The 144,179-nt window shown below is 40.6% G+C and overlaps 2 protein-coding genes and 1 pseudogene across 2 annotated transcripts in view; 1 reads left to right on the forward strand and 2 right to left on the reverse strand.

Annotated features, from left to right (window-relative positions):
- Positions 1–9,961: 9,961 nt before the first annotated feature.
- On the forward strand, positions 9,962–67,087 carry LOC126195140 (mitochondrial carrier homolog 2-like). Its single transcript, XM_049933646.1, has 7 exons — positions 9,962–10,150; positions 10,228–10,312; positions 23,683–23,851; positions 30,780–30,911; positions 37,455–37,641; positions 57,801–57,868; positions 66,246–67,087. Exons 1-7 carry the CDS (start codon positions 10,049–10,051, stop codon positions 66,418–66,420), a joined length of 918 nt encoding a protein of 305 aa, XP_049789603.1. The 5' UTR covers positions 9,962–10,048; the 3' UTR covers positions 66,421–67,087.
- A 70,999-nt stretch (positions 67,088–138,086) lies between these two features.
- LOC126216804 (uncharacterized) lies at positions 138,087–139,441 on the reverse strand (annotated as a pseudogene).
- Positions 139,442–141,803: 2,362 nt separating this feature from the next.
- LOC126195148 (nuclear pore complex protein Nup107) overlaps positions 141,804–144,179 on the reverse strand; it is a 236,670-nt gene continuing 234,294 nt past the window's right edge. The window contains exons 15-16 of the mRNA XM_049933656.1: positions 143,208–143,309; positions 141,804–142,085 (exon numbers count right to left, since the gene is read on the reverse strand). Of these exons, the coding sequence (XP_049789613.1) occupies positions 141,978–142,085; positions 143,208–143,309 (210 nt within the window). The 3' untranslated portion in view covers positions 141,804–141,977. The remainder of the gene's footprint in view (positions 142,086–143,207; positions 143,310–144,179) is intronic.

Below are 144,179 nucleotides of genomic sequence, written 5' to 3' on the forward strand. Positions count from 1 at the left end.
GGTGGCATTATGTGGCGCCGACATACGCCGCTGGTGGTCATGGAAGGTGCCGTAACAGCTGTACAATACGTGAATGACATCCTTCGACCAATAGTGCAACCATATCGGCAGCATATTGGGGAGACATTTGCCTTCATGTAAGACAATTTGCGCCCCTATCGTGCATATCTTGTGAATGACTTCCTTCAGGATAACGACATCTCTCGACTAGAGTGGCCAGCATGTTCTCCATACATGAACCCTATCGAAAATGCCTGGGATGGATTGAAAAGGGCTGTATATGGACGACGTTATCCACCAACCACTCTGAGGGATCTACGCCGAATCGCCGTCGAGGACTGGGAAAATCTCGACCAACAACCCCTTGATGAGCTTGTGGATAATATGTCATGACGGATATAGGCATGCATCAATTGAAGAGGGTGTGCTGCTGGGTATTAGATGTACTGGTGTGTACAGCAATATGGACCATCACCTCTGGAGGTCTCTATGTATGGTGATACAACATGCAATGTGTGGTTCTCATTGGCAATAAAAAGGGCGGAATGATGTTTGTGTTGATCTCTGTTCCAATTTTCTCTACAGGTTCCAGAACTTTCGGAACCGAGATGAGGCAAAACTCTTTTTAATGTATGTATAAAACATAGAATTTCCTCATGGTTGTGTATTGGATCCAATTCTGTTCTTAATATGCATCAATGACTTTCCAGAAGTGTAAGACATGGAGAAAAACTCTCTTTGCCGATGACAGTAAAACCATAGTCACTGGTAGAACATGAGAACTTCTATTAGAGAAAGCAAATGAAACCCTCAAGGATGTTTATGAATGGGCAGTATGTAATCAATTAACAATGAACATAAAGAAAATGAAGAGTATGCACTTCAACCACATTCACTAGTGAGTTATAGAATCACCTTTTGGTGAAACTCCTCTCACAAAGAGAATATTTTCAAAATTCAGAAACGAGTCATTAGAATTATATCTGGTGTCAGTCCTAGATCATCATGCAGAGACCTGTTTAAGAAACTTGTTATTCTATCTACTGCTTCTCAGTACATATGCTCATTGATGTCCTTTGTCATTTCCATGACTCTTTTTACACAAAATAGTGCTAAACATGATTATAATACCAGAACCAAAAACAATCTGTATAAGGACTATAAAAGCTTAACATTAGTTCAAAAAGGAGTCAAATACATGGGTACTCATAAATTCAGTAAGCTACCAGAGCATATCAAAGGTCTTGTAAGTGATAAAGATCGGCTTCAGAGTGAATTAAAGAACTTCCTCTTGGCCAACTCCTTCTACTCCACCGATGAATATCTACACAATGATTATAGCTCATAACTCGGCATTAAAATCGTACAATAAGAACCTTAATAAAATTATAAACTGCCGACCAATTGCAATGGATAAAGAAATTCGTTACCTAGGTTTCAATAAATATAAATTTGTCTTTTTCGGAAGGTAACAATTTTACATTAGCAAGGATCGCCGTTTTTACGATTGTCGGCATAGATCCATGTGTCAAAAATAAAATATATCCCTGGAATTAGGATTTGTCACGTTAATATAAAATAGCTCATGGATCTTGCAGAGCTCACAAAAAAAGTCGATTGTGAACTCTGCAAGATCCATGAGCTATTTTATAATAACGTGACAAATCCTAATTCTAGGGCTATATTTTATTTTTGACACATGGATCTATGCCGACAATTGTAAAAACGGCGATGGGACATTAGTCCTTGCTAATGTAAAAGTGTTACCTTCTGAAGAAGACAAATTTATATTTGTCGAAACCTAGGTACAGAATTTCTTTATCCATTGCAACTGGTTGGCTGTTTATAATTTTATTACGTGAAACCATTGCTGTTATGCAGCTATGTTTCAAAAAAATCAGAAACTTGTTATTCTAACTACTACTTCTCAGTACATGTACTCATTGATGTCCTTTGTCATTTCCATGTCTCTTTTTACACAAAATAGTGCTAAACATGATTATAATACCAGAACCAAAAACAATCTGTATAAGGACTATTAAAGCTTAACATTAGTACGAAAAGGAGTCAAAAACATGGATACTCATATATTCAGTAACTTACCAGAGCATATCAAGGGTCCTATAACTGATAAAGATCGGTTTCAGAGTGAATTAAAGAACCTCCTATTGGCCAACTCCTTCTACTCCACCGATGAATATCTACACAAGGATTATAGCTCATAACTCTGCATTAGAATCGTACAATAGCCATGTATCTGAGTAAAAAAAGACTTTGACTCTTTCCACATCCCAGACACTCCTCTCCAAGGGATCCATGGAAAACGATAAATGCAATGTAATAAGAATAATAACTGCAAGTAGTAATTGGGCTCACTGTAGAGAGGTATTTAAAAAATTGAGCATTCTTACTGCCCAGGTGAGGACATCTACCAGTCTATGGTCAATATCACGGGAAATACTGCATTAACTGTTCTACATGCAATCATCGAAAAAGAGACTGTTTGTACTTAGATTTACCCAGGGCAAAAAACTCAAAACAGCGTTTTATAATGGGTGATAAATCTGTATAATAAATTGCCAAGGAAAGTGAAAATACATTTGTTTAGCAAAGCAGGTAAAAATTCTTCACAACAATATTACTCAGTTAAAGATTTCTTAGATGGCTCAGAGTTATGGATAGCAATGAAAGGGCATATCTACATCACCTTGTCACATTCCAGTACATGATTATGGTTTACTGCCCTCATAAGCATCATGCATAAAGATGTGTAATGCTTGATTGTAATGTCGGCTGGCCTAATTTTTCAGGTGGACCAGGGCACATAACTGAATATGGATTCTGGAATTGAGGCAAAGGACACGGTAGCATCTTCTCAGTTTAGGAGTTATCAGTGGGTGTGTTTGTGTGTGCAGCAGTGAGGAGTGGAACTATGTTTTACTTTGCAAGTAACCAGAAACAGTCCAGGAGGCATCATCGAGTATCCTCAGAATGTGTGGCAATGAAGGACAAAAGGCTAGCTGTCCTATCCTTATAAATGCGTGTTGTCTGTGCTGTGTGTTGTATATTTTGTGTACTGATTTGCATTATATTATCTTAACAGATCCTATATCATTTTGAGACGATCCTTGGATAAACAAAGATAAATAAAGACAAATAGATAACTTAAACACGCTCTATGTATTCCTTTATAAATCTTGTTTTAAGTGTTTGTATGTAAACATTTTTGCTAAAAATTAAAAATCGATGTTCTGGAATGTTGTTCCCTTTTTCAGCAGTTTACTATAGGAACATCCAGTATTGAGTTTGCTTTGGCCTTCAATAAACTTTATCGATGTTAGCCCATAATTCTGATACTATATTACAACTTTTTGTATTAAGGATGGTATCTAGCCACCTCAATTTCATCATTCGGTAAGGGGCTAAGCGAAATAACCTCGTGTTAATAATGTTCCATCTAGTGTGAACACGAATCCTGAACACTCCACCATATGACGGCGACCACGCCCAACGCTGTGTTCCGTTGATATCTAGTGTTAATCGTCTTGAGAAGTTTGGTAAGGAAAGGCATTGTGCAGACCAACATCAAGCCCGTTAAAAGATTTATCCTTCCCCCAACAAAAAATGAACACTTGTTCACTGTTTAGAAGGGAACATCGAATACTTGTTTGGCAGTATAGATGGACAAAGATTCATTTGAACCATAATGGTTGTTTCACATAACTGCTGAAAATGGGAATAGTAGTAGTAGTATTCATCCAGAGACAATGTAAATTGCATGAATTTTGTCAAAAAATACAATGTTAAATTTAAAAAAATCAATATTAAGTGAAATGTTGTCTTCCCACAAAACTGAATAATAAAAATGAGCTAAGCGTAACCTCCTGGCAAGAAATTTTATATGAAAAGATTTGAATGATAATGCAAATAGAGCCAAATGTTAGCTTCCCACAGTAATAAAACTCAATGATAATAAAAATGTGCAAAAATGTTAAGTCTCCACAAAATTAACCTTAAGATGAACCTGATAAATTTTATAAGGGCAGCTGTGCTGACCTTCGGCCCTGTGAAATAATTAAACCTGAATAGAGAAACCAAAATTCTTACCTCAGTAAACTGCATATATATCTGCTCTTATTTTCGGCACAGCTCAGTGCAATGCTGGCCCACATTTAATTTTGATTCTTGGAGGGAATGCATGGGAAATATTATTTAACTTGAAATGAATCCTTTTGTTTAAAAGAGTTACTTTAAAAGAAAATTATTATTGGGGCAATTCTTGAACAAATTAATTACAATTAACATATGTTATTAGCCTGAGCGCAATGCTGCTTCATTACCTTCGATAACAATATACCTCGTCCAGAACCGTGACCAGAGACCCATGTCGACGCCCGCCGACTCCTCACACAAAACTACTGTTCCTGCCGACTCTCTATATGCAACTACTGTTACTGCCGACTCACTATACGCAACTGAACTCTCGCGCGGTCAAGCGCAGACTAGCAACGATAAATAACTCTCTGGTCAGAGATTCTGTCATGCCTCGCCATCGCTGGTACACGTTTCATAACCCTCCACTGGGGTGGCAAAAATTTGGCAGCTATGGTGAGTCATTTGTCTTGCCATGAGCAACAAATTTTTTCTTAACTAATTAACTTTACAAACAGAGAATATACAGATATAGAACATGAAGTAAATGTGGTGCACATGCACCGAGTACAAAACATATTAACAAATGACATAAGTGCACAATGCACTGAAAAATTCTTCAAAGTCTTCACAACAAATAGACATAATGAGTACAAATCTCATTGACAAATGACATAAGTGCACATGTACTGTAGTTCAGAACATATCAGCAAATGAAAAAAAAAACGTATTAGTCATGAATACAAATCATATTAGCAAAAAATGATTTTCACTATGTTACAAGAATTAGGATAGGAAAGGGAAGGATTGCATCATGGTTGTAGCACTTTAGGTTGCACGCAGCTGCACTGAAAGTCCATATCTTTCTACTGTAGCACAACACCAAGTGAAACAATCTGAAGTTCTTTTCCCAGAAGTATTTATCAGCGTAGCCAAGACACTGAAATGTCGTAGTAATATTCCATGTTATCATTTTAGCAGTACATTAGGTACACCAAACAGTGGGACCATAATAACATCTCCATCGCTCAAGGTGGTGGACAGCATGTCTTGTCAACACCACGTTCTTGTAAGGTACACCAACGTAGAATTAGTGCAAAAACCAAATATAGTGCTCCATGATCAAGAGGATATACAGGATGAACGGATATTGCAGTAATTCAGGGTAGTTAGGCCAGAAAGTGAAGGACATTAAGTCACATACTAGTCTTCACTGAGAATTACATTAGTAGTTTGCGGCATTCATTGCCCAGTTATTGAACATTTCTGTACCATGTATGTAGTATTACAGAATAATGTTCATAAATTGGCGTTTTACACAGAACATTGGCACTCATTGCCTAATTATAAATCATCAGAAGTCATAATATTCATATGGTGTTTTACAGAGAACATTGGTACTCATTTCCTAATTATAAGTCATCAGAAGTCATAATATTCATGTGGTGTTTTACAGAGAACATTGGTACTCATTTCCTAATTACAAATCATCAGAAGTCATTACATAATAATATTCATATAATGATTTACAAAGAACATAGCCATTCATTTCCTAATTACAAGTCATCAGAAGTCATATTATTCATGTGGTGTTTTACACAGAACATTGGTACTCATTTCCTAATTATAAGTCATCAGAAGTCATAATATTCATGTGGTGTTTTACAGAGAACACTAGCACTCATTTGCTAATTACAAATCATCAGAAGTCATTATATTCATGTGGTGCTTTACAGAGAACATTGGCACTCATTTCCTAATTACAAATCATCAGAAGTCATAATATTCATGTGTGGTTTTACAGAGAACATTGGTACTCATTTCCTAATTACAAATCATCAGAAGTCATAATATTCATGTGGTGTTTTACAGAGAACATTGGTACTCATTTCCTAATTACAAATCATCAGAAGTTATAATATTCATGTGGTGTTTTACAGAGAACATTGGTACTCATTTCCTAATTACAAATCATCAGAAGTCTGTAACCTCCCTGTAAAACTTAAAAAGATCAATATTAAGTGAAATGTTGTCTTCCCACAAAACTGAATAATAAAAATGAGCTAAGCGTAACCTCCTGGCAAGAAATTTTATATGAAAAGATTTGAATGATAATGCAAATAGAGCCAAATGTTAGCTTCCCACAGTAATAAAACTCAATGATAATAAAAATGTGCAAAAATGTTAAGTCTCCACAAAATTAACCTTAAGATGAACCTGATAAATTTTATAAGGGCAGCTGTGCTGACCTTCGGCCCTGTGAAATAATTAAACCTGAATAGAGAAACCAAAATTCTTACCTCAGTAAACTGCATATATATCTGCTCTTATTTTCGGCACAGCTCAGTGCAATGCTGGCCCCCATTTAATTTTGATTCTTGGAGGGAATGCATGGGAAATATTATTTAACTTGAAATGAATCCTTTTGTTTAAAAGAGTTACTTTAAAAGAAAATTATTATTGGGGCAATTCTTGAACAAATTAATTACGATTAACATATATTATTAGCTGAGTGCAATGCTGCTTCATTACCTTCGATAACAATATACCTCGTCCAGAACCGTGACCAGAGACCCATGTCGACGCCCGCCGACTCCTTACACACAACTACTGTTCCTGCCGACTCTCTATATGCAACTACTGTTCCTGCCGACTCACTATACGCAACTGAACTCTTGCGCGGTCAAGCACAGACTAGCAACAATAAATAACTCTCTGGTCAGAGATTCTGTCATGCCTCGCCATCGCTGGTACACGTTTCAATATATATATATATATATATATATATATATATATATATATATATATATATATATATATATATATATATAGACACACACACTCCTGGAAATGGAAAAAAGAACACATTGACACCGGTGTGTCAGACCCACCATACTTGCTCTGGACACTGCGAGAGGGCTGTACAAGCAATGGTCACACGCACGGCACAGCGGACACACCAGGAACCGCGGTGTTGGCCGTCAAATGGCGCTAGCTGCGCAGCATTTGTGCACCGCCGCCGTCAGTGTCAGCCAGTTTGCCGTGGCATACGGAGCTCCATCGCAGTCTTTAACACTGGTAGCATGCCGCGACAGCGTGGACGTGAACCGTATGTGCAGTTGACGGACTTTGAGCGAGGGCGTATAGTGTGCATGCGGGAGGCCGGGTGGACGTACCGCCGAATTGCTCAACACGTGGGGCGTGAGGTCTCCACAGTACATCGATGTTGTCGCCAGTGGTCGGCGGAAGGTGCACGTGCCCGTCGACCTGGGACCAGACCGCAGCGATGCACGGATGCACGCCAAGACCGTAGGATCCTACGCAGTGCCGTAGGGGACCGCACTGCCACTTCCCAGCAAATTAGGGACACTGTTGCTCCTGGGGTATCGGCGAGGACCATTCGCAACCGTCTCCATGAAGCTGGGCTACAGTCCCGCACACCGTTAGGCCGTCTTCCGCTCACGCCCCAACATCGTGCAGCCTGCCTCCAGTGGTGTCGCGACAGGCGTGAATGGAGGGACGAATGGAGACGTGTCGTCTTCAGCGATGAGAGTCGCTTCTGCCTTGGTGCCAATGATGGTCGTATGCGTGTTTGGCGCCATGCAGGTGAGCGCCACAATCAGGACTGCATACGACCGAGGCACACAGGGCCAACACCCGGCATCATGGTGTGGGGAGCGATCTCCTACACTGGCCGTACACCACTGGTGATCGTCGAGGGGACACTGAATAGTGCACGGTACATCCAAACCGTCATCGAACCCCTCGTTCTACCATTCCTAGACCGGCAAGGGAACTTGCTGTTCCAACAGGACAATGCACGTCCGCATGTATCCCGTGCCACCCAACGTGCTCTAGAAGGTGTAAGTCAACTACCCTGGCCAGCAAGATCTCCGGATCTGTCCCCCATTGAGCATGTTTGGGACTGGATGAAGCGTCGTCTCACGCGGTCTGCACGTCCAGCACGAACGCTGGTCCAACTGAGGCGCCAGGTGGAAATGGCATGGCAAGCCGTTCCACAGGACTACATCCAGCATCTCTACGATCATCTCCATGGGAGAATAGCAGCCTGCATTGCTGCGAAAGGTGGATATACACTGTACTAGTGCCGACATTGTGCATGCTCTGTTGCCTGTGTCTATGTGCCTGTGGTTCTGTCAGTGTGATCATGTGATGTATCTGACCCCAGGAATGTGTCAATAAAGTTTCCCCTTCCTGGGACAATGAATTCACGGTGTTCTTATTTAAATTTCCAGGAGTGTATATATATATATAAAGGGTGAACAATACTCTACATAATACAAATGTGCACAATAGGACTACACAACATCAGTCCGAATTGAATTAGCATGTGCAACTTTGATTAATTACATTAATGTATGAGAAAGACTTTTTCATGCAATACACAGTTGATATTTAGACATAACACATAATAATTCTAACACTTTTGTACATATTATTTATTTAGATCATAGTAACAGTAAGATAAAAATTACTATTGACACAGAGTACATAAATCTAATTGTTTCGTATGAAGCTATTCCAGGTATTCGTTTACACTATAATAGCAGTTGGTCATTAAAAATTTGAATACTGCTTCTTTAAATGAAGACAATTTTTTTATTCCTTTTATCTTTACTGGTAGTTTGTTATACCATCTACTTCCTTGTATGTTTGTTTGTTTCTGCGCCAAAGCCTTGTTAACTCTTTTAATATGAATGTCATTGCACTTTCTTGTGTTGTAAGTATGTAGATCCTAGTAGGATTGGAAATTGTCAATATTTCTTTTCACATTAATTACGCTTGTTTGTATGTAGAGGCACGGTAGGGGTAGAATATTTAGCTGTTGAAATAATTGCTTTGAAGGAGTTAGCCTTGAACTGTTGGTAATTATTCTAACAGCTCGTTTTTGTAGAGTGAAGATGGTTTTGAGATTTTTCTTACTATGACCCCAGAAGGTGAGGCCATAGGTAATAACAGAATATATATAAGAAAATTAAACAGTTCTGCTACATTCCCTACTACATACAAAGCTAATAACACGTAATGCAAAGCAAGTGGAGCTTAACTTACGAGAGAGATACTGGATGTGGGATTTCCAGTGTAAATTTTCGTCTATAAGTACACCAAAAAATTTTGTGGTAGCAACTCTCACAATTTCTTTATTTTGTATTCTGAGATCCAGATCCGAGTGTGACTTTGTTTTCCTGTAATGGATATAATTAGTTTTAGAGATATTTATGGTTAATTTGTTCATTTCAAACCAGTTTTGCAAATATTCTATAACTCTGCTTTCAGGTGTTGGCAATACCCGGTTTATGTCGGTTACTACAATGTTTGTGTCTTCCACAAACAGGGTTATGTGAGTACCATTTACTGGAATCTTGATATCTTTTATGTAAAGAAGATATAGGAGAGGTCCTAGAACGCTCCCCTGCGGTACCCCAATTTTCACAGAATTCATTCCAATTAAGAATCTAGAAATACCTTGCGGTGCAAATGATTAATCAGTCTTCCTGCGCTTCGCGAGTGGAAGAGAGATGAGTTTCAACGTATTGTACAATGGAAAGTAACGACGTTACAAATAAAAAATATAGGAATTTAAACGTTGCTATAGAAGATTGGCATCTTCTCGAATAATTATGCTGCATTATGCTTCCGTTAGCATATTAATGTCTAGTGCAACTTTTAGATACACAGGTTCTTCTGGAAATTTATAAGCATGCTGCTGTTGCTGCCAGTTGGTATTACGCGTACATGAATACATCGTGTGTTGGAACTCTGTGTATCGTAGATCTTTGAACTGCTGTAAAACAGAAAGGTCTTTGCCGACCGTAGGGGATGGTTGTTGGTGGGGAGTTACAAAGTTTGTCAATAGTTGAAAAACTGCCCAAGAATGTCAGAAAAGTTGGACCACTTGAAATGGGTAAATCTCGGATTGAGAGTTGGAGGAGCCATAATTTTCCACCCAGTAGAATATGCAAAAGTCCTTATTCAGGTAAGATAATGCTTAACTGTACGTTACTCTGTATGCATAAATTTTATGTATCTTGATTACAATTTTTTGTGTTTTAGATTGGTTATGAACCTATAAAACCGTACCCAACGAAGACCCTGTTCGGAAAGCCGGCTCTTGCTCTTCCAAATGTGTTTCAATATGGTAAGATAACATCATACACCTTAAATAATGAATGCAGTTACTTTTCCTTACCGGTGATTCGTAAGATTACCGGCTATTGCTGATTAGTGTATTGTGCAGTAAGAATCTTGAAATGCGGGTTAAAGGAATGATGATGAACTATGTTGAGCGACAGTATTTATGGTCATGCTTACTATTCAGTGTCTTACTTCTTGGGAATCAAACCTTACCGGAAAGTATGTAGAAATCATTCATTCCACAAAATTCCTAAGGCGACACCCCAGACAAATATCACGATGGTTACTTTGAAAGGAAATGGCCTTTGTTCCGTCTATAATGACCTTCGTTATCGATGGGACGTTAAACGGCGATCTTATTTCCTAACGCAGCGTGCCGTAAATAACGCCGCCTCGTAGTTACTAATCACATTATCTCCAGTGGTCATTGATATAGTGCAGTATATGCAAGAAATCTGTGGGCAAAAGTACTGCTTTATCACTAGGACAAGAAATTTAGTATACTTTGGGCATAGTTAAGTCAGATGCCCGTGTTTGGCTGCTATGTATATGCACTAAAAGAGTGCTAACCCACAAATTCAGATTTTACTTATTTGCCATACTAGAATTTTTTTGTGTCGCCGTGTACAGTATTGGTGAAATAAATCGTTTATGTGTATGTTGCACTGACAGAAGAATGGGAAATGATAGTTTCAGCTTGCTTTACATTATACTGTAGGTAGCTGTAGAAGTTATTTTTATTTTCCGTAATTTTTGGAGTCATACAGCAGACATTTCTATTGTTGCTATAAATACATCTATGTCACATATGCACTTCATTTGTATACAATACATAATGGTTTATCACACCCTTATGAGTTATACTTTCCTTTCTACATAGAATTTCCTATGGGAAGGAGTTCACCAGTAACTTGTGGAATATTTAGTCTTGTTCTTCAGGCATGAACTGTTTCACTACATTCAAGGTTTATTATAGTATTTGTACTGCTTTGAACCATCTGCAGAGTAAAGAACTAATTTTATTAGTCCATGGACTTACATTTTGTAGTTATAGCCAACTGTTCAGTGTAAGGAAATATGTTGATAGCAGGTCAGGAGTATAAGTATGAGCAGCATTTTTGTACAGAAGAAATATTTTAGCTTTTAAACTTGGTAACTGGATATTAAGGTAAGCAAATCCTAAAGCTTTACTGAATTTTAAAGTTTGTCTGTTTTTTATCTTTGCACATGACTCAAGAAGGAGAGTTATAAATGGGAGTTCAGTACTGTATGGTTTTGTTTCCTAGTGGGTAAAGAACCTTTGATGCAGATTTGTGAGTGTGACAAGACTGTGTCTGATTAAAGTTCAGCATCTTTCTGTGCCCCTAACATGTCATTCCAGGCAAGAACTCTGGCCTTGTTATTGGGTCCTTTCCACTATATTGCCGGGATTGCAAAGTATTGCACTGGAGCACAAGATAACGGACAGTAAAAATCCCTCTCAAGACAAAAAACTGGAATTTGTTTGTGAACAGCACACTACTTCATTGTCTGTGGGTTCTCACAATAAGCAAAATATCATTCACTGAGCCGGCTGCTGCCATTGTGTGAGGAGAATTGAACTTGATCACAGAGCATATTGAACGACTTATTGAAGCTGACAATACACATCCTGCACGTCATGTGATCCTGTGGCTAGTGTGAGGACACTCTTGCTTACGTATGAAGTAGTAAGTCTTAAAACTGCTGACATCAGTTCTTCACTTATCTCTCTGAGAGTCTAATTACTGGATGCCCATCTATAAAACTTTTTGCACACAAGCCTGCAGCTGTCATCATCATCATCCTCTGCAGACCGAGTGCCGTACAACTTTTGTTAACAAGCATGTGTTGAGCACAGCTTCCAGGATTGGTGATACACCTCCAATTAGTATTCAATAAAAGTTAATTTTTACTCACAAGATGGAGATGTAAGTACCAATATTGTGTTCTTTGCATCGGTCTGCACTTATGGAAAGATGGATAATCTTGCCCATAAAACGTGGTTGCTGCAGAGACTGATTCTGTCATTCACATAAGGCCGGCAATAAAACAAGCTGCATCTGAGTTCTAATTCTTGCCATATGCACGATCAACAACACTGTAGGATGTGGAAGTGTCTGGAGAAAGTGTTCTCTCTTCTTGAGCTGTTTCAGTGCTGTATCTGCTCAGGGTCTAGTGGTGAACGTTGCACAATAGGCACATAGTTGCGAGTTAAAGTCCACTGCTTCCTCTGTTTTCTGCATTTTGGGTGTCTGCTAAATGTATGTTTCATGGAACCTCAAAGATAATTAATTTCACTTTGTCCCACTAGTAATAGCAAAAACTTCCAGAAATAATTCCACAAAACAGCTAATGGCTGTGGCAAGATCAGAATAATTTATGCGCGAGAGTTTCCTCGTCCTGCAGCGGCCACCCACTGCCTGGCATTAGGTGCCATCTGATCAGCTAAATGCAGTGCATTGTTAAGAGTGTATTTGTCAACTAGTATTTATCTTGCAGTTGTGTATTGAATTTTGTATATTTGAAACATATGGACATTATTCAAGTGTTGTAAAATAGAATTACAAGTAGAAAAAGGTCTTAACATTTGCAACATATTGCTTTCTGTGGTTGAAAGAGTGGCAAAGCTAAAGGAGGCAGTTCAAAACCTTGTGTTGTGTATGGGATGAATGCTTTTGGGCAAAACACACCAATTTTTTTAAGAAAGATTGTTCTGGCATGAATGATTTTCCACGTTCAGGAAGTATTAAAAACTGACTTGTGATCAAATGTGACCATCTGTAATGTGACACTGCATTCAATAGGCATGTTTAATTCAATGCAGCATAAATTGAAGGGTGACTTTTACTGAGTTTTTGCTTCAGCATCATCAGTTCAATCGTTGAGCATTCCTCTGCAGTATTGTTACTGTTGACGAGCAATGTAAATTAAAGGCAGAGCCCTACAACATTTGAGCAAAGGGCCACGTGAAGATAATACTTCGCAGGTGGTGACTCGAGAAGAGTGTTGTGTAATGCAAAGCACACCCCAAGGGCATGTACATCACACCTGGTGTTTGTTGCCAACTGAGACACCCATCGCTCTCTGTGTGAAAAACACTGATAAAACTGTCATATGTTGCTATTACATGATAATGCAATCTGCTGATTTAAAAAAAAAAAAAAAAAAACTAACCAAGAGTTTGTTTGGTAATCATCCCATATTGTTCTGATCTTATGCTCTCTGATGTTTATCCTCCTGTTCCTTACTGAACAACCTTTAGAAAATTTCTGGGCAGAAATGCATTTCAGGCCTGGTTTGACATTATCTTTTAACTCGGTAAATAGTTTTCTAGTCATGGATTCGTGAACTATCTGAGGGTCATTCCATCTCAAATCAACTAACAGTCTGAACCTTGATATCTCAGATTCAGATGAAATTTATTTATTTATTTATTTTATTTTATTTTCAGGTAATGTACCCACTAACACTAGCTTAAATTTGAAATTTCAAATTTTTCTGGCCTTTGGTTTTTGAGTTTCAAGGGTTTAAAAATAAAAAAAACCTCCGTTTTTGATCCATCAATGATTGTTTTAAAATGCTGTAGCTCAAAAACTATACAACCTAGAGAACTCAAACTTGCACCATTGTTTTCCTCTATAAATTCCCTTCAATTTGATATGTAACATGACTATGCTACCTATATCTGAAAATTTTAAACTATTCCAAAACACATTTTTTGAAATTTCCAAAATATGTACCCTTGGATTTTTTTATAAAAATTGTATGTGTGGTCCAGTCTGACTACATGCATGCAAAATTTCAAGATGGGATCTCAATGGGTTCTTGTATAAAATAATATTTTACTACTGCAATACACACTAGTGAGGTGAAAAGCAGACTATTTCTAGGCTATGAATACTGAGGTAGGCCTGTGTAATTCTAACAAACTAGTGTTAGTGGGTACATAACCAGAAAAAAAAACATCCAAATCTGAGGGGTCATGGTTCAAATCATGTAGTACAATTGGTTGATTTGACATGGAATGACCCCTGAGCATTGTCAGACTATTTTAGATAATGTGGGAAAATACATGGTGTTTGAAAAAGAACTCCCTAGTTTTAATGTGTTCTAGAATCTGTACAAAGTGACATACACTATTTTAGTTTGTGGTGTTTGATTCATCAACTCTCAAAGTTTGGCTCCCCTGAAGTTGGCAGGTCTGCTTGACCTTGAGACGGCACCAGTGCTGTTTTTTCCTGTTTCCTCAGTCTAGTCCAGGCGTGCATGCAACAATGTATACTCAGCAACAAAAAGTGCAGTGTGTTACCTGGCTTGTGAAAAGTGATGAGTCAGTTATAACAGTGCAACATAATTTTAGACGTCAGTATAGTGGTGAACCACCTACAGCAAAAACTATCCATCATTGGTTAATGTCTTTCAAGGAAACCAGTGAAATGTGGTGAGAAGTGGAATATCATCTCGGTGTGTGCCGGGCAGCAAATGGATCCCACGTTGAAGTCTACTAACATTAAACAGAACTTGAAGGAATTCTCTTTCATGGCATGTACTCATTGATGTAATTTTTTCATTAATTTCCCCATTAAATTTATACTTAAAACTGGGGAGTTCTTTTTCTAACACCCTGTAAATTGATCAATTTCCCTCTTGATATTTACTGTTGTATCCAATAAACTAATGGAAAATGCCTTAAAGTAAGCACTGTACTAACACAAATGAAATAAAACTTACCATGATAACTTTGACAAAAGTTTATTTTAATACCACGAGGTATCTGCGTCGTGAGCGTGCCTGTTTTGGTTCGAATTATAATTACTTACTCTGGGCTTCAAAATGGTTTATTTAGTTGTTGTCCTGAATCATAGTCAGGTGGTACAGAAACGTGGTATTTCATAAATTCATTTATTTCATAAATTCACAGAAGCCAAAAATTATGTTGGCAGAAGTGAAAAGAGGCTTTATCAGTTGTGCAGTATCATACTTCTTCACCCTTACATTATGGGGTACTGGCATTAAGAAGCATATAATGGAGAAGATTTAAGATTTGCTTTTTCATTTTCAGACAGGTTGCTTGTAGCTATGTCACAGAGTAGATAATAAGATGGCCTCCAGTGAGATTTCAAGCGAGACTCTGTGCAGCTTTCACCTTATAGCGTGACTTCGTTACTTGTGAGCTGTTCAAGAGCTGCAGCATTTGTCTCCATTATTGTCCCAGTGGTGGTTGGGACAGGTAAATCACAATGTAAAAGATGATTAGTTATATTCTTCATGTCATACAACTTGCCTGGGCTCAAAAGCATAACCTGATGACCATATCTTGCATCTTAAGCTTAAATTGCTCAGCTAATTCAATAGAAATGATACAAATATATAAAGTGAATTTAGCAAGGTAATTCCAGGAAGTAACATTTTAGTCAGAGTTGCCAAAAATAACATATATTGTTGCAAAGATTCAGTGATACTACCAGCAGGAATATTACCAGCCGCTGTGTTCCATGAATTGGCTTGGAAGTGACTACAGCTTGCATCCCAAAGACACGCCTGCTGAGGGCCAGAATTTGCAAAGTATTTGTCAGTTGCCTTACTCACATTTCTGTAAGTAGGTTTATGGACTTATGTAGTTATTAATAATACTCAGATGCACAACTACAAATTAAGCACTATAAAACAGTAACTGTCACAGTTACTTACGTAATTCTGTGTGAAGTGTACACAAAACTAAGAAGCATTATTAACCAGATACATTATGAGTAGGCAACATATCATTTTTTATAATTGTAGGATTAGAAAATACCTTTCTTGAGATCAGCACTATCCCTAAAAGATAGGCACACAAATGCAGAGACAGCACTACAGCATTGATTACCAAATGTGACTGATGAATACATTAAAGTTACAAATCAAGAAGGGCTACTGTGCAGGAAACTGTGCTGTTATTTGTGTAATTCTGTGTGTAAAAAACAATTTAACATGGAACCAGTGAATCTATCTTGTGCAAAAGTTAAATTCCAGCTTCTGCTATCACAAAAGAAGCATTTGTTATCAGAGCATGGAACAGTGACCACAAAATGCTGACAGTAGTGTCTAGCATAAGTAATGCTTAAGCAAAACTATCGTTCAGATTATAAATACTGAAAGAATGACACATATCATCTACTTTTTATGATTACAGTATATCCACTGGTAATGCTTTGTCAGTAGAAACAGAAGTGTCTATTTTGAAGAGCTTTGCAGATTGCGTATGCCCGCTGCTTGAATACTGCTCAGCAGTGTGGGATCCGTACTAGATAGGGTTGATCGAAGAGATAGAGAAGATCCAACGGAGAGCAACATGCTTCATTACAGGATCATTTAGTAATCGCCAAAGCGTTACGGAGATGATAGATAAACTCCAGTGGAAGACTCTGTAGGAGAGACGCTCAGTAGCTTGGTACGGGCTTTTATTGAAGTTTCGAGAACATACCTTCACCGAAGAGTCAAGCAGTATATTGCTCCCTCCTACGTATATCTCGCGAAGAGACCATGAGGATAAAATCAGAGAGATTAGAGCCCAAACAGAAGCACACCGACAATCCTTCTTTCCACGAACAATACGAGACTGGAATAGAAGGGAGAACCGATAGAGGTACTCAAGGTACCCTCCGCCACACACTGGCAGGTGGCTTGCGGAATATGGATGTATATGTAGAACTCAAAATAATGACAGGTTCACCAAGCTGAGCATGTGTCTGAGACTATGTAGCACCTGAGCATACTATTATTAATTTGTTCCTTGACATTTTAATATGAATGATGCTTTTAGATTACTACAGTATGCACATGGGAATTATAAATTTGTAATATGTTGTCTCAGATAGGCAGGCAGTTCTAAAACTTGCAGAGACCCTCCGTATGCTGCGGATTCATGATGCCAAAGTACCACTTTGTTGGATTATAGTCTAGACTTAATATCTACCTGGAAATAGTTGCTCAGCAGTGCATCAAAAGCCTCACACCTCTGCACCCCACATAGACAGACCTGTTAGACGTCAATTAATCGGAGAAAAATTCCCTATGCCTGTATCTTTCTACCAATAACGTAATTTCTTTTGCAGCACATTGTCACCCAGTTGTGGAGGCAATAAACAAGTGTTACTGTTTACCACACCATCATTCACAGCTGCACCCTCCACCCACCTGTTACACCCAGTGAGGATGTGTCTCAAATTGTGACATGAATGCAGATTCATTCCTCTATTAACCGGCTTCTTGTTGCAGCTTCTCTGACTGGGTATTCTGCCACTGCTCTGTAGTTAAATATGAATATTTTGCATGGTGAACATCCAATGTTACCATTCAAAAAACAGTGAAAATGAACAACAGAAAAATGCCTATGAACTAATAAAAGTTTGGTAAACTACATCAGTCACCTGACAATTACAAAAAGCTACTTTTTGTAACTACACAGCATTGAAATACGACTCCAAGGATTTTGTAGGATTCCGTTATTTAATTTGTTTTCAATTACAATAGAAGAACAAGAGGAGGCAGACATCTAACTTTAAATGTACTTCTTCTAGTGGGATTTGAATCTATAGATAGGCCTACAGTTGCAGTAGGACACAGCTAGCAAGACATCAAGAATGTAAACATTCTCTTTTAGCTGTTGTAGTCTAAGGTAGAAAGAAGCAGGTTTTCCAAAAAGTGAATGAGACATTGTAATTTACTCACAAAATAAGCTTCTTGCAGTCAAAACATTTTCCAACTCAGTCACTTATTATGCCCGAATTGTTTGTAATATTTCATCAGAATTACAACTAAATAATGAGATAACTTACTGGGATAATTCAGGTGCAGTCTTGTAAATCCATCGACTGCCACTTCAAGTATGCAAAATCCAATATGTAAATGCAAGGTACACTTAATGGCATGAACATTATGACCATCCATTAACTATCAATATAAACCTGTCCAGGCGACAAGTATCTCTCTCTCTCTCTCTCTCTCTCTCTCTCTCGCTCGCTCGCTCGCTCGCTCGCTCGCTCGCTCGCGCGCGCGGTGCATGTAGTATCAGGGTGCATGCTGTCCGTGTGTAGAATAGGGAAGGCACGTGATCTATCTGTGTTTGACTGAGGGCAGATTGTGATGGGCCATAGTCTCGATACAGACATTTCGGAAACTGCACAGCTTGTCTGTTGTTTGAGGAGTGCTGTGGTTGAGGGTCTTATACACATGGTGAAACTAAGTAAAGGCATCGTGGGGCTGGGCAGCCACCCCTCATTACAGATGTCAGACATCGTAGGCTGGGCAGGCTGGTGAAACAACTGTGGCAGAACTAACATCAGACTTTAATGCTGGACTGAGTACATGTGTGTCTGAACACACAGAGCACCGAACATCCCTAAGGATGGGCCCCCACAGCCGACAATCCATGCATGTGTCAGTGTTAACATCACAACATTGGCGACCATGACTGAAATTGGCATGTGACCATCAGCACTGGATGTTGGCCCAGTGGCAGAGCATTGCATGGTCTGATGAATTCCGATACCTTCTTCATGAAGCCGATGAGAGGGCACGATTCAGTCATCTTCCAGGGGAACAGCTCTTTGACACCTGTACTGTGGGACAGAGACTAGTTGGCAGCGGCTCTGTTATGCCCTGGGTAACATTCACATGGACATCCATGGGTCCAGTGGACCTTGTGCGAAGCATCATGATGACCAAGGAGTATTGTGCACTGGTTTCCAGACCATGTACACCCCTTCATGACTATATTGTTTCCTGAAGGCAGTTGCATTTTTCAACAAGATAATGTGCCATGTCACAAGACCAGGAGTGTAATGGAATGGTTAAAGGAACACAATGGCAAGTTCCAGTTGCTGTGCTGGCCCCCCAACTCGCCAGATCTGAATTCCAGAATTTACGGCAATTAGGTGACTTGAGTGCAGATGTGGTGCCAGCCCCCTCCAGCACTCTGCCAAAGTATCCATGACAAAGGTGAACATACTGGCTATTAGGTGGGTGATCATAATGTTCTAGCCGGTCACTAAAGATTAGAACTTCAAATAAGAAAACTGCAGCTGATAAATATACTCATACACCACTCCACATTCACCTGGTCACATAGCATCTGACATCAGGTGGCCACTGTTTGGGCAAAGGAACTCTCAAGCATGAACTGATCTGATCTTGATGCAGTCACGAACTGTTTTGCAGAATTGTTTCTGGAATTTTTTGCTGTGGGTTAGAAAGTGAAGTAAATTCTCTTTGAGGTTCCATCAGACATACATTAATAGACACCAGGAACACAATTTAAAAAGTAGAGGAAGGAGTGAACTCAAACTTGTGACTGTATATCTACATTACATGACATTTATCATTAGGTTATGACCAGGTACAGCCCTGTAACAGCTTGAGATGATGATGATGATGATGATGATATTGTTTGGTTTGTGGGGCACTCAACTGCGCAGTCATCAGCACCCATACACATTCCCAATCTGTACACAGTCCAGTCTAGCCACTTTCATGAATCATTGATGGAATAATGACAACACAAACGCCCAGTTCCGGGGCATAGAAAATCCCCAACGCGGCCAGGAATGAAACCCGGGATCCCGCGATCTAGAGGTAGCAATGCTAGCCACTAGACCACGAGCTGCAGACACTTGAGAAGAGAGAGCTTCCTCCAGATAGTTCCACATAATATAGTGTTGCCAGGTGGTTCCTCTGGCCAGACTTTGAATTTTGAGGGATTGCTGGTTTTATTGGCCTCATTAAGTGAACGACTCAGACTTTGTCTCTGGCAACTAGGTAAGACTGTACCACTGATGACTGATATGTACTAGCACCTTTGAATTCAAGACGCTCTGTTTTAGTAGGGTTGACTGTAGACATCATAGGCTTCCATGACTTGAAATAATATGGCAACATAACTGGAGTTAAACATAGTTGATGACACTGCATTATGGTTTTGTGATGCGTCTGTTTGTATTTATTGTACTTGTTTTCATTGTAAAACTCTTTATTCTTACAACTTAACTTGCTTATGACGTTGCTGCATTTATTGCTTTTCATCCAAGAATCTTTAAAAATTCTTTTTCTATATTATATAATGAATTTTACAAACAATTTATCTTTCTTGTTATTGCTTAAACACATACTGCCCATAGAAACACCATGGTCATGATTACACAGGCAACAAGCAAAGGATGCAACTTGGTGTGCAAAGTGATGTGATTATGTGCAATGTTGCATGATGCTGAAGCAACAGTAATCTGTTAATATGATGATTATACAGGGTGTTTCAAAAATGACCGGTATATTTGAAACGGCAATAAAAACTAAACGAGCAGCGATAGAAATACACCGTTTGTTGCAATATGCTTGGGACAACAGTACATTTTCAGGTGGACAAACTTTCAAAATTACAGTAGTTACAATTTTCAACAACAGATGGCGCTGCAAGTGATGTGAAAGATATAGAAGACAATGCAGTCTGTGGGTGCGCCATTCTGTACGTCGTCTTTCTGCTGTAAGCGTGTGCTGTTCACAACGTGCAAGTGTGCTGTGGACAACATGGTTTATTCCTTAGAATAGAGGATTTTTCTGCTGTTGGAATTCCACTGCCTAGAACACAGTGTTGTTGCAACAAGACGAAGTTTCCAACGGAGGTTTAATGTAACCAAAGGACCGAAAAGCGATACAATAAAGGATCTGTTTGAAAAATTTCAACGGACTGGGAACGTGACAGATGAACGTGCTGGAAAGGTAGGGCGACCGCGTACGGCAACCACAGAGGGCAACGCGCAGCTAGTGCAGCAGGTGATCCAACAGCGGCCTCGGGTTTCCGTTCGCCGTGTTGCAGCTGCGGTCCAAATGACGCCAACGTCCACGTATCGTCTCATGCGCCAGAGTTTACACCTCTGTCCATACAAAATTCAAACGCGGCAACCCCTCAGCGCCGCTACCATTGCTGCACGAGAGACATTCGCTAACAATATAGTGCACAGGATTGATGACGGCGATATGCATGTGGGCAGCATTTGGTTTACTGACGAAGCTTATTTTTACCTGGACGGCTTTGTCAATAAACAGAACTGGCGCATATGGGGAACCGAAAAGCCCCATGTTGCAGTCCCATCGTCCCTGCATCCTCAAAAAGTACTGGTCTGGGCCGCCATTTCTTCCAAAGGAATCATTGGCCCATTTTTCAGATCCGAAACGATTACTGCATCACGCTATCTGGACATTCTTCGTGAATTTGTGGCGGTACAAACTGCCTTAGACGACACTGCGAACACCTCGTGGTTTATGCAAGATGGTGCCCGGCCACATCGCACGGCCGACGTCTTTAATTTCCTGAATGAATATTTCGATGATCGTGTGATTGCTTTGGGCTATCCGAAACATACAGGAGGCGGCGTGGATTGGCCTCCCTATTCGCCAGACATGAACCCCTGTGACTTCTTTCTGTGGGGACACTTAAAAGACCAGGTGTACCGCCAGAATCCAGAAACAATTGAACAGCTGAAGCAGTACATCTCATCTGCATGTGAAGCCATTCCGCCAGACACGTTGTCAAAGGTTTCGGGTAATTTCATTCAGAGACTACGTCATATTATTGCTACGCATGGTGGATATGTGGAAAATATCGTACTATAGAGTTTCCCAGACCGCAGCGCCATCTGTTGTTGACAATTGTAACTACTGTAATTTCAAAAGTTTGTCTGCCTGAAAATGTACTGTTGTCCCAAGCATATTGCAACAAACTGTGTATTTCTATCGCTGCTCGTTTAGTTTTTATTACCGTTTCAAATATACCGGTCATTTTTGAAACACCCTGTATGTATAATGAATATAATACTATGTATATAATAATTAATGTGAATATGATTATGAATAAGAATGATGAAACTGTCTATAGGTGGAAGGATAATGTTAACCATGTGAAGAAGACAGAGATGTCATTCACTGCTTCCCTTCCGGCATGGGGACTTTTAAATGAAAAGTTGTTATCTTGTTGCTGGCCACTAAACAGGAACATCTGCAGTATGATAGAAAAATACAAATTTAAAAATAGTTCAACATACCAAAATTATAATTTTCTAAAATTGTTTTCCTGAGATAAGGATGAAACAGAAAAAGGAAATGGCATGCATTAGCACTGAGTGGAAGTAAATCCCTACAAACCTTGAACACACAAGAGATACACATTATAAGAAACAAAGTGGCAATAACAATTGTATAACACCTTGAAATTCAGCACTTCTGCGTAAGAGTTGTCAAGAAGTCGTAGAGAGAAGCTTAATGCAAAGAAAAGAAGTATGAAAGATGAAGACATAACTCAAACCAAATAAATGAAAGAAATGTATATGGGAAATAGGTATATGTTAACAAGGTTTTCAAAGTTGTGGCAGACGATGCGAATGGGCTGTTAGTGTTATTTAGGATAATTAAGGTTTTGTTGTTTCATACCTGTTTAACAGAGATGCTGGAGGAAAGGTGGCAGTGACTGGAATGTTGAGGAACTGTAACCCATGGAAAGGGTACTTCATCTGATAAGGTATCTGTGAGATCTTCATAGTATTTGGATAAGTTCTACTTATTTTGTCTGGGCTATAGGCAAGGGGCATTATGATGTGTAAATTGACAGCTGTTGAATAAAAGCTGTAGTTGGAGGTATGGGTGTTTCAATGTTAACAAAGGTTTGGGAGCTGTGTGAGAAGTAGAGCGTAACAGTGTTCCCCTCTAGCTGCTGTATGCAACTTAAAACTGGCATTCACTTCACTATGCTTCCTGCTATCCTAGTCTCAAAATTGATTGCATTAACAGTCAGCCACAACATTACTAAATCTTATTTTCTCTTGTACTTCTCATCTCTCTCCCCTCTTGTACCCAATAAAACCCAGAAATAAGCCAGTACACCGTGCATTGAATTTCTTTGTTAGTTTGAGTGGTTGTCATTCTGTGTGTTGGTTAGTTGCTTGTGTTTACATGTCCAGAATTGTGACTTCTTGTTATGATATGGAACAAATCACTTCTATGATTTTATCTTCTCAGTAGAAAATGCGACAACATGCAGATGTTTTGTATGATGTCTTAAGTTTCTTCTACTACTACTACTACTACTACTACTACTACTACTGTGTCATTCAGAAATTGTTGTTTGAAGTGGTGTAAGAAGCTGTGAAACAGATGTGTGGATGTGAAGTGTGACTATTTTGTAATGTGTTTATTGGAGCACAGCAATGAATTTTTGCGGTAGCTATGCATCTGGCAGCTGTAACGTCACATTAAATACATAGGAATGTGCGTAATTCTTCTTTTAGCAAATATACAGTGTACTAACAAAAATTGTTTTGTTGACAGTGTCTTACATCAAGACAATTGATGGTGTCTCTGGATGTTTTAGAGGTATATCTCCAAGGCTCAGTGGAATTATTGTTAACGGTCTTGTCTATTCACAAACATCTACATATTTAGGAGGAGACAAATATCTCGAGGAATGTGATGAGAGTAGACTCTCGGAGCAGGAAAGGTAAGTCTCCTGTAGTGTATATTGCTATTAAAATGCCATAAATTAAACAAGGTCTGGGTTGTTACATTACAAAATAGAGGAAAAAACATTGATTGCAGAATTAGTTGTGTTAAGTGACTTTGTTGTGAAACTGAAACAAAACAACATTCCAGTAATTTTCCAAAGGTACAAACAGTTGTCTCACATCTTATAAACAAATTTTCTCGATTTTTATTGTATGTAGAGATTGACAAATATCCAGTGAACCCAGTGAATGGGTACTGTTACTTGTGGAAAGCTGTACTCAGGAAGAAAGTGGAGCAATAAAGTGAGGTTATGGTGAACCTTTTTTTTTTTTTTCCCCCACCGGTAATGCAGTTTCTTGGTGGTAATAGTACATTTCCATTATTTCAATAAATAGCTATGTAGTGATGGTAGATATGTGAAAACATTGCATGGTAGAAAATGGTGGTTGCAGTAAACTTTCTCAGGAGTTGTATGTATGCCACAGTGTCTTTTTGCTATGGTCATTAGTTCTGTGTTAAATGTGTGAACTTGATCATAATGCTGTCCCTGCTTATCTTTGTCATTTTGTAGCAACTTGGACTGTATTAACAAATAAAAAAGTTTCTGATAAGTTACATCATAGAATCTTGAAGAGGCAGCAATTAGTAAGACACCAGAGAAATTTCAGACTCCACCTTACATGCCTGCTAAGTGCTACAAGCTCTGAAGATAACAACCTGAGTGGTAAAATGATGGAAGGTGAAGCTGCTGGGCTTCGTTTGTTACTGTTAGAACTCCTCACCCATTATCCTTAGCACTCACCTATCAGTAATAGCTTTATTGGAACATGGTCACTTCTTCTGCATTAGATCTGTAGGTGGTTGCAATTGAAATACACAGTTCTGTGTCTACTTAACCCTCATGGTGGCCGGCCAGTGTGGCCGTGCGGTTCTAGGCGCTTCAGTCTGGAACCGTGTGACCACTACGGTCGCGGGTTCGAATCCTGCCTCAGGCATGGATGTGTGTGATGTCCTTAGGTTAGTTAGGTTTAAGTAGTTCTAAGTTCTAGGGGACTGATGACCACAGATGTTTAGTCCCATAGTGCTCAGAGCCATTTGAACCCTCATGATGACACATTTTAGTTCTGCAGTCTTGACTTTGTCTGCCACTAGTGTCCCAGAATGCTCTTGTAACCTTACTCACACACTTTATGGAAAATGTTGAAGACCAGTTAATAACTACCTACATTATATGTTTAACAGAGAAGAGTATTGAATGGAGGTACTATGACTGGATGTTCAGAAAGGTTAACTGGGCTCTTTACAATCAACTGCAAGCTATAGAATACATACTTCGCTAGTATAAAAGAGCGGGTGGGACCTGTGGTGATCAGCTCAGTCACTAATGCATCCGTACTGAAATCTGTTAGTCATTATAGAAGATATTCATTGAGGAACAGACACACAAAACTACAAAGATTGATAATCAGTTGTTTGGAGAAAAGCTATCAGCATGTTAGTAAGCTGGGCCTATAGCCAGGAAGAGATTTGAGAAGATGAGCTCATAGTGTGTGTTTCTGAACCATATAAACAGTTCCCCATCATTTGATGTACAGTCTGTAATGTGGATTTGTGGGTGAGGATGAATATGTCCACTCACTGCTGTACTGGAAATTAAATTAAAAAGAAGTCATAGTTTCCGCTACAGTGCTGAACAGCCTGAACTTTTTTGAAATTACAATTGTAGCCAACCCAAGACCCATACTGAGTAAATGGTGTAACTGTAGAGAAATATTGATGGAATTTTTAACAGTGCTGCAAAAGTAATTTAAAAAAATACTCTACTAGATGTTCACTGTGTGCCATAAAATTGTCAGTCAGACTTTGCCATCCTAACTCATTTTTTAAAAGTTTCAGTAAATGTGGAATTTTCCAACTCCATGATTTTATCCTCATAATTAATTTCAGTTTCACTGCAATAAAAGCTACTAAACTGCTACAGTTTCACTTTTAACGTGGGTGTGACAGTCACTATTAAATTCGTGGTCATCTCCGCTGGTTCTTTTCTCCATGACTGTTGTTGACCTCCTCCTTCCTCTAGCCAGTGCCGATAATGTCCAGTACATGTCCACTGTGGTTAAAGCCTACTACTCCCTAGTCCACCATAGCATCTCAAACTAGAATCAAACTTTACATGGGTAAGGTGAAAAGTTCTCACCCCAGCACAGATATGACATTGATAATAATAATTTTGTTCTGTTGTGTTCATACATGTTAAACAATAAATTATCAACTCAATATTAATAATAGTTTTGTTTATATGGCTTTTTAAAGATGACATGTTGTCTGTTCTTTGTTTAAATGGATTAACAGTAATATCAATACATCATAGAAATCTAAATTATTATTTATTATCACTAGAAACTGATCCAAAGGTTTTGAAGCTTTATGAGGAATCTTTTATATTTTTCACCAATTAAGAAATGTAAAACTGAATTCAAATCTGGTTGTATGTTTTCTTTTTAGAGATTTAGGTGAAGGGTGTCAAAGAATTCAACCACAGATAAGAAACTGTACAATATGGTATTGAATATCACCATCTTGATCATATTTTGAGCACTTTTGTAGGATCACACCTAACTCTAGTTCACGACACTGTGTTGTGCAGCAGTGCAGCTAATTATCACTCAGTGATCCTATGAAATTATAACAATGTGATTTACAAGTAAGATTTATATGTTGATCTCGAGTTGCCAGATCTTTTACATTTCAGTGAGAGATGTAATTGATAGTTCATCCAAATCTAAAGACTCTGAAAGTGATAGTAACTTTCCAAATAGTTTACCAGAATCAGATTATAAACAATGGAGGAAAAAAGGCACCTTTACAATGCTGGAGCTATGTAACAACTGTAAATTTGCAGACAAGTCGGAAACTAATTTTCACATCTACAGTAATGTCATGGTGGTGACAAAGCTTAGCACAACTGAAGAAGCCATCACAAAAAGCACCCCAGAAATATTCAGCACAGAGCAAGGCAGGCTGGATATCCCTGTCCCAGGAGGAAGCCCAAACGGAGGCTACTTATCATGAGTAGGTACAATAAACAATTATGTTGCAACACTCAACTCTGCATTGCAAGGCATGTCTGTAGCAACCAGAGAGTTAATACATTTAACAAATATCAGTTTTGTTGAGTGAGCAAAATATTTTGAGGACTATGTGGGAAGAGTAGAGTGATGATGGATCATAGGGAAAAACATCAGAGTAGGAGAGGTATGAAGAAGATTTTTATTCAGATAAGCTACTGCCTGGTGCCATGTTCATTGTCACTCGCAGATACTGCCACTGGTATGACTTCGTTAAGTTTGCTTCATATTTTCCATAGAACGAATCTGAAGGCAAGTCTGTGACTATTTAAGCACTCTCCAGTCAGTCAATGACATTATCTAAAAGCAAGTAATCTGCATCTCCAGCATAAAAACATTGAATTTCTCAAAACAAGTCAGAGTGCCGTGTGAAATTGCCGAACCAACAGCCTGCTGCACCTCAGTTTCAAAATAGTCAATGAAAGTTCTATTCAGCTACATGTATTTTAAATCTTTGTGCTTTGATTTGTGTGTAGAAGCATCTTAATTTTTACAAATGGTTTGTTTGATGCTGTTTCATAGTGAGAACAATTTGGAGGACCCAAGACAGTTGACCATCTTGTGGGTGACCTGGTTATTTAATGTGCTACTGCAGTGAGATGAACAATTCATAACTCACATTAGTAAATATTAGCCAGGAAGCTAACAAAAAGCAGCTCTTGTTGCTGTAAGGAACTTTGAATCATACTGAAAATAAGGGAGAAGGAGCTTATTACAATCTGGAAAACACACTTCCTGAACATTGCAGTGTCATGATAATTATTGCAAAAATATGGTAATAACTGTATGATGAGAGTCTTTAAGTGCCAGATATCTGTTTGAGACATTGTATTGCCAGTTAAAGAACAGAAGAAAAGTTGAAAATATAAGTATTTAGGTTAATGAGGAGGTATTGAATAGGATTGGGGAGAAGAGAAGTGTGTGGCACAACTTGACTAGAAGAAGGGATCGGTTGGTAGGACATGTTTTGAGGCATCAAGGAATCACAAATTTAGCATTGGAGGGCAGCGTGGAGGGTAAAAATCATAGAGGGAGACCAAGAGATGAATACGCTTGCAGATTCAGAAGGATGTAGGTTGCAGTAAGTACTGGGAGATGAAGAAGCTTGCACAGGATAGAGTATCATGGAGAGCTGCATCAAACCAGTCTCAGGACTGAAGACCACAACAACAAACAGGTTTAAGTAGCTGTTAAGAAGGACTTATAGCCTGTGGAGGGATGTTTTGACAAAAAGGTCAAATCCATACTTAAATTCATAGTCTTGCAGCAATGCAGGCATGGCATCATCATGATTTTTTGAAATCTTCAAAGTTAGCTATATAAAGCGGGTACGATGAAATCTGTTGGGTGAAATGAAAGACTTTAGTGATGGGAAACAACTTTCCTAGTATTTGGCTCCTTTCCTTCCATAATTCATGTACATACTCAGCAATACAGGAAGTGTCTGCCAGAGGGTAATTAGTGCTGTACAAAATGTTAGTTCCTTCCTGGTTTGAGTGTGTTTGAAGTGCGGGAAGATGACTGTTTATCTGCATACACTTTTCTTCATGCCTCCACCTCCACCCTTGCCCCTCCCGCCTCCACCCTTCCCCTCCCGCCTCCACCCTTGCCCCTCCCGCCTCCACCCTTGCCCCTCCCGCCTCCACCCTTGCCCCTCCCGCCTCCACCCTTGCCCCTCCCACCTCCACCCTTGCCCCTCCCACCTCCACCCTTGCCCCTCCCACCTTCCTCTGTGCTCCCTTCTCCTCTTTTTATTTACTATATCGTCTGCACCCTTGTGCAGCCACTGAGTCATCTGTTGAAAGACCTATCTCACACTATCCTCCTACTCCCTCCTTGCCTCGTATGCCCTCCGCTACCCCCTCACCACCTCCCTCAGTCTTCGAAACTGCTCTCAATAATCATTAAACTCAGTGCAGATGCGATTTTATGCTTTTTGCTGTTCATATGTGTACTTTTGCTTAAAACATTTTCACATGTAGAATTGACTCTGATTTATATTTTTTCCATAACATGTACCATATGTTAAATCAAAGTTTCACTTATCTCATCCTTCTCTGTTCTGAGCTGAAAACTTCACACCTTGTCTTTCTGTAATAGTGGGGCGTGGAAATCCTTTCAGTAATGTAATTTATCTTCTTATGACTGATGTTCATTTTCAATCAAATGGGCAGACTTAATGCTTTAATAAGGCAATAGTACATACAAAACATGTTATTTGGGTGTCAAATGAGAGGCCAATTTGCAATGCCATTTAAAAAAATGTTTCCCATACTGTCTGATATTTTGTCTGCAAAATTGTAATTTAAACAATGGAAACTCTATGTTGGAATATCAATAATGTAGGAAAAGATAATTTGGTAATTACTGTGAAGATCACATGTTAAGACACAGACACACACAAGTAAGACACTTATACATAAGCATTTGGCCACAGCCTTTGTCGGAACAAATCTTCATGGTAAGTAATAATCTATGTTGCCTCCATGAAGTAACTGATGATCAGTGAGATATTGAGGGTGCCCTTTATGCACTTGGCTGTAATCACTGGGTGAGGTGGCACAGTAATTAGCACACTGGATTCGAATTTGGGAGAATAATAGTTCAGATCCCTGATCAGCCATCCAGATTTAGGGTTCATGTGATTTACCTGTCTCACTTAAGGCAAACACCAATATTGTTCCCTTCAAGGCTCACGGCTGATTTCCTTCCTCTGTCCATATTCTGAGCCTTCACACTGTAATGACCTTGTTGTCAATGGGATGTCAAACTCTAATCTTCCTTCCATCATTCTTTATCTGTGCTCCTGGCTGCAGGTGGCAGGCATCAGAGAGAGGATGCATCTTGTTTCACTATGTGCCCTCAGACTCCAACATGAGGCATCCCATGTTTTGCTAATATAGAATCTGCTATCTTTGTTCATTACTCTGTGGAGAGATGTGCATGGCTTCTTCACATACTTAGTCTTAAGCAAAAGTAGTCTGAGCACCTTTGTTTCTCCATAAACCATGGGCAGTTTCAAAAAATTGATATGCAGTGCCCAATTGATGAACTAATGGGAGTTCAGTTTTTGATTCATGTCCATGACTCTAGTACTCAGGTGAATTATTAAAAATGAAGGTACTCAGATGGTTGTGTTTCTTCTGGAACTGTGCTTAAAGAAGCAGTAGGTATTTTGCTTGGCAGACATGCAGTGAACATAGATAATGTTTCTATCTTTGCAATATATGGGACCCTATTGACACACAGAGGGTGCAATGTGAAGCGAGATATAAACCCTTGGTGATGCAGCAGCTAGCAAGTCACTGAAGTATGGCTGTACTGAGCACAATGGTGTCTGTACCTGGGGACAGGAGTCCCAATAATTGTATAAAAGGATATGCTGCACAACTAACTCATCATTCATCATCAGTCAACTGACGATGTCTCACTGCCAAAAACAATGCAAAACTGCCAACTTCTCGTGGCAGAACACTGAAGAACTCAAATTGTCCTTGTGCTGATGCAATTGGAAACAATTTATTTTATGTACTGGTAAAGGAAAAAGAAATAGTTTGTCTAAACAAACACATAGTGAAGAATGATAATAAATTAATCTATAAATATGTTTTAGGGAAATTAAACAAGATTTGTATCCAATTCATGCCTTGAGTTTCCCTCTCTTTTCTTAATTGACATGGCACTTTATACAAAGGGTCCTTTACTGTACTTTTCCTGAGAGTGTAAATGTTTCATTGCATAAATAAAGTAAAAATTTATCATATTAATGTTGGGGTTAATGTGTTTCTTTTTAAGGATTTCGCGACTTGTTAATAAACTGACTATTGACATAACAGCTCGCACAGCTGGAATTATTGCAAGCCAGCCACTGGCTGTGATAACATATCGGATGATGGCGCAATTTATTGGTGGTGAGGACAAATATAGGTAAGATAGAAATAAGTCATCAGATTTTGTTATTAAAATATTTAAGCATTCAGAAGCAAAACCAACTAACTTGACTTATCATGGAACTGGACAAATAAAAATTTGAGTAGTACTATTTTTATCAAAAACAAAAGCATCATCTTCAACTGACAGCAACTGTTGTAATAAATTTACAGATAAACCAAAACAGGTCATGTATTATTAGATTTTTCGCTCATCAGACACAGGCAGCCTTATTTATTCATTGTACTGGCAGCAGCATGATAGCCCATGTCTAAGATGTGGTTAATTCCTCTTTTCCTCATATTGATTACTGACAAAACTAAAGAACAAAGAACTAGATCCAGGAAATTCGTACGTCAGTTTGGAAATCTTGTCTGTCCCCGTACCAGTCTTTGGTCATTTTATTTTGGTTTCAGTGGTTTGCTGCAGTGGACTGAATCATACAGTAGTTAATAAAGGCTCCATAATGTAAGTAAGTTGAAGGTGGTTGTTCCCAGATGTTAGAAATATTAATAACCCTGTGTTATAATTGTGCAGTTTCTTGTATTTATGTTACGGGCTGTGTTGAATGGAGTAACTGTTAATAAACCTGTGCCCATTTGTATATCAAAGAGAGTGCTGTTGTTAAACACTGAACATGCATTAGAAAAAGAGTACTTTAAAACCTTGTCTGGTCATCCTGATTTGGATTTCCTATGGTTACCTTAATTGCTTAAAGCAAATGTCAAGGTATTTCATGTTCAGAGGGCATGGCCTATTTCCTTCTCTATTCTTGTCCCACCTGAGCTTAAATTCTCTCTAATCACCATTTCATTGTCAACAAAAATAATAAATTTTTGTCAGTATAATGTAATTGGATAGTTATAAAATCTACTCTCCAAGTGGTGACAGAACATGCACATAATGGAGGTTATACTTATGCAAGCTTTCGGATCCAGTGGCGCCTTCTTCCGGCAGAAGGGTTGAATGGGAAGGAAGAGGGGTGTAGGAAAAGGACTGGAGAAGTTTAGGTTTAGGAAAAGAGGTAGATTTCGGAAAAGTCACCCAGAATCTTAGGTCAGGGGAGACATACCGGACGGGATGAGAAGGAAAGACTGATCGTTGGGGACTGCACTGGACAAAATTTCGAAACCTGAGAGCTTAAAGATAGAAGACAGTGTAATATGCAAGACAGAGATTACTGATAAAACATTGTACACAAGTTAATAAGAGTGAAAAGCTAAGTGCATTGTATGTATCAGAGGTGAGAGGGGGACAGCGAAAAATAAACAGGTCAGAAAATGAAAGATGTAGGAAAGTAAAATAGAGTGAAGAAATGCTGAGACGGAAGAAATTAACGTAAATTAAAGTCAAGTGGGTGTCGAGAACCAAGAGCATGTTGTTGTGCTAGTTCCCACCTGCGGAGTTATGAGAAACTGATGTCTGGGAAAGGAATCCAGATGGTGCTTGTGGTGAAACAGGCACGGAGGTCACCATTGTCATGTTGTAGAGCACACTCTGCAACAAGATATTGTGTTGCCAGTACACGCCCTCTGCCTATGGCTATTCATCCTAACTGATAAATGAGTGAGGTGGTGCAGTGGTTACCACACTGGACTTGGGATTCGGGAGGGCAGTGGTTCAAACTGCGCCCAACCATCCTGATTTAGGTTTTCCGTGATATCCTTAAATCACTTCAGGCAAATGCCGGAATGGTTCCTATTTAAAGGGCACGACAGACTTCCTTCCCCAGCCTTCCGTAATATGATGGGACCAGTGACCTCACTGTTTGGTCCCCTCCCCCAAATCATTATTCTCCTCCTCCTCCTCCTCCTCCTCCTCCTCCTCCACCACCACCACGAAACTTAATTTGGAGGCAGTCATGCCGATGTAAAGGGCCGAACAGCGTTCACATGACCTGTCATTTCACAGGTGGTTCTCCCTTTGATAGTATATGTTTTGCCAGTTACAGGATGGGTATAGGTGATGGCAGAAGGATGCATAGGCCAAGTCTTGCATTGGGGACAGTCAGAGGGGTAGGAGCCATACGGTATGGAGATGGGTGCAGAAGGTGCATAAGGCCTGACAAGGATACTGTAGCAATTGGAAGGGTGACGAGAAGCTATTCTAGGTGTGGTGGGCAAAATCAGATAGAATGGACATTTCAGGTCATGATTTAAGGAAGTCTTGACCTTGTTGAAGTAGCTGATTAACACATTCCGGATGAGGATAATATTGAGCAACAAGTGGCATGCTCTGAAGTTGTTTTTTGGTGGGATCAGCAGTACCAGGATTGAATGTGGGGGCCTGGGATATCTGCTTTTGAACTAGGCTGGTGGGGTAATTACCTCCAGTGAAGGCTGAGGTGAGAAAGGGGGTGTATTGCTGTAAAGTGTCTCCACTCTAACAAATAAGTTTGCCTCAAATGCCAAGGCTGTGTGGGAGGAAATGTTTGACATGGAAAGGATGGCAGTGTCCAAATGTAAATATTGTTGTTTGTTAGTAGGTTTGATGTGGACAGAAGTGTGTTGCTGGCTTTTGATGAGGATGAGATCAACATCTAGGAAAGTTGCATGGGATTTGGAATAGGACCATGTGAAATTTAGTGGGGAGGAGGTATTCAGATATTCCAGGAATTTTAACAGATCAGCGTCACCAATGAGCCCCTATGGTGAAGATGTCATCAATGTCCCTCAACCATACCAGGGGCTGAAGACTTATGGATACCAAAAGCCCCATCTTAGTGATCCATGAAAAAGTTGGCAAAGGAAGGAGCCATCCTAGTTCCCATGGCCATGCCCCTGATTTGTATATCTACTCCTCAAAGGTGAAGTAGTTGTTTGTAAGTACAAAATTGATTAAGGTGAGCAGGAAGAATGTCATAGTTTTGGAATCAGGTGGCTGCTGACTGAGGAAACATTCAGTTCCAGACAAACCATGTACATGGGGGATGTTGGTAGAGAGGGAGGTGGCATCAGTGGTGACAAACAAGATGTGTGGTGGGATTGTGACAGGCATGGATTTCAGATGATTTAGGAAATAATTGGTGTTTTTAATATAGGAGGGACATCTTTGTACTGTGGGATGAAGGTGTTGATCAACCAAGGCAGATATACTTTTGGTGGGTACTTTGAAGCCAGCAACTATAGGACTTTTGTCAGGATGTTGTTCTAATCCTCCTCCTTGGTATTTATATTTTGTTTTTGAGGATTTAAAATAAACCCACTTTACAGATGGTAACACACATTGTGATGCCAAAACATTGAACATTTCATTTAGAACTGCCAAAAAGAAAGCTTGGTCTTATTTATCTGCAGAGAATTTCTTGTGCAGAGAGTTTACAATTATATGGTGGTTGGTTATGGAGCAGTTAATTTTCAGTTCCTTAAATAGGGTTTTAGTTTACTTAAAAGTGACAATGTACAGCATTCTATGTAATTGGCCTAGTTTCTGGAAGGCTAACTTACTGTAGTACTTGGATTCAGCACAAAGGAAACCAAATAAAGTTGCAATCTCTCAAACTTTTGCAACAAAGGATGTGAAACTAATTGAGAGTAAACCAAATAGAAATAAAGAGCATATAAAACGTAACTCTACACTGAAACATGTGTAAGGTTCTATGAAATTTTTGTTCCTGTTCGCATTATGTCCCTTAGGTACATAACACTCTAACTTTTTTATTTTTTATATAGTAAACAGTTGGTTGGATCAATATGAAAGTAGTTCAAAAAAATGGTATTATTTCCTACACTTCTCAGTTACTCAGTATAACAGTGACTGACGTCTGCTCCTTTTTCACATGTTCACATTGTAATTTCAACTAAATGTACCAAATAAAATTTCTAGTTATGTGTCAACAGAAACAGGCCACTCAAAGATAGTAACAAAATTGCTAGGTTTTTGACTTAAATTTTCTTGATCTAACAAAAGAGTAAAGAGCTGGAGTAAACAAGACTAGGCATAAATTAGGAATTAATTAGGAATGTCAACTGAGACCCCAGGCCAAGAAGAGACAGATGGAGTTTCTTGTTCATGAAACCTAATGGTTTTTGTGAATATCTATGTCTGTGCATGTCTCTCTCTCTCTCTCTCTCTCTCTCTCTCTCTCTCTCTCTCTCTCTCTCTCTCTACAGCTACTTGGCAAGTAGATTGTTTTGCATAAAAATGGAAGTGAAGCTCCATTTTGATTATGTACAAGGTGCTTGGAAATTCCCATTACAAACTACTAGGACTTCTAGATGGGAGTGAGTAGATACTATTTTGAATTAGAACTAATATCTGTAACCATGCCATTTCCACACCACAACCATTTGAAAACATGTTGGTAACATGGCCACTTTTACAAGTAATTGACCCAGTATGTCATTTGTTTTACAGTTACACTAATTAACAGTCGAAGAAATTGCTCTTGTACTCATTGACGGATTCCTCTTAAACGTGATGCAGTAGGGCCTGTTCTAATTTGGGTGTGCAGTGTCTCCATAGAGCACCACTGTCGTGCCTGCTGACAGTGGAGGCATCATTTCTTAGAGTTGTGTAATTGTGGCAAAAAGGGTATGTGAGGAAGTCAGACGTGGTGGTGAAAAATCTCCATAAAGGCAACAAGCAGCTCTTCCATTATAGGGAGCTTCGCCTTTCAGAAGGATCACGTCATTGTGTTCTACAAATGTGGACTCAACCATATTGCTCCAACACTCCCAATCACATGAATAAGGCTCAAACCAGGTCAGAGAGGTAGAGTAGATGTCAAATGACATTAGCTGATCTGATGTAACCGCCCCTGCAATGACTACCCTGTTGCATGCCTACCTAGCAAATATAACAACAAAAATAATTGATTTTTGACAGATAATGTAACTGTGTAGATAAAAATCTACTCACCACAGGGCATCAAGAGAGTGCGCATATAAGAAAAAGGTTTTAAGTATGCAAGCTTTTAGAGCTAGTGGCTCCTTTACTGGCAGAAGGGTTGAAGGAGAAGGAAGGGGGGCGAAGGAAAAAGACTCGATAGGCTTGGGAAAAGGAGTAGTTATGGGAGGCTCATCAGGCTGGATGTGGAGGAGGGACTGTAAGTCTCCCCTGACCTGCAGTTCTGGTTGACTTTTCCAAACTATATCCCTTTTCTTAAAACTTTCTAGTCCTTTTCTTTCACCCCTCTTTCTTCCCCTTCAACCCTTCTGCAGGAAGAAGCAGCCACTAGCCCTGGCAGCTTGCGTACGTGAAACCTTTTTTTATACTTAGCAGCCATGTGTTCAATTGGCTGTAGCACAGAAACGGTACATTTCCATATTTAGGTTTCTATTCAAAATATTACCTACTCATTCCTCTCGAAAAGTCCTAGAAGTTTGTTATGGAAATTTCCGTACACCTAGTATATCACATATAGGTGGGTTTTCTTGGCCAGCATAGATGTAGTTTGGCACTGTTCAACAACAGCTGTTAAATATATATATATCTACATCTACATCTACATCTGCATCCATACTCCACAAGCCACCTGACAGTGTGTGGCGGAGGGTACTATGAGTACCTCTATCGGTTCTCCCTTCTATTCCAATCTCCTAATGAATTATTAAATATGAGCTCGTGAGTGTGGGATGATGGTCATGTAAATTATATGAAATGTGAGAAGGCTGCTTGAATTTCTAAAGAAATAATTGTCACAATGTATTAATGCACAACTGTTTTTTGATCTTGAACAATGTCCTTATTCTGTGACAAGTTTGTTCGTACTTCATGATCTTAGTGGCACCAGACTAGTGGCTTTCTACAGGAGTATTCTCGTGTTCTGTTTGGTCATGTGTACAAGGTAATATTCAGTTAGTAGTGTTAGATTTCAAAGTAGGAACAACGGAGTCTGCACAATCCCGTATTCTTTCCTTACACTGCTCAAAACATTCTTGCATGTCATTTTCATGATTACTGATGCATTTGCCTTCCAGCGGAGTGCAATAATATATCTATGGCAAACTGCTTGCCCCCCTGCCATTGATTTGTTAGAGAAAGCTGAAGGTTGTCACAGCATAAGGACACACTTAAAGATTGAACAGTCACACACTAATACACAGTAATTAATAGTTCATTAGTAATACAAGCATTGTGGTTTCTTCATTTGATAGACCTAGAAATTTTAAGCTGTTATGCACTTAGGAAAATTGTTTATTGCTGATTCTTCCACATTCAGCGGTGGCTAGTCTCTCATCAGCCCCCTTATGGAAAGACTGTTGGCACAGTCAGGGCATCTCCATGTGACAAAAGCCTACAGTCAATGTAACCTAGAAATTTTTTGGAGGGACTGTGAGCAAAACTCTTGACCCTTAAGTAATTCAGTGAGTGACACGTTATTGCTGAACATATTTTGTCTGGCTCCATCTGCTGTGCCTTAGTTGGTGTGTGGGGCTGAACCAAAAGTGAGGCTAATACTGGCATAGCTCTAAATTTCATGTAGGCTTAAACCTTTTTGGCTGTACTGACAGTTTTCACCTAATGTGTTTTCTGCAGAGGAGAGGGTTTTAATTTGTTGTTGATTCTGTAAAAAGTAAATGATTTTCTTTGTTTCAGTAACATCTTCAGTTCAATTGTCGAAATATATAGGGAGAATGGTATTGGTGGCTACTTTAGTGGTCTAATTCCAAGATTATTAGGAGAATTATCAGCTGCAATCCTTGTAGCCACACTGGAGTATGCAATTAAGAACTTTTTCACTGCTGAAAATGATAAGCATCGTTTTGTATCATCTTTAGCATCAGTAAGTATGACATCAACACATTAGCTATACATTACTCACTATGAATGTGTACTTTAAGCATTATATTTCTCAATAATATATTAATTGGTATTCTCAATAGAGATGTGGAGGAAGCCCTCCCTTCAGCTATTGAGGGTGCAGGGTGCAGTAGCTGTTGCCCAAGTCGGCACCAATGATGCCTGTTGCTTGGGTTCTGAGGAAGCCAGCCTCAGTTTCTACAGGCAGCTGTCAGTAGTGGTGAAGACTGAAGGCCTCGCTCACCGGGTGCTAGCAGAGTTCACAATTTGCAGCATCATGCCCAGAGTCGATCAGAGTCCTTTTCGTTTGAAGCCGAGTGGCGGGCCTTGGTCTGAGACTGTCAATTCTGTGACTATTGGCTACAGATTTCTGGACCTGCATTGTAAGGTGCATAGATGTAGGACTTCTGTTGATAGATCAGGAGCACACTATACAAAGGAAGCAACTATGCTGGTAATGGAGTACTTGTGGAGTGCACATGGGGGTTTTTTGGGCTCTGGAATAGTTTGAGGTTCTTTGATGATTGAGTGTGCAAGTGAAGTTGTCTAACAAGTCTAAGTTAAATCAAGTTAATTGTTGGATGTTTTTACTGGCCACCTAATTCTGCTATGACTTCTTAGACCCATTTGAGGAAAGTCCACAGTCAGTATCACTGGAAACACTGATCATGCAGTATTAGTTGGTGACTATAACCTACAGAGTAAATACTGGAATGTCTATGGGTTCATTGCAAGCGGTAAAAGCAGATATTCTTGTGAAGTACTTCTGAACACATTTTCTGAAAACTGTAATGAACAACTATACAACCCACACGCAGTGGAAATATTTTAGATCTTGTTGCTACAGAAACGCCGAATCTTGTTCAAACAATTTTTGGGAATACAGCTGGGTGGCATCGACAATCGCTGATATTTTGACAGGAGAATGCCCTGGCATTTTCAAGACAAAAATGAAGCAAGCAAGCAAGAACTGTGCAAGGGAATTTAAAACCTTGGTTTTGCAGAGAAACTGTGGATGTTTTTTGACGAGGGAGATAGTCCATGCATAATTCAAACAAAAGAATCATCTCTATTTATAAGGTTACTTGCTAATTTAATTTCAACTGCTTCCTAAATAACACTATCCCAACAGCTGGAATTGCATGCCAGAACCTAAGTGTTGTTATGTGTTGTTATATTCCATACAATGATCAGTGCCAAGACAATGCTCTTTAATGGCAGATTTGCACAGCTGTATAGTTTTGATAGTCTGACCAATATGTGACATGCAACAACTTTACAGAATATGATACACATATTCTACACAGACCGAGATCATAGATCATCCTTTATGCAACCAAAAACATATTTTCACAAAATATGACCAATCCTTTTCGAAATGCTCACCCCCCCCCCCCCCCTTTCTCCTTTGGGGAAAGTTCCATTCTTCTGGTAGGCGCTTTCTGATAAACAGCTTTTTTCTAATGTTGGTCAGTCTCTTCAATGACAGTTCACCTACCCACTTAAGCGCTGCCCGTGGCTCCTTTTTGGCCATGGATTGTGTAAGATTCCTTCCCCCAGTCCCATGACTTCATTACAATGATCACAGCACAAAGCTCTAATGACAGTGACCCCTTTCTGGTGATACTGTCACTTTGTCACTTCATTAGTGACCACTTACCACAATGGACTCTTCATATCTAACTGGCAATCTGCCATCATCTTGACCCCAGTCTGGCTGCATTGTCAAGGATAAGGTTGACATCTTTGATGCAAGTACAATCACCACTGGAACTGGGATGCTCCCATCTATGGGATCAATCCGCTGCTCGTCGCACTGTGGTATACCAAGACATTAAAACAGCTATTCAGGATTGCCAAAGGATCCTGCAACGTCTCAGGTCACAACCTTCATAGAATTGGAAAAACATGCCTTTTCATCCCAGGTAAGAGCCAAGCTCTGTAGTCTACTGGGCTGCCAAAGATAAACTACTGTTCCAACTCTCCTCCTTCATTGTGGTATATCCACCGATGCATTTGTTCTTGCCAAACACATTACGACCCATCTTGCAAGTGGATCAGCATCCTCTTCTTACCCACCTATCTTTTGTAGGCGTAAAAGAAAAGTAAGACATTTCCCTATTCCGTCTGCCTGTTTCCTGCCTCCGTTGTCATGCCAAATTAAATAATGAATCTTAAACTGACTGGGAAGAGCTTCAGACTCTTGACTTATGTGATAGGGCCCCAGACCCTGATTCAATTTCTAATCAGATCCGACATCTGAATCTCACTCAAGGGCTCTATCTGTTCAAGTTCTTCAACCATATGTAGCTGGGTGTTGTTTTCCATCAAAATGGTGAAATGGTATCACTGTCCCAATCCTTAAACCAGGCAAAAACCTAACTTCCATCAAAACCTGTTGACAGGTTAGCCTCACCAACATGCTCTGCAAACTGTAAAAGAATGGTAGTCTGATAATGCTGGGTTATCAAATCACGAGGCCCTTTATCCCTCTATCATTATGGTTTCTGGGAGGGATGATATACAACCGGCCACAAAGGCAGGTGGAAACAGCAATCTGAAAGGCTTTCTAAACTCGAACACCTCGGTTGACCTACATAAAGCATACTACAGCACTAGGCAACATCTCATTTTACTTGGCCCCTGTGACTGGGGATTATGAGGCTCCCTAGACATTTTTACTCACTTTTACACATCCTGGCATTCTGGAACACCACTTGTCATCAGCAGTGTGTAGTGTTTCTGGAGCTGATGTCCATTAACATAGCCCTATGTTTTATTAGATAGACATACCTTGACCACTTTTTAATTTATTGGGACTCAGTGAGCAGTGGGTTATTTGCTTATGTTACTCTTTTCATACTGTGATACCAGTTTATTCACTCAATATTTGATTTGATGATCCCAGGTTTGGATTTGAGGATGCAACATGGAACATCATCTGATGGACTATTGCCCCTCGTAATACACTCCACACACATTATTCTCATATAAAATTTAGTCCAATTTTCAAGCTTTAGGTAGCTTGCGCATTGTGGAAATCATGACTGAGATCTACATGGGCATAGTCCTTTGAACACAGTATTGTGTCCAAACTATAGTGGGGTGTGGTTGCCAAAGTGTTAATTGGTTTGGCGGATATGGGCCGGGCGTCGGGGGTCAAATGAAAGTAAGGTCTATCTAGCCCGTGGATGAATCCTGGAAGACTTCTCATCTGCTTGACCTACATGCCAGCCTAACACATATAGTTTCACTTCTCCTTAAATTATTTGAGGTAATTTTAATTTAAAATATTTGTCTGGCTTTAATGTTGTTTTTTAAGCCCTGATTTTACCACTCCTACATAATTTTATAATTGGCTCAAATTTCTGGCTTACATCACTAACTTTTGACCAAGAGACTGATGACTTCACCGTTTAGTCTTGTAAATCCAACCATCCAGTCAGTACTGTCAGTCTGTCTTTTATAACCCCATTTGGAGATTGTTATAGGTATAAAGTTACAGATATTTATATAAATAAAGCACATTGCACAAAGTCATATGCTGCCAAATAAAATACAATTTATTTAGTTTCTAAAAGGTCACTACCTACCACCCAACAGTTCCGCAGTAGTTGTGATTTACAAAGTATGGAAGTAACTTTACATTATAAAATTTGTAATGCATAGTTACAGAAGGTTATAAAACATATAACAATACCTACGTATTACTTACTTTGTCAAAATTCATTGAAAATTTAACGAAAATGTTTTTAAAACCCCCGCCACCTGCAGCACACTGACAGCTGGAATACCCATTAGTGGGCAGTAGAGACCAGTTGACTATCACTGCTCTTAACAAATCCTTTCAAAACAGACTTCTCATCGCTTCAATTTATATTTGATGTTAACAAATTTCTCTTCTTCATGTGTTTCTCTTGTATTGTTAGTGTGCTTTTTATACTCCCTCCACTTTGGCTCTCATCAGTTATTTTAGTGGCCAAATAGTGAAGCTAATGTACTATTGAATTGCTGATCCAATTTCCTCAGCTTCATCTGATTTAATTAGCTACTTTTCATTATCCCTTTGTTATTGTTAATGTTGCACCCTGTTTTCGAGACACTATCCATTCTGTTCAACTGCTCTTCCAACTCCTTTTCCATCACTGGTAGAATTACACCCATCAACAAACTTAAAATTTTGAATTTCTTTCCCCTGAACTTGAATCTCTTCTCTAATTAGTTCTTTGGTTTCCTTTTCTGCTTGCTCAATGTACAGGCTGGATAATTTTGTGGGTGGGTTACACCCTGTGTCAGTCTTCTCAACTACTTCTTCCCTTTCATGTCCTTAAACTCTTTACAACTGCAGTCTGATTCCTGTACTAGTTGTGGATACCCTTTTACTTTCTGTATTTTATCAACACTGCTACTTTCAGAATTCAAAGAGTGTAGTACTTTTAGCAGTGTCAAAAGCCTTCTTTAACTCCACTAATGCTTTAAATGTAGATGTGCCTTTCTAAAATTAACTTCTCAGATAAATTGTAGAGTCACGCCTCCCTTGTTTCTACAGTTCTCCATAACCCTAACTGATCTTCCCTCACATTGGCCTCGACTAACGTTTCCATTCCTATGTAAATAATGTATGTCAGTATTTTACAACCACGGCTGATTCAACTGATAATTCAGAAATATGAACACCCATCAGAACCTGGCATCTTTGGAATTGGAATTATTACAGCTTGTACAATGGGTGGAATAGTGTTGCGATGTCTGGCTCTAGCAGGGATTTCAGCAGTTCTGAAGGAATGTCATCTACTCCAGGGGCCGTGTTCTAGATTAGGTCTTTTAATGCTCTGTCAAATTCTTCTTGAAGTATCATGTCTTCCATCTCATCATCTGTTCTCCCATCCCATTATATAATATTCTCGTCAGGGTATTTCTGTTGTGTAGCTCTTCTATATATTTCTTCAACCTTTTGGTGTTCCATTCTTTGGTCAATACTAGCTTGACATTGGAGCTCTTAGTATCCGTTCAGCTGCATTTTTCTCTGAAGGCCTCTTTAATTTTCTTGTAAGTGGTATCTATCTTTCTTCTAGTCATCCAAGTTTTTACAGCATGCAGTTATCTGCTAACCATAACTGCTTAGGTATTTTGCACTTAGTCATCCATTTTTAGACACCTTTATTCACTTTTGCCTGTTCACTTTGCTGTATTTTATATTTCCTCCAGTTGTCAGTTACATTCAATATCTTGTGTTATCTAAGTATTTGTGTTGAGTCTTATGTTTTTGTCTATTTGATCCCCATATCTCAGTAACTGTTAAGGATCATATTGCTTGAAAAATCAATGTATCCATCTAACAGATGTGTGGAATACACTGAGGTGACAAGTCACTGGATTGTGTCTAATATTGTCGGACTTCCTGTTGCATGGCGTCGAGCAGCAATTCAATATGGCATAGACTCAACAAGTCATTGTAAGTCCCGTGCAGAAATATTAAGCCATGCAGCCTCTATAGCCGTCTATAATTGCGTAAGTGTGGTCAGTGCAGGATTTTGCACATGAACTGACCTCTTGATAATGTTCTGTAAATGTTTATGGGATTCATATTAAGTGATCTGGGTGCCCAGATCATTTGCTTGAACTGTCCAGAATGTTCTTCAAACCAATCGCGAACAGTTGTGGCTCAGTGACATGGTGTATTGTCATCCATTAAAAATTCCATTTTTGTTTGGGAAAATGAAGTCCATGAATGGCTGCAAATGGTCTCCAAATAGCTGAACATAACCGTTTCTGGTCAATGATTAGTTCACTTGGCCCAGAGAACCCAGTTCCTCCCATATAAACACAGCCCACACCATTATGGAGCCACCACCACTTGTACAATGCCGTGTTGACAACTTGGGTCCATGGCTTTTACCATCAGCTCTTACCAACTGAAATCGGGGTCTCATCTGACCAGGCCATGGTTTTCCAGTCATCTATGTTCCAACTGATACGGTTATGAGCCTAGGAGAGAAACTGCAGGTGATGCCCTGCTTTTAGCAAAGGCACTCGCATCGGTTGTCTGCTGCTGTAGCCCATTAATGCTAAATTTTGCCACACTGTTGTAGGTCCCACATTGATTTCTGTGGTTATTTCATGTAGTATATCTTATCTGTTAGCACTGACAACTCTAGGCGAATGCTGTTGCTGTCAGTCGTTGAGTGAAGGCCGTTGGCTGCTGTGTCATCTGTGCTAAGAGATAATTCTGGTAATTTCATATTCTCAGCACACTCCCGCCACTGTGAATCTTGGAATATTAAATTCCCAATCAGATTTCTGAAATGGGATGCCCCATGCATCTAGCTCCAACTACCATTCTACGTTCAAAGTCTAATAATTCCCGGTGTGTGACCATAATTGCATAAGAAACCTTTCCACATGAATCACCTTAGTACAAATGACAACGGCACCAATTCACCGCTCCTTTATAGCTTGTGAACGCGATACTATTGCCTTTGTAAATGTGCCTGCCTTTACCTCATGATATTTGTCACCTCAGTATGTTTGATGGATGAGTAGTTCAGTTTCATTTATATAGTTGTTATTAATGCTGTTCGCATAAAAAGTGGTAGCTACATTATAAAGGTGAATTTATTGAATTCTGTAAATCTTACTTCAAACCTTCCACCAGTTTGACCTGTCCAGTGTAGAGGTATCAGATTTGTGGACCTCTAGAGTGGATGGTAGAGGAGCCATTCTTTTGGTTTTTCAGGATGGCATTTGGCTCTCCCATCTGGGAAAAATGGATTTGGTGGGTTGGCAGGAACTACAGGAATTCGTAAGAGGTGCAGACGGCCGCAGCAAGACAGGTGGCATTCAGGAGAACTTTCTTTTTGATTAGCCAAATAAGGTAAAAGTGTCTGGTGACATTGGCCCATGTTTCTTCGTATTGATGTAGTGGTGGCAAATACCCCTGAAGATTATGCTTGCTGCTGGGGACCAGTGCAATAACTAGGTGCTGAGTGGCATCAGTGGCCAGTAGAGGAAAGTGCAGCATACATGCAGTTCATGGTGACTGTACTTAGCACAGTTGGTGGTGTGTAGGTGAAGTATGTGGTGTTGAGGCAGGGTGGCATAGCAACTCAAACTCCAGACGTCAACTTAGGAATGACAGGCTGATGATGACAAAGGCTGTCCCATCGGATGCTGGAAGGTCCAGCAGTCATGTGGTTATGGTTGCTGGCTCCAACCTGCCTGGAAGCTTGGTCAGCAGATACTGGAGGTCGAGGGACGCTCTGCCAGTAGGTGCAATGCTGCGGTGCCAAGTAATGTGGGACACTTTGCAGTTTGGCTGTGTTGTCAGCTGCATGCATTCAGGATGGATAGTTGGAACACCAGTGTTCTGAAGCCTTGGCATGCAGAATTTCATATTCTTTCAGCAGCGTAGTGCACTGGCCCACATGAGTTATTTGGCACAAAATTGGATGTCAGACCATTTTGATATAGAATGAATTTTACCCTGTAGCAATGTGTGCACCAATTTGAAACTTCCTGGCAAATAAAAACTGTGTGCCAGACTGGGACTCGATCCTGGGACTTCTCACAATCTGTGCTTAGCTTTGCTTTGCTTTTGCCAGTGCCTTATCTCTGAGCTTCCAAACTTCACGGAAGTTCTCATGCATATATTGTGGGACTGGCATTCCAGGAACAAATGAGAGATGGCTTACCAACAGCCTGGGGGATTGTTTGCAGTAAAGCTGTGAGGGCAGGTTGTGTCATGCTTGGACAGCTCAGTCAGCAGAGCACTTGTATGCAAAAGGCAAACATCCCAGGTTATGATGTTGTGTTTGTATGTTATAAAATTTTTTTTGTGGTAAAGCTAATGTTAAGTGGTGGACAGTCATTGTAGTGCCTTTAAATGTGGAACTGGTTTTCAGTATGCTTCAGATGCTGAGACTTGAAATACAATCAGTTTTCCTGTGTCGGCTGTAGTTTCTGAAATCCAACATAAATATCTTACTTATCGATTGTATAAACGTCGCTGACTGGAGATCAATTTTGACGTTAGTTCAGAAATTGAACTCTCTTCAGAATTACTCTCTATTATGTAACACTAAACTTCGATTCATCAAAGGTGGTTCAGTGTTTATCTAAGATAGCGAGGAACATGCTTGGCAACACCACAGAAACTACTATCTTGCTTCCAATGCAAACATTAACTGAACATTGTAGGTACACAGTATTTATTATTGAAAAGGTCATGTTATGAAGATAAAGGAAAGTAAACAGACACAGAACCAATCTTTGAACTTCTCCCCATACAAAAAAGATTTTTTGCTGGAAATTGTGTTGAGCCAGTATAATGATACAACAGAGTGCAAAAGCAGCAGCTTAAATGATTTATCACTTGGTTATGAGAACGAGTTTGCTCTCTGTCATCCTCAGTAGACTCATTAGAATACTGAGATACCTAAAAAGTAAATGAAAGGAAAGCAAATACCATAAGTCACGTGGTGTAAGTTTCCTGCACACAGAATGCTCAGAAAATGGAAAGTTATGTTTTTTCAGAACATATTGTTGTTATAATTTTCTTTATCGCCAATACAGCAGACAAAGTAGTATCAGATGAAAAAAAAAAAAAAACCTAGAATTGATCTGAATTTTAACTTGAGTTCCTTCATACGAGATACCAAACGCAAGCTGTGAGCTACCGAAACAGTTATACAAATGATGCGTAATAAATAACAACTCGCTAAACAACTTACATATACTTGCTTATTTCTGTTTTTCATCTGTGCTCACAATGTTGCCAGAGCAGTTTAGTCACATGTTTGATAGTTCCAAAATTGATATACGTTGTATTGTTGCTGCCACTAGAGCAGAGAGAGCACTTTTATAAGAGACATTCAGTCATTATTGACTTGTCAATATCAGTGTATGTAATTGTTCATGGTAAATATTTCGAATTTTCCTTTCTTACTCTGCTGCTAAGTGTCTGTAAAATGCCTTGAAGTTAATCACATAAATTGCGAGATGTCTCCATGAACTGTTATGAAATAAATTACTATGTGCACTCATTACATATATAGCTGGTAAGTCCCATAACCTAACCTTGTATATAGAAAAAATTTTGTGAGCTTCAGCGGTGTGTGAATGCGTATTTACATGTTAATAACAACTTCTTTATTATTTCAATTTGTGTTCGTTTTATAATGTCACACTATAAACTGATGATTAAATATTTACCACAATATAATCTGGGATTAATGTTAATACAACTCAGATTTAAGAGTTAAGCTTAATTTGAGGCAACGTTTTGTACTAATCCAGGGTCAAATGCTTTATACAGTCATTATTATTATTTCTTTCCTTTCTCAGACGTTATGTCTGGTTAAAAATGGAAAGTGACGCGGACCTGGATCAAGCATGACTTCCTTTTAACTGTACAGTATATGTTACATTGCATTTAGGAACTTTCGGGTAATTGAACATGTATCAATAATTACAGATTTCTGTAGTTGTATGTATAAGTTTGGATGTAGCTGTATTGCATTGATGTACTGGAGGATATTGTGTGGTATGACTCCTGTAGTTGATAGTATAATTGGTATGTCAACTTTATCCTGATGCCACATGTCCTTGACTTCCTCAGCCAGTTGGATGTATTTTTCAATTTTTTCTCCTGTTTTCTTCTGTATATTTGTTGTATTGGGTATGGATATTTTGATTAGTTGTGTTAATTTCTGCTTTTTATTGGTGAGTACGATGTCAGGTTTGTTATGTGGTGTTGTTATAATGGTTCTGTTCCAGTATAATTTGTATTCATCATTCTCCAGTACATTTTGTGGCACATACTTGTATGTGGGAACATGTTGTTTTATTAGTTTATGTTGTATGGCAAGTTGTTGATGTATTATTTTTGCTACATTGTCATGTCTTCTGGGGTATTCTGTATTTGCTAGCATTGTACATCTGCTTGTTATGTGATCTACTGTTTCTATTTGTTGTTTGCAAAGTCTGCATTTATCTGTTGTGGTATTGGGATCTTTAATAATATGTTTGCTGTAATATCTGGTGTTTATTGTTTGATCCTGTATCGCAATCATGAATCCTTCTGTCTCACTGTATATATTGCCTTTTGTTAGCCCTGTGTTGGATGCGTCTTGATCGATGTGTGGTTGTGTTAGATGATACGGGTGCTTACCATGTAGTGTTTTCTTTTTCCAATTTACTTTCTTCATATCTGTTGATGTTATGTGATCTAAAGGGTTGTAGAAGTGGTTATGAAATTGCAGTTGTGTAGCCAATGTATTTATATGAGTGATTGCTTTGTGTATTTTGCTAGTTTCTGCTTGTTCTAGAAATAATTTTCTTAAATTGTCTACCTGTCCATAATGTAGGTTTTTTATGTCAATAAATCCCCTTCCTCCTTCCATTCTGCTTTCTGTTGCTGAATGTATTTGATGTATTCTATATTTGTGGCATTGTGATCGTGTAAGTGTATTGAGTGCTTCTAGGTCTGTATTACTCCATTTCACTATTCCAAATGAGTAGGTCAATATTGGTATAGCATAAGTATTTATAGCTTTTGTCTTGTTTCTTGCTGTCAATTCTGTTTTCAGTATTTTTGTTAGTCTTTGTTTATATTTTTCTTTTAGTTCTTCTTTAATATTTGTATTATCTATTCCTATTTTTTGTCTGTATCCTAGATATTTATAGGCATCTGCTTTTTCCATCGCTTCCATGCAGTCGCAGTGGTTATCCAATATGTAATCTTCCTGTTTAGTGTGTTTTCCCTTGACTAATATTATTATTATTATTATTATTATTATTATTATTATATAATTTTTCCCCGCTCCTTACTTCATGCAGGAAATTTTCTACACACATAGCCGAAACATGCTCCATCTCTGTTTAAAGTGTTTATAAATTATTTCATGAAACTTGTTTTTATTTGCAGTGAGGACTGTATGATGTTATTTATGTCCAATGACAAAGCTTTCTTTAAAAGGCCACTGTTTTCTCATATAGTGTTGATCTGTGCCTGTACAATCCTAAAAACATGTAAAGCACAGATACTTGGTGTATTTACCTTGCTAGAAACAAATTCACCATATTCAAATCAACCTCAATGGTCCATTGGTGATCGTAGTAAGAGATTTTAACCAAAACTATGGTTACTGTAGCCTGATTTTTATGCATACAAACTGAATAGCCAGTTGGGATGCACCTGTATAGGTTCCCATTATGTAAAGGTACACACTTGAGGCTATCCTTGGTACAGTTTATAAATGTCATTCACTTGGTATCTGTTTCTTACACAAAGTTTTGTTAGCAATCCTTTCAGGTTGTTACAGAAAATAAGTTAGTTTCCCCCCAGGGGGTCCACATCTCTTTTGTGGATACGTGCGTGGCGAGCACGGGGCCCCGAGCCATTGCAGCCTTCTTTCTCTCCCGGGCTGCATTTCCTTTTCCTTCCCCTCCTTTCCCCTCCATGCTCCTTTCCCCTCGCCCTCTCCTCTCCCACTATTGGTGTCCTTGCTTATGTTGGCCCCGCTATCCTCCTGGTTCTGTTGGTTTTACTCTCTGGCTTTGTTGCGTCCTTATCTCCTCTTTTTGGCATTCCTTGGTCCCCCTCTGGGGTTTGACCTCCATTCCAAAATTTCTCTTCCGTAGTGTGAGCCATTTGGGGAAGAGCACCTTACCTAGTGTCTCCGACGTGCGCCCTCCTAGTACATTCCACCTTTTCTTTCACGTCGTGGTCTGATGCTAGGGTGCATAGCCAGCACGGTAGCCAGCCCGTGTGGTGGGGTCGCTATGTACCCTTTTGGTTGAGCCCCCTGAACACACAGGGATCACACTTCTGATACCTGAGCTGTGACCTCCTCATGCATGCCTTGGAGTGGTTGCTCGTCATCCTGGAGCATCGGAACTCCCGGCAATGGCCGCCGTGCCAGACGGCCCTTGCTGTGGCTGGGTGGCGCCCGTGAGGAGAGCCCCTGATCGGAGTGGGTGGTATCAGGGCGGACGCTATGCAGATGAAACGCATAAGGGTCCAAAACTCTGGCCGTTCTGCGGCCGTCTCTCTGCGTGGTACTGATTCCTCAAGTGCTGCTTCTCTTGCCCCTTCGGCCTTCCCTTCCATGGCTACCCCCTGGGAAGAGGGTCAGGCCCGTCGTCTAGGGGCAAAACCTTTCCCCCGTTATCTAGTTTGCACCAGGACTGATGGAGATACTTTCACCAGTGTCAAGCCTTTATTCTTTGTGGAACACATTGAAGACAAGTTTGGCGAAGTGGACTCCCTGAGCAAGATGCGGTCGGGTTCATTGCTGATTAAAACTACTTCAGCTGCCCAATCTGCGGCCCTTCGTGCCTGTACCCATCTTGGCACAATTCCTGTGTCTATTACCCCTCACCAGTCTCTAAATATGGTCCAAGGTGTGATTTTCCACAGGGACCTCATCCTTCAAACTGATGAGGAACTTTGGGACAATCTCGCACGGCGGGGTGTTCACTTTGTTCGGCGTGTTCAGAAGGGTCCTAAAGATAACCGTATTGATACTGGTGCCTTTATCCTGGCCTTTGAAGGGGATACCCTTCCTGAGAAAGTTAAGATTATGGTCTATCGCTGTGATGTGAAGCCGTACATCCCACCTCCTATGCGGTGTTTTAAGTGCTTGCGTTTTGGCCACATGTCTTCTCGCTGTTCCCAGGACCCTCTCTGTGGTGACTGTGGACGTCCACTCCATGAGGGGAGTCCCTGTGTTCCCCCTCCTGTATGTGTAAATTGTCATGGTAGTCATTCTCCACGTTCACCAGATTGCCCAGTTTATAAGAAAGAAAAAAAAGATCCAAGAGTATAAGTCCCTCGATCGTTTAAGCTACACAGAGGCCCGTAAGAAATATGCACGACTGCACCCTGTGTCTATGACATCAAGTTACGCCTTGGTTACATCTTCCCCCCTTCCCCCCCCCTTCCTTACCCCCATCCCGGACCCCACTCCTCCCCCCCTCCCCTGCGGCTCCCACACCTTCTCCTCTGGGTGCTGCTCCCCCTCCCCAGCCGGAGAAGTGTCCCACTCCTTCGGCGTCTGCCGGTCAAGGGCGCCTCTCCCGGGATGCCCCTTCCCGGCACCTTCCAGGTCAAAGGTCTGCTGCCGCGCGGCGACCGCGAGAGCCGCGGTCTGTCGGCCCCCAGGTCGCCCGGTCTCTTTCTGTTCCTGATCTTGCTGCAGCTGGCTCCTTTATGCCACACAGCCCTCCTCGATCTCAGCCTGAAAAGAAGAAGAAACATAAGTCCCGGGACAAAGAGCCTCTGGTGTCACCGGAGGTCCCTTCCCCGACTTCACAACTGGATTCTGACCTGTCGTTTATGGATGTCGCCCCCTCCTTGTCTGTGACGGGTGGGGACCCGGCAGTATGACTGGATTTAGCGTGTTCAGCCCTCATTTAAACCATCGTTCTGTGGTTCTCCAATGGAATTGTAATGGCTACTATCGACACCTTCCGGAATTGAAATCCCTTCTTTCGTCCTACTCTGCAGCTTGTGTGGTTCTCCAGGAATCACATTTTACTGATGCTCGCTCACCGACCCTCCGTGGGTTCCGTGTTTTCTGTCGCAATCGGGTCGGACCCTTGCGGGCTTCTGGTGGCGTTTGTACGTTGGTCCGTACCGACATTGCTTGCACGTGGATTCCTCTCCAAACTACATTGGAAGCGGTTGCTGTTAGGGTCCACTTAGACTCTGCAGTCACCGTTTGCAATCTTTATCTCCCTCCTGACAGGGCTCTTACACCTGCTGCCTTAACCACCCTTCTTCAGCAACTTCCTCCTCCCTTCCTCCTCCTTGGGGATTTTAATGCTCATCATCCTTTGTGGGGCAGTGCCTTTCCATCTAGACGAGGTCTTCTTATAGACCAATTTATTGCAGACCACGACCTGTGCCTTCTTAATGATGGCTCCCCTACTCATTTCAGTGCTGGTCATGGTACCTTTTCTGCCATTGATCTTTCTCTTTCTTCTCCCTCTCTTCTCCCTTCATTACACTGGTCGCCACACGACGACCTTTGTGATAGTGACCATTTCCCGTTGATTCTCACGCTCCCTTCGCTTTCCCCGATGGACAGGTTACCTCGTTGGTCTTTCCACCGCGCCGATTGGCCTCTATACACTGCGCAGGTCGAGTTTTCTCCCTCTTTGTCGGGTTGTATTGATGACGTCCTACGTGACGTGTCTGACGCGATTGTTCGCGCTGCTAACGTTGCTGTCCCGCGCTCATCTGGACTATTTCGTCACCGGCAAGTCCCGTGGTGGAGTCCGGCCATTGCCATTGCCATCCGTGATCGCCGTCGAGCTTTGCAACACTTCAAGAGGCACCCATCCGTAGCCACCCTTACTACTTTTAAACGCCTTCGCGCTAAAGCCCGTTATTTAATCAAACAGAGCAAGCGGATATGTTGGGAACGATTCGTTTCTTCCCTTGGTTCCACTGTCCCTCTGTCGCGGGTATGGGCTACACTTCGTTCTCTCCAAGGTTGCCATCGGCAGTCCACCCTACCAGGCCTTCACCTCCCAGATGGCATTTGTACGGATCCATTAGTTATCGCCGAACATCTTGCGACCCATTTTGCAGTGGCATCGGCGTCAGCCTCCTATCCCGCTGCTTTCCTTCATCACAAACAGCAGGCTGAAGCTCTCACCTTATGTTTCACCACTTGTGAGTCAGAATCTTATAACGCACCTTTTACTGAATGGGAATTTCTTTCTGCTCTATCTTCTTCTCATGATACGGCCCCTGGCCCAGATTCCATTCATAACCAACTGCTTCAACATCTCAGTGCTCCACAACGGCAACATCTTCTTCGGATGTTTAACCGTATCTGGCTCCAGGGTGACTTCCCTTCTCAGTGGAGGGATAGCATTGTGGTTCCTGTCCTTAAGCCTGGTAAGAACCCCCTATCTGTTGACAGCTATCGGCCAATTAGTTTGACCAATGTTGTTTGTAAGTTACTTGAACGGATGGTAGCCCGTCGGCTCACTTGGGTCCTCGAATCTCGGGATCTATTGTCCCCTTACCAGTGTGGCTTTCGAGAGGGACGATCTCCAATCGATCATTTACTTCGCTTGGAATCCGCAGTTCGGCAGGCTTTTTCCCAGCGCCGCCATTTGGTTGCAGTGTTTTTTGACCTTCGCAAGGCCTATGACACGGCCTGGCGCTATCACATCTTACTAACCCTTCATCAGTGGGGTCTTCGGGGCCCACTCCTGAATTTTATCCGCCAGTTCCTGATCCATCGGTCATTCAGAGTTCGAGTTGGTACTGCTTTTAGTTCTCCACGGACCCAGGAGACGGGCATCCCACAGGGTTCTGTCTTGAGCGTCCTTCTTTTCCTCATTGCTATCAATGGACTTGTGGCCTCTGTCGGTCCCTTGGTCGCCCCTGCCCTGTATGTGGATGATTTCTGCATTTGGGTTAGTTCCTCCTCGATGGCATCTGCAGAACGGCAGCTCCAGGTGGCTATACGGCGTGCCTCTGCATGGACCCTCTCACACGGGTTTCAATTCTCTCCTTTAAAATCGCGGGTGGTCCACTTCTGTCGCCGTACTACGGTCCACCCTGATCCAGAGCTCTATCTCGCTGCACAACGATTGCCTGTGGTTTCACAGTTTCGTTTCCTGGGTCTTCTTTTCGACAACAAGCTCACTTGGTTGCCCCATATCAGACTCCTGAAGGTAGGATGTTTACGTAAACTCAATGTCCTTCGCTTCCTTGCCCACTCCTCTTGGGGTGCGGACCGTTCTCTCCTCCTCCGTCTTTATCGTGCTCTAGTTCTGTCTCGTTTGGACTATGGTTGTCAAGTTTATGGTTCAGCTGCTCCTTCCACACTGCACGTGCTGGATCCAGTCCACCATCGTGGTATCCGTTTGGCCACCGGTGCCTTCCCTACTAGCCCTGTTGATAGTCTCCTGGTTGAAGCTGGGATCCCACCCCTTTCTGTTCGGCGGTCCCAGCTTCTGGTGTCTTATGCCCTCACTATCCGTTCTTCTCCCTCTCATCCTTCCTATTCTATCCTGTTCCCAGACCATGGACGTCGCCCACCCGACTCCCGCCCTCGGGCGGGTTTACCGGTTGGGCTGCGCCTTGCGTCTCTTTACCGTGATTTTCAACTTCCTTCTTTGTCCTGTCTTCCTCGCTCCCTCCCCTCCACCCCTCCTTGGTTAGTTCCTCGGCCTCGAATTCGGATGGATCTCCGCCGCGGTCCGAAAGATTCCATCCCCCCGGTGGTGTTTCGTTCCTTTTTCCGCAAAATTTTATGGGAGTTTCGGGATGCTGTTGTTTTTTACACTGATGGCTCTAAATCTGCTGATCATGTTGGGTATGCCTTCACGTCCTCTGTTGGAACGGAAAATCATCTGCTGCCACCTACATGTGGGGTGTTTACTGCGGAATTGATGGCAATTTCCCAGACCCTTACCTTTATTAAACAATCCCAACACAACCGCGTTTTGTTATGTACGGACTCGATGAGTGGCCTTCTTGCTATTGACCGGTGTTTTTCGCGCCATCCCTTGGTCTCTGCCATCCATGACCATCTCGCTGATATTCACCGTGCTGCTTGTTCCATTGACTTCCTATGGGTCCCTGGCCATGTGGGTATCCCGGGAAATGAGCTCGCTGATCGTTTGGCTGGGGGAGCAGTTACTTACCCCCCGTTTCCTGTAACCCCTCCTGCAGCGGATTTACGGCTTCACATCAAATCCCACTTCGCGCAGTCATGGGCCAATTCTTGGGAGGCTACTCCACTGTCTAATAAACTTCGTGCAATTAAGGTGACACCAGGCCCATGGCGTTCTTCCTTTCGCGTCTCCCGAAAGGACTCGACCACACTGTGTCGTCTCCGCATTGGTCATACCAGGCTGACCCATGGTTTTCTTTTGCGTGATGAGCCACCCCCGCTATGTGGTTGTGGAGCCTTCCAGTCAGTGGCCCACATTTTGGTTGAATGCCCCCTTCTTTTGGCTCTGCGTACTAAGTACAGACTCCCCCACACTTTACCTTTGATGTTGGCTGACGATTCCCGGATGGTCTCTCTGGTTCTCGGTTTCCTCCGGGAGAGTGGTTTTTATTCTCAGTTTTAAGGTTTTTAATCTCTCTGGTGTTGGGGCAGGGCGGTGAGTGTTTGGGTGTCTCCCACTGTAGGCAGTGTTCAGAGATTCCAGATTCACCTCCCTGACCGGAATCCTCTTTTCTTCCCCTTTTACTCTTTTTACCCTTTTTTAAGGCTTGGTTAGTCTTTTTATTCCCATACGTCTTTTCTGCATTATAGCAGTTGTACCTTTTAAGTCACAGGTGGTCTTGCCTATGCTGCTTCAGCATAGTGTTGGGTTCGTTCTCTTGCCGACTTCCCTCATTTGTTTTTACCAATGACAACGTGACTGCCCTTTACGTTTTTTCCCTTTTTCCGTTTTATTGTTCTGACTTTTCTGAGATGTCCCGTTAGCAGAATGGAGTATATTTGAAACACGGGACTGATGACCTCGCTGTTTGGTCCCTTAAACCTCAAACAACCAACCAACCAACCAACCAATAAGTTAGTTTCCTTTTGTGAAGAATGGCAAAAAAAAATTTCTCTCTTGCAGTAGAAAGTGATTTTGTTTCCCAGTCAGCCTAGAAACTAATAACTAGAGATTTCCTGTACATTCAGCATTGGCAATTCATGTTTGATGTGCTTCTGTTTATCGTTTGACTACTGTGCAAATGTTGTGTGCATATCTTGTACACAAGATGTGTCCAAGCCTTACTTTGTTCTCCAAATCGTACTTTGAAACAGGCTAAATACACTCTTTTTACAAAGTCAATTACACATTTCCTTTGCTGAACAAATGTGTACGCCTCACAAACAAAACAAAACTCCTTCCGATGATTCAGACATTTTCTGTGTCGTGCAGCCATTTCAGTTCTCATGAAAAATGAGAAGACCATAACATTTAAATACAGCTTGTAAAACAGCATCATGGAATTACTTAAGTAAATTTAGTTATTTAGATAGGTGACAATAAAATTTAATATTTAAAGCATTGTACTGTAATAAAGTTCTCAAAATACACTGTAAAATATTTATCACTATCATTAAATGCATTAAGATTACACTGTTAAAAATTAATTTTTACAGATCAATCATTACATCAGCAACAATATCCAACACAATATAGTGACTATCTCAAATGGTTATTCTGCTAAGTTCTGACATTGTATGTACCAAGTTGCTGCTGACATTTTTCAGTAAAATGCATATAATGAATACCAGCAACATCATGTGTTCATTGTTTGAAGCTCCAAAGTAGTATCCATGAAGATGATGCTGCCATCTTTTGGCTAAATCCATATCTTTATTTGGAACGACAAGTAGTGAGCTTAGGCACACCTGTCTTAAAATATTTATTCATACTATAGATTGTGTACCAACATATTCATAAAATAATAAATATTGATAAAAAGTAATTATAAATACAATGTAAATAATTGTATCATCAATTTTTAGGAAACTAGAGTTGCTAGAACAAAATGGATGGTATTTTTGGAATCTTCAGCACCACACTTACACAGGATATGGAAAAAATTCCAGGCACTGCAAAACAGATTTTTCATTTCTTTCCCAGTGCAAGTGTTGGATTTTAGAAGATGTTTTCAATTTTAAAGTAGCAACTTTTTTTGGGTGCTATGCTGATTGTAGTGATCTGAGCAGTTTTAGTGTCATAGTAATAAATTATACACTGATGGAAAAAAAATTGGAACTTCAAAACATAATTAACATAATTAATGTAGAATAATGAAATTTCAGGAATGCATTTGGCTAGATAAATATATTTAAGTGCTTAACATCGCAAGATCACAGGAGATACATTAATAACCAGTGTAACTGCCAGAATGCCGAATCCAAGAATACGAAGGTGCATGATTTGGGCTGTACAAATGTCAGATGTCTGTCTGTGGAATAGAGTTCCATGCCTGATGCACTTGGTTGGTCAATAAAGGGATGGTTAAGCTGTTCATGGATGACACTGGATTTGTCATCTGGTGATGTCCCACGTATGGTTGATTGGAGACTGATCTGGTGATAAAGCAGGCCAAGGCAACATGCCAACACTCCGCAGAGCATGTTAGGTTATAAGGGCAGCATGTGGCCGAGGGTTATCCTATTGGAAACCCCCAGAGATGCTGTTCATGAATGGAAGTACAAAGGTCAAACCACCAGACTGACGCACGGAGCTGCAGTTAAGGTGCTTGGGATAACAACGAAAGTGCTCCTGCTGTCATATGAGTTCACACCCTGGACCATAGCTGGAGGTGTAGGCCCAGTGTGTCTAGCTACAATGCAGATAGATTGGTTGTAGGTTCTCAACTGGCCACCTGCTAACCAACACATGGCCATCACTGGTACCAAGGTGGAACCAGTTTTCATCAGAAAACAAAAAAGACCACCATCTTTCCCTCTAATAAGATATCGCTTGACACCACTGATGTTGCAAATGGCAGTGATGTGTGGGGTCAGTGGAATGCTCACATTACAGGGCTTTTATGTCAGAGCTCCTTGAAGAAAATGATTAGTAACAGTTCATTGTGTCACTGTGGTGCCAACTACTCTCAAATTGGTACTGGAGAGAGCAGTGCAAATGTGCTAGAGCCATACATTGAACACTATAGTCTTACCTCTCCGTAGTGCCACATGGGCATAGAACAATTATTCCACAGTATTCAAAAGGCAAATTAAAAAGTACAGTAAACAATAAGAATTAGCATAAGCTACAATTACACATCATACCCTTATTGGTTAAAATCAAAGCATATCTTGTTAATTAATATATTTGTAGAACTTTTATTCAAAATATACTTTTCCTGTGATTTTTCAACTTAATACTCTGTTGAAAAAGTTCAACACATTCTTTTAAATAGGTCCACGCATTATTCTTGTCAAGAGTATTCAAATTAGGAGGCAGTTTTAAAGGGTTATACGTAAGCCCTGAAATAGGTTGTTAGCAGCTGCTGTTAGTGAAGGCAATAAAGCTAACAAGAATGGTGATCAAATAAGAAAGCGGACAGTGAAGTGATAGGCAGTGTGCTGTGTGTGCCTGTGAATGTTTCACTGAAGACTATAGTTTTACATTTTTTGTTTCCAGTTCTTCGCCTCTTCGCTGACTCATCCTTTCGTCGTAGTGAGCACATGTATGGCTGTTGTGGATTCTGGGTAAGTAAGAACTATGAGGGATATAATTAAATTTACAGCTTTGGATGATGCACACCATATTGCAGGAATTCATATGATGGAGCTTAACATTAGCAGGTGTAAAACCACTTGTCTTTCAAGAAAGTAAGCTGTTTCATAGTTAGGAATACACAGCGGCACACTTCCTTTAAAAATAAATGGTCGTCCAGAATTGTTTCGTATGTTAGAGAACTGGAGTTCAGTGATCAGTGTGTGTGTGTGTGTGTGTGTGTGTGTGTGTGTGTGTGTGTGTGTGGCGGGGGGGGGGGGGGAGAGAGAGAGAGAGAGAGAAGGGGAGGAGGGGCACTAGTTTGGTTTGTTGAAGGATGTTGTCCTAAAGCTCTGCAATGTTTGTAGTGTTGTTTATGTACCTATTGATCTCTCAGTGCTCAGCTATAGAATGAGTCCTTGCCTTAACTCCTTCTGTTACTTGTATTCCTTCCTAGACGTTCATCTCTCAAGTTAGCATTAAAGTTGGAGATTAGAAGACTGTAACTCACAAATACTCTGTTCGCATTCCAACAGTGGCGAAGAAGAAATGGACTTAACACATCCACAGTAAAATCACACGCGGTATTGTTTTTGAGGCACAGAGTGAATCTGCAAGTGAAAATAGCACTAGGCCCATATTACTTTGTTTTTAAGATAGCAGTCAAGTACTTGGGACTCACCAATCGTAAGCTAACCTGGAAGGTGCCATGGCTATGAATTGAGAGATGGCTGTCAACATAATCAGAGCTGTGACAGGACTTCAGTGAGGATTAAACATCAGCACAACACGAGCACTATACCATATGTAGGTACATCCAGTTATTGATCTGGGAATGCTTGTTACAGTTGTGCAACTGACACTTAACAGAATTTAAAAATGTCAGTATTAATAGCTGGGAATTTGTTTGGTAGCAGTGCACATCACTCCTGCCAACACATTCATGATTGAAGCATATGAACCTCCATTCCATCTACACCAGCAGTATGTCTGTTCGAAATTTCTTCTCAAAATGAAACAATATGAATCCAACATTCCAGAACCCAATCACTTCAAAGTTCACCACACAGACTGGACGCTTCTGGATCACCAAAACTCTTCCTCCCCTGATCCAAGCATATGTAGATACTCAGGACATATCGTGGACTACCATTAGAGGCTCTAGGCCAAATAGTTTGTGTTGCATTCCCTTTGAAACTGTCTAACATGAAATAATAACTGGTGTTACATTTGGCCATGAGACATACATTAACAATAAAATTTGACACAGGTTTTAAGACAGTATTCAGAGGCAATATATGTTTACACTGAGGGCTCCAAAACAAGTAAACCTGTCAAGCACGCCCACACGCACGCAGATATTCTAACACTAATATTCTATAAATAGCTGTATGTTTTATGTAAGTATAAGCTACTTATATGGCATTCAGCTTACTTTAAATGCTTAGAAATGTAAAATTTTGCACTTCACAAAATGAAAACAGCGTTGGCACTGTGACTACAGTATCACCCAGTCACAGTTGGAATCAGTCAACTCATATAAATACGTGGGTGTAACAGTTTGTGGCAGTGTGAAGTAAAATGATCAAATAGGTCCAGTGCTAGGTTAAGTAAGTAGCAGACTTTACTTTTTTGGTAGAATAGTGGGAAAATGCAGTCAATGTACAAAGAAGATTGCTTGTAAGACACCTTGTGTGGCCCATCGTAGAATATTGCTTAAGTGTTGGGCTTCATATCGTATAGGACTAACAAAGCATGAGCATGTACAAAGAAGGGCAGCACAAGTGGTCACAGTTTTGATTGACCCATGGGAGAGTTTAACAAATATTGAAAAAGCTGACCTGGCAGACACTTGAAGAAAGATGTCAGCTATCCCACAGAAATCTACTTAAAGTTTCAGGAGGCCAGTTTGAGTGAGGAATGTGGAGAATATACTGCAGCCCTTTAGATATCATTTTCAAAGGGACCTCAAAGACAAGATAATACTAATAACAGCGTGACAGAGGCACTTAAGAAAGTATTTTTCTCGCACACCGTTAGCAAGTTGAATAGAGAGAAAACCATATTTGGTAAAACGCAAAGTCAGTCTTGGTTGTGTGTGAAACAATATGGTCAGAAACATACAGGTCAGTAGACTTTTCTAAACATTTAATAGTCATCAAGAAAGTTCTAAGCAGTCTTCATATTGAGTGAAGCAGATATAGAAAAATGCTCACAAGCAACATTCATTAAGTGTACCAAGATTCTTTGCATCTGGAGCCATTTGTGAATGAATTAGTCTGTCAATTTTGACCTGCATTCTACACACTAGTAGTAAAATATAAATTTTTGGAGATTTTTTTGCAATCAGAGCTGCATTGGCAGAAACTTTGAGATTTCTGTGAAAGTAACAAGGATATGTAATTTTCTGGAAATTTAACTCTAAATGATCAGAATGTCTGCAAAACACACACACACACACACACACACTTTTAAACATTTGTGTGGCTCTTACATTACTAGAACTGAGATTTGAATGAAAATTTACAGAAAACAAGAAATCTCTGCAAGCAATTTTCATTCATCCCACAGTTACAAAAACATAAATATCTGCGGCAAAGCTATGAAGAGAGGCTTTGAATTTCATGGTGTTGAAAGTCTTGAAGTAGTAGCTAGTATGCTTTAGGAAGAAAATGGATTGTGACAGAAAAGTGATATTCATTTGAAAACTGAAGAGTGTACTGCTGAATTATATCACATTTCACCACTCGCCTATTAGTCAGCGTGTCTCAAGTTTGTGTTTATTAACACCCTCAGTACCAGCCTGATAAGTGCCCATGTCTGCAGAATTCAGGCAATTTTAGATATGTCGAAAAATTAATGTCTCAGAAAATATTGAACATATAAATACAAAATTAACAGTATTTTATGCCCATTTCATCGTCTTTAATATGCAACTACGAACAAAACCAAGTTTGGTATTACGTAGACAAATTAATTTATTACATGTGACACTGTTTTCGTAAAATTGTCATACATTCATATAAGTAGAGCGAATGAGTTCATATATACGTAATGACCAGGGCTAAATGTTGTAGCTGCACAGTCAAGGGCACCTTGCCATGGTTCGTGCGTTTTGCATCACCCCAGTTCCCAGAACTCCTGAAGATATATGTTGAACGTGGATATTGTATCACAGACACAGTCCCTTCGACTGTTCAGAGATGTCACTAAACCCACCCAAAGATGTAAAGAATTCTGTACGAGTTGCGCCTATTAGACGGAGGGGGTCCGACAGCTGATCAGTTCGTCATTCCACCAGGAAGGAGGTACACAGCTCGTGTTGTCTGTAGTTCAGAAATGCCTAGACAGTCAATACCGCAGTCCAATCATGTCCACATTGTTACTTTGTGCCAGGAAGGGCTGTCAACAAGGGAAGTGTCCACACATCCCGGAGTGAACGAAAGTGATGTTCGGACATGGAGGAGATAGAGAGACAGGAACTGTCAATGACATGCCTCGCTCAGGCAGCCCAAGGGCTACTACTGCAGTGGATGATGGCTACCTATGGATTATGGCTCAGAGGAACCCTGACAGCAACACCACCATGTTGAATAATTCTTTTCGTGCAGCCACAGGATGTCATGTCATGTTATGATTCACTGTGCACAATAGGTTGCGTGATGCGTATTTGCACTCTCGACGTCCATGGTGAGGTCCATCTTTGCAACCAAGACACCATGCAGCATGGTACAGATGGACCCAACAATATGCCGAACGGACTGCTCAGGATTGGCATCACGTTCTCTTCACCAATTAGTGTTGCATATGCCTTCAACCCGGCAATTGTCAGAGACGTGTTTGGAAGCAATCCGGTCAGGCTGAACACCTTAGACACACTGTTAAGTGAGAACAGCAAGGTGGAGGTTCCCTGCTGTTTTGGGGTGGCATTATGTATGACGTACGCCGCTGGTGGTCATGGGAGGGGCCATAACGGCTGTACGATACGTGAATGCCCTCCTCTGACCGATAGTGCAACCACATCGGAAGCATATTGGCGAGGCATTCGTCTTCGTGTTAGACAATTTGCGCCCCGATCGTGCACATCTTGTGAATGACTTCCTTCAGGATAACGACATTGCTTGACTAGAGTGGTCAGCATGTTCTCCAGACATGAACCCTATCGAACATGCCTGGGATAGATGGAAAATGGCTGTTTATAGACGATGTGACCCACCAACCACTCTGAGGGATCTACGCCAAATTACTGTTGAGGAGTGGGACAATTTGGACCAACAGTGCCTTGATGAACTTGCGGATAGTATGCCACGACAAATACAGGCATCCATCAATGAAAGAGGACGTGATACTGGGTATTAGAGGTACTGGTGTGTACAGGAATCTGGACCACCGCCTCTGAAGGTCTCACTGTATGGTGGCAAAACATGCAAAGTGTGGTTTTCATTAGCAGTAAAAAGGGCGGAAATTATGTTTATTTTGATCTCTACTCCAATTTTCTGTACAGGTTCCGGAACTCACGGATTCGAGATGATGCAAAACTGTTTTTGATGTGTGTAGTAAGTTTAATGTGCTTCTTAGGTATTTCAGCCTCTTCCATTACATTCCGCAATGCCACTCATGAAATGCTATCACAGGCTTGTTTAAAATCAGTATAAAGCTGGTGTATATTTATTTGATCTTCGTAGCATTTTTCAAATATTATGTGCAGTGTGAATATCTGGTCAGTTGTTGACTTACTTCTTCTAAAGATACTCTGATAGCTTTCAACCTCTCTTCCACATAGGGAGTAAGCCTCCTAATTAGGATCTTGGAGAACACTTTATACGTGCTATTTAGCAGGGAGATTCCTTGATAGTTATGGCAGTTTAATGATCTCCTTTTTTTTGTGTTTGGGGCACATTATAGCCATGTTACATGCCATTGGCATGCTCTCCTCCTGCCAGATGCTCAGTATTCGTTTGTTTATTGCTTTCCACAGTGTTCCCCCACCATATTTGAGAAGTTTAGCCTGTATCTGATCTTCTCCCAGTGCCTTGTTTTTTTAAGGTCTGAAGAGCTTGTTTCCATTCTTTTAGTGTGGGGTCTGGTTTTAAGACCTCTGGACCATAAAAGTTATATCCACCAGTTCCACTTGTTCTAATTCTTCTACTTCTGGGTTCAGTGACTCATCAAAGTATTCTGCCCATTTGTTACTCTCCCCTATCAAATCATCTTCCTTACTCATAAATATATTTATCCTGGCTTGAAACCCAGCCCTTCCTCCTTTGATCTTTTGGTATGTTTCACAATTTGCTTCTCTTCTTCTAGCTGTTCAATTTCTTCTTTTCTAGTGTTTATTTCATCTGTCTGCAAATTCTCTTAGCAACACAGCACTTCCCATTATATTCATTCAGATTGACTCTAGTTCTTCTCTGAAATAATTTCATTCGTGCTGTCTTATGCTCCTCAATTCTTCTCACACATTGTTCATCAAACCAATGTATGTGTCCCAAAACCTCGACAGTTGCCTTGAGGATTGCAATCTTACATTGTTTCCACATTATTTCTTTGTGTTCATTTGACATATCGGTATCATTTTTAATCACCTCTTTTCTTTGTGGTCTTTTTGTTTACTCAGTAGTGAGATCCTTTATCTGTATTTGTCACTAGATGATGATCTGGATTGCAATCAGCTCCATGTTGGCTCCTGACATCTATTATGTTTTAATCTTAACATGGACATCCATCCATTGATTGGTTCGAAGTGCATCACCGCTTGTTTGTCATTTAGTAACCACAAAACCTGTTCCAAAGGTATTCATTGTCCTGCCACTACAAAAGATAGTGAAATTTCCGGAGTTCATTATGTCATTTCCCTTTCACCTAATTTTCTGGAGAGCCAATATTTTTGTACCGTAGTTGCTTACTTGCGTTATCAGCTGACGCAGTGCTCCAGCTTGGTATAGGCTCCGCACATTCCTTGTTCGTATTTACGTATATCTTACCATTTGTTTTCCGGGGTTGTCATCAAACTAACTGTACAACTTATTCCTTTGTTAGCATTTGAAACAATTGATTTTTAGTGGGGAAGACTGTTAATCTTACACCCAGCCATTTGGGGAGGTTGCCCCTTACAGCTCACCAGGTAGCTGGCTTCATTTACAGGGGAGCATTCTAAGCCATTAGAGATCCCTTTCCTGACTGCGAGGCAGCAGCTAGTAGTTGGGAACTCCTCTCCTTTCTTCTAACCCATTGGCCCTCATGCCTGCTGATTTTGGTCCATACCAGGTATTTTATTACCTGGTACCCTCCATATCTGGATAATGTTCCTCTATCTACCACCTGGGAAGGCACCCCAATGAGGGACCAGCAACCCCCACACAGGCTTTTTCAATTTAGCTGTAACCAAAACCTTAGGCATAGACTTTCTGTCTTTATTTACAGTCCCAGTGCCAGTACCTTTGTGAAATAACTGCTCAATGAGTTCTGGGCTAGGATAACATCTATTTAAATAAACAGTGTCCTTTGTTTGAACAATTTCTGCTAGGCAGCAGCTTCATAACAACTGTTGACAATGAATTGTCAGTGGTGTGTTTTCCTGTATAAACTTTTTAAGTTTACATGTGGTCACTGTTAGCTTCAGCAATTCTGTGTAATTTCAGTCCTTACTTGTGTAGTTTATTCTGCATGTAAGTACAAAAACTGACACAGTCACGAAATGGTCAGTTTTTCAGAAGGACCAAAGCTTGGATGCATTGCTCTTTCAAATTACTGTAGTAAGGAAGCACTTTGAAAAGTGGATGAAAACTGCCACCTCCTAATTTCTTTTGGTCAGTTATCAACAATATGCAGACTTGATAGTATCCGCTTGAAATTGAAGTGACTCATTATTTGCGGACAAAAATTTCAATGGACCATGTTAATAGTGCTTCAGTGATCTGATAATTTTGGCCTATGTGACTGAAACATGATGCCCAAGAAGTGTCTTAATTTCAGCTAGAGAAACTAACTTCCAGGAACTGAGTACACTGACTGAGGTTCAGTTCATTTTTGCTATGCTTTCTTTGAATTGTCTGTGATGTATACAGATTTGTTTGCAAATTATGTCATTGTCAGTTATGAATGTACTAACACAATCAAGCGCTAAACTCGAGCGAACAGTGTCCACATGAATTAGTCTCTTGAGTTGTGTTCACATTTATAACTGGAGCAGTGTCACATTCACTCCATTCGCCAATTTCTGTTGTGGAAGGAACAGTGGTACTTTACATAATATCATTATAACTACTGTAGCCTTCTGATGAACTGCTTTCAACTGAAGCTTCAGCTAAAAAAAAGGGAGAAGACATAAAAACTACAAGTTTTGTTAAGTTATACATGCTATTTGTCTGATTTTGCTAAGCACTGTTAATATATGTTTTTGTAGCATTTTACCAAAAAACGTACCTTTAAAGACACCCATATCAACCAAATCATAACCTTCACCATCTAGGACATCGACAGTGTTTCCATAATTCAGCAGATCAGCAGTTTCATCATCAGATAAATCACAGCATGCCATTTCTCTTACACAGAATACCAGTGATGTGCTCAGTCTACAGGTGAAGATGGTAACTCATAATGAACAAAATACTATGAAAACAAGGTGCTTGTTCATGCAATCTATCCATGCAACTGATAACTAACAATATAAACAATGTATATCAGTAATCAGAGGTGCAAAAATGATGCACAGTGCTCTTTAATCAACAGAATATGCTGGCCGTGAAACCTATAGGCTTGGCACTAATGGAAGGGCACGCGGCCTGTGCAAATGTACAGGCTTGGCACTGAGAGTGTTAAGTACCTACAGAGAGGGATTAAGAGAGAGAAATTTCCAAGAACCTGATGTATATGACTTTCCTTAAAATAGATGAAAGTTCTGTTGGTTTTTTGTGAAAAATAGTAGATTTCCTAGTGTAATTATCATTTCCCATTATAATTTTCCCAAAACTTTATTATACAATATAATTCCATATTTCAGTTGTAGGTTTACAGCACCAAAGAAAAGAGGCAAAACATTCAGTTAATTTCAAATGTAGTTTTTATGTACCATCTATTCTTCAATAGTAAATTTTAATACCAGTATTTATCACGCACAGAAGTTGTTGCTTTTTGTATTTTATCAGAATAGATGTGTCAAATAGAACAGTATTTTGAGTTTATGTAACTCGCATGCAATTACCAGTTCTCAACAAGTATTTGCTGTGTTTTGTAAACTTGTACCTGTTGTGCATTATTGCCAAAAAATAAAGGTTGTGTGTGTGTGTGTGTGTGTGTGTGTGTGTGTGTGTGTGTGTGTGTGTGTGTTTTAATTTTTTTGCAGTTAAAGACAACCTTTTTCAATTTTAGGTTAGCAGCTGGGAGGCCACCACACATGCCATTGTACACATCGTGGATTTGTTGCTGGTCTCATCTGAGTAGAGCTAAACAGCTTAAACGTGGATCCAGCCTGGTGTTCAGATATTATACAGGACCCTACTCTGTTCCCACAAATGATTCCCAGAATATTGAGAAAACTATGTGATGAAATAGTTGAATGTCTGTCTTGGAGCAGATCTCCTCATTTATTTTATTTTTTTTACACTCTAAGCAAGTACAAAGAGCACATTAGTAGTTTTGAGCAAAGGAATTTACATGATGATACTCGGAGGTTGGGGAATCATGACAGTTATTTATCATGTACCTTTGTTGTATACAGACATTAGTTCAGGATAATGCATCTTTCAAAGACTCAGATGGTGATTGTATTATATTCTGGAAGTGGTTGTGGATCAGTACCTATTAGTAACAGTGAAATATTCATGTACTAACAGGTCTGTCTTTCTGGACCAGAAACAGGTTTATAAAGCCCTCTTTTTCAACTTCATAGTGAGCCAGAGTGTATTACACACGGATTTGACTCTGAAATGCACTGTTAAAGGTATGTGCATTTTGTCGTTGCAGATACCCCGACTTCTGTATAGTGTTGTTTTTAAGTAAAAAGTACATAACGGGAGGACAGTTTTGTGATCAAAGCTGTTTAATTGGTTTATACTTTGTAATTTGTTGGCTTTTGTGCAGGAGACTTGAAACACATTTTATATAATGAAATACTTCTTTGTACAGTAGTTGTAATGTTAATGCTGTAGTACTTTTTTTACAAATCTGTAACATACTATTATACAGAATAAATACATAGTACCACAAAGAGATTTGTCGTTGATTTCATTAATTGGCCAAAATCTACATTTCTTTGGTGTTTCAGTTTAGATTATTATTAAGTGCAAGATTTAGCAAACTAGAAAAGTAGTATTTCTCAAATTTAAATCTGTCTGTTGTTGTGTGAAAACCTTGTAGTTTCTGGAGATGACGTGAATGACTACACTTGAGCAATAGATGTACTCTGTGAAAGAATCGAGAATTGGATCCTGTCACCATGGTAAATTGAATAACTTAGTACGAGTGGGATTATGTTGAATCTTTTAATGGCTGCTAGCAGCAGAATGAAATGCAGTATGAATGAAAGGTGTGATGTTAGTGAATTTGGTTGTTGCCAGCTCATGCAGCTGCTGGGCCCATCACATTACAGTGTCAAGGGTTTACTAGGAGTACCTCAATTTGAGGAAAATCTCTGTAGCCAGAATCAACTGTCTTGCAAGAAATTATGTGGATAGTGGGTTGTCATTCATCATCACAGATAGTAAGAGTGGGTAGATTGTAGACAGTGTATTACATTACTAAGATTCAGTGCTTTACGACAGCTGTTCAGAAGCTGTAACACCCAGGAAGCCTTCGAGTTACGTGTGTGTCTCAGATCCAGCTGCAAGAGATCTCCATGACATGAGCAGCAGTTGTGGATTATAATAGTTCTCTAATGGTTTTAGTATCTCACAGTCTACCCTGAATTCCAGTAAAATACAATCTTTGATAACAGTTACAATATTGGAAAGAAGCCTGTTTAAGATCTTGAATTAAAATTATTATAGTGCTTCTGTCAAATGAAGAAAATTTGTCCCCATAGGACATTATGATTTTATTGCAATCAAAAGATTCCTCCTTGGAAAAAGGACACAGAGTATTCTTCACTAAACAGTTTATGCACCATCTCTAATAACCTCATGTTCAATTCACTGCTGAAACGTAATCTTCCTTCCTAGCAAACTGGCACCAAATTGTGAACGTGAACTGTTGATGGAAAAAGCATTGTGGAAGAGGCTTTTACAGAAGCACACCCAAAGTGCTTTAGTGAAGAAAGACACACACAAATTATTTTTTGTCAGTTAAGGTATCTCCCCCCCCCCCCCCCCCCAATTAACCATGGACCTTGCCATTGGTGGGGAGGCTTGCATGCCTCAGCGATACAGATAACCGTACCGTAGGTGCAACCACAATGGAGGGGTATCTGTTGAGAGGCCAGACAAATGTGTGGTTTCTGAAGAGGGGCAGCAGCCTTTTCAGTAGTTGCAGGGACAACAGTCTGGATGATTGACTGATCTGGCCTTGTAACACTAACCAAAATGGCCTTGCTGTGCTGGTATTGCAAACGGCTGAAAGCAAGGGGAAACTACAGCCGTAATTTTTCCCGAGGTCATGCAGCTTTACTGGTAGCATGGAGAGCTGCACCAAACCAGTCTTTGGACTGAAGACCACAACAACAACACTTAACGTATTTCACCCCTGTAGTAAGAAGCATTTTCAATTTGTTAATAAAAAAGGTTATTTTCATACAGAATAAATATAACAATAACTATTACACAATGTAAAAGTACAGAAGTCCTATCAAGTGTACATAACAACACCAATTCTTGTAACCCAAATTATTGGGCAAGTTGATGACCAGTTCTTGGCAGGGGCTTTGTCTTCTTATCTTGGTGCGTAATGTTCGTTGAAATTTGCGTCACTTTTATTTCAGTGTAATAAATTTTTCCTGAGACAATGATGTCTAGTATCAATGTGTTCAGTGTGGTCTTTGTATTTAGTTGGCTTTGATAGGTCAATTTCACATTCAGTGTCTGACAATTTAATTAAGCCTTCTTTCTGGTTGTTGGAGCAAGGGTGCTTCCTGACAGCCAGAAGTAAATAAATGCCAAGTGTTCTTCTTGTGTCTTCAAAGCAAGTGTCGTGGGTACTTTCTTGCAGTTCTATGAAATTGCTGCAACTTGAGACTTGCACAAGAAATCAGTCTTCAGTCTCCCCAACCCATTCAGTAGATGACATGGTTCTCATCTTTCATGCAGCCACTGGGCTCATCATAGTCCAGTGTCAAGGGTTTACTACGAGTACCTCATTTGAGGAAAATCTCTGTAGCTTTTTATTGCCTGTCAGTGGTATATTCTGGGTTGTAATTAAACCAATTCACCATCCCAATTGCATATTAGCCCAATCAAATGGTAGTTTTCTGTACCAAAATGGCAGAAGTTTTTTTCTCTAAAGTTCTGTGTATTTTTCTGGGTGCTTAATCCAAATTTCATGTTCTCTGCCTCATAGGAGATTGGCTTCATAAAGACAAATACAAATACAATGTCAGTTTTCTGTATTTATCAGTTTTTTGCATGTATCTTGAATACTTTGTGTTTTTGGAAGATGATCACTCTATACAAATTTAAACAAAATTTCCCACAAAATGCTCTGGTCAGGTTTGATTTTTGTGGTATCAGTACTAGGCCACACTGAAGATGCAGCGAGTTTTTAGCCCTTCTGCGAAAACGTCAGAAATGCCCACCTGCAGTCTCAACTCGTACAAATGTCTGCTTGTGTCTGTATATGTGTGGATGGATATGTGTGTGTGTGTGCGAGTGTATACCCGTCCTTTTTTCCCCCTAAGGTAAGTCTTTCCGCTCCCGGGATTGGAATGACTCCTTACCCTCTCCCTTAAAACCCACATCCTTTCGTCGTTCCCTCTCCTTCCCTCTTTCCTGATGAGGCAACAGTTTGTTGCGAAAGCTTGAATTTTGTGTGTGTGTTTGTGTTTGTTTGTGTGTCTATCGACCTGCCAGCGCTTTCGTTCGGTAAGTCACATCATCTTTGTTTTTAGATATATATTTTTCCCACGTGGAATGTTTCCCTCTATTATATTTATATCAGTAATTTGAACCCAACAATTACGTTTGTTATTGTCACTGTTGCATTTCGAAATCTTTTCTGTCGTCTTATTTTCTCTTTCTGTTTTTGCCAGTAGTTTCACTTTGTATTCACCTTCTCCTTTTTACCGTAATCTGCTATACAATTTTATCCCGCCTATATATACTCAATAATACGTAACCCACTTCCAAACCATAACCAAAAAATTTTTTTTCCGCTTTCAACACTACTGCCGCTATTAAATCCACCATTTCTAGTTCACAAACAGTTCCTTTCACCTTTTAAACAACCATTTCGGCTAGTTCTAATAACTTTCGCTTTATTTCCATTTCCGTTTTTCGCACATCACTGATAATTTTTATCCGCTTCCAACAGATTTTAACATCATTATTTCTTCGTCAGACAATTGTTAGCCTTGTTTTCATAATCTGCCACCACAAAACCACTCCTTTTAATATGTTACTCGCAGTTTTTCGAAATTTTCCCGAATTTCTCCGTCCTTTAACGTGTTTTGGCGGCAACACAACCACCTAACCTTTGTGCACATTGTTGTCTACCAACCCAAGTCCAACATAGCCCAGCTGTAACCAACACCTTCTCGCCTTTTTTCACAGCAGATCTCCAGTTACTTTCCAGTTCACCTTTATCTCTCCCCATATATTTTTATTTTCATTTTCATTTTCATTTCAGCCTCATTTTACACTTTCCACCTTCTAATACCATGTCACCCTCACAACACCCCCACAACGACCCCATTAAGTTTTATTTACATTCCCTCCGCAAACATGCCTTCGCCCTAGCCAGATGACGCTCCCATATTCTATTTTCTCAGGCTTGGTCTTTAAATATGTCTGCTTGTGAGATGTCTGCTTGTGTCTGTTAATGTGTGGATGGATATGTGTGTGTGTGCGAGTGTATACCCGTCCTTTTTTTCCCCCTAAGGTAAGTCTTTCCGCTCCCGGGATTGGAATGACTCCTTACCCTCTCCCTTAAAACCCACATCCTTTCGTCTTTCCCTCTCCTTTCCTGATGAGGCAACAGTTTGTTGCGAAAGTTTGAATTTTGTGTGTGTGTTTGTGTTTGTTTGTTTGTGTGTCTATCGACCTGCCAGCACTTTCGTTCGGTAAGTCACATCATGAAAGCGCTGGCAGGTCGATAGACACACAAACACACACACACAAAATTCAAGCTTTCGCAACAAACTGTTGCCTCATCAGGAAAGAGTGAAGGAGAGGGAAAGACGAAAGGATGTGGGTTTTAAGGGAGAGTGTAAGGAGTCATTCCAATCCCGGGAGCGGAAAGACTTACCTTGGGGGGAAAGAAGGACGGGTATACACTCGCACGCACTCACACATCCATCCGCACATACACAGACACAAGCAGACATATTTAAAGACAAAGAGTTTGGGCAGAGATGTCAGTCGAGGCGGAAGTGAAGAGGCAAAGATGATGTTGAATGACAGGTGAGGTATGAGTGGCGGCAACTTGAAATTAGCGGAGATTGAGCTCTGGTGGGTAACGGGAAGAGAGGATATATTGAAGAGCAAGTTCCTATCTCCGGAGTTTGGATAGGTTGGTGTTGGTGGGAAGTATCCAGATAACCCGGACGGTGTAACACTGTGCCAAGATGTGCTGGCCGTGCACAAGGCATGTTTAGCCACAGGGTGATCCTCATTACCAACAAACACTGTCTGCCTGTGTCCATTCATGCGAATGGACAGTTTGTTGCTGGTCATTCCCACATAGAATGCATCACAGTGTAGGCAGGTCAGTTGGTAAATCACGTGGGTGCTTTCACATGTGACTCTGCCTTTGATCGTGTACACCTTCCGGGTTACAGGACTGGAGTAGGTGGTGGTGGGAGGGCCCCCGGTGTAAAACCTGTCCCATGCACCCTCCCACCACCACCTACTCCAGTCCTGTAACCCGGAAGGTGTACACGATCAAAGGCAGAGCCATGTGTGAAAGCACCCACGTGATTTACCAACTGACCTGCCTACACTGTGATGCATTCTATGTGGGAATGACCAGCAACAAACTGTCCATTCGCATGAATGGACACAGGCAGACAGTGTTTGTTGGTAATGAGGATCACCCTGTGGCTAAACATGCCTTGGTGCACGGCCAGCACATCTTGGCACAGTGTTACACCGTCCGGGTTATCTGGATACTTCCCACCAACACCAACCTATCCAAACTCCGGAGATAGGAACTTGCTCTTCAATATATCCTCTCTTCCCGTTACCCACCAGAGCTCAATCTCCGCTAATTTCAAGTTGCTGCCACTCATACCTCACCTGTCATTCAACATCATCTTTGCCTCTTCACTTCCGCCTCGACTGACATCTCTGCCCAAACTCTTTGTCTTTAAATATGTCTGCTTGTGTCTGTGTATGTGCGGATGGATGTGTGTGTGTGCGAGCGAGTGTATACGCGTCCTTTTTTCCCCCCAAGGTAAGTCTTTCCGCTCCCGGGATTGGAATGACTCCTTACCCTCTCCCTTAAAACCCACATCCTTTCGTCTTTCCCTCTCCTTCCCTCTGCCGGCCGAAGTGGCCGTGCGGTTAAAGGCGCTGCAGTCTGGAACCGCAAGACCGCTACGGTCGCAGGTTCGAATCCTGCCTCGGGCATGGATGTTTGTGATGTCCTTAGGTTAGTTAGGTTTAACTAGTTCTAAGTTCTAGGGGACTAATGACCTCAGCAGTTGAGTCCCATAGTGCTCAGAGCCAATCTCCTTCCCTCTTTCCTGATGAGGCAACAGTTTGTTGCGAAAGCTTGAATTTTGTGCGTGTGTTTGTGTTTGTTTTTGTGTCTGTCGACCTGCTAGGACTTTCATTTGGTAAGTCACATCATCTTTGTTTTCAGATATATTTTTCCTACGTGGAATGTTTCCCTCTATTATAACCATATATATAACAGAGGGAAACATTCCACGTGGAAAAAATACATCTAAAAAGAAAGATGATGAGACTTACCAAACAAAAGCGCTGGCAGGTCGATAGACACACAAACATACACACAAAATTCTAGCTTTCGCAACAAACGGTTGCTTCGTCAGGAAAGAGGGAAGGAGAGGGAAAGATGAAAGGAGGTGGGTTTTAAGGGAGAGGGTAAGGAGTCATTCCAATCCCAGGAGCTTTTTCCACTCCTGGGATTGGAATGACTCCTTACCCTCTCCCTTAAAACCCACCTCCTTTCATCTTTCCCTCTCCTTCCCTCTTTCCTGACGAAGCAACCGTTTGTTGGGAAAGCTAGAATTTTGTGTGTATGTTTGTGTGTCTATCGACCTGCCAGCGCTTTTGTTTGGTAAGTCTCATCATCTTTCTTCAAAGATAATGTGACTTACCAAATGAAAGTGCTGGCAGGTCGACAGACCCTATTATAACTCTCTCTCTCTCTCTCTCTCTCTCTCTCTCTCTCTCTATATATATATATATATATATATATATATATATATATATATATGATGAGACTTACCAAACAAAAGCGCTGGCAGGTAGATAGACACACAAACAAACACAAATATACACACAAAATTCAAGCTTTCGCAACAAACTGTTGCCTCATCAGGAAAGAGGGAAGGAGAGGGAAAGACGAAAGGATGTGGGTTTTAAGGGAGAGGGTAAGGAGTCATTCCAATCCCGGTAGCGGAAAGACTTACCTTAGGGGGAAAAAAGGACAGGTATACACTCGCACACACACACATATCCATCCACACATACAGACACAAGCAGACATATATATATATATATATATATATATATATATATATATATATATATATATATATATATATATCTGTGTGTTATGCTTAGGAGATTGTTTTGAATGAATTTATGGCAAAGTTTGTGTCATGAAAACATTAACGTATATGTAGAACATATTAGGTACATGACACTGAATAGAAAGATGAATATGAAATTTGTATGTAGTAATGTACATGCAGGGGCGAGTGTAGAAGTCGGTCAAGGGGGGGGGGGGGGGGGCGGGAATGGAATATGGCTTAACAAAAGGAGAGTTGGGGTCCTCTACTGACAAATCGGTAAAATTTGGTGTTGGTTAAAGTAGTTTTTGGTAACCGTTTTGGAGTTCAGGGTAAAAAATGTGTATTAATAAATAGACACCTATTTTAAGTTAAATGATATTTATTGGTTTGGGTAGTAAGCTATTTGCCATTCTTATTCTTTTGTTAAAATGTGTTTGGAATACAGTGCAACCTATATTGCTACATAATTATAAAAAAATGATTGAATCTGTTGGAGTAATATATTCGCTGATTTCTGAAGTCATTTCATCCAGTGTAATATGATATTACATGATGGGGCTATAGCCCCCATAAGCGCCTCCCCCCTTGCCCCAGCCCCTGTGTATCTGTGTCGTGAAATGAGTGAATGTTGAGCCCAGGGTAGGTCATCACTTCAAGTTGGTTCTCCATCTGGAAAAGAAAGATGGCATTTAGCAGTAGAATATGGATACACAAGACGATAAGTTGTGCAGTGAACTGCCAATGTATGAAGACATAAGGTGTATCTATAAGTGTGCAGTTTCTTTACTCACCTCCCTTTGCCCGGCAGTGTTTCTTGGGCACTAGAAGGTCCAGGTGAAGGACCTTGGGCAATGGAAGTTCCAGGCAAAGTGTCAGCAACTGTGGAACGTCCACAATGAAGAGTTAGTTGTTCAACTGAAAAAACTGTAATTGAATTACCAATAATATGATGGAGAGATTCATTAGTAAAGGTGCATAATGGTGCAAAATAATACACGAACTAATTCCTCCAGTTACCTCAGCAGTAGTACTGTGAAGTGCTCATACAGTTTGTCTTTGTCTTGTACATCAAATTTGTTGTTGGTGCTCAAGAAGACTATTCACATGGCTGGCACAGTTTTGTGCAGAACGGCTTTGCTCACTTACACCCACACCAGCCTTGGCTGTCTGGCACTTGCGAGATATAAGCTAAACAGGCCTTTCAGGAACAGGGGCTTTCAGTGTGTTAGTGGGAGCAGTCATTTTTTGTCAACTTCACCTGCAATTAGTGCAGTATGTGCGATTGATGGATGCTTTTTGTTGTGTACAACAATATGGTCGAGTTGGCATACCTCCAACAAATTTGTAACTCAAATATACGTTATGTATGAAGTAAGTACAATCAAAACACAACAGTTGTTTGATGGGTACTCTATGAAACAGAAGACTAGAAAGTCCATGGAGCGTTTGAAGAGGTCGACCAAAAAGCAGTATATGGAGATGAAATTTAGCAACAGTTTCACAGAGAAATTTTCTACCGACAAAAAACAAAGAGTAATCATCTTGCTAATTACAAAATCCAGTGAAGGTGAATCACCTCCAAGCAAGCAGCTGATGATGGAGACACACTGATAGTGCAGATGGTAGAATACTTGGATAGGGCACAGAAGAGTGTGACAATTGTTGGGGAATATGTTGATCTTCTGCCCATAATGATGGATCTCCAAAGTCAGTGTGTCCCCCCCCTTCTCCCCTCATCCCTCTCCTTTTGCCCCTCTCTACCCTCCCCTACCCTACCCCCACACCCTCTCCTCTCCCCTCCCCCATTCCCTCACCTTCACCCATTCACTCCCCCTCACCCATTCCCTCCCCCTCTCCCAACACCCCTCTCTCCCATCCACACCCCTCTCTTCCCTCCCCACCCCTCTCCCCTCCCCCTCTCCCCTCACTTTTGAACTCTTCCTCGCTAGCTCCAGAGACCATCAAGTGGTTAAGACCACATGGCGGCGTACCACTGAGACTGTATGGTCTTCCTAAAATACATAAAGGTGGTCTGCCTTTACGGCCTATAGTGAGTAATATTGATGCACCCACATATGATTTAGCCAAACATCTAGCTTCTGTGCTGAGACCATTTGTTGGCAAATGTTCGCATCATGTATGGAACTCTGTTGATTTTATCAACAGACTGGTGGCTCTCCACTTACGTAGTTCGGATCTTCTAGTGAGTTTTGCTGTAGTTTCCTTTTTCACAAAAGTACCTCTTGTGGATTCCTTGATTCTAATTGGTCAGCAGTTTGAATTGGACATTACTGCTCTGTTTCAACATGCTCTTTCCTCAACTTATTTTATGTTTAACCAGGAATATTTTGAACAGTCTGACGGTGTCGCCATGGACAGCCCTCTGTCTCCTTTGGTGGCTAAACTTTTTATAGAGGATTTGAGGAGAGAGCACTTGAATCAGTGGTTTGTAAACCAACTGTTTTTTAGAGATGTGTCGATTACACTTTCATAGTGTGGGCCCACAGGGAAGAAAAGTTAATGGAGCTTTTTCATCATCTTAACTCCTTCCATGAGAATATTCGATTTACTATGGAACTAGAGATAGATGGCTGCCTTCCATTCCTGGATGTTTTGGTTAAACGGAAGAGTGACGGCATGGTGGGACATTCTGTCTATCGTAAGCTCACTCACACTGATTTGTATTTGCATTCATTAAGTTGGCATTACCCATCCCAGACCATGAGTTTACTTAAAACCCTTGTGCACAGGGCACATGAGGTGTCAGATGCAAAGAATTTGCCTAAGGAACTTGCACATTTGAGGACGGTATTCAGAGGCAATGAGTTCTCAGCCCGGCAAATTAACAGGGCCTTCTCAACTAGTGCCAGGAACCAGGAAGTGGATAAAGAGGAGAACGCACCAGCCAAGTCCCTAGCTTTTCTTCCCTTCGTTGGAAATATCTCCTTCAAGATGGCCAGGATTCTTAATAATTTTCATGTGAAAGTGGTTTTCGGCCGCCTTCTAAGATTTCGGATTTGCTGGGATTGGTGAAGGATGATTTGTTACTGCAGAAGGCGGGAATTTACAAAATACTGTGTCAATGTGGTATGGCCTATATAGGACAGACAACATGACAGTGGAAGAGCGTTGTGCAGAACATGAACGTTGCACTCGCCTACTGCAACCCAGTAAGTCTGCAGTTGCAGGACATTTCATTTATAAAGGACATTCAATGGGGTATGACAAAACTACGATTTTGGCCACAGCAACAACTTTTTGGGACTCCATTATCAAAGAATCCGTTGAAATACGCATTGCGGGAAATCTAATGAACCATGACAGTGGTTACCAATTGAATAACACATAGAATCTCGTCATCTCCGAAATTTGCTCGAGACGAAGACGCCAGAAGACTTCGATAGCTGCGGCCAGCGACAATACCGATAGCAGCTGAGTACTGCAGTTCCACCAGCGAGGGCGCTGTGGCCCTTCTGTCTCCGTGACTGCATCGCACACGCGGCAGTACTATCAGCGCGCTATATAAGCTGTAGCGGAGAACGTTCCTCGTTCGGCTCACCTGAAGATGGCTGGCAGTTGTCCAGCTGAAATATCATGCAATGAAGTTTAGAACAACTGGCTGCAAGCCCAAAATCTTTTTGAACATCATCAGGTCGCTCATTGATAATTTCAGTGCAGTACTGTTACTGCTGATGAGTTACGATGCCTTTATTGTTAACTTCCTAAGAAGAAATGAAAGGCTGAGTGCTACCAAAAGCCTCAAACTCGAACAAAGAGTCGTGTGAACATAGTATTTTCCATCTGATAGCTCCAAAAGTGTATTTTGCGCTACGAATGCTTCCCCAAGGGTGTGTCCATCACACCTGGAATTTGTTGCCAATAACTGAGGCACCTTTCGGTTGCAGTGTAAGAAAATTGACCAACAAAACTATATCAAGTATACTACTGCATGATAACACGCTCTGTTGATTTGAGAAACAAAACAATCCAGGAGATTGATAGGGAAGTTATCTCTCGGGCATTTGTATTGATAGGGAAGTCATCTCTCAGGCGGTTGTCACTCTGATCGTGTGCTCACAAAATTTTACCTTTCTGCTCTTGATCAACTGTCAAGGAAATTCATTTCTACAAGGAAATGCTCTTTAGCACTGTCAGATTGTTTTAGATACCATTAAAAAATGTATTGTTGCCAATTGATTTCCCTTTTATGATTACTGTCGTGTTCAATAAACTAATGGAAAATACAATTAAAATATTCACAGTACTAATACAAATTAAATTCAAGTTACTACAGAAACGTTATGATGACAGTCTATCTTAAGAAAGCATTAAGTGTCTGTAAGACGAATATGCCTATTTCAACACAAATTAGTAGGATATTACTGACTTTTGACTTCAAAAGGGTCTGTGTTTACTTCATGTCCTGTATCATACTCAAGTATTATGAAAATGTGGCAGTTCATAGATAAAATTATGTATTCACAACAACAAAAAATATATTGGCAGAAAACAAAAGTGTCATTATGAATTTTGCACTACCATAAGGTTTTTGGTCTGCCACTTAGGGGTACTGAAAGTAGCAAGACGAATTTTGCTTGAGCATTGTCTTAAGATTACCTTATTGAGTTTCTATCTGCCTGCTTGAAGGTCTGCTCCAAAAGAATTAAAAATCTGGCATTCAGTGAGTCTCAAAAGGTGAATGAAAGCATATTGCACCTGGTAGGCAAGCACTTTACCTCGGAGCTAGCGAAGAGGTGTGGCATGTATTTCTTACTTATTGACCCGGTAGCTGCTATGACAGATAAATTGCGATGTAAGAGACAAGACTGGTTTTATTTCCCATGTGGGAAGACTTTCACGGACTCAAAAGCATTAACTGATATCCTTATATCAAATCTCAAGAGAAAATCACTCCAATTATTCAATTTAAATCACACGATAATATCAAGTGAATTAAGGAGGATTGTTCTGTGCCATCAAGGAAGTAACTCGTCGGTCACAGAGTTGCCAAACATATTTTCCATTGTTTTCAAGTTTCAGTTATACTACCAGGAAGGATACCAGCTGATGTATTCTGTGAGTGACCTCGGAGGTGACTATAGCTTTGTCTCAAAAGTTGTGAGTGGCAAGGGCCAGAATATCCTCATTATATGTCAGCGAGTCTTATTCGCATTTCTGTGACTAGGTTTAGGGGCTAGAGTGTATTTACTTGTAATACATTGATGCACCGAGTGCAAACAAAACACCGTAACTTAGTAACTGTGACAATTATTTGTGTTTTAATTGGACTGAAACTTTGAAAGCGTATTCATCAGATGTAATTCACAATTTTGGAACTTCTCTAGTGGTTCAGTTGGCAACGTACCTTTGCTGTACAATATTGTTATTAAGATCACTGTCGTTGGCACACCCACCAGAAGACAGGCATGACCTGGCTTCTCGTCTGCTTTTCTGACGGATGTTCTGCTGTTGCTTGAAACATGAGCACTTAAAGGTGAATTCAAATATTCCATATGGCAAAAATCCGATGTTTCTATTCTTCCAGCTCCAACATTCAAAAAATAGTTACAATAAGCGGCAGAAAAGTGCCTGTGAACCAACAATTAATAACACAGTCATAATTAGTGGAATCTGACAAACTCCATCTGTCATCTGATAATTGTCAAAAACTACTTTTTTCATCTGCACAGCACCGCAGTATGGACTCAAGGGTTCGTAGGATTCCTATACTTAATTTTGTTGTGATCTCTTGTCAAAGACAGTAGAGGAGAAGCAAAATCATCTGACTTGAAAATATACTTTTTCAGCAGGATTTGAATCTTTGGCTACAGTTGCAATAGCACTCCAGTGAGGTATCAAGAATGTGAGCATTCACTCATTGCTGGCAGAAAGAAGCAGGTTTTGCACAAAGTGAATGATGAGAGGCACTCTAATTAACACATAAAGTAACCATCTCACAAATGTAAATTTTCCAAACATGAATTGCTCAGAAAATTATGACTATATCTAGTGAAATGAGTAGGTTAATGCAGCTACCGTCCGTCACTGTCACAGAGTTGCCAAACATTTTCCAAATACCACTTAAGATAGAAGAGTGTGTGTGTGTGTGTGTGTGTGTGTGTGTGTGTGTGTGTGTGTGTGTGTGTGTGTGTGTAGAGTCTATTCTTTCGGACATGTCCGAAAGAACAGGCACTACGAATTGAAACAGACAGCCTTGTTAATCAATTAAATGTTGAAGGAGAGTTGTTCAGGCTGTCACAGGAAGTTAAAATACAGCTATGGTGGCTGATGAAAATTTGTCTGACCAGTTCCAACCCAGATTTGTGGTGTCTTTTCTTTCAGACATGTTTGAAATGCCAGACACTACACATATATGCATATGCAGGGTGTTTCAGGAGGAGTAGCAGATATTTTAGCAAGTGGTGGTATACCCAAATTGCATAAAAAATTCCATATAAACGTGTCAACTTTTTATTGAGTACAGTGGTACAGTTGTTAGTATGTAACCTGAACAAACTCAAAGCAAAGGTAAAGGAGGATGTTCAAAGTTGATTTTCAAAAATTCTCCCTGCCAACTTCAATGGACTTTTTGACTTCTCTTGATGACACCACGTGTACCTCCTCTGAGATTGTCTTTGCATTCTTTTATGAGGGCTGCATTATTCAAAATCTGAACAATTAAATCAGCTCTTGGGTTTACTTTTTCTTTGTAGACTTCGCATTTCAACCATCCCCGCAGGCAAAAATCCATAAGGGATAAGGTCCAGGTGCCCATATCTAGTGATCCATCTTCCTTGATTTGTTAGGTTTGATGATGTGTCACCTGATGACTAGAATGTACATGAGCCCCGTCATGTTCGAGGAACATACGCATTCTTTTAGCCAAAGGAACCTCCTCCAGTAATGCCAAAGGGAAATCAATCGGCAACAGTATATTCTTACACAATATCTAAAACAATCTGACAGTGTTAAAGTAGTTTACAAATTCTACACCTGTAGAAACCAACTGTTCTAACAATGTAATTAAACCAGTGTAGTTTGAAGAGCATTTTTCAGGTAGAAATGAATTGCCTTGATGGTTGATCGATCAAGAGCAAAAAGGTACAATTTTACAAGTACACGATCAGAGTGACAAGTGCCTGAGAGATGACTTCCCTATCAATACAAATAGCTGAGAGATAACTTTCCTATCAATCTCCTGGATTGTTTTGTTTCTCAGATCAACAGAGTGCGTTATCATGCAATAGCACAAGTGATGTAGTTTTGTCGGTTCATTTTGTTACACTGCAAATGAAATGTGTCTCAATTATTAGCAACAAATTCCAGCTGTGATGGACACGCCCTTTGGGAAGAATTCTTAGCACAAAATACACTTTTGGAGCTAGCAGATGGAAAATATTATCACACTACTCTTTTCTCAAGTTTACGTCTTTTGGTAGGGCTCAGCCTTTCATTTCTTCTTAGGAAGTTAACGATAAAGGCATCATAACTCATCAACAGTAACAGTATTGCATAGGAATGCTTAATGAACGACTTGATGATGTTCAGGCAAAACTGCAATAATAGGCACTCCAACGATATTTGTTATTTCAAATTAGAGCCTGCAGTACTCATACACCAGACTTCTGAACCTGGCCTGTTGAATGTAAATGTCGCATGATGCTTAGATGGTAATCCACAACTTACATCAGTAGTTGAGACTTCCTTAATGTGGAAAACCATTCATGTCAGAATGATCTTTGTAGAAACAAGAATATCTTTTTCTGGTGTATTTTTCCCAAAAGCACTCGCTACACACACAGTTCAAATCTTTCAAGCTGCCTACTCTGCATTCACCCATCTATTATACCAAAAGTAAATACTGTGTTGCAGATGTTATACATTTTTCCACTTGCAACTCAATTTTACAATGCTTAACTGCAGTTCATGACTTTCAAGTATGCAAAATCCAATGCTTAACTGCAAGATGAGAACTAAAACTACAAATTCAAGAGTGATAGTTGACATATACACTGACAGCATTGTGCAGCATTCATCTGGGCAGCTGGCAGGTGCTGTCTGGCCAGTGGCCGGTAGCCACTGCAGCTCAGGGAAACGCTCGAGTGTAAGCTGTTCTGATTACGACACGGCCATGAGCTGTCCTAGGGAATTGTTTCTGGAAGTATTTGTTATTTCTGCTGGGTAGAATGTGAAGCAAATTATCTTTGATGTTAAATTAGACTCTCAACTTTAGACGAGGGCTGAAATGTGGTGAAAAAAGAAAAGGAAATATGGTTGGACGCGAACCATGCGACTGCAAGTTTAGAATACACGATGATCACCACTAGACCATGGTCTCACACAACACGACAACATCTTGGAAGTAGACACCATTCCTCCTGACACTTCTGCATCTTACAGTGTTGCCAGATTGTGCAGATGGCCGAACTTAGTGTTGTTAGGGGCTGTCAGTTTTGTTGACCACTTTAAGTGAATGACTCTAACATAGTCTCTGTGGCACCTGGCTGGCTGCAAGATTTTATGTCTAAAACTGTACATTACTTCGCAAAGATTTCTTATTTATAATTCTATTTACCATAAATTCCTTAAAAACAACCTCTTTTAAGTGTATTGCACCGAAAGTGTAGCGCCAATGAGCTAGACAAGAGGGACGGGTCATGCAACTGTAGGGCACAGAAAGCATTTATCTTAATTTTTTGCTTTGTTCCCTCTCCCCCTAGAGAAATTTGAATGTTAGCAGATGTGTCTGGTAGGAAATTTAATTTACTTTCATGTGGTGTACAGGTTTTTGTTGATAGCATGTGTATTTTAAGAGTTTGGGGCTGAGGTGGGCATTTCTGACTTTTCCAAAAGGTCCAAAAATTCACTGCTTTTCAGTGTGCTTTAGTGCTGATACACTTTGTGAGGAAATAGAACCTTGCCAGAGCGTTTTGTAGGAAATTTTGTCTACTTTAATTTTGTATTGTGTGGTCTTCTTCAAATAGCCCATGGCATTTGAGATATAAGAAAAAACCTGAAAAAGTGTGAAGAATTTGAGGTTGTTTTGCATTTTTCATTGTAAAGGTGACCACCTACATGGCAGTAAATGTGAAATTGGATGCAGCACCCTATAAACCATATAGGACCATAAAAAACTTCCACAATTTTGCTACAAAAACAGCTGTTTTGAACCAGTTGACTGGATTATTTGCAAGGTCTATACTTGTACCTAATTATGCATGCATTGGACTACCTATTGTTCTCTGTGTAAGACATTTAATTCTTTGTTATTAACTAAGTGTTTGGATACTAGATTGTAGTCTTTTATGATATTTTGTTCTAAAATTGAACTATGTTAGTGGCTCTAGTCCTTCTTTAAAAAAGTCAGTGCCTCTAGGGATTTAATGTTTGAACTTCAGTTAGCAGCAAATCTAAACAAATATCTAAATAAAATGTTTCATATCAGCAGTACATACATTTTTTCACAGTCTACATCTTCGACATGTACATATTCCTTAACAACTAAGTGAGCTGTATGGCAAATTACACTGCCTGACGAAAAGATGCGAAGCACCCAGAAGACATGGTCATATGTCAGTGTATCTTTGTACACATACAGAAAATGATTACATTTGCAATTATTTGTGAAAGGTAGAACAGCCAGCTGAGTGTGTAACAATGTTGTGATCAGGCCTGGTAAAGTGTATAAGGGGTACGATCATCATCAGTTGTTGAGTGATCGCTGTGTGAGACAGTTTTATCAACAAATGAGAAGGGTTTGAAAGGAATGACATTGTGGTTCTCCAGTTGTCCTGCTGGTTGACTTGTGCAATTTCCGGTTTGTGGAGCATTCAGGTAGTGAACCAATGTTGGGCTGCATGGGAATATGAGGGCAGGCACGCTCGTTGTCAAATCACTGTGAGGGAGGATCGCTGTATTGTGCACCTAACATATAACCATTTCACATCTTTGCTTGTCATCTGAGAACATACATTGGATTCCCTGCAACATTGTGTAATCCTGCACCATTGGACAGAAACTAGCTGCAGCCTGTCATGGAATTACTGTCCCCTGCATGGGCTACCATTGCCACCACAACACAAATGGCTGGCTCTGAAGTGGCACCGTGACAGGGAAACGTGGACTCCTGATGAACAGAATTGCATTGTGTTTTGTGACGAAGCACAGTTCTGCGTTAACCTAGATGAGAATTGTCAAGTATGGTGGCAACCTGAGGGGAGATCAAAGTCTTCCAATGTTTTGGAGAGGCACTGCAGTGTTGCTACTGGTGTCATGGTGTGGGATACCATCACCCAAGACTTCAGGTCACAGCTGGTAGTAATTGACGAAATTCAGACTGCACAGCAGTATGTCATAGACATCCTGCATCCCCAAGTGTTACCTCTCATATTACAGCATTACATTGTTTTTTTAACAGACCATGCTCATCCGTACATGACACGTGTCTCTACAACCTGTCTGCGTGATATGGAGGTACTTGTGTGTCCAGCAAGGTCACCAGATCTGCGCCCGATAGAAAACACGGAACCAGCTCAGATGTCAACTCCATTCTATTTCCAATATATTAAGGACCAGTTACAACAGTTGTGGACCAGCTTACCTCAGGAGAGTATACAACAGCTTTATGACACCCTTCCAAATCAGTGCAGGTATCCAAACTAGAGGGTTGCAACACTTAGGCCCATTTGGCACAAATTGCTTTTTTGCCTAGAAACAGGATTGCCAATCCTCTCATTTCATTTTCTGTATGTCTTCAATTCTCCTTTATTACCATAAAGTCATTTGAGACCTTGGAGTGCAACACTTCTTCCATAGTTGGTGTTTCTGATACTTGGGGATCTTAGGAGGGCATATAACCATCAATCTTTGGTTAAGCAGTTCAAACAAGTTATAGCAAAGAAGAAATTCATAAATCATCTGAGAAAGTATGACTGATATGTACAAGGCTACTATAATGATTTTTCATTTTCAAAACTATGTTTTCCAAAGTATTAAGTGCACAAATATGATTCATCATGTACTGAGTTTGCATTCTGCTCTCTACAAATGTTCTGTGATTCTCCTTTTGGTCGTGCAACACACATTCAGGTGGTAGTAAATTTCATTCCGTATCTTACGTAGCAATATGCTTTCAAGGGCAGTTACATTAATGAGCTCTCTGAGCTGTTCCAGTTTTCTTGGCAATGGTACACACAGTCCTTAATACCGCCAAAGAGAAAAGTCTTAAGGCATTGGGTCATGAGATCGTGGGAGGGAGTGGGAGAGGGGGGGGGGGGGCGGCAATGGAACAGAGCCACATTGTCTTCTCCACTACACCCAATCCAGCGATATGGAAGTTTGTTGTTTATTTAGCGAGGAATATCGATGCTCAAATTAGGGAGTGACCCATCTTGTTGGAAGATGGAAGTCTTGAAATTAGCAATTAGTTATGGGAACAACCACAACTGCAACTGCAACACATCGAGGTAAGACATACGTGACAGTGTTCTCTCAAAAGAAAAATGGCCCATACAGAGTCACCTTTGCACAGAAAACATTACCCTCCAGGGAACCTCGTTCATGCTCCACAATTTCATGAGGATTTTTAGTGTCCCACACTACCACATTGTGGCAATTAACCATTTCCACATAAATGGGAGGTTGCTTCTTCATTGAGTATCAGCTTGGAGGCGAAATGTTTATCCTCAAGTGCTTCTTGTATTGTAGTGTAAAACTGAAGGGCTGCCCATAATCTTCCAGATTTAATTCTTTTTATGACCTGCAGACAGTATGGTTTAAAGGTAACTACTGTCACAATCTTCCGTACAATTTTCTGCACTAGTCCAAGTTCATAGCTTGTGCAGACTGTTGATTTATTTTAACGCATATGAAACTTTCCCCTCACCCTCTCCATGGTTGCATATGGCACACTTGGTCAACCAGTACTTTTATATTTACTCAGAGAACCCGCATCTCCCAACTGTCAATACCAACAAACAGTGCTCTATTTACAAGGTGGCTCTTTTCCATATTTCCTTCTGAATGCACACTGTACTGTTATAACAGATATCTCGCATATTCCTACAAAAACTATTTTCTTGCTTTGCCATCATTGTGTCAAGGCACTGCACTCGTTAACACCAAGCGGTGGGCACAATGCAAACTTGGTAATTTTATGACTGTTTTCATGCATCAGTTGTATTTGTATGTGTAATACTTTGGAAACTGTAGAACTTCAAAAACAAGTGAATCATTTATAATAGCCCTGTGTTTCACCACATGTTGTGAACCTACTCTTGTGCTGTAACAGAATAGACTGAAGTCAAGGGCCATATCTAAATTACAAATTTAACTTCAGATGGATATTTCTAGCACCCAATAGAAAACTGTGATGCTGGTTGCCATACCATCTGTACTGCACTTAAAGCTTTACCCTACAGCAGTATTAGAGAGAGGTACATGGTCAGTATACCAATCTCCCTGTTGACAGTGTTTGCTTTCAGAAAAAAGGGCATGATTTTCACTAAAATTGGCTTGTTCATTGTCCTTACTTGACTGAATGGCAGCTATAACTCATATCCTCCATCTGTCTTATGCCAATGTTTAGGATTTGTGTTGAAGATCATTCTCAACAATTCTAAGCCAAAAGAGCATATGTTACAAAATTCCACCATTTTTACTGTTGTAACGATGTGATCTATAAATATTTCAGGTTACTAATTTATAGGGCACCCCATCATAAACCAGACAAATGTGCTTGTAAATGAAATAGTTCTTGCAAAATAATAAATACTACGAAAATCTAATAATCTGGTACATGGGGTGCCATTACTGAATAGTCATTTAAAGTATTCACTTTCAGCTGTAATAATGGCCTTCCGTGTCAGTCTGAATTGTGCACCTGCGCAACGGTAATGTATGTAAGTTCGTATTGGCAAATGCTATCTCAGTGGTGGTCCTTAATGATGTCGTATTGGAATGTTGAGATATGTTGGTGACCATTTCAACTGAGCTCCATCCAAACTAATCCAGGGAATTTAAATCAGTGCTTTTGGGAGGCTGAATCGCCTTAGACAAAAATTTATCAAAATTAAAACTGTTTGCCACACTGGGACTCAAACTTGGAACCTTTGCCTGGAGCGGGCAAGTGCTCCACCAAGTAACCACATATGACACACAAACTATCCTCACGGCTTTAATTCTGCTAGTACCTCATCTCCTATCTCCAATACAATGGCTTCCTTTGGAGTTTCCGGAAGTAAAACAGGTTCTTGAGGTTTATAAGATATTAATTTACTTCATGCAGTTTTTCTTTAAACATTTTCTAATTACAAATCCATGATCATAGTAAATCTCCAGGGACTGTTTTCTCCACAAACTGTAGGGAAGAAAGTGAAAGATTTGGGTGGATGCACTCCCCACACTGCTGTATGGGTGTAACCTGCTGGACCAGTCGACTTACAAGATATCATAGGTGCTGGGTAATGCACTCAAGCATCTGTCAACTACATCAGTGTTGTGACTGATATTCCACATAAATGTATGTTTTTTTCAAGTAGGGGTATTAACTTCTCACAATACATTATCTAACTTGAAATCAATATGTATTTTTTTTATCAATTGTAAATGAATGTTCTAGGCCTTTATGTATGTAGGTTAGTATGTATGGACAATATGTAAATAGTGTGGAAGGCATTTACTAGTATAGTCAATATAACAAGATGTATACATGTCTGCTTTTATAGACCGATTTTGGTCCTCAAGCTACTCAATTATGTCTTCATTCAAAGCTAATTATTATCCTGAGTACTGCAATATTGTATCTGACTGGAACTTGAGTTGTGGGCAAACTTATGCTTAACTGTGTTTTGGGTACCCTAGTCATCATGATTGTGACTGTGTGAGTTCTCAAGGAGAGTGTACAACTATTGATTCAGGTTAGATGCTTCTTATAATTACCCTTTACATATGATTGAACTTATTGATATAATTAAGAACTTTATTAATTTTGTTGTGTTGAAACATTTTTTGCTGGTTTTTACCCGGTTTGATTTGGATTCATGGGTTGTTCCCCACATTGTAAGCTTAGGCCCTAATATTTTTTCATTATTGTGTTCTTTCACGACTCAGCATATCCTTATGTGGCTCATTGTTTTTGTGCTTTATTATTATTCATGACTGAGTATATTCTTCTGGTCTGTAGTTGTAGTCGTGAGCTTTTCTTGTCAGCTCACTTGTCATACACTTAGGGTCTGAATTGTTCTCTCTTCGCTTTTGATGATTTTGAAGGAATGATATTATGGATGTAAATTTGCAATTTGTAATTCTAGTAATTTACATTGTCTTTGTATTTATTTCTATAGTTTAGTACTGTAATGTTGTACTTTTGACTTTGTATTGTCTTGGGAAAGTATGTTCCACAGATCTGAAAGCCATGTCATGATATATGTATAGATTATGACTTGTATAGTAGATATTTTTCTTCATTTTCTGTAGTATGTTATATATCAGATACTTCTATATATCTGTATTCTATCTTTTGGCATCATTTTGTATGCTGTTTGCCAAATCTGCTAGTCTGTCACAAAATATTGTAAACACATTGATTTCAAATTTTGTAAGGGGGCTATTATAAAGGGACACCCTCCTCTCATATTACCTATATTCAAAAGAAGTAATCGATACCAAAAAAATTTCAAATCTTGTATAGGTTAATATTATCTCAGCTGTTTAACTAAAAGAATTTCATATGATTTTGTATATTATATGGTATATTTTAGGCTATAATCCATAAAAAGAAATTACTTATGTACAGTTAAAATCTTTTTTTTTTAATATTTGAAACAATAAAAATCTGGCACACTTAAAATTCCTGTTATTAATTGTGCAATCTGATGATATTTATTATGTTTATTTCTGGATTCATTTATAAAATAATGATATAAATTGGTGGAGATTCATTTGTCAAATAAATTTGTAAGCTCTTTGGAATATTGTTAGTACCACAGAATGGATTAGTAGTGGGCATGCCTCTGATGTGATCAGACTTGTTTTTATTTTTGGCAATAACAACATAATTTTTGGTTTTGAAGTGGAAATTGTACAGACAGTGTGATATAGAAAAATGTGAAAGAATAAAAATTACAGGAACAGAAATATCTGCTCAGGCAATACTTCAGCATTGTTTACATCAACTGGAACCACGAGAACCTACAATGTCAAAAATTTCAGCTTCAAGATTCAGCCCCTACACATGAAGAACTGGAGCCAACTACAAGAAGAGAAGATAAGTGAAAGTTTATTGTAAATCTTGCTCTTCTTGAGGTTTATTAAAAGAGTTAATAATGAAGTCAGTGACAATCAGCAAATGATGTAAGGGAGGGGTAGATTTCAAGTTTTAGCGGTGCCAGCTGTTTCTCAACACCACTGACATTAACATCTACATCATTTATCTTTGCAGTTGTCTGAGAATGAAACTGGGCAGGACTTACAGGATCTCTAGTGAAGGAGACTCTGCTTTCAAAATTAAATACCTCTAAAGTAAGATCAGTAGATGAATGAAACAAAATATTTGTTTATTGTGAGAGCTGTAAGAATTTTATACAGAAATTGTATGAAAGTTCCGAAATAGTTTGAAAAGCTGCTGACAGATGCTGTTATGCTGTACAGCTTGCACAGATGGCTGGATGGATATGGTGTTATGGGCGCTCAACAGGGTAGTCTTTAGCGCCCGAACGGAAACAACAACGGACGAGTGTCACTAAAATGCAGCAAGTGCAGAAATAGGATTAAAATTATAGGTGAAAGTCTACAGAGGCAGTTTGCACGTCAACAGTAGCAAAGAGGAAAGCAGCACATAATGAGGAGAACTGCAAGAGAACGGAGGGGAAGGGGTAAAATGAAAGACATAGCGCATGTTTGGAACTGGCCTATTACAAGAATAAAAAAGGAGTGGTAAGCCACTCGGCAACACACTAAAAATTCCAACCTAAAATTTTTGGCTGAAGCCCAGAAACATCACAGTACCTTAAAACTTTCTTGACACTCGTCTCGTCATCGGCTAAAATCGAGGGCAGATCCCCACTAATATTAACTTCCGCCCTGACAAAACGATATAAATCACACTCAACTAAAATGTGGCGTACAGTGATTCGTACGCCACAGGCATCACACAGAGGGGGTTCCTCTTGCCGTAGTAAGAAGGCATGCGTAAGAGGACAGTGCCCTATGTGAAGACGTGTAAGGGTCACTTCGTCACGCCTAGGCGACCGGCAGGACGAACACCACGGCTGGATGGTAGGTTTCACCAACCGCAGCTTATTTTCCCTCACCGCCAGCCATTCCTCCTCCAACAATTGCATATACTTCCGCCGCAGCACAGAAACGACATCTTGCAAAGGAATAGAACATTGTGTCACATCCGGTAACCTGCAGGCGTCCTTGGCAGCTCTGTCAGCTTGTTCATTTCCCCGTATGCCCACATGCCCTGGCACCCAGCAAAAGGACACTTGCTTGCCCTGTCATTGGAGGATGTACAGTTGGTCGTAAATCAGCTGTTCCAACTTCTCTGCTGGGTACAGGTTCTGCAGTGACTGTAATGCACTCAGTGAGTCAGAGCAAATTAGGAAGTGTTTGCCCTGAGTAAACCGTATCTGCTCCAATGCCTTCAGGACCGCGTGAAGTTCTGCGGAAAAAACAGTGTATTCCTGGGGAAGGCGAATCCTGATGACACGGTCGGGGAGCACGACTGAGCAGCCAAGAAGATCCCCCTGTTGGGATCCATCAGTGTAGGCTACTGTAAAATCATGATGCCTGTCTAAAATGTTAAAAAACAAAGATTTGAAAGTAAAATCTGATGTACGTCTTTCTTAAAATTTGCCAAATCTAAAATCAGTGTGGGTCTCTGGAGGAGCCAAGGTGGATATCTGCTCCAACCTCGACGTGAAACATTAAAACCAGCCACACCCATCTCTAAAAGGCAATCCTTTGCACGAATCCCATAGGGCCTTGTTGCTCGTTGCCGGTTGCGAAAAAGCCTTTCCAGTGGAGGCCGAGCAACAGTGTGGTATGCAGGTGTGTATGGTGTGGATAATGTTTGATAGGCCTGGCGCACCATTAGTAGACGCCGCCGGAGGTGAAGTGGCGGTTCACCTGCCTCTGCACAGAGGCTCAGTATGGGGCTGGTTCTGAATGCCCCAGTGGCCAACCGAATCCCCTCATGGTGCACCACATCCAACACAGCTCGCACAGTATCAGTGTGCATAATTAAACTCACCCTACACAAGCTGTCTTTGCAATCACATCATTGTCCGATTTGTCAGGTTTTCTCAGTTTTGTTAATTGATAATGACCTTCTGAGTGTTTAGTTGAGCTGTTGTTTCCATTTTCTGCACAATATTTTGACTGACCCAGCCACCTTCCTCAGGTGCTACGAGTTTTGCTATTATGGATACTCACTGCCTGGACTCCAACTAGACTGTGAGCTATTGTTGATCTCCCACCGCTGTTTATAGCTGAGTACGATTCCCAGTTTCCACTATGCACTTTGGCCTTCTGGAATCACAGTTCGGAGCACCAACATTAGGCGCGTTATGGTGCCCCTTAGGGACTTTGCTGACAAGAAGCGAAAGAAAACCAAAGTGCACTCCGTGTGCGTACCAGGTGGAGTCATTCCAGATGTGGAAAGTGTCCTCCCAGAAGCCAACTGCAGGTGATTGCTTATGTCGGTACCAATGATTTGTGTCACTTTGGATCAGAAGAGATTCTCTCTGGTTTCAAGCAGCTAACAGAAGTGGTAAAGGCTGAGAGTCTTGCTTGCAAGATGAAAGCAGAGCTGATCATTTGCAACATAGGCGACAGGACCGATTGTGGACCTCTGGTACAGAGCCGCGTGGAGGGTCTGAATCAGGGGCCCAGACAGTTATGTGACCGTATAGGCTGCAGATTCCTCGACTTGCACCAAAGGGTGGTTGGGTTTTGGGTTCTGCTAAATAGGTCATGTGTCCACTACAAGCAGGAGGCAGCTACATGGGTAGGAGGGGCTGTGTGGCATGGACTGGGCAGTTTTTTAGGTTAGAGGGTCTCGGGAAAACACAAGAAGGGCTTCAGTCACAAAAGGTGCAGGCTGAACACAGGAAGAACATAGATACAGGAACCATTGATATAACAATTGTAAATTGTTGTTGTGTTGGGAAAGTACCAGAGCTCCACGTGCTAATAGAAAGCACTGACGCTCAAATTGTTATAGGCACTGAAAGCTGGCTAAAGCCAGATATAAGCTCAGCCAAAATGTTAGCAGAGAACCTAATGATGTTCCAAAAGGATAGGCTAAACACAGTTGGCAGTGGCATGTTTGTTGCTGTTAGAAGTAGTTTAACTTGTCCCGAAATTGAAGTGGATACTTCCTGTGAGTTAGTATGGACAGAGGTCATTGTTGGCAACTGGAATAAAATAATAATAGGATCCTTTTACCGACCTCCCAATTCAGATGATACAGTTGCTGAAAGGTTCAAAGAAAACTTGAGATCGATTTCAAACATGTACCCAACTCATACGATAATAGTTGGTGGTGACTTTAATTTACCCTCGATATGTTGGCAAAAATACATGTTTAATTCCGGAGGTACGCATAAAATATCATCCGAAATTGTGCTAAATGCATTCTCTGAAAATTATTTCGAACAATTAGTTCACGAGCCCACACGAATTGTAAATGGTTGTGAAAACACACTTGACCTCTTAGCAACAAATAATCCTGAGTTAATAACGAGCATCAAAACTGATACAGGGATTAGTAAACACAGAGTTGTCATAGCGAGATTGGATATTGTAATCCCCAAACACTCCAAAAATAAGCAAAAAATATACCTAATCAAAAAAAAGCAGATAAAAATTCACTTAATGCCTTCCTGAGAGACATTCTCCACTCATTCCAAATTAATAATGTAAGTGTGGACCAGATTTGGCTTGAATTCAAAGAAATAGTAACGGCAGAAATTGAGAGATTAATACCAAATAAATTAACAAATGCTGGAACTGATCCTCCTTGGTACACATAGCAGGTTAGAACACTGTTGCAGGAACAATGAAACAAACATGCCAAATTTAAACAGACATAAAATCCTCAAGATTGGCGATCTTTTACAGAAGCTCAAAATTTAGTGTGGACTTCAATGTGAGATGCTTATAACAGTTTCCACAATGAAACTTTGTCTTGAAACCTGGCAGAAAAACCAAAGAGATCCCGGTCACATGTGAAGTACGTTACTGGCGATGGAGGTAGAATAATTTTTACCTCCATGGTTAGCGGCAAGAAACAATCAATGCCTTCTCTGCGTGATAACAATGGAGATACTATCGAAGACAGTGTTGCCAAAGCAGAGTTACTAAACACAGCCTCCCGAAATGCCTTCACAACAGAAGATGGAGTAAATATTCCAGAATTCGAATTGAGAATGGCTGCCAACATGAGTAACGTAGAAGTAAATATCCTCGGAATAGTGAAGCAACTTAAATCACTTAATAAAAGCAAGTCTTCTGGTCCGGACTGTATACCAATTAGGTTCCTTTTGGAGTATTCTGATGCATTAACTCCATACTTAACAATCACATACAACCATTCGCTCGACGAACAATCCGTACCCAAAGACTGGAAAGTTGGGACGGTCGCACCAATATTCAAGAAAGGTGGAAGGAGTAATCCACTAAATTATGGGCCCATATCGTTAACATCAATATGCAGCAGGATTTGGAACATAGATTGTGTTCAAACGTTATGAATTACCTCAGAGAATTGACACACAGTCAGCATGAGTTTAGAAAGCACCATTCCTGTGAAATACAACTAGCTCTTTATTCACAAGAAGTGTTAAGTGCTATTGACAAGGGCTTTCAAATCGATTCCGTATTTCTGGATTTCCGGAAGGCTTTAGACACTATCACACAAGAGGCTTCTAGTGAAATTGCGTGCTTATGGAATATCGTCTCAGTTGTGTGACTGGATTTGTGATTTCCTGTCAGAAAGGTCACAGTTCATAGTAACTGATGGAAAGTCATCAAGTAAAACAGAAGTGATTTTTGGCGTTCCCCAAGGTATTGTTATAGGCCCCTTGCTGTTCCTTATCTATATAAATGATTTGGGAGACAATCTGAGCAGCAGTCTTTGGTTGTTTGCAGATGACGCTGTCGTTTATAGACTAATAAAGTCATCAGAAGATCAAAACAAACTGCAAAACGATTTAGAAAAGATATTTGTATAGAGCAAAAATTGGCAATTGACCCTAAAAAACAAAAAGTGTGAGGTCATCCACATGAGTGCTAAAAGGAATCTGTTACACTTCGGTTACACGATAAATCAGTCAAATCTAAAGGCTGTAAATTCAGCTAAATACCTAGGAATTACAATTATGAACAACTTAAATTGGAAGAAATGCATAGAAAATGTTGTGGGGAAGCCTAACCAAAGACTGTGTTTTATTGGCAGGACACTTATAAAATGTAACAGATCTACTGAGGAGACTGCCTACACTACGCTTGTCCATCCCCTTTTAGAATACTGCTGCTCGGTGTGGGATCCTTACCAGATAGGACTGACGGAGTACATAGAAAAAGTTAAAAGAAGGGCAGCACGTTTTGTATTGTCACGAAATATGGGATAGTGTGTCATAGAAATGATACAGGATTTGGGCTGGACATCATTAAAAGAAAAGAATTTTTCGTTGCGATGGAGCCTTCACACGAAATTCCAATCACCAACTTTCTCCTCAGAATGCAAAAATATTTTGTAGACACCAACCTACATAAGGAGAAGTGATAACCACGATAAAATACGGGAAAGCAGAGCTTATACGGCAAGATACAGGTGTTTGTTCATTCTGTGCGCTATATGCGATTGGAATAATAGAGAACTGTGGAGGTTGTAATGGTACTTTAATTACGTAACCATTACGGCACCTCACCTGAACCTCTCGATACCAGTAATATTCTACTGTGTTTCTGTAGAAGTAGTTAACATATTTCTGAGACAACATTCAGATTTGATTTCATTTGTGATACAGTGATATGTTTATATTGCAATGATGTTATTCTTATGTGTATTCTTTCTTTTGTCACTATGATCATTGACGTACTTGTAACTCTGATTTTTGGGCGCGTAAGCGATTATTAGTTAGTTGTTAGAGTCGGACCTTGAGAGGGTGAAGTCTTGGACATCATGTTGGAAAGACGCATATTGTAGTTGGCTTCTAAAATGTGAGGAAGATGTTTTCAAGTATGTTTTGTATTGTGAAGTGATGTTTTGTGTGTTATGTGATATTGCAATAAAAACAATTAAAAGGAAGTGTAACTTAAATTCGGAGTGCTGATTACTTTTTCTACATCACCATTGTGCAAACTTTGAAAGGTTTAATCTTCAAGAATGCTTTGTGAAGCGCATCTACCATACTTTTGAATATAGCAGAATAAAACCTAGGCCTCTTTGCATCCGAGCTTGGAATCATAACCACCTAGATTTTCAACGATTGAGCCATGATTTTACAACGAGACCAGCGTGAGAAACACGAAAACATGAGTGCCTAGTTTATTCATTATTACATGAAACGACTTTATTAACTGTGCTCTAATGACACCTGCCACATCATAACTATGTTGTTGCCCGAAAATGCAGTATTTAGCAACGTGAGCAACACCACAATCATTATTAAATTTTGACCTTTGTTGTGGTAGGGTTGTTAGAACATGGGGGCTCTGCCGTGATAGGCAGCACCAGATATTCAAAAATTAACTGTAGATGTGTTTCAGGAAAAGCACACAGTGAATCTGTTATGAAAAATATCGACAAAAACCTGACAATCAAAAGGAGACAACCACAGGACGAAAAATGGACGCAAAAAATAATGGGACGACAAAGGATTTAAAATAAACACTACGACTGGACTCCGACGGAAATGACTTCAGCTATAAGTTAAGTAAAAATTCTAACGAATTTTGTAATTTGGTATTGTCGTTTCTACTGGTTCATTTTCTGTTAACAGTTAATAATGGATAAAATTAATGCAGGGGAAGAAATAGTAGGGGGGGGGGGGGCAAAAATTGATAGGTTAGAATTAATTATGCAACTTCTGAGTAAGCAGAATGAAAACATAAATAATTTAAAATCTGAAATGAGGGCTGAAATTGACGAGAGGTTAGGGGAGGATTTGAATAAGCAATTAAATGCAATAAAAACTGAGTTAACTGAGGTCAAAAACACACTGGAAGGTAACTTAAAGGTGATAGAATTGAGGGTAGGCAATGTGGAGAAAAAAGTAATTGTTTTTGAAAATGAATTCATTGCTGAAAATAGTAACAGAGCCAGGGAAGTTCGGGAACTTCAAAATGAAAATGAATCACTAGATGATAAATTAAATGACTTGAAAGTAAACAGTGTTAATGCAGTCAGTAGTGTTGAGAAAAGGTTGACAGTTTAGAATCAAATCTTACCAATAAATTAGACACATTAAAAACTAAAATAAATCAAGTTGAAGAATATGTTGTGAACAAGAATTTGTACAGACATGAACCAGTATGGTCAAACTTGTTAGTGAAAAGTTTTCCTTTGCACCCAGTTGATTTTTTGCACCATTGCAAGGACAATTTTGTGCCAGGAATGTCTGATAATTCAAAAATTAAATTTGTCAAAAAATTTCTTGAAGGGGAGGCCCTATCCTGGGCTAACCAAAATTTCGATCAGTGGGAAACCTTTGCAAATTTTGAGAAATGCTTCTTAAACAAATTTTGGTCAGAATCTGAACAGGGGAGGATTAAATCTGAATTTTTAAATGGACCTATTTTCAGAGGGAGAGTGGGCACCATGAGAAAATTAATACATTTAGATAAACCTTTTGATGAAATGACACAAATAGATGCACTGAAGAGAAGGCTACCTGAAACATTGCAGTGGGATTTAGTTCATGGGTCTGATGATTCTGTGGAAGAATTTTTAAAATATGTGGATAAATTGGATAGGGCATTAGAAAGAGGGAATATGCAAAATTTTGACAATGGTGAACACCAACAGGGGGAGTGGTATTCAAACAGGTATGGAGAGAGAAGAGAATACAGAGACAATAGATATGAACAACACAGGGGAAACAATAGGGATCATAATGGTAATGACAGAGACAGGGATAGAAATTTTGGAAATAGAAACAGATGGGAAGACAGAAACGGGGGGGGGGGACAAAATTGGAGATCAAACAGAGAAAACAGGCAGGAAAACTCCGGACCGCCTCAATGAGGGTTCGCAGTTTTGGGGCGAGAAAATTTAATCACAATAGGACCTACAATAACAACTGGGAATTTACAGACAGAGAAAGAAGGAGAAATGTAACTTATTATTATAATAAAACCAGTGGAAGACAAAACAAATACACACCACAAATAACAGACACTCATATTCAACACCAAATTAATACTTTAAATTTTGATCAGAAATTTTGAGATACAATAAGAGAAAATAATCATGTTGAAAGCAATATGGTAACTACTTCTGAGAACAAGCCAGATGAGGATATTGCAATTGTGCCAGAGTTTTATAATTGGGTAGAGAATGATAATCTATGTAATTCTGAAGTATCTGACAAACATTACAGCTCTGATTTAAATAAGTTATTTAATGAAAATGAAAAGTTATGTGAAGAGAGACAGATGGAACTTAATGTGACTGTGGACAGGATGCATGATGAGGAAAGTTTTGATTTTAATGAAAATATGGAAGCTAATGATGTTTTTGAGAGTTGTACGGAGGTAAGTAATGGTGAGATTAATGCTGTGGGTGAGTATCAGGTATTCATTGAGATTATTTCAAGTGAAGTAGTGAAGCTATGTGATAATGAAGTTGATAATTGTGAGCATTATGATGAGGTAAGTGTGGTTAGTAATGAGGAAGAGGACACTCATGCATCTGAAGGACAGGTAAAGTTAAGTCAGTGTAACCAATTTAATGTAGTAGAGGACTGTAATGTTGTGCCAGCTAATAGTATGAAGTATTTAAACCCACATACAAGTTCTGAAGGAAAAGGTGAAAAAATTTTAAAAATATTATGGAACAGTTGCAATTACAAAACAGATAGGGAAGAGTTGTGGAACTATTTAGCTAAAATTTGTAGAAGGTTATATCCTCACTGTTGGCAAAGTGTAAAATGTAATGAATATCTGATGTATGCTCAACCTGTTGTATCCATAGATGATGATAATGAAAGTGTCAATGTGTGTGTGTGAAGTTGTCAAAAACTGGTCAGGAAAATAATGAGGGTAATTTTAGAGAAATTGAAAATGACCCTTTTACATGAACCATTAAAAGAAAAAGTAGAAGAATGTGAATTAGGGTGTCCATACATTAAAGCTAAAGTAAAAAATTGGGAGGGTAAATGTCTCATTGATACAGGGAGTCCTATTTCAGAAAAATTTAGAAATAAAATTAAAGACAGTGTTGCTTTTGTTGAGGCCCCTGAGATGGGAGTAAAGATAAGAGGAGCTACAGGCAAACACAGTAAAGTCATCAAAAGTCAAGTATTTTTATCATTTGAAATAGAAGATGTAAAATTTGAGCAGGGTTGTCTTGTTATTCCAAGTTTAGAAGAGAACATATTGTTTGGCATGGACTGGGTGTTAAAAGGTAAGTGCTGCATTTAGCTGGGGTGAGATGAAGTTAACTGTGTGTGAACCCAAAAGCAATATTATTGTGTGTACACAACTGTTTATTATACACTGTGGAGAAGGCTGCAATCATGTCAGGAAAATCATAGACTATGAAGAGAATTTGTACTGTTATGATAACAAGCCTGAGCTAAATTTTTCTGGTCAAAATTATGAACACCTAGTTAAAAGCAAAGTAGAGGAAGCAATAAATTTGGACAGTGATCAAAAGAGACAGTTGGAAAATTTATTCTGGGAATTTCAAGATGTTTTCAATGAAAAACCTGGTAGAGTCAGGAATTATCAATGCACTTTATACTTTAAAAATCATGAACCTTTTCTTTTTTCCTCAAGCCTTATAGTATTCCTTTTGCAAAAAGAAAAGAAGTAGATTGTGAGATACAAAAAATGGAAGCATGGGGTATAATCGAAAGAAGTAACAGTGATTATAATAATCCTTTGGTGGTGGTTTCCAAATGTGGATGGGGTGTTAGACTTGTACTTGATTCTAGGCACCTTAACAAATTTTTGAAAAGAGAAAATGATCATCCAGAAAACATAGATGAACTGTTACATAAATTTGAATGTGTGAAATTCATGAGCAGCTTAGACTTCACTTCAGGCTTTCACCAAATTTCTTTAGAAATAAATTCTAGAAAATACACTGCATTTTTGTATGGGGGGGAAAGTTATCATTACTGTGTTGTGCCATTTGGACTAACTATTTCTGTTGCTGAGTTTATAAGGGCATTAGATCTTGTTTTGGGGGATGAACTACTGTCTAAACTTACTGTATATGTAGATGATATTTTGATTTCTGGAAAAACATGGGAAGAACATTTTGAATTGCTAACACAGGTGTGTACAAAATTAAGGGAAGGGGGTATGACCTTAAAGTTAGAAAAATGTAAATTTGGAGTAAGTGAATTGAAATTTTTGGGACACATTATTTCGGAAAAGGGGATTGAACCTAACAGAGAAAAAATTGAAGCTATAGAGAATTTTCCTGTTCCTAAAAATAAAAAAAAACAATTAAAATCTTTTTTTGGTCTTGCCGGATTTTACAGAAAGTATGTCAGTACTCAAGCTATGAGTGCTTCTTGTTTATGTGATCTATTAAAGAAAAATACTGTCTGGGATTGGTCATCTGATTGTCAAAAAGCATTTGATGGGATAAAGAAACAACTTTCACAGAGCAGAATTCTACATAGGCCTGACATGTCTTTACACTTCTGTTTGATGACTGACAGCAGTGATACAGGATTAGGAGCACACTTATTTCAGGAAAAATTAGTAAGAGATCATATTGAACACCATTCCATTGCATTTGCTAGTAGAATATTACAAAAGTATGAAAAGACTTACACTGTGACTGAAAAAGAACTTTTGGCTATACATTGGGCTTTCAACAAATTTAAAAATTATCTTCTTGGACACAAAGTAATTGTTTACTCTGACCACAAAGCACCAAGTTACTTACAGGAGTGTAGGCTTTATCACAGTAGAATCACCAGATGGGCATTATTCTTACAACAATTTGATTATGAAATTAAATATATTAAGGGGAAGGAAAATGTTATTGCTGATGCACTTTCTAGGTCACCTATTGGGCTAAATTTTGATAATGAAACAGGCATTGATGACAAAAATTTCAAAATTATGTATTTGAAGGGGATAAAAGAGAAAGGAGAAATTTTAAAAATTTGTAATGACATTAGGAGACACCAAAATCATGACGAAAATTGGAAATTGGTAAAAAGTTATTTGGGAGTTAAGCAAAAGGTAGATGATTATTATAAGTTACACAAAGGGATTCTGTTCAGAAGATTAAGACCTGATTTGGATGACTGGAAAAGACACATTAGTTAAGTATATACATGAGAGCTTTGGACATTGTGGTTCTGTCAAATGCAGGAAAATGTCTATTTTTATAATATTGCCAGAAGAGTGAAGAAAAAATTAGCAGCCTGTGACCGATGCCAAAGAGTAAAAGTGAGTAATCAAACATGCAGAGGGATGATGCAAAATATTTTGCCCAGCAAAAATTTAGAGCTGACAGCTTGCGACATTTATGGACCCCTCCCCAAGTCAAAAGGAGGTTACAGTTTTATCTTTGTGACTGTTGTCATATTCTCAAAATTCATCAAATTGCATCCATTAAGGAAAGCCACGAGTAAACAGATTACATCTAAATTAACCAGTGATTATTTCAATAAGGTAGGTACTCCACAAGCAATCTTGTCAGACAATGGCTCACAATTTGCATCAAAAGTATGGAAAGATTTTGTTGAAAATGCAAACATAAAACATATTTTGATTTCAGTTTATCACCCATCCAGTAATCCAGCAGAGAGGTACATGAGAGAGATAGGGAGGTTGTGCAGAACATATTGTAGTAAGAACCATGTAAATTGGATTGAATATGTAAATGATTTCAAAGACATAATGAACAGTTTGCAACATACATCCACTGGCTTTTCACCATTCGAAATTATGTTTAACAAAAGACCCACTAGCTTTATTACTGAACACACAGATTTTCCAGTTTGTCAAATTTTCTCACCCAGGAAAGAGAACAAATTGTAAAAGACACCATGAAAAAACAAGCAGATTACAGAAAGAAAAGACACGATGCAAAAGGCAGGTTTTCACATTTTAATATTGGTGATTTGGTTTTGGTTTTGCTTCAAATGAAAGAAAAATCTAAACTTATGACTTCAGAATTAAAGAAATTTTTTGACATTTATATAGGACCATTTGAGGTGAAAGAAAATCCTCACCCAAAAGCTTACAGATTGATCTATCCAAAGTCTAGGAAATTATTTGGTTTGAGGAATGTAACTGAATTGAAACCTTATAAGTCTGATACCTAGAATGAAATTTGCAAATCTCAATAACCTGGAATACAAGGAAAATTTTTCACATTTTATATTGTTTATGAAGTTTGTTTCCTATCATGTGATATGGAAACTATATATGGTACTGAAGCTTACTTATTGCTGAAAGGAAGTGTAAAATGATTTTGCTTGACGAACGATGTACACATGTAATATACATACTATTCATTGAATATATGCCTAGATGTTAGAAAATATTTTGATGGTTGCTTCTGCATTTTATTATCTTTGTGTGGTAGGACATGTGCTATTTTAGTTGTAGTTTACTCATGTTAGTTATTAGACATTTTGGTGAACATTCTGACATTCATATTTTGTGCTTACTATTGTTTAAAAATACTCTTGAAGTATTGGTAGTGTGACTTGTTAAGGAAGTTGTGTGGTGAGTAGTGGAGCCATGAACAATTACTCATTTTGGTAACATAATGTTTATGGATGAGCCTATTATGTATACATGCTTAAATTTTCTTCATGTGCTGATGTCATTTATGCTGAAAATACTTTATTGCTGTTATTATATTTTCTGAGCCTATATGTTGGAAAAGACTGAAATTGGAATATTATGAACAGGCTGTGCCTGCTTATTTGCCCACTTGACAGTTTGGATGTATAAAATTGAGGACTTTCCACACTGTGGAATTAAATCATTCTTTTGTGTATTATTGGTGAACCATTCTGCCTGCCTGTGGAGGCAACACACAGATACTAACAGCTGTCATTTTTCTTAATTTTGTCTTTGTATATAACATGTTTAGGATTAGTGTGATACCTTTTGATATTTTGCATATTATGTTGATGAAATTGAGGATGCTTGTTGTAAAATCCAACCTTTACTTTTCTCATTTTGATAATATTTCTTCTGTTTTTGTAAGACTCAGTGTAGCCCTGAGCACTTTTCTTCCTTTGTACATGACATATTGTAGGTTTTTATGCTACCGGTAGATTGGATCTGTATTGGGGGGGGGGGGGGGTGAATATTGGGATAGACGATATATATCAGTGATGGGTTTCTTAAGCTACTGTAGGGGGATTATCACAGTCGTCCGTTCTGCCATGTCTGCGTTGTATTTTATATTGGTGGGCAGCTGTTGATATTCTGCTCTCAGTTATATTTTTTGAGCCCTCCCCTTTTATTTCTTATCCTACTGCCTGTCACTGAGTCTATTCTATTTTTCTTATTCTGCTGATGAGTGGGGGCTAGGCTGGACTCTCCAGTAGTACCTATTTCTGTCTTTCTTTTCCATCCACATATTTTGAGGTATCGCTCCACCCTTGTTGCAGTGTCTATAATTGTACCATGTCCTCATGCTCTTCAATACAGATCAACAAGCAGTTGTTTTCTTAAATGCTGTCTGGTAATACTTTTCTTTGTCACAAATTTCCATGTTAATGTAGTAAACTGTATCTGGTTGAATAACTTTGAAATTAATTTCCAATTTTTTTTTTTTATGCTATCATACCATATTATAGTGGAGTAAAAATTCCAATTACTTTCTCATCAGAATGTTGAAGGGCTATGGTTGATAAAAGCTTGCTTATGACATGTCATAAACAAGATTTTTTTTAAAAGTAATGTTAGAGAATGAGAAATTTAATGTGTGTTGTAATATATAGAATTTTTATTGAATATGAATCATAATTGTTAGACTATTATAATCTTTCATATTGTTTCTTTCATGTCATTTACTAGTGCTTGATCATTCTTGGTGACAATATAACACTGAATATTTGTGTAGGAACTTATACTGAACTGAAGAGTAAAGCCTATGTAATAATTTCAGGTCAACTACCTGTGTAGATAAAGAACCCACCAGCTAAAAGGAACTATGTAAAGGAAATACCTATGGACCTGTTACTAGAGGAAAAACTAACTAGAACAGGAACTACAGTGGTGAAATGGACAGTGAGTTATATATAAATGATGGACTGAAAATAATAATTGGACTCTTGTTTGAAAAAAATTTTAATACTTTTCTTATTTTATTGCCAAGGGACATACTCTGTGCTCAGGTATATAGTTGTAACTAAGAGTCAAAAAATTTATGAGTTTTTCTTTGCATACAATATGTTACAGATTACATTTTGATATTTATGTGTACTGTTGTAAAGAGAGTGTAGGGAGGCCTGTTGTAGAATTTGGTAATTTTTGCAAGTTTGAAAAGATATGGTTAAAGCAACTTTTAATCTATTACATTTCATTTCTTTAATGTTATACCACGAGGATCAATAATCTGTATGTACTGTTTCAAAGATACCATTATTCTATATAATGATTACTGTAACTTACTACCTTATTTCTTGCTGTTTGGGACACCCAATCCCATGCAGCTTGTGCATGGAATTGTGTGTGTGTGTGTGTGTGTGTGTGTGTGTGTGTGTGTGTGTTGGGGGGGGGGGGGGGTGTTGTAATGGTACTTGAATTACGTAACCATTATGGCACCTCACCTGAACCTCTCGATACCAGTAATATTCTACTGTGTTTCTGTAGAAGTAGTTAACATATTTCTGAGACAACATTCAGATTTGATTTCATTTGTGATACATTGATATGTTTATATTGCAATGATATTGTTCTTATATGTATTCTTTCTTTTGTCACTATGATCTTTGATGTACTTGTAACTCTGATTTTTGGGCGCGTAAGCGATTATTAGTTAGTTGTTAGAGTCGGACCTTGAGAGGGTGAAGTCTTGGACGTCATGTTGGAAAGACACATATTGTAGTTGGCTTATAAAATGTGAGGAAGATGTTTTCAAGTATGATTTGTATTGTGAAGTGATGTTTTGTGTGTTACGTTATATTGCAATAAAATCAATTAAAATGAAGTGTAACTTAAATTCGGAGTGCTGATTATTTTTTCTACATCACCATTGTGCAAACTTTGAAAGGTTTAATCTTCAAGAATGCTTTGTGAAGCGCATCTACCATACTTTTGAATATAGCAGAATAAAACCTAGGCCTCTTTGCATCCGAGCTTGGAATCATAACCACCTAGATTTTCGACGATTGAGCCATGATTTTACAACGAGACCAGCATGGGAAACACGAAAACATGAGCGCCTAGTTTATTCATTATTACATGAAATGACTTTATTAACTGTGCTCTAATGACACCTGCCATATAATAACTATGTTGTTGTCTGAAAATGCAGTATTTAGCAGCATGAGCAACACCACAATCATCATTAAATTTTGACCTTTGTTGTGGTAGGGTTGTTAGAAGGTGGTTCGATGAACCTTCTGCCAGGCACTTAAATGAGATTTGCAGAGTATCTATGTATGGTTTCCTGGTGCACCTAAATAGCATTAATCCAGAGATACAATTTACTATGAAGAAAGAGAGCAATGGACAACTAAATTTTTTGGATGTGTCGGTAACTAAACACGCAGATGGGAGTCTAGGGCATAAAGTGTATAGAAAAGATACACACACCGACCGTTACCTCCATAAGGATTCAAACCATCATCCCAGGCAGAAGTGAGGTGTCATTAAAGCATTGGTGGACAGAGATAATAAGATCTGTGAGACAGTTTATTTGCAAGATGAACTAAATCAAATGGCTTTTAAGAAAAATGGACACGCTGACAACGAGATAGATTGAGCGATTCATCCCAGAAGGAAAGTGTCTGACAACATTCAGCAACAACAACTGTCAGCTGGAAAAGTTTTTCTTCCATTTATTTGCAATATTATGGACCATACTGGGAAAGTTCTGGCCAAGTTTCAAGCTGAAGCAATCTTTAGACCCACCAAGAAGGTTAATGAGTGTTTAAGATTGGCAAAAGATGCATGACACCCTTTAGCAACTCCTGGGATGTATAAAATTCCATGTAAGTGTGGGAAGGTTTATACTGGAACAATGAAAAGATGTGTCAATAACCACTTAACTGAACACAAAAGGAACTGCTGACTGGGACATACTGATAAATCAGCTGTAGCAGAACATGTTTTTAAAGACGGTGATAATGAAATAAATTTTAGTGAGACGAGCATGCCAGCCAGGATATCACATTATTATGCACATATGTATAGGGAAGCTATAGAGATGGTTGGTTGGTTTAAAGGTGGGAGAAGGGACAAAACTACGAGGTCATTGATCCCTTGTTCCTAATAAAACAATGCCACAAGTGTGAAAATAAAATGGACCAAACATATAACACAAAACGGGAAGAAAGGAAAAGCCACAAGAATGAATGGAAGGCAACGAACACTAAAAGTAACAAAAGAGGACAAGAAAACAACAGAGAGATGCTAGAAACAGAAGAGAGTAAAATATGGTTGGTTGGTTGGTTTTGGGGAAGGAGACCAGACAGCGTGGTCATCGGTCTCATCGGATTAGGGAAGGATGGGGAAGGAAGTCGGCCGTGCCCTTTCAGAGGAACCATCCCGGCATTTGCCTGGAGTGATTTAGTAAAATATGAAAGCAGATTACAGTGGCTAGCCAACCACAAGAATAAAAAGGGAATGCCAGCCACTCTGCAACACATTAAAACCTCCACCCTAAAAGCACTATGGTGGAGGACACAGAGGGACAAAGGACATGCGCTAAAGCCTACATAGAAGTATAAAACCCACTCTCACGGATAAAATGTAAAACTAAAGCTGCTGTGGAGGCATTGTCGCCCAACACCGAAGGCAGGGTGCTAGGAAAGTTAAAAGTCTGCCGCAGAGTGGCTAAAAGTGGGCAGTACAGCAAGAGGTAGACGACTGTCATTTGGGAGCCACAACGACACTGAGATGGGTCCTTGCAATGGAGTAGACCATTAATGGCCACTAAAAATAGAGAGACACTCAATGCGAAGCTGACAGAGGACAACTGATTCCCTGCGAGAGGCCTGCATGGAAGACTTCCACACATTCATAGTCTCCTTATTGACATGCAGTTTGTTGTGCGTGCTGTTATGCCATTCCTTCTCCCAAAGCCAGAAAACCCTGCAGTGTAAGACAGAATGCAGGTCAGTTTCAGAGATGCCTATCTCCAGAAGCAGTTTCCACATCACCTGTTTGGGCAGCCTGTCAGCAAGTTCATGCCGGGGATTCTGAAGTGTCCTGGGATCCACACAAACACCACGAGATGCTGGGACTTTTCCAGGGCATAGATGGACTCCTGAATGGATGCTACCAAATGCTGGTGAGGGTAGCACTGGTCGATAGCTTGTAGGCTGTTCAGTGAGTCAGTACACAGGAGAAATGACTCGCTAGAGCATGAGCCGATGTACTCAAGAGCACGAGATATGGCCGCCAGCTCTGCAGTGAAAACACTGCAGCCAACTGGCAAGGAGTGCTGCTCAGTATGTCCTCCATGAACATATGCGAAGCCTACATGACCATCAGCCATTGAGCCAATGGTGTAAACCACTTCGGAGCCCCAGAACACGTCAAGGATCGAGAGGAAGTGACAGCAGAGTGGCAGGGTTAACGGAGTCCTTAGGACCACGAAAAAGGTCCAGACGAAGCTGTGGCCGAGGCGTAGCCCATGGAGGCATATGTGAACGGACTGCAAGTAGAGGTGGTAAAGGGAAGGACTCCAGTTTGGAGAGAAGGGACCGCACGCAAACCGCAATCGTTAGCCCTGATCTGGGCCACCGATGCAGGTGATGGACTTCCGTGGGCAGAAAAGGAGACAGTAATTTGGATGCTCAGGAGAACTATGAATGTGTGCTGCATAACTGGCAAGCAGTTGTGCATGTCTGATCTGCAGTGAAGGGACACCAGCCTCCACCAGTATGCTGGTCAATGGACTCGTCCTGTAAGCTCCTGTCGCTAATCAAACCCCACAGTGGTGCACAGGGTCAAGTAAATGCAATGCTGAAGGTGCTGCCGAACCATAAACCACACTCCCATAGTCAATTCGGGATTGGGCAAAGGCTCTGTAGGGCTGCAGCAGCGTAGAGCGATCTGCACCACAATTGGTGTTGCTCAGGCAATGGAGGGCATTGAGGTACTGCCAGCACTTCTGCTTAAGCTGACGAAGATGAGGGAGCCAAGTCATCAAGCGTCAAAAACCAGTCCAAGGAATCGATAAGTTTCCACTACAGTGAGTGGATTATCATTAAGGTAAAGTGCGGGTTCCGGATGAACGGTACGATGCTGACAGAAGTGCACGACACACGACTTTGCGGCTGAAAACTGGAAACCGTGGGCTAGAGGCCATGACTGCGCCTAGTGGATGGCTCCCTGGAGGCGCCGCTCAGCAACAACAATACTGGTGCAACAGTACGAAATGCAGAAGTTTTCTGCATTCAGAGAAGGTGAGACGGAGGGCACGACAGCTGCTGATAGACTGTTAATGGCCACTAAAAATAGAAAGACACTCAATACAGAGCCCTGTGGGACTCCATTCTCCTGGATATGAATGGAACTATGGGAGTTACCAACTTTGGACACGGAAAGTATGAAGCGACAGGAAGTTTTGGATAAAAATCGTGAGTGGTCCCCAGAGGCCCCACTAATACAGTGTGGAAAGGATATCATGTTGCCAAGTTGTGTCATATGCTTTACGTAAGTCAAAAAAGATGGCAATCAGGTGCTGCCATCTGGAAAAGGCTGTTTGGATGGCAGACTCGGCACACACAAGATTATCAGTGGTAGAGCGACCCTGGCGAAAGCCGCCCTGACATGGAGCCAGCAAGCCACACGACTCCAGGACCCAACCCAACTGCCGACACACCATACGTTCCAGCAGCTTACAAAGGACATTGGTGAGGCTGATGGGCCGAAAGCTATCCACATCAAGTGGGTTTTTACTGGGTTTGAGCACCGGAATGATAGTGCTCTCCTGCCATTGCGACAGAAAGACGCCATCGCACCAGATCTGGTTGAAGATGTCCCTTGTAGTCAGATGAGAGATGTTTAATCATCTAACTGTGGATGTGATCAGGCCCTGGAGCTGTCTGGGCAATGTGCAAGGGCACTGAGGAGCTCCCACTCTGTAAATGGGACGTTATAGGATTCACTGCATCGTGTAGTGAATGAGAGAACGTTCCCTTCCAGCTGCCATTTGAGTGTGCGAAAGGCGAAGGCGGGGAAGGGGGGGGGGGGGGGGTAATTCTCCGACACAGAGGCTTGAGCAAAGTGCTTGGCAATTGTGTTTGCATAGGTACATAACTTGCCATTTATGGTAACACTGGGGACAACTGTTGGGGCCTGGTATCCGAAAAGACATTTGATCTTTGCCCAGACTTTGGAAGGTCACGTGTGGCACCCAATGGTGGAAACGTATTTCTCCCAACACTCCTTCTTCCGTTGTTTGATAAGGTAGCGAACATGGGGACGAAGCCGTTTAAAGGATATGAGATGTTCCAGGGAAGGGTGCCACTTATGCTGCTGTAGAGCTCGCCGACGCTCCTTAATTGCTTCAGAGACTTCCGGCGACTACCAAGGGACTGCCTTACGCCTCGTGCACTCTAAAGAGCAAGTGATCGCGTTTTCTGCTGCAGAAACAATTATGCTAGACACCTGCTCAACCATCACATCGATGTTACCATGTGGGGGAGATCCAGCGGTGACAGCACAGGTGAAAGTTCCCCAGTCCGCCTTGTTCAAAGCCCATCTACGCAGGCATCTGTGCTCCTGACGCCGGGGCAGTGACGGGAAGATGGGGAAGTGGTCACTACCACACAGGTCGTCATGTGCTCTCCAGTGGATAGATGGGAGAAGTCCTGGGCTGCAAATTGATAAATCAATGGCCGAACAACTACCATGAGCCACACTGAAATGTGTGGCGGCCCCAGTATTTAAGAGGCAGAAGTCAAATTGCGACAGTAGAGTTTCGACATCTCTGCCTCAGCCAGAAAGCATGGTACGACCCCACAAGGGGTTATGGGCATTAAAATCTCTGAGAAGTAGGAAAGGTTAAGGGAGTTGATCAATCAGTGCACCTAATACATTTAGGGGTACTGCATCATCTGGAGGAAGATATACATTGTAGACAGTTATTTCCTACGTCATCCTTATTCTGACAGCTACACTTCAAGAGGTGTTTGAAGGGGCACATGTTCACTACAGACCAAGTTTAGGACATAAACGCAAACTCCACCTGACACTCTATTATAGTCGCTACAGTTCCTGTAATATCCCTTATACACACGGAGGGCAATACCGATAGCAGGTGTAAAGCTTAACGGTTGCCATAGCTCAGCCAGGCAGTGGAAAGAAACGCCGAAATTCCACTGGAGGATGACGTCGTGAGACTGGGAAGGCATTGAACATTCAATGAGGCAGTTTACGCTTCGGAGTGACCTGCTGCCACCAATTTATTGCCCGAGCAGTCTATATCCATTATGTCTGAGGGTCTGGCGAGATCTAGGTCCTCAGCAGATGCCAAAATCACCACCCCATCCTCAGCCGCAGAGCTTGTACGTAGCGATGGTGTGGGTGCCACCAGAATTTACTTGGTCTTAGGGGGTTTCTTTTTGGATTTCTCTCGCTGCTCCTAGGGTTTCCCTGGCTGGGAGGACTTCACGGGTTGTCTCTGAGACTGAGAATGAGCATGAAGCCCTATGACCAGCTGCTTTTGGGCTCTTCAGCCACTGGCGGGTGTCATCTTTCCCACTAGAAGAAATCTGGGAAGGAAGTGACCAAGGGACCCCTTCCTCGAGAGAGAAGCCGAAGAAGTCTTACGCTTCTCCGCTTAGAAGTGGGGACGGACGTCCCCAATGTTTGGGGGGGATGTTGCTCCCGAAGTAGGTGGTGCAGGAGCAACAGGAAGGGAAATTCCCCCCACCATCAAGGGGGCAGGTGTAGTCTTCCAGCTCTGAGAGGTGACCTGGGTTGTCGGAGCTGATGGTACCAGAACTGTTGTAGCGACAATGTCATACACACAGGATGCAGGCGTTCAAATTTTCTCTTAGCCTCTGTGTAGGTCAGTCTGTCCAGGGTCTTGTACTCCGTGATTTTCCTTTCTTTCTGGAGAATCCTGCAGTCAGGCAAGTAAAGCGAATGGTGCTCTCCACAGTTGACACAGATGGGAGGCAGGGCAGATGCAGTATTGGGATGTGAAGGGTGTCCACAATCTTGGAATTAGACACTGTACGTACAGCGGGAAGACATATGGCCAAACTTCCAGCATTTAAAGCACCACATCGGGGGAGGGATATGGGGCTTTACATCACACCGGTAGACCATCACCTTGACCTTCTCTGGCACTGTATCACCCTCGAAGGCCAAGATGAAGGCACCGGTGATTATCCTTCGGACCCTGGTGGACACGCCAGATGAAATGTACACCTCGCCATTCTAAATTGGTGCACAGCTCATCGTCGGACTACATTAGAAGGTCTTTGTGAAATATGATACCCTTGACCATATATAAGCTCTTATGGGGCGTGATGGTTACAGAAACATCCCGCAGCTTGTCACAAGTGAGTAACTCCTGTGGCTGGGCAGAGGATGCTGTTTTGATCAAGACTGACCCAGATCTCATTTTGGACAAGCCCTCCACCTCCCCGAACTTGTCCTCTCAATGCTCAACAAAAAACTGAGGGTTCATTGTCATGTAAGATTCCCCATCAGCTCTCGAACATACAAGGTACCAGGGCAAATAAGCTACGCTGCCATCCTCAGCCTGACGTTTCTCCCATGGTGTGGCCAGGGAGGGGAACGATTTGGGGTCATACTTCTGTGCTTTGAATTGAGCTCTAGAGACTGCTGGTGTTTCACCACTAGCAAGAGATAATGGACTCCGCTTCATTGGTTATCATCCACCCTGATGCCACCCACTCTGACCTGGGGCCCTCCCCACAGGCACCACCCAGCCGCAGCAAAGGCCACCTGGCAGGTTGGCTATTGCCAGGAGTCCCAACGCCCCAGGGGGATGGGCATCTACCCCTTCGCATACATGGGGAATTAACAGCGCAGACATCAGCAGAGAGATCCCTGTGTGGTCAGGGTGCTACAACCAACAGGGTACATGGCAGCCCTACCACCACAATGGACTGGCTACCGGGCTGGATATCAGGTGCAAAGAAGTACATGCTCATCGTCGACACAGAAATCAACACTGCATAGTGCATAGTGGAAAACGCATCCAGGAAGGTGTCCTCGCCCGAGAGATGGAGAATGGGCAGGACTGCAATGCGACAACGAGAAAGTGGGCTAAAGATCTCAATGCATGATGGACATGATGCACCTTGCAAGGCGCCTTTCCCCAATTGGCTCACCCTTTGGAAAAATTTTGAAGAATGGAGGTCAAATGGTACAGAGGACCATCACATAAAGGCCGAAATGTGTGAAACTCCTTTTAGTCGCCTCGTACGACAGGCAGGAATACCTTGGGCCTATTCTAACCCCCGGACCCGCAGGGGGGAGCTATAGTAGACAATAATGACATTAGTCAGAGATGGACTTACAGTCAGTCTCATGTGATGTATGGTGGTGCCCTCTATGCACTGTACGTAAACGGGACATCGTTTTTTTTTTTTTTTTGAGAGGCCCCATCACCTTTCCTTTAAGTGGAGTCATATGGAGTGTTACATGCTGTTTCGGGAAGCAACATTTCACCCTCCTTGTGTAGTGCAAGGAAAATGATCATGACAAAATAATATTAAATAAGGAGTAAGTTGCAGATATATTCTGTGTGTGGGTGTCTGTTTTCATATGTGCAGGCATTAAATGGGTGGTGTGGAATATGAGAAAACGGCAAGAGGTGAGCAAATAAATGGCTTCACCTGCTGTGGATTGGGTCTTTTACGTTTTGGTGTCATGGCTTGACCACAAAGAGCAACCACACTCTCCAAGAACGAAAACAAATGACAAGATGTTTTTGTCACAAATGAAATATATTGTATTCTTCCTTGTCATGTTGAGCTTTCGATGTGTATGTAGTATGAAAGGTTGTGTTTTACTCAAATTCGTAAGTCACACTAATGATCTCTACACCCACTCAAGGAAATACATGTTTACAAAAGGAAAGTAGTGGATGTGCTTCTTTGTGATACGAGTAGACGTTATCTTCTTTTGCCCCAATTGCAGCTGCAAAATGTAAAGAAGTCAAGCCTTTCCTCGACTACCCACAGTATTTCAGAGGCAATGATTATCAGGACCTCTAGTTCATGAGAATGAACTATGGCTACTGGCTTAAAAGAAAAAAATAACTATGTCAAATGTTACGTCACGTGGCAGATCTCATGAGGTGTTCTGAGTCAGCTTCAACTAATAGGGGTGAGCCAGCAGCTACATAAAACCCTAAACCAACAAGAAAAACACTTCAACTTGAGGTGCCTTTGGTATCTCTTGTACATGACTCTCCAGAGTCCTCCCAATACGCCAGTTTGCAGCAGCTTTCAATTGATTGTCAGTAGTCAGGGTGATTTCCAGCTGTTTACAAATATCAAACAACTCATGCCGTGTTTAAGAGCAGAATTTAGAGTGGGACTTGTGCAGTGTTCCTACCTTTTTGGTACATGATCTGAGGGAATGATGCATAACATTGGAGCTCCTGTGGCAGGCATGAGTTGTGTTCTTGTTGGAGCTGGTAGCATTCTATGTCTGCTGGAATGGCCTTTTAAAATTTTTTAGATGTGCCCTACGGTATTTGTGACCCTTACCGGCCATATCCCAAAGTAATGCTATTGTTCTCGCAAGTAGCCACCTTTGGAACACAAAAGAAATATGTCACACTGGCTCAAGTATCCCTTGAGGTGTGCAATGAACAGATAAAGTGACTGTTAGCAATTACTTGTTTACAACAGTATAACATATACATGACTGCTCTTCAGTTCACACTTGAGTGTCTGTCAGAGGATTTGTCGAACTTGCTTCACATGGTTTCTCTTCTGTCCCACTCTCAAACAGTGCATAGAAAAAAATAACACTTCAATCTTTCTGTGCGATCTCTGATTTCTTGATTTTATTACAATGATTATTTCTCCCTAATTAGGTAGGCATCAGCAAAATATTTCTGCATTCAGAGGAGAAAACTGATGATTGAAATTGCTTTAAAAATCTCACCACAATGAAAAACACCTTTGTTTCCAAGATTACCGCTTCCATATCATGTCCATGCCCTATCTCCTCTGTTTTGCGATAATTCATGATGAGCTTCGAACTTTTTGTGTCCTCCATCAGTCCCATTTGGTGAATATCCCATATTGTGCAAAATGCTCCAGAAGAGGATGGACAAGTGTAGTTTAGGCAGTCTCTTTAATAGAGCTGTTGCATCTTGAAGTGTTCTGCCAGTATAAAAAAAGACTTCCAAACAACATTTTCTACGGGATTGTTTCCGTTTAAATTGTTCATAATTGTAGTATCTCCACATTTAGTTGAATTGTCAGTCTGAAGATTTGTATGATTTATCATGTAACCAAAATTTAACTGATAATGTATGGAAAGCACTGGCTGAAAATTACAAATTATTTAGCAATAAAGGAGACAACTCACGGAATGACAAAAATTCAGCATCTTCAATAGGCACACAAACTTTAGTTACATTTTACAATTGGTTTTGATCTTCTGATGACTTTACTATATGGTAAACAATAGCATCATTGCAAACAATCTTAAATGGCTGTTCAGATAGTCTCCTAAATCATTTACATAGATTAAGAGCAGCAGAGGGGCTGTAATACTTCCTTGGGAATGCCAGATATCACTTCTGCTACATCTCGATGACTTTCCATCAATTACTACAAACTAAAACCTTTCTAATGACATCAAAAATCTGGTAACACAGGTGAGACAATAATTGAAACAGTCATGATTAGGTGCATCAAAAAGTTACCTTTTTAATAATGGAGTTTTTGCTTAAGCACAGTGTGATAAAAGGCTCAGTTATGAAATATTATAATATAATCTACATCTACATCCATACTCCGCAAGCCACCTGACGGTGTGTGGCGGAGGGTACCCTGAGTAGCTCTATCGGTTTTCCCTTCTATTCCAGTCTCGTATTGTTCGTAGAAAGAAGGATTGTCGGTATGCTTCTGTGTGGGCTCTAATCTCTCTGATTTTATCCTCATGGTCTCTTCGCGAGATATACATAGGAGTGAGCAATATACTGCTTGACTCCTCGGTGAAGGTATGTTCTCGAAACTTTAATAAAAGCCTGTACCGAGCTACTGAGCTTATCTCCTGCAGAGTCTTCCACTGGAGTTTATCTATCATCTCCGTAACGCTTTCGCAATTACTAAATGATCCTGTAACGAAGCGCGCTGCTCTCCGTTGGATCTTCTCTATCTCTTCTATCAGGATCCCACACTGCTGAGCAGTATTCAAGCAGTGGGTGAACAAGCGTACTGTAACCTACTTCCTTTGTTTTCGGATTGCATTTCCTTAGGATTCTTCCAATGAATCTCAGTCTGGCATCTGCTTTACCGACGATCAACTTCATATGATCATGTGGTCTTCAGTCCTGAGACTGGTTTGATGCAGCTCTCCGTGCTACCCTATCCTGTGCAAGTTTCTTCATCTCCCAGTACCTACTGCAACCAACATCCTTCTGAATCTGCTTAGTGTATTCATTTCTTGGTCTCCCTCTACGATTTTTACCCTCCACGCTGCCCTCCAATGCTAAATTTGTGATCCCTTGATGCCTCAGAACACGTCCTACCAACCGGTCCCTTCTTCTCCTCAAGTTGTGCCACAAACTCCTCTTCTCCCCAATTCTATTCAATACCTCCTCATTAGTTATGTGATCTACCCACCTTATCTTCAGCATTCTTCTGTAGCACCACATTTCGAAAGCTTCTATTCTCTTCCTGTCCAAACTATTTATTGTCCATGTGGCTACACTCCATACAAATACTTTCAGAAATGACTTCCTGACACTTAAATCTATACTCGATGTTAACAAATTTCTCTTCTTCAGAAACGCTTTCCTTGCCATTGCCAGTCTACATTTTATATCTTCTCTACTTCGGCCATCCCCAGTTATTTTGCTCCCCAGAGAGCAAAACTTCTTTACTACTTTAAGTGTCTCATTTCCTAATCTAATTCCCTCAGCATCACCCGACTTAATTCGACTACATTCCATTATCCTCGTTTTGCTTTTGTTAATGTTCATCTTATATCCTCCTTTCAAGACACTGTCCATTCCATTCAACTACTCTTCCAAGTCCTTTGCTGTCTCTGACAGAATTACAATGTCATCGGCGAACCTCAAAGTCTTTATTTCTTCTCCATGGATTTTAATACCTACTCCGAGACACTGGACTCGCATTCGGGAGGACGACGGTTCAATCCCGCGTCCGGCCATCCTGATTTAGGTTTTCCCTGATTTCCCTAAATCGCTCCAGGCAAATGCCGGGATGGTTCCTTTCAAAGGGCACAGCCGACTTCCTTCCCTAATCCTATGAGACCGATGACCTCGCTGTCTGGTCTCCTTCCCCAAACCAACCAACCAACCAACCTACTCCGAATTTTGCTTTTGTTTCCTTTACTGCTTGCTCAATATACAGATTGAATAACATTGGGTAGAGGCTACAACCCTGTCTCACTCCCTTCCCAACCACTGCTTCCCTTTCATGCCCCTCGACTATTATAACTGCCATCTGGTTTCTGTACAAATTGTAAATAGCCTTTCGCTCCCTGTATTTTACCCCTGCCACCTTTAGAATTTGAAAGAGAGTATTCCAGTCAACATTGTCAGAAGCTTTCTCTAAGTCTACAAATGCTAGAAATGTAGGTTTGCCTTTCCTTAATCTTTCTTCTAAGATAAGTCGTAAGGTCAGTATTGCCTCACGTGTTCCAATATTTCTACAGAATCCAAACTGATCTTCCCCGAGGTCGGCTTCTACCAGTTTTTTCATTCGTCTGTAAAGAATTCACGTTAGTATTTTGCAGGTGTGACTTATTAAACTTATAGTTCGGTAATTTTCACATCTGTCAACACCTGCTTTGTTTGGGATTGGAATTATTATATTCTTCTTGAAGTCTGAGGGTACTTCGCCTGTCTCATACATCTTGCTCACCAGATGGTAGAGTTTTGTCAGGACTGGCTCTCCCAAGGACGTAAGTCGTTCTAATGGAATGTTGTCTACTCCTGGGGCCTTGTTTCGGATCAGGTCTTTCAGTGCTCTGTCAAACTCTTCACGCAGTATCGTACCTCCCATTTCATCTTCATCTACATTCTCTTCCATTTCTATAATATTGTCCTCAAGTACATCGCCCTTGTATAGGCCCTCTATATACTCCTTCCACCTTTCTGCTTTCCCTTCTTTGGTTAGAACTGGGTTTCCATCTGAGCTCTTGATATTCATACAAGTGGTTCTCTTTTCCCCAAAGGTCTGTTTGATTTTCCTGTAGGCAGTATCTATCTTACCCCTAGTGAGATAAGCCTCTACATCCTTACATTTGTCCTCTAGCCATCCCTGCTTAGCCATTTTGCACTTCCTGCCGACCTCATTTTTGAGACGTTTATATTCCTTTTTGCCTGCTTCACTTACTGCATTTTTGTATTTTCTCCTTTCATCAATTACATTCAGTATCTCTTCTGTTACCCAGGGATTTCTACTAGCCCTCGTCTTTTCACCTACTTGATCCTCTGCTGTCTTCACTATTTCATTCCTCAAAGCTCCCCATTCTTCTTCTGCTGCATTTCTTTCCCCCATTCCTGTCAATTGTTCCCTTATGCTCTCCCTGAAACTTTCTACAACCTCTGGTTCTTTCAGTTTATCCAGGTCCCATCTCCTTAAATTCCCACCTTTTTGCAGTTTCTTCAGTTTCAATCTGCAGTTCATAACCAATAGATTGTGGTCAGAATCCACATTTGCCCCTGGAAATGTCTTACAATTTAAAACCTGGTTCCTAAATCTCTGTCTTACCATTATATAATCTATCTGATACCTTTTAGTATCTCCAGGGTTCTTCCATGTACGAGGGCCGTTCAGAAAGTAACCTCTGGTTGATTTAAAAAAATACACCAAGTTAAATAAAAATATTTTACTATATACATCTTACAACTACACCTTTGCACTATTTTTCTACATAGTCTCCATAGTGATTGAGGCACTTATCGTATCTCTTCACAAGCTTTGAAATTCCTTCTGCATAAAAATCACCCGCTTGTGCCTGGAGCCAGCCTGTGACCGCATCTTTGAGCTCTTCGTCGTCATCAAACCGCTGTGACCCGAGCCATTTCTTCAAATGCATGAAGAGGTGATAATCACTTGGCGCCAGGTCTGGGCTGTAAGGTGGATGGTTGATAACGTCTCACTTGAAGGACTCAAGAAGGGCCGTTGTTCTGCGAGCAGAGTGAGGACGGGCGTTATTGTGCAAAAAAACGATACCGGAAGTCAGCATACCACGGCGTTTGTTCTGTATAGCCCGTCGTAACTTTTTTATTGTTTCACAGTACACGTCTTGATTAATGGTCGTACCACGTTCCGTGAATTCAACCAACAACACCCCTTTGGCATCCCAAAACACCGTTGCCATCAGTTTTCTGGCAGAAAAATCTTGCGAGGCTTTTCTTGGTTTGGTAGGTGAATTTGAATGTGCCCACATCTTTGATTGTTCTTTTGTCTCAGGGTTCACGTACTTAATCCAGGTTTTGTCACCGGTCACGATTCTGTTTAACAATGGTTCTCCTTCGTCCTCATAACGTGACAGAAAGTCTAATGCAGAGGCCATTCTTTGAGTTTTGTGGTGGTTGGTAAGAATTTTGGGCACCCATCGTGCACAGAACTTACGGTAACCCAATCTTGCTGTCACTATCTCGTACAAGAGAGTCTTAGAAATCTGTGGAAAACCAGTAGACAACTCCGACATTGAGAAACGTCGATTTTCATGAACTTTTGCATCAACTGTCTGAACGAGTTCGTCAGTCACCAATGATGGTCTACCACTCCTCTCTTCATCATGAACGTTTTCTCGTCCACTTTTAAATAAACGTACCCATTCACGGACAACTCCTTCACTCATAACTCTTGGTCCGTACACGGCACAAAGCTCACGATGAATAGCTGCTGCAGAATATCCTTTGGCTGTAAAAAACCTTATGACAGCACGCACTTGACATTTGGCGGGGTTTTCTATTGCAGCACACATTTCAAACTGCCACAAAAACTAAACTAGCACAGGTACGACGTTCACTCGAGCACGGCTTGATGCCGACTGACCTGTTGAGTGCATGAACGCACAGATGGCATCGCTACTCCCTCCACAACCCGCACTGTGACCAATCGGAGGTTACTTTCTGAACCGCCCTCGTATATAACCTTCTTTTATGATTCTTGAACCAAGTGTTAGCTATGATTAAGTTATGCTTTGTACAAAATTCTAACAGACGCCTTCCTCTTTCATTTCTTACCCCCAATCCATTTTCACCTACTATGTTTCCTTCTCTCCCTTTTCCTACACTCGAATTCCAGTCACCCATGACTATTGAATTTTCGTCTCCCTTCACTATCTGAATAATTTCTTTGATTTCATTATACAATTCATCAATTTCTATGTCATTTGCAGAGCTAGTTGGCATATAAACTTGTACTACTGTAGTAGGCGTGGGCTTCGTGTCTATCTTGGCCACAATAATGCGTTCACTATGCTGTTTGTAGTAGCTTACCCACACTCCTATTTATTTATTTATTTATTCATTATTGAACCTACTCCTGCATTACCCCTATTTGATTTTGTATTTATAACCCTGTATTCACCTGACCAAAAGTCTTGTTCCTCCTGCCACCAAACTTCACTAATTCCCACTATATCTAACTTAAACCTATCCATTTCCCATTTAAATTTTCTAACCTACCTGCTCGATTAAGGGATCTGACATTCCACACTCCGATCCGTAGAACGCCAGTTTTCTTTCTCCTGATAACAACATCCTCTTGAGTAGTCCCTGCCCGGAGATCCGAATGGGGGACTATTTAACCTCCGGAATATTTTACCCAAGAGGATGCCATCATCATTTAACCATACAGTAAAGCTGCATTCCCTCGGGAAAAATTACAGCTGTAGTTTCCCCTTGCTTTCAGCCGTTCGCAGTACCAGCACAGCAAGGCCGTTTTGGTTATTGTTACAAGGCCAGATCAGTCAATCATCCAGACTGTTGCCCCTGCAACTACTGAAAAGGCTGCTGCCCCTCTTCAGGAACCATACGTTTGTCTGGCCTCTCAACAGATACCCCTCCGTTGTGGTTGCACCGACGGTACGGCCATCTGCATCGCTGAGGCACGCAAGCCTCCCCACCAGCGGCAAGGTCCATGGTTAAATGGGGGGAGGCATATGACCATTCCATTTTAAATCACTCCTAATGCGTACTCCCAGATAATTTATGGAATTAACTGCTTCCAGTTGCTGACCTGCTATTTTGTAGCTAAATGATAAGGGATCCATCTTTCTATGTATTCGCAGCACATTACACTTGTCTACATTGAGATTCAATTGCCATCCCTGCACAATGCGTCAATTCACTGCAGATCCTCCTGCATTTCCGTTCAATTTTCCATTGTTACAACCTCTCGATACACCACAGCATCATCTGCAGAAAGCCTCAGTGAACTTCCGATGTCATGCACAAGGTCATTTATGTATATTGTGAATAGCAACGGTCCTACGACACTCCACTGCGGCACACCTGAATTCACTCTTACTTCGGAAGACTTCTCTCCATTGAGAATGACATGCTGTGCTCTGTTATCTAGGAACTCTTCAATCCAATCACACAATTGGTCTGATAGTCCATATGCTCTTACTTTGTTCATTAAACAACTGTGGGGAACTGTATCGAACGCCTTGCGGAAGTCAAGAAACACGGCATCTACCTGTGAACTCGTGTCTATGGCCCTCTGAGTCTTGTGGACGAATAGCACGAGCTGGGTTTCACACGACCGTCTTTTTCGAAACCCATGCTGATTCCTACAGAGTAGATTTCTAGTCTCCAGAAAAGTCATTATACTCAAACATAATACGTGTTCCAAAATTCTACAACTGATCGACGTTAGAGATATAGGTCTATAGTTCTGCACATCGGTTCGATGTCCCTTCTTGAAAACGGGGATGACCTGTGCCCTTTTCCAATCCTTTGGAACGCTACGCTCTTCTAGAGACCTACGGTACATCGCTGCAAGAAGGGGGGCAAGTTCCTTCACGTACTCTGTGTAAAATCGAACTGGTATCCCATCGGGTCCAGCGGCCTTTCCTCTTTTGAGCGATTTTAATTGATTCTCTATCCCTCTGTCATCTATTTCGATATCTACCATTTTGTCATCTGTGCGACAATCTAGAGAAGGAACTACAGTGCAGTCTTCCTCTGTGAAACAGCTTTGGAGAAAGACATTTAGTATTTCGGCCTTTAGTCTGTCATCCTCTGTTTCAGTACCATTTTGGTCACAGAGTGTCTTGACATTTTGTTTTGATCCACCTACCGCTTTGACACAAGACCAAAATTTCTTTGGATTTTCTGCCAAGTCAGTACATAGAACTTTACTTTCGAATTCACTGAACGCCTCTCACATAGCCCTCCTCACACTACATTTCGCTTCATGTAATTTTTGTTTGTCTTCAAGGCTTTGGTTATGTTTATGTTTGCTGTGAAGTTCCCTTTGCTTCTGCAGCAGTTTCCTAACTCGGTTGTTGTACCACGGTGGCTTCTTTCCATCTCTTACGATCTTGCTTGGCACATACTCATCTAACGCATATTGTGCGATGGTTTTGAACTTTGTCCACTGATCCTCAACACTATCTGTACTTGAGACAAAACTTTTGTGTTGAGCCGTCAGGTACTCTGTAATCTGCTTTTTGTCACTTTTGCTAAACAGAAAAATCTTCCTACCTTTTTTAGTATTTCTATTTACGGCTGAAATCATCGATGCAGTAACCGCTTTATGATCGCTGATTCCCTGTTCTGCGTTAACTGTTTCAAATAGTTCGGGTCTGTTTGTCGCCAGAAGGTCTAATATGTTATCGCCACGAGTCGATTCTCTGTTTAACTGCTCAAGGTAGTTTTCAGATAACGCACTTAAAAAATTTCACTGGATTCTTTGTCCCTGCCACCCGTCATGAACGTTTGAATCTCCCAGTCTATATCCGGCAAATTAAAAGCTCCACCCAGAACTATAACATGGTGGGGAAATCTACTCGAAATATTTTCCAAATTATCCTTCAGGTGCTCAGCCACTACAGCTGCTGAGCCAGGGGGCCTATAGAGACATCCAACTACCAAGTCTGAGCCTGCTTTAACCGTGACCTTCACCCAAATTATTTCACATTTCGGATCTCCGTCAATTTCCTTCGATACTATTGCACTTTTTATCGCTATAAACACGCCTCCCCCTTCACTGTCCAGCCTGTCTCTGCGGTGTACATTCCAATCTGAGTTTAGGATTTCATTACTGATTACGTCTGGTTTCAGCCAACTTTCTGTCCCTAGTACTATACGGGCGTTGTGACCGTTTATTAATGAGAGCAGTTCTGGGACCTTTCTATAGATGCTCCTGCAGTTTACTATTATCACATCAATATTGTTATTCCCTGTTGCATTTTGCCTACTCCTACCTTGCCGCATCTCAGGAGGCGTCTTGTCGGGCCTAGGGAGGGAATTCTCTAACCTAAAAAACCCACATGTGCACTCCACACGTACTCCGCTACCCTTGCAGCCCCTTCCGGCGTGTAGTGCATGCCTGACCTATTGAGGGGGACCCTACATTTCTCCACCCAATAGCGGAGGTCAAGAAATTTGCACCCCAGATCTCCACAGAATCGTCTAAGCCTCTGGTTTAAGCCTTCCACTCGGCTCCAAACCAGAGGACCGCGATCGGTTCTGGGAACGATACTACAAATAGTTAGCTCTGATTCCACCCCACCAGCGAGGCTTTCCGCCTTCACCAATTCCGCCAACCGCCTGTACGAACTGAGGATGACCACTGAACCCAGACGGCAGGAGTCATTGGTGCCGACATGAGCAACAATTTGCAGTCGGGTGCACCCAGTGCTCTCTATCGCCGCTGGTAGGGCCTCCTCCACATATCGGATGAGACCCCCCGGCAAGCAGACAGAGTGAACACTGGCCTTCTTCCCCGACCTTTCCGCTATTTCCCTAAGGGGCTCCATCACCTGCCTAACGTTGGAGCTCCCAATAACTAATAAACCCCGCCGCCCATGTGCCTGCTCGGACCTTGCTGAAGGAGCGGCCACATGTCCACTCACAGGCAGAGCAGGCGATGCCACATGGCCAGCCTCCACATTGACCCTCTGCCTCGTGCGCCGCTGAACCCGCCACTCCCCTTGGGGAGAGGGTGGCCCAACCGCGCCCGGTACCTGCGAAGATGTCTCGACAGCAGGGACAGTGGGTGAAGCATGTAACACCTGGGGTGTGCCATGCGATGCGCAAAACTCCCCACTGCCGCTACACTCCGAGGCAGCAGCCTCAAGACAGCTGACCGCGGCCATCAACACGTTCAGCTGTTCGCGAACAGTGGCCAGCTCCTCCTGCGTCCGTACACAGCAGTCACACATCCTATCCATCCTAAGAAATCAATTTATCGTAGAGAGTTAATCAACTTTTAACTAGACTGCTAATTCACTAAAGGCGGGTGATTGTTGACTAAACTGTGGTTGCTAGCCACTTCTTGTAGAAAACAATGAAAATACCACTAGCTGTCTCTGGACTGTACTGAAAACAAACACTAGCACTACTGGCACTATGGTTGACTAAAGGGACTCTCTCTGACTGTATTGAAAACAAACACGAAATATATGGAACATTATTACTAGCACTCGACAATTTAAGCTTCCTAAAAGCAAAAACACACGGAAGAAGAAGTGACAAGTAAGAAAAATACAGTTAATACTTAAATTAAGGTAGCTCGCTGCACAGCAGACCAGTGCAGAATAGTGCTAACATGAATAATGTCTTTGACTCTTTTACTCACTGCAAATTTTCCTTGATGTGAGATTTAGGAAATATGATTTATGTGAGGTAACTTTTATAGAAAGATAAGAAGTATGAATTATCACTTTGCATAGAATTCATAGATTCTGTAAAAACTTTTATTCAGTTTCAACCTAACTAATTTTACCTGATAGTGTCAATGTAACAATTGTTACAAAGACCAATCATTTTCAGCGAGAAGGCAGTAACTGTGGAAACATGTAGCTTTTGAGGTACTCCATTTTTCATGGTATTCAAATGGATGGCTCCATCTGGTAGCGAAATTAGTGCATACTTTCCAACACTGTTAGTAATCATTTGGCACTTCAAAAAATCCTACCTTTTTAGGAATTTGGAAATACAAAATTTCCACTCCAGGTTTTGAATGGACATGATTTTTACCTGAAAAGTACTGAGCATGGGAGTAAAAAATATACCATTTTCTTAAATACACCTACTTAATGAGTACATTTTGTAATACAGGCATGTGCAAAACAAAAATGAATCATTACTGAATAGTAGAAAAGTAGGCAGAAGAAAATAAAAAGCACACAGAATGAAACTTAAATCTTTGGAAGTGCTATTTTTAGTCATGCTACACAATAAAACTATTTGTAAAAAATTAAGGACATAGTTGCAGATTGGTTGTAATGTGTTAGGAGGGCCATTCATAAAAAGTACTCTCCCTGTTTGACAAAAGCTTTATTTACCTTTTAGGTATAATGAGAAGTTAACATAGTCACAACTGATGTGTCTCTTCTAAAATAAAAATTAGGAATAACACTTCCCAGATAATGCTATACTTCTGTGAGTACTATGAAGCTGACAATAATACATACAGCACATCATTCCCTCATTGAAACTTGAATGCAATGTCATAGCAACTTATAAAGAACTAAAAAGGAAATCCTCCATAATGACTGGAATAAAAATCTACGACATCACAGCACTCCATCTTACGGCTAATGGTGCAGCACCCTTTTGAGATGTTCAATAAAGAATAGGCAGTCTCGGTTGCAATTTAAGACTACTGGCAAGTGTACAGAAAGTCCCACAATCACCAAAAATGGCATGTTATCCAATAAAATTTACAGAACACTTCAACCAGGCAGAAACACTTGAGGATCACTGGCAAGAGTACAGAATGTCTCACAATCACCACTAATGGACGACGTTCCATTTTTGGTGATTGCGGGACTTTCTGTACACTTGCCAGTGGTCCTCAAGTGTTTTCATCTGATGTCTGATGATGATGCTCCTGTGAGAGTGAAACACATCACAAATAAAATAAATAAAAAAAAAAAATTTTGCAATGAGACTGCCTAGTCTTTCGTAAAAATCTACATGGCGCCACATTAATTTTTGGTTTCTGGAAGAATAGGAAAGTTTGTATCCAACGAAGGACATTCCTGGATGGAACAGTATGTAAAAAAGGGAATGGCAATTACTCACCTGTAGTAGACTAATGTGTGGAGCATAGAACAGGAAACACTATTCACACTAGCTTTCAAGCTCTCACTCTTTTTATAGTAAAAGTACACACAATTCCACATACAACCATGCAAACGTGTTGTAGTTTGGGTGTAACACACCTTTCTTTCAAACAGACATAATTGATAATCAGAATAAGAATAGTCCATACAAATATTTGATATTTATAATTTTGGTGCAAACAGATCTCCATTATTTAGGAACACACATTTTCAGTAACTTTCCTGTAAGCGTAACAGATTTTATTACTAAAGTACAATTTAAAAGAAACCAGAAGGATTTATTGTTGGCCAACTTCTCTTCTTACTCCGCTAATGAATTTACTACAACCTCTCGTAACACATGTACTATGTAAATCTTGCATCTGGATAATTTCAGTGCAGTAGCTTGGCTACAGCAACATATGACTTTTCTTTTGCAAAACATAAGTATGTGCATACTGAAGTGGCAATTTGCATGAGAAGTATGTTTACAGTTTTTTAATTAGTCTGTATCTTTCAGAACCATTTCACTTGGGATCTGAAGAAAGGACATAAATATTTTTTTGTGTTGTGGATTTTTGTTTTTTCTGACATTATCCTTATCCTCAAAGACCTCTATGTCTAGGGAACAAGAAGTATATCTGATCTAATCACATCAGAGTTTTTTAAGCAGCTATCCTTTAATAGTAGAAAGTGTGTACTGTACATAGGGCTTAGTAATCTAAGAAGTGAAAGTACAATCACGTGTAGAAAAACATTTTATTTACAACGTGGCAGCAAAAGCAGTCTGAAGCCTTTGAGGCAAACTGAATTTTGTTTAACAATCACCCACCATTGTTTACAATCCAAGAAAACTGTTTAGTAGCAATTAGTTACAGTGCTGAATATGTGTGATCCTTGCTAGTGGCAACTGTGTAACTTACTTATCACATTTAGTGCCTGTTCTAGGCACCTGTTAGCCATTCTTTTGTTATCAACATTTACGTCTATATCCTGTCAACCACTGTAAAGTGCATGACAGAGGGTACTTACCATTATATCACTTTGAATTGTTTCTTCTCATCCCACTTCCATTGGGAGCATGGAAAGAATGCCTAAATGCCTCTGTGCGCAATGTAATTTGTCTAATCTTGTCCCTACAGGAGTGATAACATAGGGGCTTGTAGTAGATTCCTACCTAGTTCACTTAATATTGGTTCTTAAAATTTGTAAGTTGGGTTTTATATACTCTGCAGATCACTGAAGAGCATGGCAGAGGGTGCTTCCTATTGCATTGCACCACATTTTAAGGTTTCTTACTGTTTCAGTACCTTATGAAATTTGGTCAGGACTGCTTTTATGCCTCTGTATAACGGAAATTCTCTAACTTATAGCAAATCTATGCATGGAGCACAGAAACATGTAACAGAAAACAGGACTCACACTAGCTTTCGAGCGCTAGCTCTCTTTCTAGCAGTAGTATATGCATTCACATACACAACAACACAAGACACCCAAACGCAACCTCTTGTGGCCACGGAAAGAGTCTGTCGTTAATGTAATACTGTCTTTGCTGCCCCTTTTGGCACAACACGTAGAAGGCAACATGATATTCCTAGATTTCTCACTTAGTTCTGCTTCTTAAAAATTTTACGGGCAGAATCTATCTTCAAGCAGCTGCCAGTTCAGGGTTTGCAGCATTCCCATGACGCTCACCCATAGCTCAAACAAACCTATGCCCATCCCTGTTACTGTTCTTTGTATGCAACCAATGAAACAAAGACTGCCACCTACAACTGAGCCTATCCATTCAATTTCAAATGCTACAAAGTTTTATATGCAGGTTTTGCATAAGTATACATCTTCTAACTGCGCTTTTTTACATTGTAACCATCAGATAACATGATTTTAACCAATGTGGCTGGGAGTGTTAGCGACCTTACTTGTGACATTTATTTATGAAGAAACAGTCATGATTGCAAAATTTTTTACTTAAAATGACCAGTTTGGCACATGTAGTACGGCATATTCAGATCGATTGCACCATTTGCTGGAGTTCGTGACATGCTGAACAGCTGCATGTTGCAGCTGTGAGCAGTTATTGTCTTGACAACACACACTGTTCAGCATGTCATCAGCTCCAGCAAATGGTGCAGTCAGTCTGAAGATGGCATACTGTATGTGCCGAAACCGGTCATTTTAAATGAATGATATTTTGCAATTGTCACTGTTTCTTCATAAGTAATTATGGGACAATATGTTGCTGCATTTTTTGTGAAGTTTAAAATTTTACATTTTTGAACATTTAAAGCAAGTTTCCACTCTCTCTGCCACATTCAAACCTTATTCATTTAAATATTTGTACATCTTTTTCAGACAGTGCTCAATAACTGCATCATTCGCCAAGTCATAAATATACAATATGAATGGCAAGGGTCCCAACCACTTCTCTAGAGCACACCTGAAGTTATTGCTACATCTGTTGATGGCTCTCCCTACAAGATAACCTACTGTGTCCTCCCTACCAAGAAATTCTCAATCCAATTGCAAACTTCCTTTGATCCCAATGTGACACTACTTTCGTCAATAAAAACTCGTGTGGTACCAAGTCAAACGCTTTCTCAAAGTCAGAAAACACCTTATACACCTGACTTCCTTGATCCATGGCTTCCTGGACAACATGTGAGAGAAGTGCAAGTTGGGTTTTGCACGATCAATATTTGCTGAATACATGCCGGTTGGAAAGACAGAAATTATTATATTACACACATCATTATGTTTGGATTCGTAGTATGTTCTAAGATTCTACAACACATGGATGTCAAAGATATTGGTGGGTAATTTTGTGAATCACTTCTGCTGCTCTTTTGTAGATAGAAGGGATCTGGGTTCTCTTTCAACCACAGGGCACAGTTTTTGTTTTGTGGAATGTATGGTGTATTATGGCTAAAAGCCATAAATTCTGTACAGAAGTGGATAGGAATTCTGTACAGCCTTGGAGCTTCATTCAGTTTTAGCAATCTCAACTGTTTCTCGACGCTGCTGACACTAATATCTGTATTACACTAATATCTATATCACTCATCTTTGCAGTGGTCTGAGAATTAAAAATTGATCCTCCCTTGTACACAAACATTTGAAATTGGAGTTCAGAATTTTTGCTATTGTTCCGTTACCGCCAGTTTTAGTTTCTGCCCCATCCATGAGTGTCTGGATAGTAACTTTGGTGCCACTGTCAGTTTTTGCACATAAGGAGAACTTCTTTGGGTTTTGTGAGGGGTTCTTCAGTAATTCTTGCTACTGTAGTCATTGAATGATTCACACATTGTCCTTTATTAAAGAATAGGAGTCTTAATGACAACTGATGTGTTTTGAGACCCTGCTACAGTTTTGAAAAAGCCAACTGTAGACTATGATAAATACACTGATACTAACAAGAAATGAACTAAGTCAGTTCCAGAGAACTATGGAAGAATTAGTAGCTTAATTTAAGCAGCTGTCAAGAAAAGCATTTCAGAAGCAACAAGAAAACAAGAGGGGGTACTCAAACTTTAATTATATTTTAAAAGCTACTTATTTCCAAATCGTTTACGAAACAACCTTATCCATCTCAAAATACTCTCCACTGCAACTAATACATTTATCTCACTGGTGCTTCCATTGTTCAAAACATTTCTTGTAGTCATCTTCAGAAATGGCTGACAGCTCCTCCCTCGTTTTTTCTTGACTTCCTCAATGTTGTCAAATCGGTGTTCTTTAATGCCCCTTTTCATGCTTGGAAATAAGAAAAAGTCACAAGAGCCAGGTCAGGTGAGAAGGGTGTGTATGGCAGTGGAACCATGCCATTTTTAGCCAAAAACTGTCTAACAGAGATGACTGTGTGTGCAGGTGTGTTGGAATGGTGGAAGAACCAGTCTTGTCTGCCACAAAGTGGGTCTTTTTTGACAAACACCAAGCTCCAAGATAACCAACTAATCTCTGACAGTTGATCAATTGTCTGTTGATGGTCTGTGAGCACAAACTCTCAATTTTTTTCAATATTTTTGCTGATTTGGGCAGATGACAGACACCCAGAATGAGGTTTGTCATCAACCGACAAGTCACTATTTTTTAATAAAGCAAACCACTGGCACACTTGAGCTTTATCTTGGTAACCTGTTTTCAAAATTAAAACAGTTTCAGCACCATTTTACTAAATAGAAAACAAATTTCACAGCTGCACATTGTTCACTTAAACTTGCCATCATAAAAAAATGAAACAACAAAACGGTGCTAGCAAAAACAATCACTGCAGATGAACAGAACAAGCCAGGTTGATAACATGGGTGGCACTGGACTGGGAATGAGTTGCACTATACATGTCTAGCAGCATAAATGTGTACTACACAAGTGCCGCCTATGGAAATGTTATTCTGTGTTTTTCCCCCATCTTTTTTTGTGGGGTATCCCCCCTCATAATCAAAACTTTGTATTAACCTTGATATATCATCATCTTGAGAAGAACGAAAGAAAATCAAACTTCTACCATGAATCTTGGTGATGGTTCACCAATCAAATGTGACACTTTTTCTAAATGCATGGCAACTCGGCAGAGACCTTAGTTCTTAGCTCTTCAGGAAATGTACCACCTCAAAAATCAACTTGTCTTCATTCTGGACATGCTTGTTGTGCAATACTTCCTTTCATTTCTCCATTCAAGGAAAGAGGACAAACTAACTGGGTATCATATACTGACTTGTATATTGTTAAGCTTAGGGGGTCTGGAAGCCACTGAAAGGGGGGAGAGAGAGAGAGAGAGAGAGAGAGAGAGAGAGAGAGAGAGAGAGAGAGAGAGAGATAGAGAGAGAGAGAGACTCATATGTAGGTAAAGACGTGGGAGGAGTAGGGGTAGGGGTGAGGCTTTTCTTTTTCGCAGGTTGGCAACATCCACAACATGAATGGAAACAAATGAATAGACAAAAACACTGTGGCAGTGCATAATGAGAACTAGTTCAAGAAAGTGAATTTTAAATAGTGCAGCACAGGAAATACTGCGAAATGCCAAAAACTGCCAAGTGCAGATGTGAAATGAAGCCTTTTGACACCAACTGCCGCTAGCAAGGAGGGAAGGAGCAAAGTAGGTAAAGAAAAACAGTAAGTATCTTGCAGACCAACTTTACAAAGAAAACTCTGTTTTTAACCTAAAACAATCAAAAATGTACAAATGTATGTATCCAATTTACAGAATAACCACAGAAGATGCTTTACAAATAAAAGTGAAATGCATCTGGTGCAATTTTTTTAATTAGGTTGCAGTCAGCTCAAGGTGGATAACCTCTAGTAACAGATCACAATATTCTTCTTGTGTGATGCACATGTGTGCACCCTACATTGCTGCATGTGCAAAACCAATCATAATACCTCAGCACAGGTGGTGCGGCAAAGGTACTGGAGAACTTCGTACAGGAAATCACAGGCACATCATACTGCACTTGACCCCCTTGGGAGGCATCTTTTCTGTGGATGCTGGCACCAATTTATGGTTGACCAGGTTGGGCACAAGTCAAAAAGTTGTGTTAAAAGTCTGCACCAATGAGAGGGCAAGGCATGTCTGCAATCACAAAGATCCATGTTGAGTGGAAGTTGGAATCCAAATGCAACTGTAACTGCTTTTGGCCATAGATAGGGATTCTGGAGTAGTTGGTTGCAATAAATACATGTTGCACTGTTACCATTAGTACGCCACCAGTCGTCCTTGGATACAGAATGAAATTTGAACCCATCTCAATCAGTACCTCTTAACTTGATGTACAGTCCTATACGAAAAGTTGGTGCAACTGGTTGATTCCAGATAGTGTGGCATTTGCACATCTTTGTACCATGCTCAGTTTTGGGTGCACATGCTGTTGCTGATGGATGTTAGTGTCCAGATCTTTTCAGTTTGGGTACGGGTAGTTGCAGAGTTGAGTATACTGATGGGTAGAATTGCTGAAATGCCTGTGGTATAACACCATTGGTCTGCCGAGTCTTGTGGCATAGCGTTTTTTTTTTCCATTTTTCCAGCTGTGAATTCGTAGTAGTTGTTGATGTGTCACTACCTGCACACTGAGTTTTGTCCCTTATGCTGCCAGTTACTCCTTGGTGGTGTCATAAGATGTGTGCTGCTGGTGGGAAGTATTCATGTACATTTCAGAGTCAGTGATGTCAGCTTCATACGAAGCACATTCTGGGCCTGCTGTCTTGGCTGTTATTGACGTTTGCACATGTAGAAATTTCACATAAACTGTTTGCGAAGGTATCTGCCATTTTTCCTAACTCTTACAATGTTAAGTTCATTTGTGCTGAAATGACAGCATGGAGACTGGCTGGAAGTTTATGAAGCCACAACACACTTAAGGATTGTTCAGGCAGTAGTTTAGGACCTGCTACTGACCATAAGAATTTGAGGCCTTGTGACAGAGACTTGTGTAATCACAACTCTGGTGACAATGTGTAACGCTGTATGAGTGCTTCCTTTAATGCAGCATAACTTCATTGTGACAAAGTTTCTTCAGTCATTTGTAATTCCAGATGTGAAACCACTTCTCTAAATTTATCAATGTTATTGAACATCCTATGCTGCTGAAATATACATTCTGCCTGCATTAACCAGAGCTGTGTCATATTCGCCAGAATGTGGGACGCTTAATGTTTTTGTGTCAAGCATATGTACTAACATCTTACGAGTTTTCATCTGTTATTCTGTACATAAGTTTGCTGCATCCCTGGAATATTTACACTAAGCTGGCTCTAAAGCAATTGAGTGGTTGGAAAAACTTTTAACACTGATGTAGATATGCAGACTGAAGCAATGAATGAAAATTCATACCAAAGGCAGGATTCGAACCTGGGTCTCTTGCTCACAAGGCAGGTGCGCTAACCACTACGCCAACCTTGTACAATGGCTTTGCACAACTGCATGTGCACTGTTCCCACCCCACTGATGAGTTTTATTATTTGCGTAGTTCGGCTCTGTCGAAATGTTCACTAAATTCGTCGAGTGAAAGAGGGGACGGCGCAGCTGATGAAGAAAACGTCGCCTATGGCGATCATTCACTAGTAACTGACGCTGTCTGACTGCTTCTCGTAATAACTCTTATTCAGAACTCCTTTTTTACAATAGTTACAGTGATTTATTTCTGATACCTATCTACAGTCGGCTCTTGAGGTACCGCCTACTGCGTTACCGGCCGTTAAATTGCTTCTTCCCACTTTCGCTGTTATACCTAAAGTTCCTCATTATACATTCTTCGTTTTTTTCCTCCGAAGTCCAACAACCGCCTCGGAGTATCCCGCCGCCGCGACTCTGAACCTGCATGGAGGCCCGCCTCACTGTGTTTGCTCCATGGCGGCACACTACTTGCCGCGTCAACGAAAGTCCGGGTGCTGGCTTGGTGTTTGTATTATCTGCACATATAAAAACCAAATACTTCTGAAGTATTTATGCACATAACTAACAAATCCTAACGCGCAACTCAATTTTATCATTTAATTAGAATTTGTGCTAGGCCAGGGGTGATAGATGGCGCCTGCAACAGACCACTTGTCTGTTACACCACACACTGACTACTCTAGCATGCCTCTCTCCTCAATGTAAATTCCCATTCATACCTCAGCCCACTTGGTATTCCCCCTAAACTCAAACAGCATTGCACAGACTCTTCAACTGAATTGGAATTGCATCTCAGCACTGAACAAAGTGGGGGATCCTGCCTGAAACCCAGATGTTAGTGCTTTAATCAAATGAAACTATATTTTCCAGGTACCTCATTTATTGCCAGAATGCAACAGGCCTACTAGAGAAACTGCCTTCCTCTCCATCCTCTTCTGGAGTACTGCTGAATGGTATGGCATCTGCATCAGATAGGATTGCTGGAGGACGTCGAAGAAGTTCAGAGGACAGGTCGTTATATATTATTGCGAAATATGGGAGACAGTACCATAGATATGATATGCAACTTGAGGTGCAATCATTAAAATAAAGTATTTTTTTGTTGCAGCAGGTCCTTTTGTGAATTTTGAAGCAACAATTTTCTCCTCCAAGTGGGAAAATATTCTGTTTGTAGCCACCTACATAGGTTGAAATGATCATCATAATAAAATAAGAGAAATCAGAGCCTGCACTGAAAGATTTAAGTGTTTGCTTTTTGCCCATGCTGTGCGAGAGTCGAAGGTAGAGAAATAGCTTGAAGGTGGTTCAATGACCATTCTGCCAGGCACTTAATTGTGAATTGCAGAGTAATCATGTAGACATAGTAGATGCAAGCCCTAGATTTGACAGAAGTCTGCTTCTGTTCTTACCCGTTCTACTGGCATCTATTACATATGTGTTGCAGAGACTTATCTTCTGTTCTTTCTATGAAGCATCTTCTTGATGGAGTTGCTGACAGAGATGCTGACCGCCTACTGGCTACATAAGAATTGTGACATTCCTGCTGTCATCAGTTCATACACTGTTTTATTTCAGCAAACAGGTGAAGAGTGTGTGAGTGTCTGAGGCAATGTAATTAACAATGTTGACGCTATTTAGCGTGTAACTCATCCGAGCGACTGTACATTAATGTGAAGTACTGAACCAAAATCAACAATTCAGTGCAAATTTGATTATACCTTCCTGGAGATTGGAAACCCCTATATTAGTGTGTCACTTTGTCTAATGACCTTAACATATTCCATCACTCTTTATAGATGGCTAGAGGTTACAACATGACCTTCATGATTTCCTACACAATTACATATGTACCCTATTTCTGTTCAACCAGCAATTGCACAATACGAATAATTTCAAAGGCTATCAGAAACCATCCTTTGGTTAGCTCACACACACACACACACACACACACACACACACACACACACACACTAATCACCTACATCGTGCCGGCTGGACACAAAAGAGTGGGGTTCCAATTCGGCAGGTGGACTATGTTGGGGGTTGTATTGTTTGGGGTAGGCAGAGGTAGTGAGAAAAAGGAGGAATAGTTTGGGACGGGTAGCTAGCACCTCAAAGGACAGCAGCACAACAGTAATGCGGGAGTAGTGTTGGCAGGTGCACAAGCTCGAGCTCAGCATGTGACACGGGCACCATGGCTCTGATGAGGTGCAGTGCACTATGATGGTGACAAGGAGGAATGGATTATGAAGGGGAACTGTTAATTCGAGGGTGTGGGTGTAGTGGGCTAGCAGAAGTTGAGGCCAGGGGAATTAGGAGAGCAAAAGTTGTGTTGCAAAGATAACTTATCTGCGTACGTCAGAGGATTTGGTGGAAAAAAGTATCACAAAGGCAAGGGTTGTGAAGCAACCATAGAATTCTAGCATATTGTGCTCTCAGCAGTGTGTTGTGCCACTGGGGGGGGGGGGGGGGGGGTCAGCTCTGCCCTCTACCATAGTTTGATGGTGGCCATTCATTCAGGTGCACAGTTGGCTTGTGGCCATGTCCTCAAAAAACAATGTGCAGTGGTAGGAACACAGCCAGTATAGGACTGGGCTGCTTTCACAGGTGGTTCTGCCTCTGATGAGAGAGCATAATCCTATGACAGTACTGGAGTAGGATATGCAGGGTAGGTGAACTGGCAGGTTTTGGACCTTTAGCAAGGTGTTTTAAAGTCTGAGGAGCATAGGGATTGACCAGGAGGAAGTGTAGGTTGGGTGGGTGACAGAATGTCACTTTAGAAAGAGTGGGAAGGCTCTTGGGTAGGATGTAGCTCATTTATGAGCATTAGGACAGATAATCAAAGCCATGGTAAAGGATATGGTTCAATTGCTCCAGTCAGCACACCCTGTAGTACCAGTTGCGAAAGTTTCAACTAAATTGCACGCTATTCTACAAACTACTCGTCAGCTAGACCACAATTAAAACACTATCCTAACAACAAACCCCCACATTTCATCTCCAAATCTACCACCCCTCCTCAAACATTGCTCCTATTAGAATTTTATATCTTTCCTTTTCCTTCCCTGTGTGCGACAATAATGCTCAGATTCACCAATTTGTCATTCCATTTCATGTTTTCCTAGCAACATTCCATCGCAAAAACACACACCCCAGTTCCCAGAACTCCTGAAGATAGACACTGACTGTGGATATTGTATCAACACAGTCGCTTTGACTGTTCAGAGATGTCTAAACCCACCCAAAGATGTAAAGAACCATATATGAGCAGCACCTATTAGATGGAAAGGGTCCGACAGCTGATCAGTTCCATTCATTCCACCAGGAAGGAGGTGCACAGCTCGTGTTCTCTGTAGTTCAACCACACCTAGACGATCAATACCGCGGTTCGATCATGTCCGCATTGTTACTTTGAGCCAGGAAGGGCTCTCAACAAGGGATGTCTTGAAGTGAACCAAGGTGACGTTGTTCAGACATGGAGGAGATACACAGACAGGAACTGGCGATGACATGCCTCACTCAGGCCGCCCAAGGGCTACTACTGCGATGGATGACCACTACCTACGGATTATGGCTTGGAGGAACCCTCACAGCAATGCCACCATGTTGAATAATACTTTTCATGTAGCCACAGGACGTCATGTTACAACTCAAACTGTGCGCAATAGGCTGCATGATGCGGAACTTCACTCCCAACATCCATGGCAAGGTCCATCTTTGCAACCATTAAACCATGCAGCGCAGTATAGATTGCCCCAACAACATGCTGAATGGACCGCTCAGGATTGGCATCACGTTCTCTCCACCAATATGGGAGTTGCATATGCCTTCACCAGAGAATCGTCGGAGACGTGTTTGGAGGCAACCCACTCAGGCTGAATGCCTTAGATACACTGTCCAGTGAGTGCAGCAAGGTTGGGAGGTTCCCTGCTGTTTTGGGGTGGCATTACATGGGGCCGACGTACACCACTGGTGATCATGGAAGGCACTGTAATGGCTGTATATGTGAATGCCATCGTCCGACCGATAGTGCAACAATATTGGCAGCATATTGGCGAGGAATTCGTCTTCATGGATGACAATTCATGCCCCCATCGTGCACATCTTATGAATGACTTCCTTCAGGATAATTCCATTGCTCGACTACAGTCGCCAGCATGTTCTCCAGACATGAAACCTATCGAACATGCCTGGGATAGATTAAAAAGGGCTGTTTATGGACGACGTGACCCACCAACCACTCTGAGGGATCTACAACAAATCTCCGTTGAGGAGTGGGACAATCTTGGCCAACAGTGCCTTGATGAACTTGTGGATAGTATGCAAGAGGATGTGCTACTGGGTATCAGAGGTACTGGTGTGTACAGCAATCTGGACCACCACCACTGAACTTTTTGCTGTATGGTGGTACAACATGCAATGTGTGGTTTTCACGAGCAATAAAATAGATGGAAATGATGTTTATGTTGATCTCTATTCCAATTTTCTGTAAAGGTTCCGGAACTCTCGGAACTGTGGTGATGCAAAACTTTTTTTGATGTGTGTACATCACTGCACCATCTAGCTGCATCAGAATAAAAGTATCCCTATCCCTTGCTAAAATCCAGTCCCATATCCTTTTCTCTAAATGCTGACTAAGCCATGGAATCTCCCCCTTCCCCACCAGCCGAAATGTAAAAATTCCCTTCACTGAATTGCAGCCATCTTTCCATAGTAGTTTCACATAGCAGATTCTGCCAGTTCCTGTCCTTCACAAATCTGGTACTGCAGAAATATGTCACCATGATTCAGGCATCACAGAGCCACCTCTGCTCCCTCTTCAAGGTTTGTTGGCGTGCAATCCCCACTATGTACACAACATCACAAAAAGTGAAAGCCTTGCCCTCCATTGGTATGGAAGAGCTCTCCAGACACCACCTCCATAAATTATCAAACTTGCTGACATCCTACTCCCAACTTGGAGTGTCACCACCCTTCAATACCTATCCTACCCACACTGAACCTCTCTGTAAACCCTTCATGTGCAACACATACCCTGCTTTGGTGACTTTTTCTATTTGCCATAGTCTCCAAAACTCCATTCCAATGACGAAATCCAAAACTCAAATGAACCCGAAACAGTGTTGTTAACCTTTTCACCAAGAAACCTCCATCCTATAGGTGTTTCAGCCCTACCTAAAAGCCTTACTTCTATCACACACACCGGTTTAACCATGTTGGACTCGTCAAAGACCTACTCTCCTCCTCCCAATCCCTACAATCTACACTCTTCTTTGCTACCAATCCCCCAAACAGTGCCAATCTAATACCAACATTTAACTCTGCTTCAACCATTTATATGAATATTCAACCATCCATCCATCCATCCAAGAATTCCTTACTTCCAATTTGGCCTCATATTCCCTCCCCAAGAACACAAACCTCTCAACGGAAGACAGACCCCGATTTAAGGCGACTTCACACACATCAGTGACACGACAGCACCTTGACCAAGCTGTAATTGTACCGGCCGTGATGCCACAGTGATGCCTAGTCACAGTGGTCAGTGTTTCTTGTAGCGCATGGCAGTGCACTTGAGCAGCTGGAATAGAGAAGTCTTCAGTCGATGATCTCATGCTGATTGCTGTGATTCTGGATAAAGAAGAGGCAAAATGGAAGTGGGTTCATCAGACACGGAAAAATAGAGCAACAGAAGGGGAATTTGTGACTTTGTACAGGTTACTGATTAGTGAGCAAAGTTTTACAAACAATTCAGAATGTCAGAAAATTCATTCAACTTATTACTGGAAAAGTTCGTCTAAAAAAGCAAAACACACACTCGAGAAAAGCCATCACACCAAGACAATGGCTCGGTGTCTGCTTGAGGTTTGTTAGTATATATCATAATTAACATATGCTTTGAGAGGTTATTGCTAGTTAATTATATGAAATCAACATTTATCATTATTGGCTACTGATGTATAGTCTTGAGTGTTTTCTTCTGTTTCATGCAATTCTGATTTATTACCGTCATGGCCATCTGCGAAAACTTCGTTTGCTGTATCTGCACTGTCTACTGTTTTTCAGATATTTGGCCACTCGAGATAGGCTAAACATGATTTCATTTAGTTATCACATGGGGCTAGTAAGGTTCACAAGATCATGCAAGAAACCTGCAAGATAATTACAGAAAATATGATGGACGAATATATGCCTCCTATGACAGAAGAAATGTGGAAGAACATATCTAAGGATTTTTTATGAAATGTGGAATTTTCTGAACTGTGTAGGAGCTTTAGATGGGAAACAGTTTACTATACAGGCTCCTTCGAACACTGGACCTCTTTTCTGTAACTACAAAAAGACATTTTCCATAATTTTGTTGGACCTCGTAGACACTCAAAGTAACTTTATTGCTGTCAGTGATGGTTTTATTCTAACTCAAAATTAATTAAAGTGCTTCGACAAGGTTCCTTGAATGTACCAGCATATTCTACCATAGTCAAGTTCCATACATAATTGTAGCTGATGAAGCATTTCCTCTAAAAATGTACTTAATGCAACAATATTCAGGACATAATTTGGGCAATTGAAAGTGTAGCTTCAACTCTCATCTCAGTTATGCCAGGAGGGCATCAAAAAACAGTTTTAATGTATTGTCTCAAAATTTTATCATCCCTAAGGTAACTTGATGAAAGCTTCCAGCTGGGGAAGGTAGTTCAGAGTACATTGGTACAGAATAATCTGCCAAGTGAGACAATTCTGGAATCTGCTGGTGGTCCATACACATTTTTAACTCATATTTTTGAACAGCAGCAAATATATCTGCTTTGGCATAGTGCCAGTAATGTGGGGGTAAGTTTTTCAAAGCCGGAGCTAAAAAAGCGTCAATAGGGTGTAGTGGTGATGAAGGGCAACATGTACTTACTTTCTTTGTAATGAGGTGCAATGATAGTTTTTGGGAGAGTAGCATTTGGTACCAGGTTTTTTTTCCTTCAATGGTACAGTCTGTTGGGTTTGGATTGCATGGGGTGGGACTTTGTGATTCTACACATTCAGGATTATTGGCCTCTGTTGTATATTCTTCAATGTTTTCTTAATTTTTGTGAGATTCTGCTTCATTGTTGCTAAGACCACCTGGGACATTTTCATTTGTTCTTTCACCATCAATGTTAGTCCTGGTTTCCCTCTCCTCAAAGCATTTCTCCAAAAAGCTCATAGGCTCTGAATATTTATAAAGCTTTAAATTTTTGTTCTGTTGGCCACTCACTGAATTAGTTTTCTTCAAAGATTTTCTGAAGTTCTCTAATATTTTCCCATCTAGCTTTACGCAAAAGCCCTGCAATAAACAAAAAAAATTATTTTAGCAGCTGAGGTTCTTTCAGTCTCAATTTCAAAATCAGCTATTTACCCTACTGTCAACCTTTTTCATTTGGCCACTGGAGATGTGCTAAACAGGCTGTCTTTTAGCTATCACATGAGGCATAATGCAGTCCACAAGATCGTATGAGGAACCTGCAGGATATATTCAAGCAATATAATGGACAAACTGATGCCTACTCCAACAGATGAAATGTGAAATAACATGCTGGTTTTTATGAAATGTGGGATTTTTTCCAACTTTACAAGTGCTTTGGATGGGAAGCACTTTTCTATTCAGGCTCCTTCGAACACCAGATCTCTATTCTTTAATTATAGAAAGACATTATCCATAATTTCATTGCCTCTTGTAGACGCTCAATGTAAGTAGCTATACAGCTATTGATGTCAGAGTATATGGAAAAGTAAATGTTACAGTTGTACCAAGCAGTCTCAAACAACAATCTTTGACCTACTGGCTGTATTCACTTATGTAAAATTAGATGTATATACATATATACTTACCAGTGTTATTATCTCTATCCCTATTTTATTCCAGAGTGTGTTACTCAGCTCCATGTCTATGTATTTGGGATTGAAGAGATCATACATCAGACGTTAGTTGCACATTAAATCAATAAGTTTTTCATCATTCATGTTAATGAAGATAAACTACTGCACAACAATGTACCCAACCTGTGTAGCAGCCGTAAAGTGAGAAAATATCTACTGAAAGAAATACAGCAATCTCAGTACAGCGCCGGCAGCAGCATGGTTTGCACTGTCATGGTCATGCCATTCCTAGAACAATACTTCCACACACGTCGCTGGTCTTTTAACTGGCCGGTCACGGCACTATTGCATTAGTGAAGAGCATGAAGCTTTAATCATCCTCCCTGCAGACAAAAGATCCACTACTATCATGATGAATCACAATTAATTTCTAGAACTTTTTCCAATTTCCATCAGGAGGATACAGCAACCAGTGACAAAAGTTTTGAAGCCATCCAAGACTTTTATCTCTTCAAAGCAATGACTATTTGACAGAAAGCTTCCACCAACTAACTGATTCCTCGAACTACAAGATCTGCCAAAGTGATCGCATCCCAGAAGTTCAACATAACTTCTAAACCCTTCCTGAATGCTTAGGCCCATCCCAGAATCTCTCCCCACCAAGTCCATATTCATTCTCACCCCAACAATCTCCCCATCACTTACACACTCACCTCCTAATGCTTGCTAAAATCCACAATGCCCCATTGTAGCTGGTTACTGTGCTCCCACTGAAAGAATATCCACTCTTTGTCAATGAACATCCCAACCAATTGCTTTAAGCACAGCCTCTCATATGAAAGATACTAACGACTTCCTTCACTATTTCTTGACCATCCCCAGCCCATTACTACCTGGATTTCTATTCGTTACTGTTGATCCGACCTCCATACACACAAATATTCCTTATACCCATTGCCCTGCTGCTATCAAATATTACTCTCAAAGTCCTTCAGACTCCAAACCCACTATCTTATATCTGCACATCTCACTAACTATATCCTCAAACACAATTACTCTCTTGATGAAGATATACAAACAAACCTGTGGCGTAACCATGGGCACCTGCATGGCATCCTCCTAATTACCAATCATCTAGAGAAAATCTTCATAGATTCCAAAAACTCCCCAGTCAAGTTCAGGTTCACTGATGATATTTTCACGATTTTGACTCAGGGCCAAGACAGTCTATCCTCGTTCCTCCAGAACCCCAACATCTTCTGCCCCATCCACTTCACCTGATCCTTTCTCAATTAAATGTGCCACCTTCCCGAATATTGATCACCACCTTCCTGATAGCTCTATCCACAACTCAGTCCCTATGAAACTCAACATTTTGACAGCTGTCATCCCCTGTATCTCAAAAAATCATTCTCATCAGCTTGTCCAAGCATGGGCAGCATATCTACAATTACGAGAATTCTCTTGCCAAGTATGCTAAATGTCTCAACGACAGGCACTAACCTCCAAATCTAGTCTGTAAACAGATTTCCCTTGCGATATCATCACATATCACTCATCATCCCATCACCCACCAGAAACAAGCTGCAAAGTAGCGCCCATCGCATCACCAAGCAGCACCCCAGACTAGAGCAACTGAACCACATCCTGCACTAGGGATCTGATTAGCTATCATAAAGCCAGAAAATGAGGGGCATCCTACCTAAGATCCTTCCTATTCCTCCTATTCCAGTCCTGTCATGGGCTTATATCACCCCATCAGTGGCCAGGCCACCTGTGAAAGCAGCTGCGTCATATACCAGCTCTGCTGCAGTCACTGCACAGCTTTCATATTAGTATGACCACCAACCTGCTGTCCACCAGAAGGAACAGTGAAGAGTAAGAAGACTACCCTTTGGCACAACATGCAGCTGGACATGACAGGCTTGCTTTCAAAGGTTACTTCACTACCGAGCCACCTGGACCTCCACACCACCAATAGCTCCTTTGAAATGCGCAGATAGGAGTTGTCATTACAACACATTCTCTGCTCCAGAAATTATCCTGGCCTCAACCTATAACAACATACTGTCCCCATACCCTACAGCCAACAACTTCCTTTCCCTCTGTCCTATCACCTCCTTTCTGTTCTCATACCCCACCAGTGCCACCATCTGCCAATGCAGCTGCCCTTCTTTCCCCACTCCACTCCTTTTTGTCCCTGCTCCCCCCTCCCCACCACCCTTCTCCACAGCCTCCCAAAGCTACACCTATTGGCAGTCTGGTTCTGCACACTTCACCAGACAGCCCTCTTCCCTCCCCCCACCTGTACACGGCAATCCTTTCCCCTTCCCCAACCCCTCCAGATTTCTGCTTCCATTCTACATGACATTTGCATTCTGGTCTGAGCTGCCAGAGATGGGTGCATGAGGTACGCTCGCTTGTGTGAATGAATAGGTGTGTGTGTGTGTGTGTGTGTGTGTGTGTGTGTGTGTGTGTGTGTAGGACAGAGAAAGGGATTTACAAATTTCAAAAAAATTAATTTATTGCTTAGTTACAAAAGTTACACATTTTGATTAATACTTTGTTTGGCACTGGACTTTTTATGAGGTCTTTATGTTCCATTAGGGTTCTGCAATGGAGGTAGTACCAACCCCAGTGCAGAGGCAGTGGTGTATGACATATTGAATTTTTATGGACACTATGATGTAATAGGTAGGCCCCACGGATCTTTCTTTTGATGAAGGAGTTCCAGAGATGATTCACATATTTTTGCAAGTAAATCTTGAAGTCCTTCTGTAGTATACACCTGATGGACAAACAAACACTATTGAATTACTCACTATTATACAGAAAGCACAATGATACAGATTTAAACAGACAGCAGAACTGGTACATTATCTCAGCAGGCATACTTTCACTGCCTTCGCTGAGACCATTGCCTACGCAGTGGACACATGATTTTATTGATGTAAAAGAAGTAAATTTTAACAAAATAATTTTAAAACTCAATCGTCAACAAGCAATTTTGGTGTATGTCCATTGTAAGTACATGAAATGGTCCTGATATGAGAGAGAGAGAGAGAGAGAGAGAGAGAGAGATCAATTAGACTTGATCACAGTAAAAATTACAAAGTTACACATGAAATAGTAAGAATAAGTAATGCTACCTATTTCCTATGGCCATAACCTAGGTTTGTCTGTATGCCTGACTCTCAAAAGGAGACTAACTACTGACCAATATTATCCTCATACATACTGTGTCAGCTTGTTAAATTTCCATCTGATACAAGAATATATGATCCAAAGATACATTTACAGCAACTCCCAAAATAACTTTTTTTTATTTAGTTTCTAAACCGACACTACCATCATTACATGATTAAATGTGGCTGAGAAAAACATCTTTTGTGCTTTTCGCTGGTATTTGTTGACGACACGCTGCTGTAGAGTGAAAATTTAATTCTGGAAACAGCCCCCAGGCTGTGGTCAAGACATGTCTCCGCAATATCCTTTCTTCCAGGAGTGCTAGTTCTGCAAGTTTCGCAGGACAGCTTCTGTGAAGTTTGGAAGGTAGGAGACGAGGTACTGGCGGAAGTAAAGCTGTGAGGATGGGGCATGAGTCATGCTCAGGTAGCCCAGATGGTAGCGCACTTACACGCAAAAGGCAAAGGTCCTGAGCTAGAGTATCAGTCCAGCATGTTTCATATCAGCATACACTCAGCTGCAGAGTGAAAATTTCATTCTATTCACTAAGCATTTGCTAAGTATGATTGTAGTTCTTTCTTTGTGTCACTGAAAGATTTTGAAACCTCTAATTTAGTCCCTTTCCATTCATTAGAAGAGACGAAGTACACTTAGCGTCATTTGTAAGAGCACAAGGTAGGTCTTGAAATTCACAGTATACAGAAATGTATATGTATATACTTGCCTTGTATAATCCATAGTGTTCGTCAACAACAAGATCAGCAAGTTGTATACACTCCCTGTAGTCTCCCATTTTATGATGTAATGTGTGAAGCAATAAGACAACCTGAAATTTAAGGACTTAGGATTTATCTAGTAACAACAGAAGTAAAACAGTAGCTTTCTATTGCTAAGAAAATGTTACTGTGGGATACATAATGTAAATTAGTAGTAATCTAAATGTATATGTAAAATGCAAGAAACCCAGTTCGCACAGAATCGCCTTTCCACAAACTCCTAAGTAATGTACACTAACAATAACCCTAAAATAAGCACGCGCGCGCGCACACACACACACACACACACACACACACACACACACACACACACACACACACACACACACCAGGCTATCAGAGTAGATTATATTAATATGTAATTCCCATAACTGTCTGATATTTTCATACTGTTGCTTAGAATAGGGTGGCATTCATGTTTTTCAGTAAGACTCAAACACGTTTAGCATTGAAAATGCCTCCTCCAGTGATGCTGTTTATCTGTGAGTTAAATATTAAGTGGTGTAGCTTCCCCCAGTAAGGTAGCAACTTTTATTTTTGGCTCATCCATAAAATGCTAGTGGTGTTGCAGTACAAATTTCCTGCTGAGGTACTTTCTGCTTATTGGTAAAGGTGCTTCCATTGTTTTGGCTAATTGTGAATTTGTCAGAGTGGATCCTAAGGCTCCTATGCATAGTTGCAACGTTTTTTAATTGATACCTGTTCAATGTCTGCAGCAGCAGCTGCACAATGCAACATGTAGGCATAGCCTAGATAAGGTCACAGCAGCTCATGGTACACATGTAGAGCTATGATGGGATCAATGACCCATGTGCTTCCCTTTATGATACAAATTATATTCAGAGCATATTTTCATGACTAGTTCGAGTCATGATAGCCTTGCATTATTTTCCTGTGACATATAACAAGTGTATGTAAAG

Source organism: Schistocerca nitens, chromosome 1 (genome assembly GCF_023898315.1).
Source record: "Schistocerca nitens isolate TAMUIC-IGC-003100 chromosome 1, iqSchNite1.1, whole genome shotgun sequence".
NCBI classification, from domain to species: Eukaryota; Metazoa; Arthropoda; class Insecta; order Orthoptera; family Acrididae; genus Schistocerca; species Schistocerca nitens.

Bases quoted from the DNA above. Each gene is read 5' to 3' on its own strand.
- LOC126195140 (XM_049933646.1), top strand. From the start codon at position 10,049: ATGTCAGAAAAGTTGGACCACTTGAAATGGGTAAATCTCGGATTGAGA. The intron at 10,151-10,227 runs GTAAGATAATGC...TTTGTGTTTTAG, and splicing joins ATGCAAAAGTCCTTATTCAG to ATTGGTTATGAACCTATAAA. The intron at 30,912-37,454 runs GTAAGATAGAAA...TCTTTGTTTCAG, and splicing joins GGTGGTGAGGACAAATATAG to TAACATCTTCAGTTCAATTG.